Here is a 144,179-nt window from a genome sequence, read left to right as displayed (position 1 = left end):
GTTGACCAAGAGCAAAATACAGGACATATGCATAATGATATCATGATGTGCATAATGATGTCATGATGTGCATAATGATGTCATGGTATGCATAATGATGTCATGGTATGCATAATGATGTCATGATGAAACCCATACATTTTTGCTTTGATTTGCTTTTTTTTTTTTTAAAGATATCACTAAAGTCAGGCACAGTGGCACATGAATGTAATCTCAGCACTGGGGAGGCAGAAGAATTGTGAGTTCAATGCCTGGGCTACATAGCAAAACCTTATCTAAAACACAAAACAAAACAAACCCTCAATAATACAAAAGAAATGAGATGGATTTTTTCATATCATAAGCTCAAGTCAAGCCTTCAGAGTATTGTAATCTCTAACATAATGCTTTTGCCTGCATGCCTTGCCGCCATGTTTGAAACTCCTGCCTTATGAGAGCGCAGTGGAGGAAGTGAGTAAGCAGGCTGAGAGACAAGGAAGAGAAGAGAGGCAAGGGTCCGGGTACCACAGCTTGTGCACCCACGGAGGCTGTGGGGGCAGAGGTGAGGGTGCCAGAGCCTGAGGTACAGGTCTGAGTTTTAAGTTACTATTTACGAGTTGTTTCACTGGATGTGAACTTGACCACAGTCTTATCAGAGACCACCCCAAGAGGCCACCTTGCTCACAACCAAAACAGTGCCCATTAGCGTCTACCCCAGACCTATAGCGTCCTGGACTGCTTCTCATCTTCCTTGTAACAAGCATACACACTTATAAATGATCTTGCTTGCTGTCTTTTCTGAAAAATCTTCAAAAAGAAAAAAAAATACTAACAATGCGTTTATCAGTTGCCTGAACCATATTTCAAAAATCTCTAAATTATAGGCAGCTAATGTCTATGGCCTTGGTAAATGGAAGTCGAGGAACACACAGAACTTGTAAATGTTAACATAAAACAGCTTGTCACGGTGGGGAAAGCTGGTGAGAAGGGTCACTGACAGTGGTGCTTACAGCCGAGGCTGCCATTCGGAGTTTGATCCTGAGTCCTGTATGTGGAAGGAAGGAATCACCTTCTGCAAACTGTCTTTGACCTTCACACACGTACACCTACACACAAATCATTTTTTATTGTAATAAAACATTAAAGGGATTTTTTTTATGTTTAATAACAGCGAATGGTGCTCTAGATGGTCTAAACACCTATGACTGTCCTCAAAGGGTAAGGGGGACATTGGCTCCTAATGTGCACATACGTAACCACCGCCACAAATGAGAGGAGGTGGCAGTTGGGAACAAAAACCCCTCCTGAGCAGGTAATCTGGATGTGACTTAATGTGGAAGGGCTAACACTGGTGAGGGACGCTTTGAGCAATTATCAGGTATTATAATAGAGAGATTAGCTAAGGTCCGGGTCACTAAGCATAATACCCTTTGAATGTTGTAGCCATGACTGGCTGATGTGAAATCCTGAAGGGGTCACATTTATTTCCAGATGCCCTGACCTGCACCATCTCTGATCTGGCAATCTGGGGACTCATCAGGGTGTACAGTGATGTGGTGAGGGTGGTGGGGGCCATTAACTGTCAGAAGTGTTCAGAACAGCCCTCGGGCAGGAAAGCTAATCACACCAGGTCAAATGCAAAGCTGTAAGACGAAATAAAAGCCTTCTTGATCCTGCAGACTGAACTCTGTCTTCCATCTCAACCTATTAGCCAAATGTAGATCTTTTTACGTCATAGTGGTCCCCACTCTTATCTGTGGTTTCAGTTCCCTGTTTAAATGTGCTCCGAGATCGTTCACTGGAAAGTTCTGAGTGTAACCGATTCCTGTGCTGTAAACTGCATTTTATTCTGAGCAGTATGATGAAATCTGTGTCCTGCCCTGACCTGCTCGGGATATGAATCACTCCTGCTTCCTGTACACCCCGCTGTGTACACTCCGTGCCCATTAGTCAGCTGGCAGTACCACCACAGCATCACGGTGCTTCTGTCTGGGTCTGGTGTCGACCTCAACTTCAGGCATCCACCGAGGGCTTAGAGCCCACCCCTGAGGAAAAGTGGTCAGCAAAGAGGAGCCCCAGACTTTAGACAGTAAAGGAGTCAGGCTTCGGTAACTTCTGTGAGCTGTCACATGTCCTCGGGACACTGTAATATCTCTGGATCTTAATAGGCCAGTGAGGAAGATGCTTGCAGAAGCACAGTGGTTCCAAAGCCAAGGAGTCTGAGAGACAGAAAGAGGCCACTGCAGTAGGAGCATGGGAGAGTGGCCCTTAATGTTCCCTTCATGTTTGAGCCTCAGCAAAATGTCAGCTGGAGAAGATTCCACACCACAGAGGCAAAGCAGCCCCCATCAAGCCACGTCTGTCACGTCTATCTTCACAGCTCACGATACCTAAGATGGGTCCTAGTCTGTTGACTGGAAAGTGCATCAGCCACTGCTGGGCCAGGAAGGTAGAGTCCGGATCTTTCTAAAGATTTGGATACCTCCTAGCATCCATGGAGGCTGCCGACAGGGAAGTGACTGGTTGTAACTTTCTCTTGTTAGGATGGAATACAAGAGACTCTGGAGTTTTTATGAGCGGAGAGGCTTATTTAACACGTCGTTCTGGAGGGTGGAAATCCAAGGCTGGTCAGCCATGTGTGGCAAGAGCCTCATGTTCCGTTTTAATGCGTGGAAAAACAAAAGGACCGTGACACAGAGGACAAAGAGCGAGGGTCAGCCTGACCTACAACAACCTGCTGTCATGGTAACCAACTCAGCCCTGACAGGACAGTGGCAGTCCTTCCCTCGTGCAGAAGAGGTGCCAGAGGGGGCTTTCCTTCCTTCAGACTGTTTACCTGAGCCGCAGGGTCAGGTTGGAGTGTGGAGAGCAGCAGAGAAAGGAGATCCTTGCTGTGGGTGCAATCTCACTAAAGCAGAATGAAATTCTCTGCAGAAGGAAGAAACCACAAGCTTATCTTTTTGGCGAGAAATGCTTGAAAGATTTCTGACGCACTCAACCGTCAGACTGCTCCTTTCTGAAAAAATGTGAGGTCAGTGGCTTAGATCTGGAGACCAAAGAAACCTCCAGTCAAAGCTGCAGATTTCCGCGGCTGAGCAGCTATGTCTAAAGATATAGGCCCAAAAAAGGACCTGTAGAAAAGGTGACCCAGCCTCTTCAGAACTGTCTATGGAGACCTACGTTGCTGGCAGATGACCTCATCTTGCCAGAGTAGAAGTGTTTATTTATTTTAATTTTATTTGTATGAATGTTTTGCATGCACGTATGTCTGTGTGCTACTTATATGCCCGAGGAGGGCATCGGATCCCCTGGAACTGAAGTTTTAGACAGTTGTGAGCCACCATGTGGCTTGTGGGAATCAAATCTGGGTCCTCTTGCAAGATCAGTCAGTGCCTTTAAATGCTGAGCCATCTCTCCAGTGTGGTATAGAACACTTTAAATAAGACTTACCTCCTGTGGCTGGAACAAGCAGAAGGGCCATTAGCTCATGGGGAAGGAAACATTAAGACACAGAAGTATCTTAAGCTTGTTTTTCAAGCCTGCACAAGAGCCACAGTTGGGAGGGAGACTGAGACACCGTTACCTTTGAGGGAATTTGGCTGTTGAAGCTGGTGTCTTTCCTCTGGGACTGTCAGAGAGGAGGTCTGGCCTGCAAAAGCTGATACTCTCAAAGGTTAAATACCAAAGGCACTTTGGAGAGCGGAGTCACGTGTGATTTGAAAAGATAAGTCTGAATCTAGCATCTTAGGTCAGTCATGCTACCTCCCATCAGCAGCCATGTTGATGTTCATGACCTGTGCTACCACAGAGGGCCATCATCGTGTTCAGAGGGCTGTGTGGATGTCCACAGTCTGTGCCCCTGTAGGAGGCCATCTTGATATCTGTGGTCCATGTTACCACCAAGAGCCATGAGGATGCCCTTGGTCTTTGCAACCACCAGGGGCCAAATTGGTGCCGGTGGCCTGTCTCGATGTCATGATGGTGTCTGTGGTACATACTGTGGCCAAGGACTTGTGGATACTCTTGGTTTGTAGTACAATATTGTCACTGGAGACAATATTAAGATCCTTGGTCTGTGCTGACACTAAAGGCCATGTAGATGTCCATGGTTTGTGATGTGACCAGAAACCACACAGAAGTCCATGGCCCATGCTGCTGCTGACTATAAGGGACAAGGAAGCTTCTTTTGCCGTGATGTGATGATTGCAGACTCACATTTGAGGAGAGACATAGAAAGCTTCTGTGACAACCTACCCCTCAGCCCCCAACTACTACTCCCACTCCCAGAAAGGAAATAGTCTAGAAAGGAAGTCATTAAAGACGACTCTTAAAACATGCTGAAGTGTAGCTCTTCATAGCGATAGATAGCTTATGGTGGGGTGAGGAGGGACTGGTTTTCTCTAAGGGGCTGGCCACCGGGAGTTTGACCATTCTACACAAATGGACTTGGTGCTATTTTCTTTCTTCTTCTTTTTCTGGGAGGAGGTCACAAGGGTGGGAGGGTGGACCTGGGAGAGCTGGGAAGTGAGTATGATTAGGATGCTCTATGTAAAATTCCTAAATAATCAATAAAAATATTATGTTGGAGAAAAAAATTCAAGATTCCCCTACTATGTATTTTGGAAACATACAATTGTTGCCTACATGAGTTAACCTATTATGCTGTAGAACATTAGAAGTTATTCTCCCCCCCCCCCCAAAAAAAAGAAAGATGAGTCAGGCTGGAGAGATGGCTCAGTAGAGCTGCTCTTCCAGGGGTCCTGAGTTCAATTCCCAGCAACCACATGGTGGCTCACAACCATCTGTAACTTAATCCGATGCCCTCTTCTGGTGTGTCTGAAGACAGTGACAGTGCACTCATATACATAAAACAAATAATTCCTTAAAAAGAAAAAGAAAAATCAACAAAAATGCTGAAGGCGAGGAAATAGTTATTATTACTGACGCCAAAGCAGGTTATTAAGGCTGGAATATAATCACTTCTGAGTATTTCCCATCGGTAATTCAGATATGCCAGTATTATCAAACACCCGATGCTCCAGTCCCTTGATGTAGTCTGGCCCTCCTTCCGCAGTAGAAGACATACACAGAAAGAGAAGCAGGACAAATGCCGTTCTGGTTTCAACCATGTGACAATTCCCTGCAAATGGAGAAAGACTAGAAAGAAATGTAGGAAAATAAAAACATTTTCGTTGAGACTGTAGGTTTCTATGCCTTTTTAAAAGTCTAAATGAATATTTTTATTTATTTAAAATGAAGGTCAGAAAGTGCGTGTTGTTTTGAAACAGGGAGTCACGTAGCGCGGGTGACGATGCCTTCCTTCATGTGTTTGGGTGGCCTTTAAATCTGACCAGTGCGGTTAAGCCATGCAAGAAGAGTTCACTCTGCTCCTACAATTCATGAGATGCTCTCTCAGACCCTCAGGAACTCAGCAGGGAAAGGCCACAGGACAGCTAAGCGGCCTTTGAGTCACAGGGAAAGCCATTCACAGAAGACATGGCTGCAGGCCCCATGAAAATAGAAGAAACGAACAACACAGAACCGAAGAGCAAAGGAGGACTTAAGAGGATTCTAGTTCAACACATACTTGTGCGTGCACATGTGCACACATGCACACAGGTGTGCACGCACACGAACATGTATATGTATGTCCCATACGACCTCCTGAGACCAAAACTCTGAATTTGTGAGCTAAAATATGAGGAAATGATTTGAAAGAAAAGATGGTCAGCGCTGAGACCACACCCCAAGATGTTTTAGTCTCATTGTTGCTTTTGTCTTTTGAGCCAGGATCTAATACAGACCAGGCTGACTCCCGACCCCCACCCCGACACCTGTCTCCTTTATTCTTCTCATTTTAAATAAGGTCTTTTGTTTTCATTTGGTTGGTTTCAGTGTTTTTGAGGTAAGAGTGTCCTTAGGCCAAGCTAACCCTGTGCTTAGTAGATGAGGCCTTGAACTCATGAACCTTGGTCTCTGCCTCCCTAGGTTCAAGATGTGTCCTGAAATAGACATTCCTTACGGTCTGGAAGAACAAAAGTGGGTAATGCCTTTTAACCCGGAGGAAATATAGAAAGAGATTAGACTAATGAATCAATGTGTACATTACTCTGAAGATGGACCTAAGGGACCACCCATGCAAATAGCAAATTGCTTGAATAATCAGATTTGTATAGGACCTAAGTCGACATGCTGGCATAGCACCCTGAGCCAACTGAAAACACATACGGAACCCAGGCATTTGAGTTTCAACCCCAAATCCTGGTCAAGCTGAGGACAGGTATTTCCAGGCAGTAGACAGTCATAGGCTGTTACTCACAGGTAGCTTGGAGATCTCCCATCTGGTTACAAAGAAACGGGAACAGAAGTTTAAAATAAAGGGTTATTTCACAATGATATGTGGTCAGAAGGATAATGATGCGGTTCTCGGGAAAGCATAATTTAAACATGAAAGAGGTGTATTTAAATAAAAAAAAAGAAGGAACCAGATCTGTAGAAGAGCCCAGGATGGCCAGGAGTGGAAGGAGGCCATCAGCTTTCAGTTCCAGCTGAGTCATGTTGGAGGGGGAATGTGGGCAGAATTTGCTTCCACAGAACAGGAGACAGAGGCAACAAAAGGATTTTGTATATATCATTTTTATGGGAGGAATGAACATTTATCTAAGGGAAAACTGCTGCTATTATACATTCAGAGAGTACTAAAGAGATATAAAAGTGCAGAGAAAGTAGAACGTAACTGAGTGTGATAAAATTTGCAGGGGCTGAGGGGCTGAGGGGTTGAGCCAGCGGGACTTACCACCTCCCTAGAGTCCCTTCGCGTGTGGAGCTGAGCCTAGAGACCTCAGAGGCAGAGGTCGGGAGTTCTGCCTGCAGTGCTCCTATAGCTTTCTCAAGAACTTCAGAGCCCAGTTTCTGACTCTTTCAGACAGAGTCTAGTACCCCATTCGGGGTCCTAAAGTGCTGAGGGCAGGAAGACAGGCAAGGAGGAGGAAGAAAGGATCCACCATGTGACCCGGATGTTGGGGTGGCAGTGCAGGTAGCAAGCTTTGGAAGGAGACGGATCTGAGCCGGGGCTCTTCTGAATAAAGGGCACAGAAAACTGAAGGGAGGCGAATAAGCTATTGGGTACATGGACTTTTTCCGATCTCCTCGATCCTCTCAAAGCCTGTCACATTACCAATGACGATGGCTCAGGAGAGGAAGGCCGTCAACGAAGACTGACTTGGCTGCTCTTCGACACCTTTGCCAGCGGCAGAGCCATAGCTGCCCATGAACCCGTGGAACTGCCACTCCCTTTAGAGCCCCCAAACATGTCTGACGCGTGTCCTTTGGCAACCTCAACTCTTTGTACCTTTGCAGAGCTAGCCCGGGTAAGGATTGTTCCGGGCTTCGGATGAGAGTGTCAGCTGCAGAGGGCAAAGGAGTCAAGCTAATGAGCGCTCCAATCCTGCTTCTTGCAGACTGCTTCAGTTTTGAAGGCATTATTTTTAGAATTCCTACTGGCTTTCACCCCGTGCCCTGAATGATTAACTCTTAGCTGTCTCCTTGAAGTTTAACTCGCCGTTCCTCCAGTTGCTCCCGGGCAAGCGAGCCCTCTTTCCACCCAGAGACTGAAATTAAAAGATAAATTCCAACCCCCTACCTCCCACCCCCAATTAATCATCTTCTTGAGCTTCCAGCTTATTTGAGGCAGTAGCATCATGATAAATAATGTTTCTTTGTTACGAGAAGTGGAACTCAGAGTGTCACAGCAGCTGAGCACCGAGTCTACTCTTTTCTGTCAGACCCAAACCTTAAATATGGTTTAAAGCCCAGTTTAACTCTCTTGGGTGTTTAAAATGGGTGACTTGGTTGACTCTTCAGGTGATGGAAGTGCTTGCCTGTGTCATCAAGCACAGAGGCTGTGTTGGTGTGCAGCTCTGTACCGCTGTATTCAGGTGAAGGGTGTTAGGATCAACCGTTCCAGGCTGGCTCTGAGGTTCAGTGTTCAGGGATCAAAACTCATGCTAAATTACCTGTGACTAATTTCATTTCAGGTGTGTGTGTGTGTGTGTGTGTGTGTGTGTGTGTGTGTGTGTGTGTTGTATGTGCAAGTATACATGCAGAGAGGCCAGAAGAGGATCTTTGGTGTCTAGCTCTGTCACTTCCCTTGAGACAGGGTCCCAGAGTGAACCTGTTATTTTGCTGTGTCACACACTGGGCTGGTTGTCCAGTTAGTTTCCAGAGTCTCTCATTGCCACCTCCCATCTCCCCTCTGTAACACCGGGATGACAGAAGTGCCATCATGTCCAACTTTACATGGTTCTGGGGATTCAAACTCGGGTCCTCACACTTGCACACGTTACCCATTCCCAGGCCCATCTTTTTTTTTTTTTTTAAATGTGTGTATTTTTATTTTGTGTTTGGGTGTGCCTGTGTGCGCCATGACACGTGGACGTTGGACGTCTCCTTCTGCTGATCTCCCTCTTAGTTTTGGAGACAAGATCTCGCAATACTAAACTTGGAGCTCACTAATTGGCTGCACAGTCGGTACAGGAAGTTAGGGGCTGACTTGAACCTGTAATCCTCCTGCCCCAGCTTCTTGAGTTACTGGGATCATAGGCTGGGCCACACCTAACTGGGCTTCAGAAGCACCATTCATGAGTTCAACCTCTACCCTGAACTCATCTCTCACTTCCACCAAAGTCACCTTACAGACTTTGTCACATTTCCAAATAGATATTTGAGGGAGAAACTATAGGATAGGAACCCACCAAACCAGCAAATTTTTATTTTTGTTTATTTATTTTTGGTTTTGCACAGCACCCCAGTCTGGTCTTGAGCTTTGGACGATCCTCCTGCCTCAGCCTCCTGATTTATAGGCATGAGCTACCATACCCAGCTTCTGTTGATATCTGAGACTGACTTTTGACACCTTCAAATGGACAAACAAAAAACAATAAAAAGATATTTAAGCTGAGCGTGATGGTGCACACCTTTAATCCTAGCGCTCCAGAGGCAGGGCCAGGTGGACCTCTGTGAGTTCAAGGGCAGCCTGGACAGCCAGAGCTACACCATCTTGAAAAGGGGACTAGGGAGGGAAATAGCCTGCCGAGGTGGCCCACACAACCTCCTCCACATTTCCTCTCAGCCCTGCACAGCCAGCTTGTCATGCGGACCTACGTTTGGCACAGTTAGGTCTGCAAGTCAGCTGAGAGAGAGAAAGAGCTATTTTAGAAAGATCCTCTCAGGGAACTTAGTAATGAGTCCACTGAACTCTTGAACTGGAGAGCAGACTGTCCTGATTTCTGCTGTCATTTGGAGAGGTGTAACTCACTTGGGAGTGACAATCGCGGTGAAGATATTGTTAGCTGCAATCTCTGTCTGTCTTGTTCAAAAGCAGATGAATGTCTGCTTTGATCCTCATGCAATTCCTGTGTAATAACTGAACATACTCGCTGGTACAGTGTGAGATTTCACCAAACACAGAATGAAGAGATCAGACAGGATAGCCAGTGTATCCACTATCCCATTTTTTTTAAAAAAGATTTATTTATTTTATGTATTTATTTATTATATATGAGTACACTGTTGCTGTCTTCAGACACACCAGAAGAGGGCATCGGATCCCATTACAGATGGTTGTGAGCCACCATGTGGTTGCTGGGAATTGAACTCAGGACCTCTGGAAGAGCAGTCAGTGCTCTTAACCACTGAGCCATCTCTCCAGCCCCATTACCTCCATCTTTAAAAATCATTTTGTGTGTTGGAAATTTTCAAAACTCTTTCTTCACTGAGTTTGGCAGCCCAGACCTATAATCCCAAAATTTAGGAGGCAGAGGCAGGAGGATCATGAGTTTGAAGCCAGTATAGTTAAGTACTGTCTCAAAACAGAACAAAGCCCTTCTTTTCTACTTGTTTGGAATATATAGTAAGTTATTGCTAGCTACATGTAGACAGAAAGTGTTACATCACCCCAGAATATCTAGTTTGATGCCATTAAAGACAAATGTCTCCCTGCCCCTAGAAGTGTTGCTTCTTGGCTGCTGGGTCACATGTGTGTCAGTAGGTGACAGAAAGGAGAGAGGCTATGTCTACGCTCAGTGTTCTGACCTGTGAATATCTGATCAGTAGCACAACAGTCCCTGGGGGGGGGGGAGTGAGCCTGAGATGACCACTAGTCCACGGCACAGGCCTGGGGGCGGGGCAGACTATGTCCCAGATGATCCCTGCTGGGCAGGTAATGCACAAGTCGAGCATAGCATTCCCCAGATGACCCCGGACACTCAGAGACCCCAGGCAACACTAAGAGGAGCGAGTAAGTGGTGGAGAAATGGAAGAAAAGAGGAAGGCAGAAGGATGTAGGCACAAGGAAGAGAGGTAGACCTAGAGACTTGAGGACAGTGGGGAACAGCTTCATGTGAGTAGCCACATCTGTGATGTGATGGCACCTAGGATCAGGGTGGGGTCTTGCCCTATGCTCCATTGAGGGCCACGTCTGGGTCTGCAGCCCTGGAGTGACAGGGGTCCAGGCAGATGTCCCTGGTCCTGGCTGCTGCCTGGGGACATGTCGATGTTTGAGGGTTGTGCAGAACTGGCCCCAGCCCTCACCTGGGTAGCTTGGGAGGACTGGCCCTGGAGGCAGGAGAGCAGAAGGGCTGACCCGATGCTAGCCAGCTGCAGGACTCAGGAGAGCGGCCTGCGTGTTGTTGCGGCTGGGAGGAGGGTATGAGCATAGGAGAGTTGGTCCTACCCATTCTTCTCCTCGTAGTGACACGGGTGAGGGAGATACCTTCTTCCCTATTCACCTCTCACCGCCTGTGGCAGACAGGAGACCTGGCACTGGGGTCACAAGAGCAGGAGAGCCAGTCCTATTCCTCACTAGCTACAGCACTTGGGGGAGCAGACCCTGCGCCTTGCCTGGGCAGCACAGTAGAACTGACCCTGGTGAGGGTGTGAAGGCAAGTCAGTGCTGAAGGTGTGAATGTGGGAGAGCCCACTCTACCACTGTCTCTTGTGTGCTGGCATGGATCAGGGAGAGATCTTATTCCCTTCCTTTTGCCTTTGCCACCCGAGGCAGGCTGGAGAGTTGGCCCAAAGGGGTCATGGGAGCAGGAGAGCTGTCCTTGCCACTGACGTGCTGCTGCACTTGGGAGATTGAGCGCTGTATCTCTCCTGGGCAGCAGGGTAGAGCTGGTCCTGGTTTGGGGGTTTGCTAGTGGGCCAGCTGTGAGGGTGTGCTAGCTGGTGGGGTGACCAGCTTAGACACCTCTCAGGCAGAGATCCAGGGCTTTAAATCGGTCCATCCCAACATCTACCCCATCAATGAATTGCTGGAGTACATGAAGGAACCAGTCTCAGAGATCCAAAACTACAGGATCTCCATGACACAAGGCAACAGAAGGATATCCACGAGGAGTCCCAGTGAGGTTCCAGTACTGATAGACTAGCAGAAACCTGAGGCCTTGCACCAGACCAAGGAGACATCGCAATGAACATTTGCAAGCAAAGACATGTGGACAAAAGGGTATGCTGTGGGACGTAGTGTGACACACTACGGTTTCCACAATGAGATCTTTGTTCTCTGTTGGGAGACAGTTGCAAGGGTGGAGGGTAGGTATGAGAGGATGGGGAGATAAACAGGATTGGGATATGTGGTGTGAAATTCACAAATTATCAATAAAAACAAAATAAAAAATGGCTCTATGTCAAGCACAATTAGTATTTACAATTGAACACAAAGAATTAGAACATTTTACCTAAAGGCATCAGTTCTGTGTTTCAGATGACCAACGCTAACGATCTTGCACAATATTTGATATAGATGTTTCTGAAACTGTGTATGGGGCATTGTGAACCAGTGGTAGTTCAGCTGGGCCCTGTCGCTCTGGCCAAGTTACTTCACCGTGAACTTGGTTTTCCATGTCTACAAAGATCCATCTATTGCTACGAGTTAATCCATATCCCGATGAAGGAGACAAATGCTTTTTGGTGGCCCTAAATGACATTTAAATAACCTTCCCATTGGGCTGGTGAGATGACTCAATGTGTAGGGGCTGGTTGCCAAGCCTAAAGGCCTGACATGGATCCCACAGAGCCCACATGGTGAGAGAGAGAACAGAGTGATAGAAGTTGTCCTATAATCTCCACACACACACACACACACACACACACACACACACACACACACACACACACCATAAAACACCCCACACAATACATATCATCCATAAAACACACACACACAAACACACCACCACACCCATAACACACACACACACACCATCCATAAAACACACACACAAACACACCACCACACCCATAACATACACACACACACACCATCCATAAAACACACACACACACACACACACACAAACTCACCACCACACTCATAAAACACAAACACACACACACAACACACAAACCACCACCACACTCATAAAACACAAACACACACACACAAACACACCAGCACACCCATAAAACACAAACACGCACACACACCATCCATAAAACACACACACACACACACACACACACACAACCTATATAAAGATATATTTAAATTAAAAAACGGGCCTTTCACATCCCACCTGGAAAATGCAGAATTCCGATTAGCAGCCACCAGCTGGCCGACCTGTCTGCAGCCTGAAGACCCCCACTACTGGGAAGCCCTTGGAAGCATCAGAGCTGGACCACTTTGCCCATACTGAAGTAGAACAGGGCGTGGTCAGAGGTCATTCTCAGGAGGGAGGGAGGATGGGCTATGAGCAGCAGTGTAAGGAAAGACTCCTGCAGGTCTTAGCTCTTCACCCAGAGCCCAGCCCCCGCCCCGGCTCTCCCGTTCTCTGGTACCTTTTACCTGCTTACTTATTTCCTCCTTACTAACAGAGCCAGCTTCTTGGTGGCTCCTATAGAAGATGATATACCTAAGCTATTTACCATCACCCAAGCATTCTGCACACATTCTTTGTCTTTAGAGCCCAAAGTCCATGTGACTAAGTGAAGGATTCCCGGGCATCTGTTTCATGGACACCTCACTGGTCCATGGCACTGTAAATCTTCTATTCTATGTATTCATAATCAGTGTGGGAATGGCTAGGGGCTGCACGTCCACTGAAGTGAGAAGCATCTGAAAAACCACACTGTCATGTCTATGCTGTGTGCCTGAATGCTACCATCTTCTTTTGGAGATTAGAATGATGAACTAACAGGCTGAGTGGGGACAGCTGACCCGCCTGGATGCTGGGTGCCCTCGGTGTGCTGTTTGATGCAGAGGCAGGGAGACATGCTGTCTCCCAAGCAACCATGATTTCAGGTTATTGTTGAATGGGAAGCCAAAAGCACCTTCCTGAGGTAGTGAGGACCTCCTGCTTAGAACTGCGCTGGCCTCAGTTTTCCACTTAGCTTAACGACTTAAAATACAGTGTCCCAACGGCGGGAGCACATCCCAAATGCCCAGTGGATGCTGCAAACAGAGGCTAGTACCAAACCTTGTGTACCTCACATATTTTGCTATACACACATACCCATAACAAAGCTAGATTTGTGACGTGCAAAGAGACTCAAAATCGCAATTTCTAAGAAAGTAGAACAAGGATACTATCTTTAAAATTATGAATGTTGGGGTTGGGGATTTAGCTCAGCGGTAGAGCGCTTGCCTAGGAAGCGCAAGGCCCTGGGTTCGGTCCCCAGCTCCGAAAAAAAAGAACCAAAAAAAAAATTATGAATGTTATTTAAAATGTACAATTCTTTTAATTTCTGGAAAATGTCGTGTTAGACTCTGGGGCCTTGGTTACTGTAACGCCCACCTCGGCCGGCAAGGAAGATGCAACACCATTGGATTCTTCTCAACAGCCTTTATTGCAGGACACCTCATTGTTGATACGGGGACCCTGAGGAACAAAGGCACCAGCCTTATATACAAAACAGGCTATGGCTATATTTTTGTCCTCTAGGGATTGGTGGAGCATGAAATACCTCATTAGCATGAATATCACTCTAGCCTGATAGCTGCCGGAGAAATGCCAACACATGTGCTTTGTGGGTGTTTACCACAAACGACCACCGGATGTCAGCGCCATCTTTTTAATCTATATGTGCCGCTCCCTACAGGTTACCTGTGAGAGAATGAACCTAGGCACTCCTGTAGTCTCGAGCATACCTCTTTCTCACTCTCTGGGGGTGGCACACTTGGGAACGGTGGAGTCAGAAGCAGCTGTTTCCATGTTGTCTTGTTCAGCAGTGTCCCCTGATGCTGCAGTGATCTGCAGGCTTAGGCACAGCTTCCTGGGCTGCTGCCTGGGTGTCTTGTTCTCAGAGCTCACAAGTGGGTGCTGGTTGTAGTTGGAGGCCTTTGTTCTTTAACACATGGGTGTCTCCCCTGGCCTACTTAATTCCCTTCTGCCTTAAAGTATAGGTGGCGTTAGTATTTTAGGCATAACCAGGCCAACGTACCAAAAGGTGATTGCCCACGAACACTCAGCTCTACGATTCAGTAGAGCACTTACTTGCCTGGCTCGCCTGGGGCTTGGAGCTCCATTCCTAGTGCTGCAAAAGAAAAGAGACAAAGTTGTTACTCCTCAGACATCCCAAGAGGAGGAACATTCCAAGCCATGGGAGTCATGTTAATACCTAGAGCAGTGGGGAGGCGGCGGGGAGAGGGCACCACAGCTGAACACTTCTGCTGAGGTCTCTGGGGAGAAGGATCAGGGTAAGACAGTGAGGGTTAGGATTGGGTAGTTGGAATAATTTCACTGGGCTCTGGGGCATAGGGCTGTACAGGTTGTTTTGTATGGGGTCCTGGGATAATTACAGCAGAGGCAGGGTGGCCTAGAGTGTAAGGTCCTAATGAGGAGGAGGCTGGGATGTGGTTGCTAGGGTGATTGATTCACACTTGAAAAGTGCACTAGCTGTTCACTAACTCTAGGAATTAGCTTGGAGGTGCAGTGTGTGGGGATGCGTCTCTCTAGGTCATAAAGGGTCCAGCTACCTAAGTATTAAATAAACGACAACAACAATAATAACAACAACTGAAGACAGGCAATATACCCTATGGCATGATGCTGACTCCCCCCAGAGGAAACAATACAGAGAGCATGGCCTCTGGGATCTAGGCTCAGCAGCCACATGCTGTCCCCGACACAGGCCAATCCTAATTCAGTGTTGGGTGTGTGAAGGAGTTGCGGGACAGCATCTGGTGTGAATCCCCAAGACATTCAGATCAGACCACCCTGGAGGTTAGGTGGATACATTTGGTAAGTTCCTTACCTCCAAGACTGGATTTCCTCCTGTTAGAAAGATAAAATACTTCTTCCTTACAAACAAATAGATCATTTGGGGATCAAACCCAAATGATCCGGACTGGAATGGGCAAAGTTTAAATAGTGCGTACGTACATCAGAGGGGAGGCCATTTTCAAGATTCATATACCAGAAGGGAAGCCATGTCCAGGATCTATACACCAGAGGAGGTCATACCCAAGATTCATATACTAGAGACCATGTCCAAGTTGTTCACACCAGAGAGAGGTCATGTCTAAGATTCATACATCAGAGGGAAGCCACATCCAAGATTCATACACCAGAGGGCAGGCAACGCCAAGATCCATACACCAGAGAGAAGCCATGTCTAAGATTCATACATCAGAGGGAAGCCACATCCAAGAATCATACACCAGAGGGCAGGCAACGCCAAGATCCATACACCAGAGAGAAGCCATGTCTAAGAATAGAAGGTGAGGGAAGCCACTTCCAAGATTCATACACCAGAGGGCAGGCAATGGCCAAGATCCACCAGAGAGAAGCCGTGTCTAAGAACAGAAGGTGTGCAAGAATAAGGAGCAAGAGAAGTGCAAGCTCACAGCTTGGGACTGAACGTGCTAGGGACCCAGTGTGGACCAGAGCTCAGCTCAGCCTGGCCACGGCTGCCATTGAATGACTCAACCATCTCTGTACTTGGAAGATTCCACAGCAGCAGGAAGGAGGTTGGCTCCACTTGCTTCTCAAGAATACAGTCAATATCCCTACATACTGATCCCAGGACGCTCTCATAGGGATGGGACAGAGAGTATATGGGGTGCTGAAAGTGCGCAGTAATCATTAGGTAACAGAGAGAAGGCAGAAAGCAGTCATCCTGGGGGAGAATACAGTGAGTTAGGAGGTCTCAGGCCAGAGTGGAATGATGTCTCTCTCCTGATGCTGCTGGGCATCAAACCCAAAGCATGCTGGGTAAGCAACACACCACCTCACTCACATTGGTTGGTTCTGACCACACCCCACCCCTCTGACATCCAAATTCTTAAACCGCTGAGATGTACACAAATCCAATGTGTAATTTTGACCTATTTGCCCTGTGAACTGTTGGGGGATAGATAATCTTGCACACTATGTCTTCAGTTGCAGAATTCTGTGCCCTGGGATCTGGTTTCTATGCCCAGACATCTGTCTACAGTCCTCTCCTCGTTGGCATGGCCAAGCATCTCTGGTCCTTAATGCTATGGAAAAATTGTTTTCCATTGTCTCCGATTGGTCAATAAAGAGCACTGACTCAGCCTATCACTGGACAGAGGAGATAGGAAGGCTGGACTTCTGTCCCCAGTAGGGGCTCTAGGGGGAGAGAGAGGAAGGACCATGAGTGAGGAAGAGGTGGTTCAAGGCAGAAGGCCCAGGAGTTGTGACAAGCAGGTCACTAAGGGATTCACCATGAGGACACACGTGGATCAGAGCAAGCCGAAGTGAGACTCAAACTGCAAGTCACACGGAGCCTGTGTCTGGGAAGCAGATAGCTGAGAGGGTTAGAATAGATGAATATCTGTCCAGTCACAGCGCTTAACGCTTGTTAATAACGTAATAGGGATTTGTGATTACTTGGGAGCTAGAATAGGGCTGGCATTCCTGAGTCGCAGCCTACAGTGGAGCAGGGGCAGGAGGTGACTACTGAAGGCAAAGACTGAAGGCTTCCTGCAAGGCTGCAGGTCTGCTCCTTGGTACCCGGCACAAGCAACAGTGAACCTCACCCCTCAAGTGACTGAGGCTCTGTTTGTGTTGTTATTGCCTTGACTTTTATCTCAGTTGGAATAGTCAAGACGTAGAAGCCCCTTTCTTACCAGAAAGCAGGGGCACTGTTGGCTGTGAGCAGGGTGCATGGATCAAATTGAGCTGTTTTCATTCTGTTGCACCTCTGTGGGTTCTGTGTGCCTGAGGCGGACATGTCTCCTGGGCTCACGGTTCTGCAACCGTAGTGTGCACAAGGTTCCAAGCTATGGTGTTTGGATTTGCCATCTTTTGACCTTTTGCTGATGTGAGCATGGTACCTGCTTTGGGAAAAGCATGCTCTGAATTTTTTTTTTAATTTTGAATTTTTTTTTCCAGTTACTGTTCCATTTTGCAACACAAGGCCCCTACTTGGATTAGTAATCCCAAAACAGGGCAATGTGTTCACTGTCTTGCTAACATCTGATATTTTGTGGGTTAAGGGGATTAAATGAACTTGCAACTCACTCTCTTTCTAGATATTTATAGCATAGATGTCGTAGCACATGTATATAATCCTAGCACCTCAGAAGCAGAGGCAAGAGGACCAAGAATTTAAGTTCAGCAAATTTTGACACCAGCCTGGACTACAGGAGACCTGTCAAAAACAAAAACAGAACTTTACAAATTAGTGTATGGTGGGTTTATTGCAGGAAGCCCTGCTGTAAGTCCAGCACCATCTGTCTGTATGTGAGGATCACCAAGTGACCTTGCAAAAACACACAGCCTGGGCACCTTCAGAATATGGATGCAGAGGGTGTGGGGCAGGGCCTGGAGGATGCTCATCATTCTAATTGGTCACTCTGTGCTGCTGAAAGTTGTTGGTCTGGCCTCACTTAGAGAGCCACTGACTCAGGTAACTTCCTGGATCCTGCTTCTGGCCTGCCTTGCAAACTTCTCCTGACTCATGAATGACTTTCCATAAAGAAAGCCGGTCAAGTGTGGAGGTGCGTGTCTGCCATTTCAACATGTAGGAGGCTAAAGCAGGATAGCCTAGGCTACATAGGAAGACTCTATCTCAATGCTCACCCCCCCCAAGGCCATGATTACAGAGTAAAATTTTATGATAGTCACATAAGCATTAAAACTTTATTGTTGTCATCAAATGGATATTTGATTACACAAAACAAATATGATAGCTCAACCAGACAATAGTTTTTCTCACAATCTCAGGATGACCCAAAAACTGTCCAACTTCATGAGGTGACATCATCTGAGCTCAGGCTTTTCCTATGCTCACACTCATCACCCTTGGAAAACGACTAATGCCCTCCAAGTTACAAGATGGCTGCTCCTCCACATGTAACCTCTAGACCAAGCAGGAAGATGCAAGATGCAGAGGAAATGCATGTGTGGCCCTTCCAGGAAGCTGCTTTACAGACTTGTATTCTCACGTTGAACAATGCTGGCACGTGCCAGCTTCAGGCAAACTTGAGAGGTCCGGGCATTTCAGTTTCACAACTCTAATGAAATGAGATTCCATAACTAGGCATGGTGGCCCCTGCTTATAATTCCAGCACTTGTGAGGAGGGAAGAGAAGATCAGGAATTTAAGGTCAATCTTAGCTACATCTACAGCTACAGTCTGGTCTCAAAGGAAGGCATGGGCAGGCTTCATTCTCTTCTGTAGGCTGCAGAGGACTAGCCCTTGCCCTTTGCAGCTCCTCAGGGCTGCTGCATTCTTCCAGCTCCCTGAGTGGGATGAGTGTCTCCTCTGGGATGAGTGTTGGAGCCTTGGTCTCCAGGACAGTGCACTGGGAAGTGGTGGGATCTAAACACTGGAGGCCAACGGAATGTTCTTGGATCTTTGGAGGGATGTCCTCAAAAGGACACTAAGGCATTCTCACATGGCCCCTTGATCTCACAGGTAGTTTATTTAAGCCAACCTGGCCCAGTGGTTTTTCTCAGCTCCTCATTTCTTCCTGCCCATGCCTTGCCATTTGTCACAGCCCCTCATTAACCTGAGGTAAGCCACCTGGACTTTTAGCCTCCACAGGTATAACTTAGACCTCTTACTTTATAAGCTAGGCTCCTTTGTTACAACAGTGACAAGTTGACTGGTCGAGCATGGTGGAACATGTCTCTAATCCTAGCACTCAGGAGGTTAGAGCAGGACGACGACTTCAAGGGCCATCCTCAACTACATAGTGAGCTGGAGGTTAGCCTGGGCTATGTGAAATCTTTTCTTTTAAAAGGCTAACTAATGCAGCTCCTTCCTCCGTCTCCAATCCCTTCAGCGTGAAGACAATCCCTCTAGCTTCAAGTCTTTCTCTGCTGCAGTGGGATGCACTCTCCTCTTTAAGCCATGTGAGGGGCTGGAGAGATGGCTCTGTGATTAAGAGCATTTGTTGCTCTGGAGAAGAACCTGGGTCCAATTCCTAGCACCTTCGGGATGGTTTGCAACCATCCATAACTCCAGTCCCAGGGATCCATTGTCCTCCTCTGATGTCCTTGGGGGCCAGGTGCTCACATGGTGCACACGCATGCATGCAGGCAAAAGACTGGCACCTGAAATGAAATGAGGAAAACTCCCACAAACCCACATTCCTGCCGTGCTGGGTCCACCCTATAATCACATCCCCATCTCAGGACAGCCTCCAGGTCGCCGTTGTCATGGAAGATAGTGTACTTACATCTTGTGGGCACAGGATAGAGGTGAGAAGCATTATTCAGCCTACTGCTTGGATGAGCTCCAATTTTCAAAGAGCTATACCGGTGTTGAGAATGGATGTCATGAATATTGAAATTAGGATTATGTAAGGCACACAGTAAAAAGAGGGTTGATAGAAAGAATTAAAATTAAAAATAAATCAACAACATAAGAACCAAACTGAACCAACCAACCAATCAACCAACCAACCACCACCAACAACAACAACAAAAAACCAACCACACAAGAGGGCTGGAGAGATAGCGCTGAGGTTAAGGCCATCAGCTGCTCTGGTAGAGGAGCCAGGTTCTATTCTCAGTACCATATGCAGCTTACAGAGTCTGTGACTTACAGAGTCAATTCTGAGAGATGAAGCATACTTTTCTGGCCTCCACAGACGATGCACACGCACAGTGCCCAGCCACACATGCAGGCAAAGCACCCCTGGACATAATGAGAAACAAACATCCCAAGCAAAGAGCCAAACTGCAAGAGGAGCACACACTGGTTACAGAGGCAGCACCGGTTAGCCCCGCGAAGGAGCCAGAGAAAGCAGTAAAGGGTTGTTATGGAATAGTCTTTTTCTCTCGGAACTAAAACCCCAAAACAGGGTGAAAAGCAATGGATTATCATTCACTAAACTCGTCCTGCAGACTTTAACAATTTTTAACAAGACTTGTTTATTATTATTATTATTATTATTATTATTATTATTATTATTATTATTATTAAATTATTTGAATGCATGTGTGAACCCCAAACTTCTTCAAGAAAGTCTCGACCACTGAGACTTTCCAGCATCATCTGCTTGATATCAGGGTGTGTGTGTGTGTGTGTGTGTGTGTGTGTGTGTGTAGTGTGTGTATGTGTTAGAGCATACAAGAAGCTTTACATGAAGATGTGGCCACACAGAGAATCTGAAGTTTAAGATGAGGTAAAAGGAATATGACATCCACATCCAAGGAAGAATAGATTTGGGACCGTGATTTTATTGAGAATCAATAAAAGAAGCAAGAACCAGATGCAAGGGTAAGGGTCCATGTGAGCCCTGCCCCTAGGACTTCACAGCCTTGGCTGACCAGTGTGCTGGGACAGAGAGTACATCCTTGGGTGGATCCGCTGTTTACCCAGAGGGTTCCCAGAGTCTCTGCACATCACCCACCCAACCCTGGGAAACCTCCTGTGCCCAGGCTGTGCCATCCCAAACTGTCCCTGGCTAGCAGGAATCCAGCGAAATTGCTGCAGCTGAGATTCACGGTATAGTCAACGGACAGGCCAGGCAGGGGAGCAGTGGCCAGAAGGTGGAGCCCACGAGCCTGGTGAAGTGCTGTGGTGTGAGCTAAGGCTCAGGTTCACGGCCTCTGACTAGTACTCCACTGTGTAGATGTACCACATTTTCTGTATCCATCCCTCTGCTAAGGGACATCCGGGTTCTTTCCAGCTTCTGGCTATTATAAATAAGGCTGCGATGAACATAGTGGAGCACGTGTCTTTTTTATATGTTGGGGGCATCTTTTGGGTATATGCCCAAGAGAGGTATAGCTGGGTCCTCAGGTAGTTCAATGTCCAATTTTTCTGAGGAACCTCCAGACTGATTTCCCAGAATGGTTGTACCAGTCTGCAATCCCACCAACAACGGAGGAGTGATCCTCTTTCTCACAGCATCTGCTGTCACCTGAGTTTTTGATCTTAGCCATCCGGACTGATATGAGGTGGAATTTCAGGGTTGTTTAGATTTGCATTTCCCTGATGACTAAGGATGTTGAACATTTCTTTAGGTGCTTCATGGCCATTCGATATTCCTCAGTTGAGAACTCTTTGTTTAATTCTGTACTCCATTATTTTTTTTAACATTTATTTATTTATTATGTATACGTCATACAGCTTTCTGCCTGCATGTATGCCTGCAGGCCAGAAGAGGGCACCAGACCTGATTATAGATGGTTGTGAGCCACCATGTGGTTGCTGGGAATTGAACTCAGGATCTCTGGGAGAGCAGACAGTGCTCTTAACCTCTGAGCCATCTCTCCAGCCCCCTGTACTCCATTTTTTAATAGAGTTATTTGATTCTCTGGAGTCTAACTTCTTGAGTTCTTTGTGCATATTGGATATTAGCCCTCTTTTGGATGTAGGATTGGTAAAGATCTTTTCCCAATCTGTTGGTTGTCGTTTTGTTCTAATGACAGTGTCCTTTGCCTTACAAAGTGCTTTGCAGTTTTACAAAGTCCCATTTGTCGATTGTTGATCCTAGAGCATAAGCCATTGGTGTTCTGTTCAGCCAGCTGGTGGACTGGCAAAGCGCCATTAGGAGTGTAGCGCTGGTTTACCCTCTTGGGTGTCTGGGGCAGTTTGAGGTCAGGAGAACTCCAGGACAGTGTGTTGAGGCTAGCACTGTGGGTGGCTGCTATCTGTTACGCTGTCGGCACAGATTTTCACAGGCAGGGTCACCTGAGCAGGTGACACGCTTGTTTGCAGTTTAAACAGTTCAGGACCTATTCGCTTACATGGTCGTTGTGCTTCATCTAGGTTAACTGTCTGTCCTTCTGACCCTGGAGTTGCCAAGAATGGAAAGAGGAGGACAGCAGAGAGACAGGGAAGCACGCGGGCCATCTCCAGCCTGCACGCCTACTCAGGAGATGGTGCTGGCTCGCCCTGGGAGTGCAGAGGGAACGCCAGCCTCACACAGCCTGGCACCTTGTGCAGTAACTCCTTCATGGTCTGTGGGGGGCAAGCCGCCTGTCAGGCACACGGCTTATTACAAGTCAGACGAGACAGGTTTGCATATGAATATTAACGCAAGGCAGCTTGGGCAGCATGTACAGCCCTGTGAGGCAAATAAACGTCCTGATTAGCAAAATTACAATTCTGATGCAAGGCATGGTTAGGATAGGAAGCCCTTGGGTTCTGAAGGAGTGCTGATTTGTAACGTTCTGAGGGAGGAAAGTCACTGGGCTGGTAAGAGGTGAAACTCGGTGGCCTCGGTGGCTGACAAATTTAGGGTGCAGGTGTGGAGGGAATTTGAAGAGCCATGTTCACATTTGGGTTTGTGGTCAAAATAAGCAAAAATCAGCAACCTAAAAAATAGCTGGACTATGATGTTTATTAGACTAAATCAAATTCGGAAATGAATACTTGATGTATGTATTAAGCTGCATATGATATGGCATGATTAAGACAAACCATTACCAAATAATAACTTGGACTACAAAGATGGCTCAGTGGTTAAGAGTACTGGCTAGTCTTCCAGAGAGCCAGATCCGAGTTCCCCAGTATCTACCGGGCAGCTTGCAACCATCCCTAACTGTAGTTCCAAAGGATCTAATGCCCTCTTCTGGCCCCCGCAGGTACTGCACATATGTCCCTCTGATGAGAGGGCCAGCTTTCTTCTTCAGCTTTACATGTGTGTGTGTGTGTGTGTGTGTGTGTGTGTGTGTGTGTGTGTGTGTGTGTGTGTGTGTGCTGATGTGTGCATGTCATGGCACATATGTCGAAGTCAGAGCACAACCCACAGGAATCAGTTCTCTTCCTCCACCATGGGGGCATGGGGTTCAAACTCAGGTTGTCTGGGCTGGTGACAAGCACCCTGACCCACTGAGTCACCTAGCCAGCTCAAGGTCTAGTTTTTAAAGCACCTTGTCTCTGGCCCTCAGTCACATGACATATGAAGCATAAATGATAATCAAGCACGTGTTTAGTTTGGTGGATCACAGGAAAATTGTTTTTTATTTGCTATAAAGTGGTTATGCTTTTGATTTGAGATGGAGTTTCACATAGCCCAGGCTGGCCCCCAACTCAATGTGTCCCTGAGGCTGGCCTTGAGCTCTGGGCCCTCCTGCCTCCTTCTCTGTCTTAGGGTTTCCTGATGTGCAGGCACCACAGCAACTCTTATAAAGGCAAACGTTTACTTGGGGCTGGCTTACAGTTTCAGAGGTTCAGTCCATTGTCATCATGGTGGGAAGTTTCGGCATGCACACGGGCAGACATGGTGCTGGAGGTAGCTGAGAGTTGAGAGTTCTGCATCTTGATTGGTAGGTAACATAAGGAGACTATGTATACCATACTGGGCATATATGACCGCAAAGCCTGCCTCCACATTGACACATTTCCTTCAGCAAGGCCACACCTCCCAATAATGCCACTCTCCATGGTCAAGTATTCAAACACATGAGTCTATGGGAGTCGTTCCTATTCAAACCACAACATGCCCCTGACTATAGAAATGTATTTTCTGCTGCCACACAAAATCCTTTGCATCTCCTTGGCCTCTAGGTCATTCAGGCTTGTCTGCAGACGCAGCCAAGGTGAATCAGAAATCTGGGAAACCAGCTTTCTCTGTGAAGGACAGCGGGAAGGTGGCTTTTCCGGTAACCGTTTTTGCTGATTTTGAATTTGTGTGGACAAGTCTCACTGTCACAGGGGAAATATAAAAAAAAAAAAGCTTTTTTCTTAAGATATAAAATCTTCTTCGAGCTTAGGAACCTCCCAGAATGTTAAGCCAGGCTTTGGCTGACAGCATCATTTAGGGAGGGATGGTTTCTTTCCTTTCTAGTTTCATCCTGTTCTTCCGGGCAGAAGAGGTTGTTCTCTTCATTGACAAGCTGAGATTCTCCCTCCCTCTCCCTCCCTCTCCCTCTCTGCGTCCTAGATAAGATGGTTAGTTTTGTTAATCTTTCTTTCATACAAATCCCACAGCATCCTTTTACAGGTAGAAATGTGGCATCTCGGAGAATCTAAAGGATTTTCTCTAAGATGAACCAATCAGATACACTACCTAGAAATGCTTTGTGTGTGTCCTTATAAAAGCCCAACTATTCTCAGTGAAAACCAGAACTATTATACAATAAGTTTTGAGGCTAATTTTAAAGCAAGTCATGTGTCCTTCCCATTGATCTGACCCAAATACAACGCAGGGAATCCACCTTGGATGCCACAGCCCGGGTTGATCGGAAAGCTCTGCATGAGTGATTTGATTACAGGAACACAAGCTTCATTTTCCAGCCACTATGGTGCTTCCTTCACTGGGTGCCCCGAGTGAGACCCAGAGGCAGGAAGCACAGTCCTCAGCCAGGACCAACGTTCTGTCATCTGATATCTCGGACCCAGGCTTCCAGGGTGGTGAAATGCTAACCTGACCTCTCACTGAGATGCCTGAGCTGCATTAACCAGAGGCTGTGTAGAAGGATGCTGAAGCCATGGTTGAGCGTTCTTTGGAGAATGGATAGGGCAGGGAGCAGACAGCACTGGAGCTGCCGATCATTCAAGTATCAAATGCTGGGACCAAGGGACGTGCATGCTGACAAAAGGCAAACAAAATGCTAGCTCTCCTCCAGTTCCGCTCTAGTGTCCAGTGTTGCTTTCTACAAGCACTTCTCAACCTGTAAGCTGTGACTCCTTTGGGGACTGAATGACTCTTTCACAGGGGCTGCCTAAGATCATGGGAAAACCACAAACTTACAGTTATGAAGCATCAACAAAAATAAGTTTACGGTTGGGGGTCCCCGCATCATGAGGGACTGTATTAAAGGGTTGCAGCGCTAGGAAGGTTGAGAAGCACTGATGTATACAAATGAAAGGGTTTCTTCCTCTCTCCTTTCTCTCAATTAAAACCTGCTCTGAAGAGAGGGTGAGCAACTGCTTTCAGGCCAACAACTTCAATGACAGTCGGCAGCTGAAGCCAGAGACCAGTCATGGCCACCTGCAACCTCAGGGGCCCGGTAAGCTGGGCAAGAGACAGGACTTGTTCTGGCCAGTGAAAAGGCCAGTGGCTCAGCAGGACAAGAAAGAGAAGGAAAGGAAGTGGGCAAGGGGCAAGGGGCAAGGGGCAAGGGGCAAGGGGCAAGGGGCAAGGGGCAAGGGAAACAGTGGACATGGAGGCAAAGAGCAACTGCAAGAGCTCATACAGGAAGCTACCTGCTTCTTCCTTCATGAGAAAGACTGGGGAAATATGAAGGCAAATTGCATTTATTTACAATCACATTCATCCATCTGTCCTTGCCGCCCTCCATTCATCTAGGTCTCCATCCATCCATCCACCCATCCACCCACCACTCCACCCCCCCACCCCACCCACCCATCATCCATCCATCCACTCTGCATCTACTTATCCATCCATCCATCCATCCATCCATCCATCCATCTACCCACCCACCCATCTATCCATTCATCTCATCTACTTATCTATCATGCATCCATTCATCTATCCATCCATCCATCCACCCATCCATCCACCCACCCACCCATCTATCCATCCATCTATGCCTCCCTCCCTCTCTCCATCTATCTATTCATCCATCCAACCATGCCTCCATCCATCCTTCTGTGTCTTACTTTTCTATTGCTGTGATGAAACACTGTAAACTTCCTTTCAAGTGTGTTATAACCATACTGTATAACACACTTGTTTTCTGCGATTCAGTGAGATTCTAAAGTTGTTACTAGCTCTTTAACATAAACAAGAGTACATGTGCATCCAACGTCTTTTTAAAAATCTAATTATCTTTCCACCTAGTCAGTGATTTGCTTGGGCTTGATTTGAGGATATTGAAAACAGAGGGACAAGCAAGCTAACAGACAGGAATTCAGTTTCTGCTGGTGAAGGAAAAGCTAGGCTGTCCGTTTCCTGTTCCCTGAGAGGGTTGCTTCCTGGCTGCTGTCAGTTCTGTTCTTTCCTAGTTCAGCTCTTGCTTTGCTCATCATTCCCGTTTCTGTTGTCACCTCCCACCCAACCTCCACCCTGCCCAGCTTTCCCCACTCAACATACCTTCCTGCTCCTCGAAGCTAGTACCAAACGAGTCTTTACCCAGTGACTGGAGAGCGCTTACAAGCATAGTAAGTGAAGGTTCAATGTCTTAGTATCTGAAGTCATGCCCATGAGCTTTGACAAATCACTGCACCATTTTGCCTATGGGTACATTTCCACAACTCAGCGACAAGTGGCCCCCGGCCACTTGATTAACAATGACAGGACCTTTGGAGTTCTTTCAGCTCTCTCTCAATAGGGTTTCATGTACACCAGGCTGGCCTCAAAGTTACTGTGTAGCTAAAGATGATTCTGAACTCCTGATCCTCTGGCCTCTGCCCAAGGGTTGGGGCTGCAGGGATGTACCACCATTTCATCGTATATGACGTGGGGGATAGATCTGTGTATCCACCCACAACATGGCTCAGCCCTTGGCATTTCTTGCCGGGCCAAGTAACCATCCTCCAAGTCTTTCTTCTTATCAGGGGTTGTTCTGTGATTCTACCAACTGGAAAAAAAAATCCGGGGTGAAAACCACGGTCAAAGCTGCAATTTGAGGGACAGATGAGGTAGAAGCCAATAGACCTCAAGTGTCTGACACAAGCATCGACAGCCTGCCCCCACCCCCGCCCCAAGGCTATCTCATCTGCTGCAGGTTCTAAAAATAGTTTCCCAATGCTGTCCTTCACCTTCACAATTCTTTCTGTCTTCAGTTCCAAATGCGAATGGCCCAGAGCAGCAGAATCTGTGCATTGTTTGGAGGAGAACAGAAAGCTCATTACTCTGAACACTGGCCAGCTCTGACTTGTCACCGTCATGTGCCTATTCTGAAATAAACCTGGGTGCACTTTTCTGAGATGATTAAGTTGTTTTACTGACAATCTCGGGGCTATTAAAAGCACAACACCCTTCATAACCTAGACAAGGTGAGTGTCCCCGGGGTGGGGTGTAGGTGACACCTACATAGCCCATCTCTGCTCATTCATCCGCAAGTTAATGTACTCAAGTATTTAGGACTCATATGCAGCAGGCCAGGGAATTAGAGAAGGAAATCAAAGAAAGGCTCGGGAAAGTGCCTCACGGAGCAAGAATCCATGAAGGGAGAAAGAGGAGAAGGAGATGGGCCAGAGGAAACTTTAGATTTGGTCACTGGGGAAGGTCTCTTTGGGCAGGTGGCATTTCAGAACAGGGACAGTGCAGGTGACACTGTCCAGGAGCTGAGTGTAGTTGAATGTGTGAGGGAGAGGAAGGCAGGTCTGAGAAGGGACAGCATGTGGGGAAGGATGGATCAAAGACTTTATTCCCTTCGAAAGAATGATCCAAGGTAGCTGCGAGGCAAAGGAAACATCTGTTAGGAACTGCAAGAAAAAGTCCCAGGCTTTGTGCAGTGATGTCCCTACCCTCCACCCTGTCGGAGGCTTCAGTGTTCAGGTGAGCTTCTCTGGTACCTGGTCTACTGGAAGCAGGCTTTCTTCACTCTGTGGCCTGCCTTTCCAACCATCTCTGTGAGCCACACGGGGACCATAAACCTTGAGTCTGCCCACGTGAACCACACGATGGGTGACTATTTTCTCAACTGTGCCAGAGATCTTTGTCAAGGAGGTTAAGTAGGTGGACAAGGAAGGTCACGTGATTGCTGAGGGATGGAAGCATTTAAACTCAGCTCTGACTGGCTAGACTTGTTCTCAATCTGCATGATGGTGTCTAGTACTTCCCAAAGGCCCCTATTGTTCCTTCAGAACATTTTTTGAAGCTGGATTCTGATTCAAAGCCAGAATTTAGGAGGCCAGCTGGACAACCCTGCTTCAAGGTGGTTTTATTGAACATCTGCTGTATGTTGGGCACAGGAAGTATGTCAAGGATACAGGAAGTGCTTCAAGGACACAGGGAGTGCTTCAAGGACACAGGAAGTGCTTCAAGGCACTTCTACAGGTGATAGCTTTGTGGCTAGGATCTCAAAGTACAGGGAACTGAAGCAAAAGTAGACAAATAGGATTTGCTAAACTAGGAAGCTTTCATTTGGCAAAGGAAATAGAGTCACATGACAACCTAAGGAATGGAAGGAAATTATTTGCCAACTAAGAACCCACGAAACTGGGCAAAACGAAGCTTTTAAAAGCAGCCCATCAGGCTTAATGGCTAATGTAATCTGAGGTAATGCTCTGCCTCACTAATAACCAGAAAGAGAGAGGTTGAGACCATGAGTGTGAAAAGTTTAAAACACTTTTAAATTCTATTGGTGGTGGCAGCAGTGACAGGATAGCTTAGTAGGTAGTGGTAATTGCCTCTAAGTTCAGAAGACCTGAGTTTAATTCCCATGGTGGGAGGAGAGACTTGACTTTTACAAGGCATCCTCTGTTCTCCACACGAATAAATACACGTAATCAAAACACATTTTAAGGTGAAAAGAAAATGCAGGCCAAAGATTGTCGTCCACTGTGGATCAGAGTGTGAAGTAGTATAGCATTTGACAGGGAACTGTATGGAGAGTCCTCAACAAACTCTAAAGAGACATACTAAAGGGCTGGAGAGAGGGCTCAGCGGTTAAGAGCACTGGCTGCTCTTCTAGAAGTCCTAAGTTCAATTCCCAGCAACCACATAGTGGCTTACAGCCGTCTGTAATGGGATCCGATGCCACCTTCTGGTGTGTCTGAAGACAGTGACAGTAAACTCAATAACTACAATAAATAAATCTTTAAAAACAAAACAAACCAAACTTAAATCCCCAGTGCTCCCACTCCCGAGCTGCCCTGCCCGTGGAATGAAGTCTAGCAGAGAGACAGCACATTACTCTATGACAGTTCTATTCATAACAGCTAAGCTATGAACGGTGTCCTTCGGTCAGTGATGGGGAAGGGAAATGTAGACTGTACCCAGACACACAGACACAACGGAACACAAAGGAATGTTTCAGCCATCATTAAACAAAATCCAACTTGCAATCCTCTTGCCTCTGCCTTGCCAGAGCTAGAGTTTAGAAGTGTGTCAGCCTGCCTGGCAGGTCTGGAATTCTGCAGCAGAGTAGGACAGCTTTTGGCTGGTTGTAATAGTCCGCTGTACTCAGTACAAAATCCCCAAAGCACAAGAATGACTAAACCTGATGAGACCAAAGGACTTAATAGAATTTGACTGGCTTATTTCATATGCATTTATCAAGATATAGCATAGCTTATTAGCTATCAAAGCTGAAATCAGGTATAATAATATTTGTGCACTTGTGTGATTCTCTTGTCATTTCCTTTGTAAACAAACAGGCACCTCACTCGGTAATGGGGACTTTCTCTGGTTAGAATGGACACTGCCAGGAAGACTGGAACAAGTGCAGCGCTAATGTGACCTGAGGCACTGGCTGGCTGGTTTCTTCTCTTACCACCACTGCGGCAGGAAGTACTTCATGATCACCTCCAACCACCATTTCTGCATCCACAGTGGAAAAGCAACAGCACCAGGGAAGTGGGTCTCAGGCTTCCTGGGACCCTTTAGTACAGTTCTCATGCTGGGGTGACCCCCAACCATAAAATTATTTTCATTGCTATCTCCTAGCTGTCATTTTGCAACTGTTATGAATTGTAATGTAAAAGTCTGATATTCGACCCCTGGGAATGCATAATTCAACCCCATGTAAGGGTCGGGACCCCCAGTCTGAGAAACCCTTATGTAGACAGTAGACATAGGAAGCAAAGCGCTTCTGCTTCACCCTCAGCAGGAACTTGTGCTTGCTTCTCTTCTAATAACTTCCTGTCTCAGTCAGTGAGGCCTGCCAGGGACTTGGAAGGCCTCCGGCAGCACCACTGCTGAACTTGGGATCTCAGAGAAGTTTTCATCTCTAGGACCCTTCCTCATGTCTGGACCCCTTCAGTACTGAACGCCAACTCTGAATCTTTTCCTACACTATTCCACCCCACCCCTGCTTCAGGAACCTCGTGGCAAATCTCACTACTCCAGGTGCTGGGGTCCAGTCTATGTCCCCTTGCTCTGTAACCCTTCTAGATCTCACTTCCTAAAGGACTATATTGACAATCCACAGGAAGAGCACATGGGCAATCCTAGCAGTGGAGAAGCCAAGACAGGAGGATCTGGGCAATTCGAACCCAGACTGGGACTAAATGGCCTTGTCTTGTAACAAAGGAGACAGCAGAGGCAAAAGGTTTGGGAGTGACTGTCAGAGTGAAGACTAAGGTTTTGGGAGCGAATCCCTTTTTTCTCCTGTGATTTAAAGACTAAAGAGGCAGGAAAAGGAAGGACTGAAAGTAGGAACATATAGCAAAGTACACAGATGACTTCCCAGACAGAAGAGGGCCTGGGACTGGAATCCCAGTCTACCAGGACTTTTCCATGTCTGGGAATGAGTTCTCTTTCTTCCTTTGAAGGGGCTAGTTTGGCCTATTTGAACTACATAATCCAGACCAAAGGGAAGTTAATTGGTTTCTATCACAAGAGCTCTCCTCAAACATCCAACTTGAAAATCCTATTGAACACTTCCCTCCAAAGGGAGAAGCCCACCAAGTCTGTGCTGGGAAGAAGCATGGGAAAGTTGGCTATGTTAAGTATCTGAGGAGCTGAGACCCTCAAAGAGGTCAAGGCCCTCTGTTCAGGTTTTGATGAACACAAATTCAAAGCTGCCTGGGCTATGTTACATGAGACTCTCCTAAAAACCAAAACCAGAACCGAAAGTTAAAACATGCTGTAACAGAGTTATATAAGATTGCCCATAAAATGCACTCCATAAAATATTAAAAATGAATTGAAAATAGAACAATTAACAGAAAGGCATCTAGGCCAGGAAGATGAGTCAGCAGTTAAGGTGATTGCCAGGGACAGAGTTTGGATCTTGATACCCATGTCAGGAAGACACGGTTGGTCACCTGTAATTCCAGTTCTGGACAGGTAGAGATAGGAGAACCCCAGACAAGCTAGTATTCCAGGTTAACCAGACAGGCAAATTATGGGTTCAAAGGAGACACCATTCCTAACAGATAGCAACAGAGGGAGATATCCAATGTCACCTCTATGCCTTCATACACACATGTACATACATGTACATATATCTGTGCACACGCAAGTGTGTCCAAACAGCAACATGCATACAAATGCACACACATACATGTAAGAGACTGTAAATTTATTTTTAATTTGATTTTATTTGTTATATTTTAAATTATTTAATATAAACAAGGTGCTTGGCTTTTCAGTTGGTTGTCCGGGCTGCTTTCCTGAGAAATGCTCTGTCAACTCCAGGAGGGACTGCTGACCAGCAAGGCCAGGAAATCTGCCCCTTATCTCCTGGTGCCTTGAGTTTGATGTCAGAAGCACGTGAGAGCAAGATCTCTTCTGCCTTTCATGGAAAGGCACTAGAATGAAGTAGATGGAAAGAACTAGAACATGCTCTCCACCCCCTCGTTCACACAGTAGACCCCAGAGTTCTGGTTCACCTCTACAATTACATGCATGCCCTGTAATTCATGTCTGCCAGCATCTATCCACGATTAGGCAATTCTCACATTCACAGATTGTGAGTCATCTAAATTTAAGATATCTAAAAATTGTTTTTCTTTCTTTTTTTAATTTTTTTTAGAAATATAGGCTCCTTTATGAAAAAAAAAGCTGGTATTAACTAAATTTCAATGATAATTTAGGCTAATAATTTGCTTCAGGGAAAAAGCAACTAATGTCTATCTTCCTGAATAACTTCGTATTTGTTAAAAAAAAAAAAATGACCTGAGATAGTTAACTATAAGGGTGTGTTAAAAGTATTCTATCTCCTGCCTTCACCATCTGGGCTAAGGAATTCAGATCTCTTTCATAGCTGAACAGGAAAGTAAGGTACCTCTCCTGGGGTCCCCACAGGGATGAGTAGCAAGGTCTTTAACCTAAGGGATGGATGCTGCCTCCAAGCCTGACTGGACAGACCCATCTAGTATGTGTTCTTTCAACCCAGTTCTAAACTAAGGGTGTAATCCTGTGTCTCACCATGATTTCTTTTGTCCACTCCCCAAGGAAGCAGCTCTGTGTTCAGGATTTGACTTCTGACTGCTTCCTTGTAAGGGCATGCAGTGACTTTTGGCCTTGTTCTTAAAATACGTCAAAGCCAAGTAGCATAGGGCAGAGAGCCAGAGCTTCACAGTTGGCCGACCCAACCACGCAGCTTCCTCAGGACTCAGAAGTGAGGCCGAGGGGGCAGGGTGGGTCCATTTGTGTTGGAACTTGGTGTTGATGAACCCTTACAAATGAGAACCTACTTCACTGGCAAGACGCATAGTGGAAGGCATGGAGCTTGCTGAGGAGAGCTGGCTAGCTTGGCTAAACCGTTGTCAAACACCGTTGTCAAACTCACTTATGAATGGAAAGCCAAATCTGGGTCTGCTATTCCAACCAGTAATGTCAGCAGTGTGTTGACATAATCACCGAACAAATTTTTACTTACAGCCAACATGGGAACTGGCATATTTACAAGTGCTACACACCACGTACCCCCCACCCCACCCCTTTTGAGTGTCCCAAATATCATTTCTTGTGTTAGGAGGAATGTTCTGCCTCTGACAAGCCTTCTGTCAGTTCACAGCTGATTGGACAAGCCACCGTAATTCTCAGCCTAACTGTATGCTCTTCTTTAGATGGTCAGGGCAGGAGGCGTGGGCAGAATGATTCCTTTACAGCATAATTATTCCCACCCCCAAGGCTGAGTAAGACTCGCCTTCCATCAATGAGAACACCCAAATTCCACCCTCCTTTCACTTTCCCTCTTAAATGTAAAGACTAGCGGTTTTACCCCACGCACGCACACTAATTCAGTGCAGTGTGCTGTCTCTGCCTTCTACACCTTTGCTTTTGTAGGTTCCTGGACTGGAAATGCTGGCTCCCAGACAACCTCCAGCCTCCAGCTCCATACAGAAACCCAGACGGTCTGAAGGCTCGTCTGAAAAGCCATTCAACACCACCATCTCTGGAAGAGCCCTCCCTCCCTGTACTCTCAGGAGCTGGCACGAGCCACAAGCTGTCTTACACTTAGGGCATCGGTGTCTACGCTTCCAGTCCTAACTGAACCCAAGCTTCACTGGGGACTGAAGGGACTTTTCGCGCAATTTGCTTCATCCACTTAATTCGGCCCCTTGCACTTACTCTCTCCCAGTAACTACCATAGAAGTCTGGTTGGTCCACACAGCAATGAAACTGGACATGACAGAGAACAGATTATCTAAGAAAAGACCAACTGTGGCCACATCGCTGGCTCTCTGCCTCTGTGCCTTGTTCCTACAACTTCTATCCCGGGCGTGTTTTATGACCTCAGACCAAAGCCAAGTCCAGATGTCCTACATGGACTATGGCAAAGATGGCCTAAGAATTTCTCCTTCCAGATGAGAGTCATAAACATAGCTGAGAGGAGAATGAGAGATAAAATGTAAAAACAAACCAAAACGAAACAACAACAATCTACAAATACCAAGGATGACAAATGTGGGCTTTAAATCTTTCGGGAAGAGGTGGTAACCAGAGAATGGTATAAAGAGTGGAGAGAGAGCGACCACTGTTGCCACACTGTCTCTCCACTGGAACCACCACTCAAGGTTAAAAGGGTAAAGAATAAACTGGTTAGGGTGGGTCCAAGAGGACAGTGGGACATATGTGAGTTTCTGTCAAAGGCATCTCAGGCCTTGAAGAAATCTGGCTGGAGTGTTGCTATCAGATTGGAGAGATTATGACAAGTGGGCCAGTCTGATATTCATAACCCTGTTTGCCAAAGAGCAAAGGAGATGTTAGCAACACCAAGAATGTTTTAAGCCTGGAGAGAGGGCTCAGTGGTTTAAGAGCACTTTCTAACGTCCTGGGGTCCATTTCCAGCACCCATGTGGCAGCTTAGAACCACTCCAACTCCAGTCCAGAGGTGCGGATTCTGGCTTCTGTAGGCTCCTGTGTGCATGCGGTACATATGAATTTACAAGGGCAGAACACAAATGCACGTTAAAAGACAAAAAGAACAGAGACAACCGGAGCAGGGGGATGACACACAGGCAGGGTCTGCTCTAGTCTGCAGGAAACAAACTGGACAAAATAAAATAACCGCTTTAGAAGAGGTGAAACCCAGGTATCTCTGGATTTTTAAACCAAGGCAAAAATGGAGAATTTTAAAAAGCAAGTCCAGAATGTATCCCAAGGGACCGTATCAGTTGGGGAATGCCCCAGTCCCAGAGGGAGGGCACGCCAAGCGCAGACCATGGGACCTGGGGCTTATGATAGAGAGGCTCGGAGAATCTGTTCTTTCAGGAAGGGACATTTTACAGACCAGTAAAAGAAGGGGCATGGGAAAGACAGCAACAGTGGTACTGGCAGAGGGAAGAGAGAGACTAGGAAAACCCCTTTCTCAGCTCTTGACTGGGCAGCCATGGTACACCCTCTTAAAAAGTCCCTTGCAGAGTCTGGAGAGCCTGAGACTTGAAGTCCTCTCCACAAACTCCAAGAGTCAAGAATGATATACCAAACCTTGACCAGCAGAAAGGTCCACGTAGACCAGAAAGAAAATCTGAGTAAAACCCACGCAGTGTTCAGGTAGGTAGACGCCTGCTTGAAGCCAGAATCTGCAGGGGCATAGAATCTTGGATTCCATGTGGGACACCTCAAAGCAGGAATGACTGCCCGGAGGGCAGGGCTAACGCTTTCTGGTAACGTGAATGGTGAAGATAGGAACACCAATGTTACACCAACCCTGCCATGACCTGCCTGGGGGCTGTGCCAGCATTCCTAACCAGACTCCTGAAGAACTACCCCCCAGAGTCCTGCCCAGCATCAGTGACAAGACCACACAAGGCCAGCCCAGAGGTGAAATCATTATTTGTAACTTGACTCAACCTTACAAAGGAACATGAAGGGGCATGAAGGCATCGGGAGGCTGGAGGGAGAACGCAGGACCTCAGACTGGAACCAGCCAATGGGTCAGACGTTCAGTCTACAGCCCCGAGCAGCCCTGTTTTTACATTTACTTCTCCTTCATGTAACATTATTTAATATCCAATGTCAACGTGGGAGGCCAGTAGTTCTGCTCTGCTCTCTTCTTCCTTTCCTCACTCAACGGCGTTCCCAAAGAACAGAGGGAGGGCCTGCGCAGTTTGTGGGGCTTGTAGCTCAGCCTCCCACCTGACCCAGCGGTGGCTTCCTTACCCCATTTTCATTCTACCTTGAGCCCAAATGGCCTCATCTCCCCTGCCTGGTCCCTGCTGTCCTCCCCTCTATTTCTACTTCCTTTCTCTCCTTTTCTGTGTGAACCCAGTATTAATCATCAGTCTGATTCCACTTCCCCCCTCCCACCATGCCTGCAGTAACTACCATACGCACACAATGCTATCAGTGTTCTCTACGTTGAGAAACGACTAGCCGTTAAGGGGTGACTGTGTTCTAGTTGGCTGTATTTTTATAGTGGGCCTACTTTATGATAAGTGTTTTTTTCCCCCAAGACAGTATTCCACTCTCAGAGTACTGGGGATTGAACCTGGTGCCTTGAATACCAGTCCAGCAGAGGAAATGACACCAACTAAGAAAGTCCATATATTAAAAACAATCATTTTTTAATTCTTGGGCATTTCATCTAAATTACTTTCATTGGAGGTCATTTCTCTGGGAACGATAAAATTCTCGGAGTCGTCACAATGTCCTAGTTTTTACTGTTTCTTGTGTTCTTGAATTGGATTTGTGCCTTTTGGGTTAGGTCAGTAGTTGAATTTTGTTTGTTTTTGCTTATGGCCAATTTCATTTAAAAATACTATTAGATAATAGGTCACAGATAACCCTAACATAGTAAGTGACTTCAGTACCCAAATTTTACTAACAGACAAACATCTGCATTAAATACCATAGATCAAACAGATCTATAAAAAATGGACCGTAGGTCAAATGGATGTATGAAAAAATTCATCAAATGCTGCAGGATACACAACGTTTCTCAGCAAAATCCAAAAGCAGTACACGGAAAGAAATAAGATCAGGGCAGAAACTAAATGGGACAAATAAAACAAAATGTCATCAAGACTGTTTGTTGGAAAGATAAATAACATCAATGTACCCTTACCTAGAGCAACCCAAATAGGGGCAAGTCCAATTAATAAAATTACAGACAAAAAGGGAGGCAGTACAACAGATACCAATGAAATTCAAAGGTACAAAGACTTAAGCTAGAAATAACAGTAGGAAAGCCTGAAAGAAATAGATTTCCAGATGGATACCAGCCCACCAAAACTAAGCCGAGAGTGGGAGAAACCCAAACAGATCCGTGACATGCAGTGAGGCTAAACCAGTAAGAAAGACTCTCCCGGGCTGGAGATGGCTCAGTGGTTAAGAGCACCGACTGGCTCTTCCAGAGGTCCTGAGTTCAATTCGCAGCAACCACATGGTGGGTCACAACCATCCCTCTTCTGGTGTGTCTGAAGACAGCTACAGTGTATTCATAGAAATAAAATAAATTAAAAAAAAAAAAGACTCTCCCAACCAAAAAGTCCAGAAGCAGACAGACCCACTGCTCTTTTCTTTAGAAGAGATACCACAAGCACTTCTCAAAGCAGTGCATATAACAGAAAAGAAAGACGTGCTACAAATGCCTAATGCCAAAACCAGGAGGACACATTGAGAAAATTACAGGCTAATCTCGGGGCTGAAGATAAAGTCAAAGATTCTCAAGGCTTGCAAACGAAATTCAAGAACAAATCAAAAAGATCATTTGTCTTGATCGTATTCTAAAGATGCAGAAATAATTAAGAATATTCAAACCAGCAAATGTAATAATACACCACATAAATGCACTCAAGGATCATCTCGATAAATACCGAAAAGGCTTTTATCCAATATTCCCTTTGAGATAATGCCCGAAGAGATGAAGGCAAAAGAAACTTATCTCAGTATCATAAAGATTTTATACAGCAAACCTACAGCCACATTATAGTAAAATGGGAAACAAGACAGAGGTCTGTGCTTTCACCATTCTCATTCAATACAGTGGTTTAAGATAAGAAAGGGAATAAGAGAAAGGGAATAAAATCAACAGCTTTCCTACATTCCAAAGTGACACAGACTGAGAAAGAATTCAGAGTAACAATCTCACTCACAAAAACATCTACCTTAAAATAGAAAGAACCAAAGAAGTGAAAGTTAAAAACAGTGGAGAGAAATTAATCATTGTGCTTATGAATTGAAGAATGAATACTGGCTGTACTACCAAAGAGCTCTGTACGCAGCCATGGTGACTCCAATGTGTTTAACCAAAAGATGCCAAGTCAGTGTTTGACAGAGACTATGTGCACCCCGGCCAGCCCCATTTACCCAAATGTGTTATGAAGCCAACCTGGGTGTTAAAAATGTAGCATATCTACATTTTGGGGGTATGTGTGGCCTAACGATGAAGTCATGTCACTTCTAGGGGAATGGATGTAACTGGAAAGAATCATGTTATCTTCCTCATTTGTTTCTTAGATTCCTGCAGAAACACACAGCCATGACTACGGTAGCAACAAGAATTACTGTGTAGGAAACAAAGCGGACTAAAGGAGGAGGGCGCAAAGGAGTGAGGGATGAGGGAATCCGGTCAATGTATAATATATACATGTAGGAAAAATTTAAATTAATAAAGGGAAATCTGGCAAAATTAGGAATGCAGACTGCAAACATTTAGACTTGTAAGGCTCTGAACTCTGATTCAGCAGAAGAAAGGCCGTATTTCTGTGACAGCCAAATTGGGGCAGCCAATCAGGGCCTGATCCGTAAAGTAGCAACTTGTATTTGGCAGAAATGAGTGGGGTGCTTGGAGATCCCAGTCATGGAGGCTAAGAGCCCTTGTGATCCCCAAGTTGGGCTTCTCAGATTAGGCTACACCACCTTCCACCTGAGTTGGAAGGCGGCCAGGGAGGGTGCTCCTGTCTACAGAGGCAAAAGAACTCAGAAAACAGAAACGGAACATGCCTGGCCTTGTTCTCTTCTCTCACCCACTCACTCCTCCCAGGGGAGGAGGGAGATTGACAGCTAACACCAGGAAAGGAAATTGAACAGTCTTGGTGAGGTAAAATGTCAGCAGGTCAGAATCTGCATTAAGGGGAGCCTTCGTAAGCACCAGGACCAACCTTCCTCAAGTTGTAGTGGCAGCAAAGGACCAAGACACCACATGTTGGTGTGGTGATGCCAGCCCTAAGTTCAGTTCAGGACACTTGTTAGCTAAGGAGAGCCCTAGATTGTGGCTCAACAATTGGCCTTTTCAGTGAGAGGTGTTACTTCAATTTCTCTTCTGTCTTCTCCTCACTTTTCTCTTCTGATGTTTTCTATATAATCCTGGTTGGCCTGTAACTCTAAGCCAGCTTTATTTGCCATTATCTTCTTGACCGCACCTAAATTAAATCACCCACTTCCCCGTAGATATGGGTGGGAGATAAAAGCCTTGGGTAGGTTAGGAAGGGCAGGATTTGGGAAAAGCTGTTAAGAAAGTGATGAGACTTTGGGATGAAGGAGGGAATGCCATTTCTCCCCAGCAGACTCAGCAATCCACAGCACAGGTCTTTTGTTTTTTCATACAGCGATCCAAGACAGCTCCACCCACTTGCTTACATGCCCGTGACTGTTTTGTACTCTTACAAAGGCTCGGTTACATAGTTGCCATGTGAACTGAAACGTAACCTACTTGCTCTTCACAGAAAAATGTGAGGACTTACTCTGTCTACAGCGAGAAGTTACGTCAACAGCCTGCAGATGAAGGGACAGGGTGGGATACCAGGAAGGAGGGCAGGATCCAGGAGAATGCGCAGAGCTGGAACCTCTAGGAGGGGTGCAGGAGGATCCAGGGTTGGAAGGCACTGTGTTTTATCCCCTGGGGTCCTTCGCCAGGGGAGGTGATAGCAGTTCTTGGCTGTCAACCTGACCACGTACAGAATGAACTACAACTCAAATGGCTGGGCGCAGCAGTAATGGATTTTGTTTTTTAATCATTTGAAGGGAAGACCTGCTTCAAATCTGGATCTCTGAGGTAGAAGACCCAACTTTAATCCGGGCCACACCTGCAGCCTATCTATAAAAGGGACAGAGAAGATGGAAGCTCCCTTCTCTTTGCCTGCTTGCTCTCACTCTTGTTAGTGTGTCCATTCAAGCAAGTCCTTCAGTGGCATTAGATGCTGTGCTGCTTTGGGACTCCAGTGTTTACGAAGAGCAGCTGAGACATCCGGCTTCTCGGACTGAACTACTACTGGATTCTTGGACCTTCAGTTTGCCGACAGCCTTGTTGGACTAGCTGGACCACAACCTGTAAGCCATCCTATTAAATCCCTCGTGTATTTAGATTCATTCTATCAGTTCTGTTCCTCTAGACTATCCCTGACTGATACAACCACTTTCCGCATTCATGCCTACTTCCTAAGCTCCTACAAGGTGACAAGAGTTGACCGCCCTGCAGTCTTTTAGAAGTGGCAGCACATCAAACAACAGAAAACACAGCCCGGGTAATCAAAAAGGTTTTAATGATTAATGTTTAGACATTATTTGACAGTGTGGGTATATCCAGATGAGCTAAGCACACTTTGACGGCACACTACTGAATGTTATAGTTTGGTACTGATATATGTAAAGAACCTGCGAGCGGTACCCTAGGATGGAGACACACATTTACGCTCTAGATTTGAGAAGATCAATGTAAACAGACGCTGCAACTCCGTCCAAACAGAGGCTAATGAGGACCAACTGGCTCCTTAGAATATGAATGTGCAAAATTAAAGCATGGTAAACTGGTATTTACATAAATATCAAACCCACAATTAGTTTATACATTGTCAATTGTCTTCTAGGATGTGTCACGAGTGGTTCAATCAATTTTCTTCAATGCAGAAGGTGTTCAAAGGCTAAACTTTCAACACTTTAAAGATGACACATGTAACAATAGTCCCCACTTGTATGACCAACGCCTCCAGCGCACTAGACACGATTTTAGGATAAGCAATCTGTTACTTTTAAACAAGTGCTTTAAATCAATCTTTAGATGCTAAGCAGAAAAAAATTACAGATGCCACTGAGATTTACACTGAATAAAGCGATTGCTCCCCAAACACCCGGTTCCTGCGTGCTCCAGCTCTTTAATTTTGCCTCAGAATGATTACGGTGCTTCCTGGTCTCTTGGTAAATTAGGCACATTTTAAAAGGAAGTGTATGTCAAAGTAGCACTACAGAAAAGAACAAAAAAAATTTGGACCCAGGCAACCAGTTCCCCATCACTGGGCGTGTGTGTGACTGTCACATAATAAATGTCTAATCACCTTTCCTGAAAGGTAGTTCTCCTCTCTCCAAGTGGTGGGAAATAGAATGGCCCTTTTTCTCTCCTGTATAAAAACACTAAGCACTTGAGAAATAAAAAGTGGCCTACTCACCCTACAGTGGCCTAGACCCTGGGGGACCAGGGACAGTACATAAGTGTCTCCAGATGCTTGGGACCCTTTCCCCACCTCTTTAAACACATTGATAGTGGCACTCAAAATAAAAAAATAAGATCTGTTAAAAAGTTAAACTGACTGTCCCACTAGACTTGAGCCTGCTTATGTAAAACAGAAGGTGCCGTCAGGTTTCGCATCTCCAAGTCACTTGCAGTTACACATCACACACTAATTTCATAAATCACGCATTTGATTTTTCTAAACAGAGCTATTACAAATGAATACAAAGTTGAAACATACCCTAATTAAACTAATAAGCTTTGGGCCCTGCTTTTTAAGTCTTAAGGCATGTGTGTTCTTCTACTGTTAACAACACTGTACAAATTTACAGTCACATGCATGGTCTACACTTAAAAAAAAAAAGTTTGGATTACAGTGTTTTAAATTGTGAACCACAATTCAGCACCTATCGTGTTACAACTAATAAGGCAACAGCAGTGTCGTATACTACAACAACATTCCCTTTCCACAGTCTAGCGCGGGGGGCGATGAGAGCCCAGAAATGTGAGAGAATCGTATGCCTACTTGTATAATCTGTATACATATTCTAGGGGTTTTGAACTGATGAAAAAGGTCCTACATAAGTCACACTGCAGATAGTAGGGCCAGACTATGACAGCAGCTGTTATGAGCGTCAGGGCACAACTCATACTGTGCTTACAATCACACGCCGTGGTCTGGAGGCTTCGGCTTGGCTTGTCAATCCTTCCGCTGCTTCCTTGACTTCACACTGTTCTCCAGGGAAGCAAAGTTGTTGGTGTGTCCATTGACGGCAGTCATAGACCCATTCTGGTGGCCCTTCAGGTGCTCTTTCCTCCGAGAGGCCCCTTTCTTGTTGTAAGTCTGAAATGCACAAAGCAGATCAGTGGCTGCCAATCAGATGACTGTACTGGTCAGCATCTAACTAGGCTTTTTGTCTGATAAATCTCACCACGTACTTCCTGTGATAAAATAGCCATTTTATGTTTCTTCCAACTTTCTGAGGCTTAGCTCATGTTCTGAGCCCCAGGCCAGAACAGAAACACTTAGGACAACATACAGTTTCTGCTCATTCTGCCTTGTCTCTTCGGATGGTGGAGGAGTGGGCAAGGCGACCACACTGGCTTCTCCTACTGGCTAGCAGCAACTCTACCACACAAGTGACTGCTTATCTTTCCACGTCCCTTACTGCTTCAGCAACCATCTGAGCACTCACGCGGTGCCACGAGCAGCTGGAAGGTCCTATTATCAGGCCCCAGCAAAGCTCGAGTCAACAACGCACACACAGACACATGGTGGCACAGAAGAGAAACAGGCGCTGAGCCTCCAGGTGGCTGTTCCAAACTACTGGACTTTTCTCCCCATTTCCTTTGCCCTTGCTCCTGCCCAGGGGACAGTGGGGACAGAAGCCACTTGGCACTGGCCACAAAAGGAGGAGAATCATCAGTGTCTGCGTGGTAGCCAGGCACCACCAGACAGACAAACTTCTATCAAGCCCCAAGCAGTGGCCATCTAAGAAAAATGGGACATAACAGTAGGTTTCAATTACATCAGAGTAGTGATGAAAACTTCACATAGCTATGACGGGCAGGGCAGTGGGGCTGAGACTTCTGATCGAAAGTCACCCAAAGAAAAACAGCGAAGCACTCACTAAACATGGCATTATTTCCCACCTGGGTCCCACGATGCCCAGGACCAGATGGAGAGCAAAACTGGTGAACCCTCCTTGCCTACACAGCACAGTGCCAGCATGCAGCAGTGCTCCCTACAGCCCCACTGAGTGAACGGATGAAGGGTGAGACTCACCTGAATGTAGAAGTTTGTGAAGAGAGCAATCAGGGAAATCATGTATCCGATCTGGAAGTACAGCCACCCGAGAGGGAAGGAGCACGGCCAGATGACCCCACAGCTGGTCTGGATGATTGTCAGCACAAACTGGACCTAGAAGGAAAGGCCAGGGTTGAGCGGTGGCCGCACAGGGATGGGTTCCTACCAGGGGACTATGTCTCAGTGTCCCCATCCAAGTTCCTTAACCAGCACTTAGTAGCTCTTTATACTAGGTTTTAGTCTGTCTCTGCACGTATGTATGCACCTACTAAAGGTTCCCCCTGTCCTCAAAGCTACGTAAACCACCTTTTTACAAAAGTCTATGACTCAGCACAGAGAGGTAAGAGAAAGGAGTGAGGCACACGTTTAAAGGGCCAGAGATGATGTTACTCATGATGCGCAGTCTGACTGACTCACTTCCTGCTCGGTATCTGTGTTCACTTTGGTGTGGCGAAGGCTGTCATGAACATGTAAACGCTTCTTGGCCAAAATGCAAGGCCTTCTGATGAGTGACCTTGGAAAGCAAGTGGACCCATATGATCCTCTGCAGAGGCGTTAAAGGCCCTGACTACTCAAGCACCTTCAGGAGCCCATTGAGGACGCAGGGGCTCCCACCAGCTGTTTCCCTGTTTCTTCAGTCTGGTCTTTAATCTAAGACCCAGGCAGACAGCTCGCAGCCCAGTAGGGCAGCAACATATACAGTATTCTTCCACATTCTGTCTGCCAGAGCCATGATTACAGCACCAATCTGTCTCTGCACCCTTTCTCCTCTGTACCAGGGGAGGCTAAAGAACGATTGTCCTCCCTCACAGGTGAGAAAGAGATTAACAAGGACCGCAGAGCTGCTGGCAGGGTGGTAATGAAACACCAGGCAGAAGGGCTCCAACCTCTCAGTGTTATTTTTAAATTCTGAAAAACCAAGACTGATTCAGGGATCTAAATTAGATTCATTTGGAACAAATGCACACGGCAGGACTGGGCTGGAGGGTTTGGTGCTGGTCCTCCAGCCTCCAGCTTTAATGTGCTCACCTACGAGATGGAGGTAATATTCCAAACAACTCACGCAGAAATCCCATCCTTAGCATTAGTGCCTGACACACAAAACAAAGCAGGCCAGTGTTTAGCAACAGTAAACTAATTACTCAGGAGGGCTTCATGAGGGGAAAGGAACACACTACAATGGGCCGACCACTGGGCAAGGCGCAGAAAGAATGGCAAGAGTCATGGAGACCAGACAGTTGTCGGCCGGCCTCTGCCGGGGGCCACCATCTGAAGCAGCGGGAGCTTCTACCAAGGACTCCGATACCAGGGTCAGAGTAGAGTGGTCACCTGGCACCCACCTTACCCAAGAGGGTTCACTGTGTAGTAAATACAGGGGCTCTGGACTCAGCACCAAAGTTCTACCTGAACCTCCTGGGAACATAGGGAAGCGGTTTTCATCTTCATCTTGGAAATGAGAGCGCGCACACAGGTCCAGTGTGCACATTACATGCTTATACACACAAAGTAAGACCAAAGCCTGACCTCGAGTTGGACGCTTAAGACTTGAGGCAGCCCAGGACAGCGCAGGTCTCCATCTACTTGAAACAAGAACATTGCCTGATCTGCCTACCACAAGTTTAACTGGATCAACTGGATTCCATTAAACAACAGGATGGCCTGGAAGAGGTCTGGATCAGGCAGGGAACAAGTTCTGGGCACAGTGACCAAGTTACTCACCAGCTGCCCCTGAGTGATGTACTTTTTCCACCAGAGGTACGGACGCATGGAAGGGACAGAGGACAGGCCGTAGTACGAGTACATGAGGACGTGGATGAAGCTGTTGAGCGTCGCACCGAAGTACGCTGCGGGAACAAGGGGAGGGGAGGAGGCATTAGAGTGGTTTAAGTAACCGGTGTGGGAAATCCAAGACAATTTTGGAGCTAGCGAAATTCTTCTGAACCAAGAACATTGCAGCTGTAAGTGCTACTTGGATGTGGAATGAAAACTCAGTTTCCATTTGGGTGGGCAGGGCAGGCAGCCACCAGGACACCTTGCACCCAGAGTCACAGACCTGCTATGACTAGCTTGTGCCCCAACCTGGCACCTGCAGGTGTGGCTGGCAGACTCGGAGGCAGGGTCCTCCTCCCGAACGCCTACAATGAAAGACCCATTTATCACACAACTTTCAACTTCCAGTAGAATTTCACTTTTAAAATACTTTTATTCTCAACAGTAAATCATGAGGCGAAGCGAAGCCATTGGCTTTTCAGACATGCCAGGTTGTATAGGAGGAGTTTTAGTGGCTACGACACTGGTCCTGCAGGCCTCACATAGGTCACGTACACTCTCTAGCTCTCCACCGGCCAGCAGGGCTAGTTGTCCTATGAGGTATCTTGAAATTTAAATTACTCCTCAAATGTAATCAAATGGAGGGCTGCCCCTACTAGAATCTGGGCTAGCTTATCCACAGGTGATGCGGGATGGACAGCAGACATCAGTTCCAGAGTTTTAGAACTCAGCCCATCCTTCTGGGCTATCCCTTCCCTTCAAGCCACTCCCTAAAGGTACTGTATTTACAAAGTCTGTCTCAGTTATGAACCTACAGTTCAGAGTTAGAGCTGTGAATCTCTGTGGGCAAAGATACTGAGCAACCATGTTGGGGGCAGATCCAGAGATCCCCGCAAACTCTCCAGGGTTAGGAAGAAGACCCTGTGCCTGAGAAACTTTCTGGAGCCTACGTGGAATCCAACCATACCCAACCTTTAAAACCAGCAAAGCTTGATACACGTTTTAGAGACTGTGTAGTTTCACTCTGTCAGACTGGATGGGGACTTCCTAATGTGTAGCTCGCCTAATCCATGACACTCGCCCTCCACACCAGACAGAACAAGGATTGTGAGGGTTGGTTCTCTCCTCCACCACACAGGTCTGGGGTTTAGACTCAGGTCATCAGCTTGGCAGCAAGCCGACTTACCTGCCTACTCACTCCCTACTCCTTAATGTGTTCCCCATCGCAATCAGCAGAGGACAACACCAGAGAAAGGTTCTATGCCCCTAGGCCACACAAACTATTGTTAAAGGCAACCCCAGGCCTTTTCACAAAGTCCCTGCCTGTACAGACCTGGTTCTTGAAGCCACTGGTTTCCTCTGGCAGGTTCGGAATTTCTGACCTTACTTTAAGCCCCTGGCCTATTTAGAGTTGATTGTGTGCAGAGTAAGTGAGAGGTCTGAGTTTTTGCTTCCCTGTTTTACACACGGATGTCTAATTTTTCCAGATCTATCTATTGAGGAGGCTTGTCTCACATAACTCCTAAATCAGCAGAGAAAACAATGGGTTTCATCGCGGCATCTTCATACATTCCTGTTGCTACTTGGTCATCATTTCTCCTGTCCCCAACAGTGTCCTTCCCTGTGCCGTGCTCCCCTCCTCACCCCCACACCCCCAGCAGTCCCCTCTGTTCTTACACACACTCCATCACCCACGCACTCTACCTCCCTTAAGATCGCTTCCTGCCCTCTCATGATACTTTTTCCAGTGTTGTGACCTCATGCACACACAGGATTTTGTATTTAGGTTACATGTGCAGTATGTGAGTCTGGCTAACTTCACTTAACATGATGCCCAAGGCCTCCATCTTCCTGCAAACGGCCCACACGATTTATACCTGCAGAAAATGCCACTGTACATTTTCATCTGTGCTTAGCCACCCAGGCTGCTACCATTTGTCAGTCATTGTGAGGAGAGCAGCCATAACCAGTAATGTGCTTGTATCTCTGTGGTATGTTAATTGGAGTCCTTGGCTATTTACCCAAAAGCAATACAGCAAGTTCAAACGGAAGTTTTAGTTTCAGTGTCTGAGGGGTCTCCACGCTGACTCCCACAGCATCACTGAGTATGGAGCAGCAGCAGGAGAGAGTAGAATCCCGCGTCCTTGCCAGCATCTTGCTTCTACGGATACTGAACCTAGCGCACCTCGCTGACACGGCCAAGTCACTGAGCTACATCCCCCAGTGGTTTGTGTCCTTGATGATAACCTATCTGAAGTGAGATGGGCTCTCTTTTTCCTGACAGCTAAAGGATGCGGAACCCTTTTAAAGCTCTCACGGGGCCTCTGGGTTGCCTTTGCTGAACTGTGTATTGAGTTCACAGTCTGTCTGCTAATGAATCATTTGTAGGGTTCTTTTTTAAAGCAATGAACATTTCTTGTCAAAGAGTATGCGGTAGATAGACGTGTGATTTACTTTCTGGTCTTTCCTTCTACTCCCTTAGTCTACAGTCCCTCTTTGTGTCTATACCACGGTGTTCTTATCCCCCGGCTCTGTGGTATAATCTTGGATTGGGCCTTGTGACGGCTTCAGCGTTGTCTTTCTGTGTAGGATTACTCTGTCTAAAATATGTAACATGAAAGTAGAAGGAAGGAGACCAGGAAAGGGTAAAGGGGACACAAGGAGGTGGGGAGAAGGGACAAATGAGAGGTAAGTATGACAGGGGAAAATGTCACAATGAAACCTTCAGTGTATGCTAACTGAAATAATAGCAGTAATAATAATAATACTAAATAAAAAAGAAAAAACTTGCACACAGACTCAAAAGCGTAACCTGAAAATTTACAGAGAGAACATTTTTCCTGAGGGCTAAGTTTCCAGTCTGTCTCTGTCACATGTTCTCCAAACATCCTATTACTTACAGTGGCCGCAGGGAACCCAGTTCATCACAAACCACCAGATGTTGAGCATAGTGGCATGGTGGTAGACGTGCAGGACTGTGATCTGGTGGTTGTTCTTACGAAGAATGAAGAAAAAGGTGTCCATGAATTCTATGAGTTTGGAAAAGTAGTACCACCAGAGGACACGGATAACCTAGGAGCAAAAGGTTCACAGTTTATCTCCATTACTTCCCATTACGACATCGGCAACATGATGCCCACTTCATTATAAAGCTGGGAGAGCCCCACTGGCCCCTGCTGCCTTCCAGTGACAGCTCTGGCCACTGTGAGTGCCTTTAATCAATGAACATGTGATCCTGGAGAACTGAAATGTCAAAGGGCTCCTCGCACACTCTTGCACAGCCCAGGACTGGGAGGTAGAGAAGCAGAGGACAGACAGTTCAGAATCCTCTTCCTATGTAGAAAGAACCCGAGGCTACAAAAGACTGTCTGAAAGCAAAACTAAGTCACACCAAAAAGCCCTGGGCGGAAGCTCCAGGCTCAGCAGCGCTCTCCCGTAGTCCAGAGCTGCTAGAAGTGAGGAGGATGCTGGGGCCTGAGGGCCTGGTGTGAGGAAGTATGAATCATGAAGGAAGGAAATGGAACGGGAACGTGCAGCACCTGTTTCTGGTCCAACCGAAATGCTCAAAGGAAGCGCTGGCCATGCTGGGTTTGACTGCCGGCCTCCTGTTCAACAAACTCCAATTCTCAGAGTGGATAATGGATTTTACCTTTACCATCGCTACTCAGAGGGTACTTACAAGAGCGATTTTAAATCAAATGGTCTTTTATGTAAATATGAAACCTGTCAACTGTTCACAGGAGTTTCTTTTACAGAGAGGAGGAGGATTCAGTTTTCATTTTATTTATGCCCTTCATGTTCAAATCATCACACCACACACCCAACTCTTCTTTCTCTTTTGAAAACGTCAACAGGAATTATCAGGATTGAGAGGCTACTGTCTCTTTTGTCTTTTGTATAAGTTTTTTATTGGGGGGGGGGTAAAAAAAGCAAATACACAGACACCCCCACCCCCACAACCCTGAAACAATACCTTCATATCTGATTCTCCTGCGCTGCGTGTTCCCTGACAGAAGAAGTTGTATTTGCCTTCCCACACACCTGTCACCAACTGAAAGAGAGGAGGAAAATTAGTTGCTACACCAGAAACCTGTTCAACAGAACTCTGTTAGTCTACACTATGGGAAAATTAACTTGGGGGTCTACGGAGTCAAGTTCGTTGAAAGTAAAATGGTCAGAGCGAACAGTGAAGAGAAAAGTTTCAACCCTGCAAGCACTTTTGTCTCCATTCTGGGAGGTGAAGCTTGAAGGCACTCCCAGGACGCTGCCGTCAGAAACCCTTTCTTCCCCTGCTGCTTCGGCGTGCCCAGACCCATCCAACTCCAGATGTCATCCCGTCTCTCAGGTCACCTTCCCTAAGCTCAGGCTCCTGAAACCTGACTGTGCAGGTTGGAGCCATCTGTATGAGCCAGCCATGGACTCCCCACGGGTGGGGGCTCAAGATCTGTAGTTCTAACAAGTTCTTCAATTGCCAGTACCAAAACCACTGGCCTGGAGCCAGCGTTTAACGCTAGGACGAACACAGTCCATCTTCCTATTCCTTTTTATTTCCTGTTGCTGTGTTTCCCTCTAGACTTACAGATTAGCCGTCTGCAGACACAGAAAGGACCCCAGAACTGGCATGCAAGCTGTAGTTGTCACTGGCTCAGTGACAGGGCCTGTTTCCTCATTGGCACATAGTGAGATGTGTAGCCTATGATGAGACCTTGGAACCTACTCTAATGGTCAGGCTATTCTATTTCAATACTGCCTGCCCACTATGTTCCTAACACCTACTGTATGCAACTTATCGATAAATACCACAGCTCTCTGCTTGTTTGCTTTTCTGTAGTCTAGAACAATTTCATGTGTCCCTGAGGGCCACAGATTGCCAGGAGGTTCCTGAGATGGTATTTTGAGCCTCACGCTATCCACGTATGAAGCACACACAAGGACCTAGTCACCAGTATCAAAGTGTGTACCCCTGTCCAGCCTACCATGAGCACCGAGGACCCCTAGCAAAATGCAATCTTGAACTATCACAAACCTTCAGGATCTGAAACCCTGGGGTAGATCACCAAGGTTAGCACTCAAAGTGCCCGATCATAAATTCTTGAGAATCTAATGATGTTGCTTCTATTGTCTCTAATCCCAGATCTTACACCACCCAGGAACTTGTTGGTAACAGCTTTAGGCCCTACCCTAGATCTTGTGACCTTGGAATTTATGAACCAATATGGGATTCGAGAGGCCTCAGGTAGCCTGGGTTGAAATTCTCATTTTCCTTCCTCCGCTTTAGAGTGCTGTGGTTTTACCAGCCAGCCAGTTTTAACAGGTGGTTCTGATCATAGGAAATTTGGAAAACAACTGTGGGTCCCATTGTAGCTACACAGCACTGTCACCCTGGGAGCGTGAAAGAATTACTAGGTGCCTGACCTCACCTGGACCATAAAGCAAACCTCAAGGGACCTCTTTCAAAGTTCTCGAGAATTTACTGTGTGGCTCAGACTGGAAACCAGTGGCTTCACCTACTGAGCTCAGTGAGAAAGTGTCTGAGGGGAAGGGTAACTGCAAGCCATGCTGTGGACTTGGTCAGTGCTGCTTGTATTATGTTAATTTGGTCCCCAAAGTTGTACAAGAATCTCCATATCCACTGTAACTCGTTGAGGAACTCTTGTCTTCAGTTGGTTATGACTGGTAAATAAAGTTGCCAGTGGCCAATGGCTAGGCAGGGAGACAAGAGGCAGGACGTTAGGATTCCTGGGCAAGAGACTAAGGAAGGGGAGAAAGTGATGCCACTCTGGGAAAGAGTGGATACCATGCCTGAGAGGTGCTAGACAGAGAACACAGCCACCATGTAGGTGCTGGGAAATTCAATCCGAGAGGGCTGCAGTCTGGGTCTGGTCAGCCAAGACGGAAGAAAAGCTTAATAAGTGATGAGGTGGAATACGGGAAGGTACTTCAGCCTCGTGGAGGGCAGGAAGTGGCCCAGCCATTGAGCTGCTTAAGGCGTATTAAAATACAGAGAGAGAGAGAGAGAGAGAGAGAGAGAGAGAGTGTGAGTGTGTGTGTGTGTGTGTGTGTCTGTCTGTCTGTCTTTCATTCTGAACCCAGGACACTGGGGCAGGTAGCGTGGAGTGCTCCACTGGGGTTGATCTGCGTAGTGATAATTAGGCTATGATCCAGGAGGCTCCAGTTGCTCTCCCACTGCCCTCGGACAACTACTCAGCCTGGTGAACAGTACAGATGCCTTATAGCAAGCAGAATGTTTGGACAAGGACTGAAAGACATACTGTTACATTTTTTTTATCCAATCTAATGTCAGAAATCAATGTCAGAGTGAGGAGGTAGGCTTGGGCCTTTGGAGACCCGACTGGAGACCCGACTGACACAAGTTCTTCCTTTGTCCTGTGAAAGAAATGCAGAATATCCTGAGATACCAAAAGGCAGGGTATGGTGGCACCCACTTTTACTTTTCTTTGGGAGATGGAGGCAGGCAGATCTATGTGAATTTGTGGCCAGCCTGGTCTATATAACAAGTTCAACACCAGACAAGGTAAATAGTGAGACTATCTCACAACTATCAAAGCAACAATGAAAGCCACGTTCTAGACCCTACCATTACCATATTCTCTAGCTACCACCTTGGTATCCTAGATCAGATGACCACTTCACTTGAGAAGACTGCAATCCTATCTCCTGTGACAGGTGGGGCCGCTCCGTAGGAAATTGGGCAAGCGCCCCCTTTATAACCCTGCAGGTGCCTCTTAACAAGGAAGGCTCTTGTTAACTGAGCAGTGGGTCCCTCCTGACATGTGGTTCTTTTTTGGTTTTGTTTCCAAACGAATCTAGGTAGAACTTCGTTCTATAAGCAAATTAACTCGAAATCCTACTTGCCCTTTCTTACGGCCTGGGATAGAAGTAGAAAATCTCTACACTATCCTTGGAGGACACTAGTCAAGCCTGGGCACTGGGAAGTGAGTGAGCTCTGTCAGCACCAACTGGCCACATACACCAGGTTCACTGGTGGCCATGCTCTTGGCCTGTGCCTACCACACCTCCCCCACCCTGAGATCCCTGTGGAGGCAGCGTTCACGGTCACACTCTCTCCACTGGGACTGCCACTAGGGCCAGTGAGCCTCTCAATGCACTGAATTCCACACTTAAAACACTTTAAAGATTTGTTACTGCCTTCCTAACAAAACCTCCAACCCCAGCACAGTGCTGAAGTCCTCATGTTCTACTATGAACCTCTCAGGTTTCCCCTCCACCTCTGTACCTACAAGCTACTGTATCCAGATACTCTCCCAGATACACACTTCCTTAGCCATCACTGAGGTCAAAGGGCTGTGTTGACCTGTAAAGCCTGTGCTGGGACAGAGGCACAGCTTTAGGGTCTCCATCTGTGCAAGCCTTGGGCCCCACAACTCAAGTGGCACAGTGTCTTGCATCAGAACAGTTATCTTGAGAGGCTGGGGATATGAACTGTGAACTGTTCATCTCGTCCAATAAGGCTCCTAACACGAGCATAATAAGTGTTTGCAATGGCCCGATGGCCGTTTTATTCCTACCACCTAGGAATGTCTTCAGGCACCCTAGGTCTCCAGATCTTCTATCTTCCAAAGTTCAGTTCAAATTCTATTTTCTCTATGACTCTCCCTCCTTCCTGTAAGCCTGACCTTTCGTGGCTTCTCTTACGTTGCTCAGCTGATCACTGTCCCTTCTCCGTCCCAAGACAGAAATGCAATATCTTCTGAGATACCAAAAGGAAATGCTTCTTGTCAAACGTCACAGATAACGCAGTGAAGTTTTCATGAGGAAAGTAAGCCATGAGGGTCTCATGCTCCTCTGTAGGCTCTGGGGGACCCTGACTCTCACATCAACAGACTTACACACAGGAGAGGGTTAACCAACCATATGAAACTAGTGACAGAAGTTCAAAGTCGTCTAAAGCAGTGGTTCTCAACCTTCCTAATGTTGCCATCATTTAATACACTTCCTCATGTTACTGTGACCCCAACCATAAAATTATCTCATTGTTACTTCCTAACTGTAATTTTGCTACTGTTATGAATAATAACAGAATCATCCGATATGCAGGATACCTGATGTGTCACCCTGTGGGGTCATGACCCACAGGAACTAGATATCAAGTTACATCTGCAGGAGACAGAGACCTCAGTTCTGTCTGTAGGGAGGGGCTTAGGTTCATTTTTGCTTTGCAGAGAGAGAGAGTAAAAAAATATCTGAAAGGGTTGGGGATTTGGCTCAGTGGTAGAGGGCCTGCCTAGCAAGCGCAAGGCCCTGGGTTTGGTCCCCAGCTCCGGGAAAAAAAAAAAATCTGAAAGTATTTCAAAGAGGCTCAAATTTTATGGGAGGCTTCTGAACTCTGTTCATAAACCAAACTTCATAGGGGTGTATGTGTAGAAAATGTCAGAAAGGGGCTGGAGAGATGGCTCAGCGGTTAAGAGCACTGACTGCTCTTCCAGAGGTCATGAGTTCAATTCCCAGCAACCACATGGTGGCTCACAACCACCTGTAATGAGATCTGGTGCCTTCTTCTGGCCTGCAGTCACATATGCTGTACATAAAATAAATAAATAAATCTTTAAAAAAGAAAAGAAAAGAAAAGAAAATGTCAGAAAGGCCAGAATAATTTAACACCCCAAACTGCAGACCTGGGCTAGCATTTATTTGTCTGGATCTCTACTGAGTCTCCGCAAATGGGCCAGTACTTGAAGTTTCTCTACCCTTCGGTCCAGTCAGGGGGATGCCCACGAGTAGTGGCCCCGGAGACCTTCGATGCGAAGGCCTGAGATCCCCTCCCAGCCCTACAAAGAGCACACAAGAGAAGACACTCCAAGAACGGTCCTGTAGCCATTGCTTCCCTGCAGGGCCCAGGCTCAGGTTCTCTCCAACAGGCTGGTCTGTCGTGAGGCTGCATGACCGCAGAGGTGGGCCAAGGGGCTCAAGAGACAGGCAGGGTTAGGCGCTGAGAGGGAGGGCGCCCCTCTGCCTGGGGCTTCTTGGGAGCAGCGGAGAGACTGTTCCAGATGGAAAAGCAGGCCACAACACACAGCTTGCTTCTGTCTTCGCACTCCCCGTGTGTGCCACTAACTGGTCCAAGGGTGACAAAGAGGACTACTGACGTGGCTTCCCCAAGTAACCATGACACAAGCAGTGCTGCTGTAAAGCCATATGTGCTTTCTCCTTCCTTGGAGTAAAGCAACCTTAATTAGGCCAGGAGCATGTGAAGAGCTATAATTAAAACACAGCAGGCGGCTTCCTTCTCTCCCTAGGAGACAATTCAACGGCCAATGCAGGGTTTGTGCATCTTTCCATCTTAAGAGAATATAACTGCATCACAGTGAGGACCAGGGGACCCAACTCAGGGACAAAATGATTTTAGTGGTGAGAGCTGACTTCTAACCACAAACAAAGGAGAACCTTCGACACAGTCCTTTCTGGAACGCTCCCAAAGCCTCATGGGAAACAAGGTCATCGAAAACACTTGAGTCTGACTGGAAAAGCTTTATCCTCACCCCAAAGCCCTAAGATGTCAGAAGGGTTGGCTGGTTTGGGTGGTAGGAGGTGGGCAAGTTATGTGGACACCATGCCCTGAACAGACGAGCGAAAGGCAATGAAAACAGACTCCCAATGCTTAAAGACAGCAGCGTACCAGCTAAGGAATGCTCTTAAGAGCTATTAAGACATTTCACAGATTTGCTGGCTTGGATGTGTATGTTTTTATATCTGGTAGAGTGAGTGCTTTAAGAGAGGAAACAGAGACAAAGAAAAGACCCGGCTAAACCCAAGCACACATCACATAGCAGTCTTAGGCTCCTCTGCCTTCCATGCCTGTTTCTGAATTGTTATCAACTCTCTCCATGAAGGAAGTTGAGAAAAAAACCTTTACCTGTATCTATCTCCTTAGCAGACTTATAGCCAACCATAAGCTATTCCGAAGACAAAGGCACCCATTTTCTCTACAGTGTAGCAGGCCACTCTGGAATGAGGAAGCCTGACTTTCAGTCTGCAGAAGTGTTCTTCCTTCTTCTCCCCATGACAAAGATGAAGGGGCCTCCCTTGCTTAAGTCGTAAGGAGGATCCCACACACTTATCTTCAGCGCAGAGCAAACAGGCTAACCCGAAGCAGGCATGCTTGGAATCTTCTAAGTACTAGCCCTTGCCCTCTCGTGTTAAAGGTTTATTGCCGTGACTGTTTTACTGTTCAGGCTTCCTCTGCAGAAAGAGACAGAAACCTTGAAACAGACCGTTAAATGAGGAGTCTGGTGCAGGGCATTAGTATAGGTACCATGTAAGTCTGATATGATTCTAGCCACAACCATGGTATTTCTGCTCCAACCCTTGAGAATCTACAGCTAGGGCAAAACCGGAGCTCCTGCCAGGGCCCTTTGAGGAGGTTAAAACTCTACAGCCAGCCTACTGCAGTCTTGCTTTGCAAAACCTGGCTTTAACCTGTAAGACGGGGTGGTGGGTGGTGCTACAGACCTTTGAGTCCCTGCCCTGGGAGGCAGAGGCAGGAGGATATCTATTTTAGGCCAGTCAGGTCTTCGTAGAGGTATCCTATCTCAAAAGAAAGAAGAGAGAGAACAAGAGAGCGAGAAAGAGACAGACAGAGAATGAGGGAGGTGGGGAACTTGTAGTCTTCCCGCATACTTCATTACTTCAATAGAGAGTTAAGTTCTCAGAGGTCTCAGGAGTCTGCAGAATGTGATCCACCCTCTGGAGGTGGGCGAGGAGTAGGGAGGAGGTGCTTGGACTGCACTCGCCCCTTCCCTCTCTGCTGTGTACAATCCTTGAGGAGAAGAGCTGCAGCTACACTGAGGGGTAAGTATTTCCCCTGGATATCTCAGGAGAGTTCTGAGCAAGGAACTTCAGTTGTCTATTTAGGGCAACGATCCAGGAATGTCCAATCTACAAGTGTGCACCCCAGGATAGCTATGAAAGGACCCCAACATAAAACCACAAACTTAAAATGTCTAAACTTTCTCTCATGGTGGGGCGTGTGTGTGTAATGATTCCATGGTGTGAACTTTCTGGTGACAATGTCTTGTCACAATGTCAAGAGGCCGGGCACACCTTGCAGAGCTTCCTACAAACACTGGTCTCTCCAGTTGAGTCAGCTTCTCTGCACCCTCCTTAAGCAGGAAGGCAAAGAACAAAAATCCTTCCCAAAGTATTCTGGCAAACAAAATACTTTCTCCAAATCCTGTTTTGCCACAATAACATTATCTATTTTGGGAAGCCAGAACCAGAAGAAAAAGAAGACAATTTAGAATACAATACTTCCAAAGCAACCAACTGCTCTGGGGCCAATCAGAGCCCCAAGCAAGGCAGAGCCCAGAGGTCACTTGGGAGGTGCTTGGCTACCCCTAATTACAGAGGACGAGGCTCCAGCACAGTAAGTGGCCTATCAAACGCTAATCTCCCATATTCCCAATAAAACACTATGACCTTCAAAGCACAATTCAAAAAACCAAAACCAAAACCAAAACCAAAAAACCCCCCAAACCATCAGTGTGAGCTCTTGGCAACCTGAACAACGGCGGGAGCCGTCCAGGTGGAACACATATCCAGTGCACACCCAGTCTACTGCGTCAGTGCCAACCAGGAAGGTTAAGCTTTTCCTCTGCCCTGTTCTTGTTCTTTAGAAATCTATATTCTAGTTCTTCTACAACTTCAGATGCTTGGGAGAAGACAGTCATGTCACATAACCCCAGAAACTCTAAATGGGGTGCTTATCTTGGAATGTCAACAACACTTCTCTTTTAATGTAAAAAAAGAATTCACATAGGCTAAACCATTACTTCAGAAGCATGCCCTCAGGGGTAGCTGTAGGGTATTTGTTTTTTAAGTTTTGTTTTGAGACAGGGTTTCATGGGTCCTGGGCTGGCCTCACACTTGCTACGGAGCCGAGGATGGCTGCTATGACATGGATGTGCCTCCACGCTCAGCTGGGAGTACCATCGGGTCTTTAAAAGCCGACAGAGGAGATGAGGAGACGGCTTTGTTGGTGAAGAGCCTGCTGTATGACCTTGAGGGCTGAGTGCAGACCCCTGGAGCCCACAGCAAAGCCAGGCACAGCACACACACGTAACCCAGCACGGGGAGAGAGAAAAAATAAGTTTGGATTTATGCTAAACCACGCCTGTCTTCTTGGGAATACATTTTTTTACATAAAATTTTAAATGCTCTGAGTGTCTGGAAGATAATTTGGTCATATTTTTCACAACATATGATTCTCTACACAACTACTAGAGAAAAAATATACTCAAAAAGTAATCATTTGTAACCTTTAACTTAAGTCTGATTGCTAAATAGTATAAAAATATGGTTCTCATATTTGCCTTTTTCCTATTCCTATACAAGCACAGCTTCTGTGGTGCAGACAACCGAAATAATGAGGAGCTGGAGAGGGGACCTTTTCATTGCAGGTGTCTGTCGGTCTCGTAAGCCAGTGGTTGGTCTGTGAGTGTGGACTGGGCTGCAGTGGGATGTTCATGGAATACCACAAAGGCACTTCACTGTGGAAGAGATACCGAAGAGGCTGGTGGGGAGGGAGGAGGAATCAAAGAGCTGGTGCTTGTGGGTTATGCAGAGCTAAGCAGACAGCCTGGGGGAGCCCAGAGTACCCCCCAGCCCCTGGGAGCAGCCCTAGGGTGAGCGAGGGAAAGGCACTGTACAGCACTGATGCTGCTTCTCTGACAGCGGCTGCAGAGTCCTGGATCAGTGTGGGACGCGCAGACTGGGCAGGACTAGCTGCCCTTTGGACTACATCAAACCAGACAATTAGATGCTCTCTCTCCATGCAGGGCCTCCGAGGTCAGAGGCGTAGTGAGAGAAGAGCAGACACATCAAAACAGCTCCACATCCGAGTAGAGCAGCTGCCTGAGAGGCCGCCTGGAGTAACACTGTAACAAAGGATCAGAAGCAGCTTTGCCAGCTTGCTGGTGCAGGATCAGAATAAGGGAAAGTCACTCCTGAAAGCACAGGCTTGTATTGGTCTCTTTTACCTTATAAAAGCGATTTGAGGGGTGGACAGAAGGGTTTATTCTGGTTCAGTTCAGAGAATGTGTTCCCTTGTGGTGGTCAGAAGGGCTTACTTCACTCTGGAGGCAGGGAAAGGAAGGCCATCATCCATCTGACCTTCTCCTTCCCTACTTTCTATTCAGGTCAGGGATGTTGCCATCCAGATAAACCTCTCTGTAAATACACCCAAAAGTATGCCTCATTAATGCCCCAGAACCTAGGGCCTCAGTGTTTCCTAATTCAATCAAGTAAGCTGATGCTCAGAATTTACCGTCACAAGGTTCTCAACCAAGAAGACTGACACAGGTCATTTGACAGACAGTGTCGCTACCCAGGTGGAACACTGTCTGAGGGTGGGAAGTATGTAGACTCCCATGCTTGTCAGAGTGGTTTCAAATGTGTCTCTTCTACAATGCCTACAGCAACAAGGGAAACCTCACACACCCAATACTGTCAAACTAATACATCTCACGTCTCAAATACACTGAAAACTCAGGACTGGACCGCATAAGGTCAATGAGGTATCTACAAGCACAGCCTGTTCTCTACCCAATGCATCAACTATAAATACACCTATACTCCCTTTACATTCTGGCCTTGTGTCAGTTTCAAAATTGATTTGGTTGTTTTTGCCCGCTCCTTTCCTGTCTCTGTGGTTTATTTCCTTGTCCCTCTCATTTAAGAAGACTTCTGTATTTCCTCTATACAGCCATTACTTTTCCTTGTATTGATTCAGAACATGTCAAGACACATTTATAATAAACAAAAATACCCATGACTACGTATTTGTTTAAAAAGTTCCTTACAGCCTCCTAAGCAGGAAGGTAACTAGAGACTGCCATGCTCAACACTGCACCTCAAGGACCTCAATCTCCTCAGTGTAGCCGGTTAGGCTTCATGGCTGCCCTACTGTGTTTTGTTAGTTAACAGAATACAAATGCTAGTTCCAGAAAAAAGAGCTGGAGCTGAAATGAAGTCCCGGACTTGACAAGGACACAACACAGTCACCACCGTGAGTCCACGGAAGGACAGAAGGAATAATCATATATGATGATTGTGCTGACGGCTAGGGCTTCTCACACAGCAGGAGACGGAATTCGGTTGTGTGCTGCTCTCTCTGTCCTGACAGCTTAGAGTTAAGGAAGGGCAGGATCCCTTTCAAAGCGCTCTATCATTTGCACCACACTGCCAGAGGAGATCTGTGATTTTGATACGGCTGCCTGAAAGCCCGTAATCAGACGCGCAAACTGCCAGTTGTTTATACAGCAATTCTCTTCTCGCTACCTCTGAGGTACCGGTATACGAAGATAAACAACACTGTGGCTACCTCGTTGGGGCTGTGAGACACCAAACACCAAAGGCGCACACTTGGGCTCTTCTAAATTCAATCACCTTAATTTTTTTCTAGAATATACTACGTACAATATTAAAGTCTGTAAATTCTACAGAAGTTTCCTTAAAGAAATGGCTCTATCATTGTTCCATTATGTGAGAGAAGTTTGCTCTGGAAGATGATGGCTGCTGAAGTCTGTCTCTGGAGCAGGAGAGCAGCGGCCAGCACCAGGCCAAAAATCAAGCACACGCACTGCCCCTGCCTCCAGGCCTGTAATCTCCATCTTAAACCACCTTCATGCTAGAAAGGGAGAGAAAAAATAAAAACAAAACAAAACGGCAACAAAACCCAAACTGTCCAGAAGCGTTTCTCTGAGAGTTAGGCATAAGAGCAATGGTAGCACGGCTCTCATCTCAGCCAGGTTGTCTCTACCGGGGCACAGGGCTACACGTGTGACGGGACAAGCAGCTCTTTCAGCTGTGTCACCTCCAGTGGTCGCAGTGGTTTCTACTTCACATCCTTGAGCAGTGTGAGCCAGGATGAGCCACTACTACAGTTCATTCCTCCCCTCCTCCACCCTTTTCTCTACCTCCTGGAGAAGTGAAGCTGCAATAACACCTAAGAGCAGGATGAAAATAGTGAAAATGGCCATTTTACCAAAAGCAATCTACAGACTCAATGCAATCTCCATCAAAATTCCAATCCAATTCTTCATTGAGTTAGACAGAACAATTTGCAAATTCATCTGGAATAACAAAAAACCCAGGATAGCTAAAGCTATCCTCAACAATAAAAGGGCTTCCGGGGGAATCACTATCCCTGAACTCAAGCAGTGTTACAGGGCAATAGTGATAAAAACTGCATGGTATTGGTACAGAGGCAGACAGATAGACCAATGGAATAGAATTGAAGACCCAGAAATGAACCCACACACCTATGGTCACTTGATTTTTGACAAAGGAGCCAAAAGGAAAAACGAGAGCATTTTCAGCAAATGGTGCTGGTTCAACTGGAGGTCAGCATGTAGAAGAATGCAGATTGATCCATTTTTATCAATCTGTACAAAGCTTAAGTCCAAGTGCATCAAGGAATCCACATCAAACCAGATATACTCAAACTAACAGAAGAAAAAGTGGGGAAGAATCTCGAACACATGGCACTGGAGAAAATTTCCTGAACAAAACACCAATGGCTTATGCTCTAAGATCAAGAATCGACAAATGGGATCTCATAAAACTGCAAAGCTTCTGTAAGGCAAAAAGGACACTGTGGTTAGGACAAAACGGCAACCAACAGATTGGGAAAAGATCTTTACCAATCCTACAACGGATAGAGGGCTTATATCCAAAATATACAAAGAACTCATGAAGTTAGACCGCAGGGAGACAAATAACCCTATTAAAAAATGGGGTTCAGAGCTAAACAAAGAATTCACAGCTGAATGGCTGAGAAACACCTAAAGAAATGTTCAACATCTTTAGTCATAAGGGAAATGCAAATCAAAACAACCCTGAGATTTCACCTCACACCAGTGAGAATGACTAAGATCAAAAACTCAGGTGACAGCAAATGATGGCGAGGATGTGGAGAAAGAGGAACACTCCTCCATTGTTGGTGGGATTGCAGACTGGTACAACCTTTCTGGAAATCAGTCTGGAGGTTCCTCAGAAAATTGGACATTGCACTACCTGAGGACCCAGCTATACCTCTCTTGGGCATATACCCAAAAGATGCTCCAACATATAACAAAGACACATGCTCCACTATGTTCATAGCAGCCTTATTGATAATAGCCAGAAGCTGGAAAACACCCAGATGTCTTTCAACAGAGGAATGGATACAGAAAATGTGGTACATCTACACAATGGAGTACTACTCAGCTATTAAAAACAATGACTTTATGAAATTCAAAGGCAAATGGAGTGGAACTGGAAAATATCATCCTGAGTGAGGTAACCCAATCACAGAAAAACACACATGGTATGCACTCTTTGATAAGTGGATATTAGCCCAAATGCTCGAATTACCCTAGATGCACAGAACACTCAAGAAACTCAAGAAAGATGACCAAAACTCGAATGCTTCACTCTTCCTTTAAAAGGGGAACAAGAATACCCTTGGCAGGGAATAGGGAAGCATAGTTTAGAACAGAGGCTGAAGGAACACCCATATCAGAGCCTGCCCCACATGTGGCCCATACATATACAGCCACCAAACTAGATAAGATGGATGAAGCAAAGAAGTGCAGGCTGACAGGAACCAAATGTAGATCTCTCCTGAGAGACACAGCCAGAATATGGCAAATGCCAACAGCAAACCACTGAACTGAGAACAGGACCCCAGTTGAAGGAATCAGAGAAAGGACTGAAAGAGCTAAAGGGGCTTGAGACCCCATAGGAACAACAATGCCAACCAACCAGAGCTTCCATGGACTAAGCCACTACCCAAAGACTCTACATGGACTGACCCTGGACTCCAACCTCATAGGTAGCAATGAATAGCCTAGTAAGAGCACCAGTGGAAGGGATAGCCCTTGGTTCTGCCAAGGCTGGACCCCCAGTGAATGGGATTCTAGGGGGGACGGTGGTAACGGGGGATGGGGAGGGGAACACACATATAGAATGGGAAGGGAAGGGGATGTTGGCCTGGAAACCAGGAAAGGGATTAACATTTGAAATGTAAATAAGAAATACCCAATTTAATAAAGATGGGGAAAAAAAGAGTATCTGAATGTGTCCAGTGTGTAGATAGGAATTCTCTGTATAAAAGATTTAGCAACAGGCTAATATGAGCCTGGAAAATAAGAGTCCTTCCAAAAGACAGAGACAGACAGACAGACTATGCTTACCAATGGAGGTCAATGATCCCCTTTCTTCCTGACTGTATTATTATCCCTTGCAAAATAATGAGAACTGAAATGCTGATTCTGATTATTTGTCTCTGAAGCCAAAACATCTGATTTTTAACATTCTAGCCATGTAAAAGAAGTTATTGGGCCCAAACTCACACATACCCTTAAGATTCTGAATGAGGATCCCCACCCTTCATGTGTCTTAGCTTCTAAAATCAGCTTATACACAACACAGTGTGTGCTTGTGTATCCCCATACAACAGTGCCATGCACAGTGAATACAACGTACAGCGAAACGTTAAAAACAGAACGTGTGCGGTTTGACAAGTTACCAGGTCAGAACAAAGGCTGAATTGCCACAGAATTTACCAATGTTCCACCCACTTCCTCCTCCACACGAGCAACAAGCATTTATTAATAATGGAATGTGCCCAGATCTGCTTGTCACCCTCGCTGTTTTTCCAGCCTGTCTTTTACATGAATAATGTTTCTGAAGCCATTTAGCCTGGTTCTGAGTGTGCCACACAGAACACGAGCGACAAAAACTCAGTAACAATAGCTTCTGCTTTCAGGTATTCCAGGGGACATCTGTACAAACAACTGGTTCTTAAAGATCAATTTTGAAACCTACTTAAAATGCATTAACGGACTCACTGTCCCTCATTCTCCTGAGTCAAACAGATGTCTTTCCTCACGTAGGGACACAACTCAGGCCGGCCACAGCGGCACGGCTCGGTGAAGGAAACCCCATAGCCATGACCTACCTCATAGAACATGTAGAGAGACAGCAGGGTGAGCCCAAGGTTATACACCACCAGGATGCCTCGGCAAGAGAACGGCTGCCTGTTCTTCATGTATTTTGGTCCCAGCCACACAATGAGTAAATAAATGGCAGAGCAGACAAACGTAGGGATGTAATTGTCCAGAAGAAACCATCCTTTGACTCGTGTGTCTGAAAACATCAGGAGAAACACATCGAATCACCAATTAGGTTCACACACGGGAAACCATTTTCAAAGCAAGCTGACACTAATGTTGCATTTAATCTGCCCAATACAATAAAAGCAAAATACATACAAACACACACCAAACAAAGCAAAGCTTTTTATACAGGTTTAGAATAATTTATTACTCGTGTTTATGCTAAGTAATGAAAACATGCTTTCGAAGAATCTGAAAGAAAATAAAAAGTCAAATTACCCACTAAGTTTATTAAGTTTATTGAATTAACATGGAATCGGGAAATGTAGATGATAGTTTGCTTTCAAAAGCCTTCCAGCTCAGGGAGTGCCCAGCACGTGCAGGCAATGTGCCCTGTAGCCAGGTTAGGGACACTGTGCCTGACTGGAGGGCCAGCAATAGAGGCAGTCAATGAGTAAAAGAAATGAAATGCTATTGGCTCAGCCATGATCAGACTCGGGACTATGGAAGACGGTGGTTCTCAACCTTCCTAATGCTTTGACCTTTTAACACAGTTCCTCATGTGGTGACCTCCTACCATAAATTTTCATTGCTACTTCATATATGTAATCTTGCTATGTTATGAATTTTAAGTATCTGATAATGCAGGCTATTTAATATATGACCCCTGTAAAAAGGTCATTTGATCCCCCAAAGGGTCCTGACCCACAGGTTGAGGACTCCTGAGTTCAGGTATTTAGGGTACTATAGGAACCTGAGACCCACACTGACTCAGAGGACCCCTCTCTCCCCTACCCTCTCTCCTAGTTTCCTAGGCAGGGCAAAGAAAGGGAAGAAAACCAAGCACCTGCTGGTAATAGCCTATAGCCCGGTCCTCTGCTGGACTCCCTTCCTTGCTCAAGCCCTCATTTCCTGCCCTGGTCTCACAGGAAGAGGAATAAGCTCTCTTCAGGGAGCTGCATGCCAGTCTTCCTCCTCTGCAGACACTTGACCCCTTCCAGCCTGTCTGCCACAGCTTGCTTTCTCTTGCTTCAAAAGGAGATGCTGCCTCCACTTCCTTGCTACCAGGTATGACAGAGTAGGCACAGATGGCACTGTTGGTTTTCACAAGTCCTTCAGGGAAGTGGCTGGCCCAGGAGACTGACCGCAAGGAAGGGAATCCTAACTTCTTTTGATCTCAGCTCTGGTCCTTAGCGGCCTATATTGAGAAAGTAAGTTATCACCAGCTAGCCTCTACATCTTTACCTACAAAATTTCCATATCATTTACACAGAGGTTCAGCTCAGCACCTTACTCTTTTGCATTGTACACTTCCAACAAGCACCCACTCTCCCTCCAAGAGCATCCACAGCAGCTGTCACAACCGTAGCCCCAGGGAGGGAGCTCGTCGGGATCCAGGTAATCATGGTGGCTCCAGGCTCTGTGTGGTTTCTCAGTGCAGAACTGAAATGTCAGGATCATTGTGACCACTCAGCTTTTTCTTTCTTCTCCAGCTCATGCAATGAACAAATAAATACCTTCTTCCAGTGTTGGAGGAGCAGCCTGAGCTGCTGTAATCATGAAGGTGGCCATCTTGAGGACACATGAGGGTGGCGAAGTGAAAAATGAAAAGAACAGGGTTTTTTCTCCGTTACTACCACAGTGCCCTTGAGATGGGCTGTTCTTCCTTGCAAAGTAAGCTAATCGTTTTTATTACTTCAGACAATTAAAAGCTGAATTTTCTGACTCTATAACCAAGTACGAAGGCACTGTTTCAACAGAAGCAGATACAAATGCATTTCACTGTTCTTTTTCTTTGTCCTTTACCTTATAGCCTGGTATGGCTTGGAACTTGTACATGATTTGTGCTACTCTCAAACTCATGATTTCCTGCTTCAGCTTCCTGAGTGCTAGGATTACAGGTCTGAGCCAGCATTGCCAGTGTAACGTGTTCTTACAACTGACCACCTTCTAATCTAGCCTGTTCCTCCGAATGACGGGCGACTAGCTTGGTGCCTGGTCTCAACAATTCTCAGAAGGGCATCCTTCATGTATGCAAAATGATCAAGGATCACTGTACAACGACAGCTTAGGACGTGCATTTTAACTGCCACAGAAGCAGAGGGTGCACCAGGTTAGATGCCCACACTCTTGTTCTTATCACAGGTGCTATCAAACACCTTTCATCTTTGACCCACTGATGGATGAAGCTCTTTCGTTGTTTTCTTCTGTACCTTAGAAATGAGTGAAACCGAGAATCCTCTGTTCTGATAAGAAGCTGTTTACAAGCAGCTGCCTAGTTAGGACTTTGGGGCAAGTGACCATGAGGCCCCTGACAGCACTTATGTGTGAATCTGTCAGTGGGGTCATCCTTGACCGGACTACCAAGGCACTGAAATCTGTAGAAGTCGGGGCCTGGTGGGAGAGGGCAATCAACATGGCTTCCCTTTGAAGGGAATATCTTATCCTTGTCTCTGTCCTTACATGCTCTGCCTCTCAGCTGCTTCAAGAGGCATGGCTTTACTCTGCTATGCTCTTCCGACAATTGTCAGCCTTGTCTCCGGTTCAGAAAGATAAGGACCAAGAGACCACAGACTGGGCCCTCTCAACCCAGAAGCCAAAATAAACCTTTCCTCCTTTAAGTTGATTTTCTCAGTTATTTTGTCAGTGATGGAAACTTTATACATTTCTGTGAAATCTCGAAAATTCCTTTTCTAAAGAAAGTATTATAGGTAATACTAAAAGGCCATGCATAGCTACTTCAAAAATAACATAGGAACAAATAATGAAAAGCGTCATCAGTGGAGCAAGGGATTTCAGGCATGACGCGATGAGAAATGATTAATTAAAAATAAAATGCACTTGGGTGCACACCTCTAAGCCTAGCACTTAGGAGGCAGAGGCAGGTGGATCTTAGGTTCAAGGCTAGCCTGGTCTTAAAAAAAAACAAAGAAGAGGGCTGGTGATGGAGAGGGGCAAAGGAGAGGGTAACAGAGGGAAGGAACCAAGTACATTCTATAGACACAGAAATGTCAAGAACGAAGCCCAGTGCTTTGTACAATTAACACATGGTAAAATAAACATAATTTTTTTTAAAAACTAATTTTTTTCCTGCCCTCTCCTAAAAATTAAATTTGAAAACAGGAGTAAAGTCCTATGGGCCTCTTACACCACAGCTCAACAACAGAGCATTTCCTCAGCACACAAGAAGCCCCGGCTCTCAGCTGGCACTGTACACAGACACTTGTATTTGCTGTGGTGCCCCACGGCCGCTTTCCAGTCCAGCACTTGGGTAGCAGAGACATGAGGATCAGAGGGGTTCAGGGACACCCTGGGCAATAGTTCAAGACCCAGTTTTTAGAGAAAAGAAGCCCTTGGGACTTTGCAAGGGAAGACCTCTTGTCCTTGGGCTGGTTTCCTCTAGAGTCAGGATTTAAGGAAAACACACCACCACCAATCACTGTTAAGTCACTGGAGGTCACAGGCTGCAAGTATGGAAACTGAGGCTGGCAGAAAGATGTCCCCAGCCATGGTGTCTCTGTCCCAAGATAGCATTCAAGTACCAGAGAACTTCGCAAGGTCCTTTGTTGCTGGAGATAAAGTTTTGGTCTCATCACAGAAAACATTTTCCAAGATCTCATGCAATATTTACAAGAGGCTATAAAGAGATGGGAGGAGCCACAGAGGATGAGCTAAAGCAGGAGCCACCTTACCTCGGGGGCCCAGTAATGCCCTGAAATAGGTACTGAGTGACGCATCGAAATGTTCCATTTTAAACCTATTAAAGAGAAAGGAGACATTGATTACTGTCTACTCAAAATACTTCTTATACGCAGCTTCCTAAGAGAACAACACGAAGCCATTTTCAGAGGTGCAAAGGGAAAGGCTGAATTCCTCATGCAAAACCAAAACTGCTCCCCACTCCTCCACACAACTCATGTGCGAGGGCTGAAAATCAGAACAACAACGCGCCCTGTGAATTCATGTTAAAAAACTCTCAGTTCCACGGAAACCCTCCCTGTGGTGCTGAACCTCAGTGCGCAAGAAGGAACTGGATTGAGAGGTGGCAGACCTCCATCCCCACAGCAAACCACATTCAGACCAGCAGGAGAGGAGGTGTGTCCTTGCTTGTCACCAGATACAGTACTGTATATAATATATACTGTATACGTTATATATACTTAGGCTATACACAGTATATATTATATGCAATATCATTTAAACTATTCTTATTGTGGGGGGTATGAGTGTGGAAATCTGAAGACAAGTTTGGGAATTGGTTCTTTCCCTCTACCACATGGGTCTACAGTGCTCAAACTCAGGTTGTCACACTTGGCAGCAAGTGCCTTCACCTGCAGAGCCACCTTGCTAGCCCAAGCCTTCACCTGATGCTGTTATTATGGCATTTTTACACACACACACCACAGACACACACAGACAGATACAGATGGACAGACAGATGGACAGACAAGACACACACACACACACACACACACACACACACACACACACACACACACACCCCTCCCCGATGTCTCTCGTCTTGCTGGTCCTCTTGCCCTCCCGCAGTCACCTATACTCCACTGACCCCTCTCTGACTCTGCTCCCTGCTTTAAATTACTTGTCACCTTCCATTTTAAATAGTTCATGTCCACAGTAAAAAAATGAAAATATAAAACATCATGTGCTCCAACCACAGCCATGTCAGCACCAAACAGACGGAAGCCAGTGGCAGTGCTCGGATAAACTGCTCCAGAAATCTCTCCTCTCTGGAGCGCGCGCGCGTGCGCGCGCACACACACACACACACACACACACACACACTCGCGCACACACACACACACACACACACACACTCGCGCATGCACACACGCACGCACACACACAAAAGGGTCGGACTGTAATCCATTAGCAAATGACCAAGTGAATTTAGCACTCAAAATAGCAAACTGATCGCAGTAGTGAGTCAAGGTGTTGATCCTTAGGACTCTGGATTAATGCTGGGCTGGATGTGGAAGTGCACACCTTTGAGGCAAGACAAACTCTGATTTGAGGCTAGCCTGGGCTAGCCATAGTTCCAGGTCTGCTGGGGCTACAAAATGAGACCATGTCTCAAAACAATCAATCAATCAAACAAACAAAAAATTCAGTTAAATTTAATATAACTTTAATTTATGGTTATCAAATTCACAACCATATGTTAAGCTATGCTGTAAATATATAGTTGCATTGTTTTACACAGAATCAATCAGTGAGCCTCCAGTCCTGAAAACCTTCAAAACCATTTCTTAGTATTGCCAAACCTCTAGGGAAAGGGTGGGGCATGGGTATGGATAATATTTTAAGAGAGAAACTTGGAAGAACAAGAGATTATCTTAAAACATCAGCAGCTAAATGAAAACACTCACTAAATATCAAGTATCTATTGCCTCCCATGTCCAGCGGAGTGCAAAGGGATAGACTTTGAGCAGCATCGCCTAGAACAAGTGATATGCACAGAGGGCGCAAGGACCCAGGTCTGAAGCACAGACGTTGGAATGAACCTCCGTGGTAGCTGTGCACACATATTTGATGCTACACGGTAGGAATAAAATTCAAGTTAGCATTCAGGCATAGTTCCCGGAGACACATGAGGAAACAATACAAGAATCGTTCACTCTGCTTGTTAACTAAGGGCTTTTCAGAAGGGGTTGGGGAGGTATTTTCTAAGTAGAGGCCACAGGAAAGCTGGAAACAATGTAGAAAGGCTTTAAATGATACAAGGCTAACTGGTTGGGTGGGGGTGGACAGCGTAGGAGAGCCATTAGTGGATTGGGGAAAAAGTAAGTTCCTGGAACTGCTCTGAATGACCCATTATTCCAAGGACAGCAGCCTAGGACAGAGTCCAGTTTGAGAATGTAGGCTAGCATGGCCAGAGAGAAGCAGAAAAACGTAAGGTCAAATTTCAGTCTGAGAGTATGGGACAGGCTTGTGGGTTTAGTATCTGGAGACACTGCAGACAATGTCTGTCCTGGATAATCTGTCTAAACTGCTCTGCCGTGGAGGGAGGCCTGCAGGAGCTGGCTCATGAGGTGCCCTCTTCAAAAGCATACCCAGGAGGAGACTTGGCCAGAGTGCCACACCTGCTCTGACAGTGCCTTTCTTCTCAATCAAACTTAGGAACATGGTGAAAAAGGCAACAATCTTTGGAAGAACAGACATGGAAATGGTCGAGGGGGATCTGTCACGGAATAGCTCCATGTTCCTGTGATGAGGTGGGAGCTGACCCATGATTTACCAGCCTGATTCTGACATGTCAGATGTCTTCCCCCACACCCACACTCACACCCACACCCACAACTGGGTGTGTCCACACGCTCCTCACAGCCTCGGCTGCTTGTTCTTATCAGGTACGAAGACAGGTTGTCACCAAAGGCTCCCTTATATCATTCACACCCACAATGCCATGCTTCTGTCTACCACTCACCAATCCACACCATTCACTTTTTCATTTACACCTGTACACTTGCTGTCCACACCAGGTACTGCGCACTGAGGACTTAAAACCCTAAGAGATACAACAGTTTCTCTTACAACCCTAAGAGAAAACAGAACTCAAGGCCGGGGAGAAAAACACCATAAACAGAGAAACAGGATCTAAACCATTCCAATGACCTGCAGTTGACTGCAGTCTGAGAATATTAGACTGATAATAGCAGAAACGTTTTAGACTGGTGTTAGACTGTACAGCACTCTGAGGAGAGCGGCACAACCCACACAATCCAACTACATACTACCAATGGGACAAACACTTGTAAGTGTCAGCTACTTATCAGACTGTCCATTCACATAGCCTTTATTAATGACCTTAAAAAATACTGATGCTGGCGATTTGCAGATGTCAAAATAAGCCCTTTAAAGTGTGCTTTATGTGAAAAGGTTAAATCTGTGTGTGTGTGTGTGTGGGTGAGAGAGAGAGAGAGAGAGAGACGGAGAGAGAGAGAGAGAGAGAGAAGACAGAAAACTTAATATGTACAGGATTTCATATAATCTCTGGCTTCAGGCATTCAGTGGGGGTCTTGAAGTATATCCAAGTGGACAGAGAAACAACTGTATTAACAACAGATACATACATGGAACATGATATACCTTCACAACAAGAAGAAAGCAGGGGGAAGGGGGGAAATGAGTCTCAGATGGGACTTATTTTCAGAAATCCAGTTAGAGCAGGCTGCCCTAGGACAGCAGGTGTGAGTGCACTGTGTCCAAGAGAAGGGAGGGCCCTGCACTTCAGAGAGCCACACAATGGCTCTAAGGCTTGGGTGCATCTGGCCGGGCTCTGCAGAGGACAGTCAAATGGCACTCCTTGCAGAGAGCCAGTGGTGAATGGCTTAGGAAAGAAGAGGGGTGCCAATCCTGCTCACACCACCTCTATCCCTGATGCCGGCTGTAGACCACCTGCAGCTCTGTGCCCTTTCCAGTCTCCTTTCCCTCACCGCCTCACCGAGTCAGCCGCAGCAACAGTACACAGGGTCTTCCCTGCCACGCTGGACTGACCCACTGTTGAGTGAGTGGCCTTTGACATATAGGTACAGAGCCTTGAAGAACCCTTGACGCTTTGCTTAGGCATCTGGAACTATGGGAACGGCATGACCCAATTTGCAACAATGTTCAATCATGCTGTCAGGTCTGCAGCCTGCTTGCCTGCTGCAGTTTCCAGCCTCCAAGCCGTGAAGCCCAGAGACATGATTCTCAAGCGCACTGGGCCAAGTGGAAACATAGCCACTCTGTACCATGGTGCTAGTAGGGACCAAGCCAGGCACTGGGCCTCTCTAGAGGAGGCTTTGATCCTCTGGAGCAAGCAACAGACCTTTCTTTGATCTGCCTGGCTCCCAACAAATTGAAGAGAAATACATGACAAGAATAGATTACTCTCCCCAGAAACAAGACCCTGCTGATACCAAACCAAAGCCTCTTTAGCTTGGAGTCTCTGACCTCCACTCAACCTGGCTGGCCTCACGGAAACTACTGCAGGCCACGTCCAGGAGTACCAAAATCCATTTTTTGAAATTCCAACCTAAGAGTATCCTAAAGCTATTCTGGAGTTTGAGAGCACACAATAAAACACATGGACAAAGATTACATGAGTGAGCAGGGGTTGATAAGTACGAACAGATTTCAGACAATCTCCTCTTCTGCCTGTAACAGACATAATAGCCTAGGCTGGCCTTAAACTGGGGATCTCCCCACCTCAGCCTCTCAAGTGGCAGGACAGCCAGTGAGTAGCACCCGGCAAGGGAAGAATTCCACTTTAATACTGTAAGGCGTGCCAGCAGACAGTCTCAGTTGAGTCTCTTCCCATTATAAAACTACTGCTTTTGGTAATCGTGCAACTGTATTATTGTGTCACATCTTAAACATCACAGTATGGAAAACTGACTGTGACTGGCATTGTGTTTTTCAGCTCCTCTGTATGTACCCGGGTTCAATTCCCAGACCCCACACAGTAGCTCGAATTATCTGTAGCTAATGAAAGGACAGCTGAAGAGAGCATGTGAGAGGGAAGAGTTCAGCAAGGATCACTTGACTTCACCATCTAAGTCACTTCCAGTAACTACTTAGAATTTAGAATCCTTCTGCCTGAATTCAAAGAAAGATCAGAACCACGGCACCATGAAATACTGTAAACTCTGAACGCAAAAGGGCAAGCAAACCTCATGCCCAAAGAGAGCCCAGTCAGGCTCATGTGGAGAACCCACCCCCAATCTCTCTCATTAGTTCCTTTCGAATGCAGTCTTAAGTCTACGTGAATTATATAGCAGTTACTAGAAGCATCGTCAAAGAATGAAAAATTACACCATGACAGGTTTCCCAGCAAGCCAGCCTCCTCTGCTGCTTCCCACTGGGCTGCCAAGAAGAGTGAGTGAGAGAAGTGTGGCAATGGGCCTGGGATGGCAGTGATGGCAAGGGCTGCGGAGGGCCCTTAGGCACTGGAGCCAAATCTGAAGAGCAGTGTACCTGCTGAAGGAAGCAAGAGAGCTGCCAAGCAGGGAAAGGGGCTCGGACCATGGGCAATCTGTCTGCCAGGGACATTCTGCAAATCCTGTTTCTGGTTGCAGAGGTGACAGGAGCAGGCTGGCAGTCTCCTTTTCTGTGAAATCAGTCCAGTCAAATTCCTTTTGGCTTAAAAATATATCATGAAAGTTTAGCTGTCTACCATGTTACCCCATCACACCAGGTTTTACTGTTTTGAACTGTCAAAGTTCACCCAAAACAGCCAACTAGCTGGGCTAACAAACCTATGCCCTGCGAGGCCAGGCTGGCACCTCAGGCTCAGGCAGGCTCACTCATGACTTTTGAGCAGGTGAGGGACATTCTTTATGTTGGCTGCCAACACACACACACCCGTCACACCATAGTCACGAAGTGTCCCCCTGAATTTTAGAGTGTTCTATGCTGAGATCATTGGCTCCCATAGAGAGAGAATCAGCAACAATTCTTCTTAGAAATGTTAAAATACAGCCCGAGGGCATTGTGTGAGAGCTCTGTCAATTCCCAGCCAGCCCACCGTACATAGTAAGACCCCATCTCAAAAACAAAAACAGAGGTTAAATACACAAGGGGAAAAGCCTTTAACAAGCTTCAGGATACGAATGTGACCCAACAGTGAAATCCCTCAAAACGTCTGGCATTTAAATAAATAATAAAGTTGGGTTAATAGAAAAATAATCCACATTAGCTCAGCGCCTCTGTTCCCGCAACAGAGCTATTCTTTTCTACTGCAGAATTCCCATTTGCTCTAACCTCACTCAAAGAGCATCACCACCCTGATGACACCCCGCCTCCCCCGACAAAGTTGAAAAACAGCACAGCCCGTCCAGGCTCTCAGACAGTAACTAAGAGCAAGGTCTGGATGTGCTGTTCTTCCGAGTAAGGTGACAGATCAGGTTGTTGAGAAGGTAAAGCCTTCCTACCGTGTGGAGATAATGGAGCAATTCTGGGACACACATGTTTAAAACAGAATTCCGTTGCACTAAAGTAAGATTAGATGTTTCAAATGGGAAGCATCCATCTCCAACTCCTGGGGCTGCTGGTTGGTGTGAGGAGGGGGAGGCGCTCTTTTAGGGCCTGAGAGTTTTGCATTGGTTCAACCGGCAAGCAGGGAGCCGTGAGCCCCAGGACTCAGGCACATGAGCACAGAAGGGGGCTGGTAGGACTGTGGAGGACACTTTCTCAACCCATAGCTGCTCCACTGGCCTGGCTTTCTGTTGTCATCTGTGGTAGCAGTGGTTCATTCGTGAGACGAGGTCTCACTATGTAAGCCAAACTGGCCTCAAACCTCATAATCCTCCTGCCTCAGCCTCCAGGGAGCTAGGATTGTTTACCCACATGCCCAGCTGTTGTTCTTAAAGGAACTGTCTGTAATCCTCCTCCCTACTCTGCTCTCTTCATTCTCAGACTTTCCTCTTTCCGCCTTCCTCCGAGCCCCACATCAGGCCTGGCCCTTCCCCTGTAGTTTCCTGTAGTTCTGCTGTCTGGGCTCACCCAGCATACAGCAACCTCGATGGGACAGAACCTGGTTGTTTCAGTTAGGTATTATGAAACAACACTGTGCACCCTAAAGTTTTACTTATTCAATCCCTTCTGAGTGGGAGAGTACATAATTATGATACTGCAGATGGTCAGACAGACAGGACACACTCGGCATTCCACAGGAATGTGGGAGGAAGACCCATTATCCCACAGCAGCTTCCTAAAACCCTAGTTACTGAGACGTTTTTCCAGGGAGCCTTTTCTCAATGCTCTGCTCCCCTCTAAACAACATACTCAGCAAAGACATTGTGTGAGGTATAAACATCTTTAAAAACACACACGTATGTACGTGTACACCTTTCAACACTGAAAGGAACTTCCTTTCTCTCAGGACAAAGACGTGTGCTTTTCTGGTCCTTAAAACAATATATAAGTAATCTAAGGAACTCAAGTCATAAGAAAAATCAGTCTGAACGGGCAACTAAAGTGATCCTAGAACTCAATTCTAGGGAATTGTTAACAGGAATTTTAGCTTTCCGGGTCTCTAACATGGATTCCACATAATAACATTTATCAGAGATGGGTACATTGTTATAAAAATTTACCAACTTCATTTCTACTTTAAACCAGAGAACTGGTGATAACGTTTGCTTCATCAAAATGCATTCTGTTGCTTGGAATGAGACAATATCTGATGCACAGAATTCTCCTTACTGATACATGAATGTCAGTCTGCAGCAGACGGACTCAGAACTCATTCCCACGATGACCTATGAACACCCACAAAACCACAGTGTAGCAATGTAAACCCTGTAGTAGTGTGGGAATCCGGCCACACCATGACTGGTTTTACTTCTGTGCTACACAGATGCTTTTCATGTTACCAGGCTTTTGAAATGGAGCTGACACACGCTAACATACTTCTCGAGTTGTGTACAAAGCAGTGCACTGCTTTATTAGTAAAAGGGCAGAGGCAGACAGAACTCCGCTCTTCTTACAACATGGAGTAGTAAGCGATATGCAAAGACACTTGCTGGCCAATCAGAATTGAACAGTAGTCGTGAGGAGCACAAACTCTGAAGCCAGCCAGCCAGGCTTCAAAGTGCCTGTCTTGCCAACAGATGACCTTGGGAAAGTGACTGACTCCTTCAGTCTTAGATCTCTAGTCTTTGAAATGAGGTTAATTATACCTTCATGTGACCCAGTGAGTCAACATAGGTAAAATGTTATTACCATCATTACAAACTCAACGCTGATCAAACATACACCTCATGTTTATGAACTCAGGCCATAAACGGAAATTCTCTATGAGGTAGTGGGCAGTGAAACTCGTTATCAGGGCTCTGATATGCTCTATTGCAGATGGAATCACAGGCAATAATAGTGTTTTCATCATAGGACTTGCAAGAAAACTCTAGGCGAATTTCTCTGGAATGCTAAGAGGATGCTGGTCATTAATTTCTCTGGGAAAAATGCAGATCAGGGCCCATTCCATTCTCAGTGAAGAGCAGAAGGAAGCCTGTGTCTGACCTGCCTCTTATCCCTCACAGCCAGCGAATGGCCAATGCAGAGAATTTTGCTTTTATATGTTTGTGTACCTGGCATGAGTTTAATGCAGAAACGTCTCTCATACCAGAGGTGTCAAAACTAGAATTACAGACAGCTGTAAACTATCTGTATGGGTGCTGAGAACCAAACCTTGGTCCTCTAACAGAACAGCAAGTGCTTTTAGCCAGAGCCACCCCTCTGGACAAGAAGATTCAAGTTCTTTGACACTGTGGAGGTGTGAGAAAAATCCTTAGAAGAAACTGTTTTCAATTTTAATCTTTTCCTGGCCTGGTGACAGTCAAGTGTGACAGCCACTCCCTCTGCTACTGGATGACAGCATGAGCCACAACTTCCAGCCAGCCATGTGATCACATGGGATAGCACTAGCGGACTTGGTTGCTAAGCAGCAATGGATGGATCCGGACATCATTATCCCAAGTAAGATCCATTCGACCTACAGAGGCGCTGAGCTGCCAGTGGTCACACACTTAAAAACTGAACTTGGGTCTTCCGGTCTACATCCTACTGCTCTTAAAATACTTCAGGCAGCCTCCACGGGTCCTCTGATTCAGATAGTACTATAGCCTGTGACTCTAACAGAGCCCTGACATCAAGCAAGCCCATGACCTCGTAGGGAATTTCAATCCAACTTCTTGATTGTACTAAGATAATGAAGACAGTAGGTACCAGAACTGATTGAATATACACTTCTCATGAGAATATACAGGATCAGTGTAATTTTAAATGATAACATTACAATACAACCATATGAACACTGCCCCCCGAACAGTTATGTTCCCCTAAAATGGATGGTAGGTACTAGAGGACCTCAGAAACCCCTGCAATGCATTTGCCAGATAGGAGAATGAGGCCATGATCCTCCCTTGGCCTCATCTGCACATTCCACCATCATTTCTACCTCCCCCAACCCCTTCCCCAAGACAGGGTTTCTCTGTGCAGCCTGGCTGTTCTGGAATTTGCTCTGCAGACCAGGCTGGCCCTGCCTCCTGAGTGCTGGGATTTAAGTCATGTGTTACCATGCCCAGCTGTTTCCACTCTATTTCAATCTGAGATAAAATGGTGGAGATTCTTTTTGTAAAATGTAATTATTAGTTAAAAGACAACTATCTGTTCATTTGTCTACAATTCTAATTAGGTCTCTGCTTCAACCTCTGGAGTTCACATCTGTACCTTTACAGAGAACCTGGATGTGCATGTGGCTGCCCATGTAAGCCTGGACAAGTGTGGGCACGTATGTCCTCCTGGAGTCCCAGTTTCCTAGCAATAGCTTTTCAAATCTGACTGTGCTTACAGTCACCCAGAAGCTTTAAACACAACGTCTGGAGGCCATCCCCAGAAGTTCAGGTTTGTTTCTGGAGAAAGCTCTCTGAGCAGCTCCATGGGTGATTCTGAGGAGCGGTCTGCTCAGTAACTGGTTCATGAATGAATGGGCCTCTAAATCCTAACAAACGTCCACGTCGCAGCGTTCAGTTACAGCTGCTGATGCTTACACACCGTCCCAGCCATAGATCATATTACACTGGAAAAGCCTCGACAGCAGGCTCAAGGACAAGCTGGTTTTTCTCCCGACAGATTCTGGCACAATTCCTTGTTTGCTGTAATTTTACCAGCTAAGAGGAAGGAGGACCACGTCTAGTCCAACCATCTCTCCAAATGAAACAAAACTCCACCACCACAGAAATTAATTCTTAGGTGCTCTAATACTGCCCTGCCTCACATTTATGGCATTTACCCAGCATGCATTACACAGCACAGCTATCTCTCCTGCAGACTCCCCAAGTGGATGTGAAGTTCGATGAGAAGCCCCTGGCTATTAGTTCTTTAAGCCATAAAGCAGGGTCTGAACTACTTTTAAAACAGAAAACTTTCCATCTTAAATTCAAAAGTTTTCAATGCTATTATATGTCACAAGAGCTATTCTTTCCACTTTTATCGGGAAAAAGAACCCCACAATTTTCCCTGCTTCTTTCACAGAAAGCCAGAGGCAGTCAATTAGGTTCACAGGGAACTTTGAACAAAAGCAGATTCACTGTGGTTGTAAAACCAAAGGGGCTGCAAAGCAGGGCTGCGTTAACAGCTCTGGCCTCTCCTTAGAAACGCCCGTGTAATAGTCGCCATGAAGCGCTATCCTCAAGGCAGGCAAGAACAGGTGCCGGCACTGGGGTATGTGTCGGTGGTGGGGAGGCTGGGATACTTGTGTGGCTTTGTCGTTGTTCAGTTCGTTGTTTTGTTGTTTGAAACAGGGTCTCACTACGCAGCCCTGGCTGGCCTGGAGCTCACTATATAGTCCAGGCTGGCTCAGACTTCCAGAGATCCACCTACCTCTGCTTAAATGCTTCAACTCTTTTTGGTATTTATGTAAAATCTAGAAACCAACGCTATAGAAATAAAAGCAGGTGTGTTTTACGATTTCTCTAAAGATCCTCATCTAGGAAATATTTGGAATTGCTGAAATATTAAGAGGAGCTATTAAGATTCTATCTGGAAATAATGAGCTACAGAAACTATGGGCTGCTGGCCTCTGACACTCAAGTTCACTGCTGCTGGGTAACGGAGTATGTGTATGGAAAACAGTTCAGGAAGTGCTCGGCACGAGAAGGAATTTCATGTTGTCCGGTAAGTTTAGATATTCACCTGAAAGAATGAAAATGTATGATATATTATTTCTAAAAGCCCAAAGTTAAAGCAATGCAAGAGTCCAACAACAAATCAGCAAAATGTACCGTGACAAGATGGGACAGAAAGGTACGATGTGTGTGACTTAGCACAGCACACAAAAGGCTGTTCCATTACACCAATGCCCAGAACAAATGACTAGAGAGACACAAAGCACAAACATGGCTGCTGGTGGCAGGGGTGGTGCGGGGGGGTGAGAGGAGAGGTAGAATGGAAAGCACCTACTGTGTGTGGAGTTTCTTTTCAGGATGTTAAACACTCCAAAATTACACGCACTTAAATAACTTTAAAAAATTAAAAGAAATGTTTAATCTGTATTTGGTATTTATGTAAATGTCTAGAAATCAATACTAAAAAATATTACAACTCTCCTAAAGACCATCATCTAGGTAATATTTAAACTGTAGAAATATTGAGAAGAGCTATTAAAATTTTATCTGGAAATTATGCCTACAGAAACTATGGAAGAGGCCCCATAATTACATACTATTCTATCACCAAAATAAATTTATTGAAAATTTGGAGAAATGAAAAAGTATGTTCACAGAAACACGAACACAGCAGCTTTTATCATGGTAAGCCTTGAACTCAAAATCACTGAGATGCTCTTTAATGGGTGGGCAGTTAAACAGTAGTATGTCCATTACTCAGCAATTATTAAAAACCATGCGCGCGTGCGCACACACACACGCACACACACACACACACACACACGCTCACACACACCCTGGCATTAGATACTTGCCATGAGTTGTTAGTCAGGGAGGCCCCCAAATGATGTTACCAAACTATTAGTGTTGCTCCTGGTTGCCCAAGAGCTGGCCTGTAAGACTACGATGGAGACACAGCACACTCTGGCTGGACGTTAGAGAAGTCAAGGTGGAGCGGATTCAAATATTTCTCCCCTGTTGGCTGGCTTTCATAACACCATAGAGTGCTTTGGGCCACTGAAGGAGAAAGGTTATCAATGGTTTTATACAGCAGTGAATCTTGTTTGACGAGGAATACCTGCTGGAACAACAGCACAGGAGGCTGAGGGCACACTCACTTTCCCACCGGATTCAAGGCCTGCTCTTGCCTAAGGGTCTGGGCAGGGGGTGGGGAGTGGTCACCTAGGTCTTGGGAGTGACAGGGGAGGAATCTGGTACTGCTGTTCTGCCTGATGGCCATGATGTCATACTGCCTCCTCAATTGGGTATGCTCATATACATAGATGAATGCTGCTTCCAACCCTGACCAGGGAAGCCTCTCTCTAGTCAATGCAGCAACTGCTTCACTCCCTAATGCTCCGGAGAGAAAGGAAGACAAAGGCCAAAAGGACAGTAGTGAGATGACCTTCAGACACTGCAAGCAGCAGTAACTGGGCTTTCTGGGTTACAAAGAGAAGGGAGGGTGGAGAAATGAAGACAGGAAGGAATGAAGGAAGGAAAGAAAAGAAAATAGACGAGGACAGGAAGGGGGGAGTGGGACATGCTGGGGGACATCCAGGGGTAGAGGGAGAAGAGAGAATCAAGATATTGTGTACTCATGTTTGAAACTTCAAACGATAAACGACTTAAAAAAAACGCTATTGATATCCCAACTACCTTCTTGACTGTCCAGAGATTTAAACTGAGTCAAAGTCAATCATTTATATAGTATTTCTGCAATAACCAAATTACAGAGCTGAAGAAGAGCTTAGTGGTTGCCAGGGGTTAGAGGTGACGGGGAAAGATGTAGCAATCAGAGCAAACTTGCCCTGATGGCGCCATCCCAGGCCGGACTGTACCAGGTCAACGTCTGCAGGGCACTTTTCCTGGGAAACCAGGTGAAGGGTATTTAAGATCCGTGTGCTATGTCTCCACCACCCTGCTTCACACACGGAGCCCTGCACTGCACACAGGCTACTTTTCAAAGAGTAAGAGGGTCACGGAACAAAAGCGCCCCCCGGATTAAAATGTCATCTTTGAGATTCAAAGACACTGTGCTCTGAACTACTTCAGTCATGATGACAAATGCAAAAATCTCATCTTACAGGACTGTAATGAGTAGGCAAAGACACTGGGGATACAACCATAACAGCTCCAGGGCTTTGTAAAACAGTGAGTGCAAGCTACGTGTGTGTCCTTGTCCCTAGTAAGTGGGACGCCTTCCCTCCGCCCCTCCTCCCTCTACTGCAGATTCCATCTGGGGTTTCACACTAAGAAGGTGTTCTGCAGTGGAGTTAGTCTTGGGCCCCTGTGACAGAAGTCCTTGCCACATCCCAGGTGTTTCTGCCAACAAAATATGAAAGCTTGTCGCATCTAAAATAAAAAAGGGTTTGTTCTATTGTCTGGTTACTTCCTTATCAACTCCACTGAAAAGGACAAGGATAAAAACGTATTTCGGAAATGATGCATGGTGCCCCACACCCTTAACCCTGCACTTCGGAGAAGTGGAGACAAGTGGTAAGTTCCAGGCCAACCAGAGGCTACACAGAAACTGACTCAAAAATAAAAAGGAGCAATTTTACGTGTGGGGGGCTCCTGTCACTGTGTGACCCCTTCCTGGTGCATTTGGCTCTGCATGGGGTTTTCTATCATGCAGGAGCCACTCGACTGCCTACTCAACCCACTACAGACTGAGGCGGCTTCAGCCTCTGGAAGCTCCAGCCTCTTCCAGGAATGCTTTCCTCTGCAGCCAGGTGTGCTTAAGTCCTGACAAGGGTGAAGGGTGGAATCCTGACATCAGGCCACGAGACTGCGGGGACTGCGCCTGAGTGGAACTGGTAAAGTTCTCCTGGGTCCCAGCAGTATGAACAGTGCTCTCACGCGAGCCCTTCACTCCAGCTCTCCCCAAGCAGTAACATTCAATCTGAGCTATCAGAAAAACCACTTTACTGTAACAAAATGAAGGAAAGCCAGTGGTGACATTAGCATAAGTCCATTAAGGCGTAACCAACGGGTCCCCATGGAAAGTAAGGAGATTTAGAGGTGACCCTATCTGTGTACTAAAGTTATAAGGAGCCTTTCCTAGAGGAATCAGGGACATTTTAATGAAAGCAGATGGCTTTCCCGAGCATCACCATTTTTTTTTTAAGGGAGAACAGCACAGATGCTGGCCAGGAGTGAACCTGTCTCCCTGAACCTCCAAGAGCTGCTGTACAAATGGGACTCTCTATTGACTCTATCAAAAACATCCATACTCAGTAGAAATTCACAAATCGCAACCCAGGACGGACAGACAGACAGAGACTGAAAGACAAGACTGACTACCTAGCAGGTGACAGAAATAAAATGGTACCTAATATCCTACTTGATTTGGAAAAGCTATCACATATTTCCTTGTGCACAAAATGCTGAAGAGCTGAACCTGTTAAACCCGGCAGCAGGCCTGAGAGAGTTGTCATTTCCTCCAGTGATCTGTCACATCTAATGGAGCCCATTAGTCTGGAGATCAGCTACAGCCAGCCTGGGCTGCCGGAACACATACTCAAGACAAAATGACTCAGTAAACCATTTCTTCCACATAGTGACGGAGGACAGAATGTCCGGACCTTTTTGCTGTTTTGGTTTGTTGAGACAGTCTCATTCTGTACCTCTGACTGCCTTGAACTCACAGAAAGAACTGTCTGTTTCTGCCTCTGAAGTACTGGGATTAAAGGTGTGGTCCATCACACCCAGTGTGTGTGTGTGTGTGTGTGTGTGTGTGTGTGTGTGTGTGTGTGTGTGTGTGTGGTGTGTGCACGTGTGTACATGCATGCTTATGTACAGGTGTCCACTGAGCCCAGACACAGGACATCCCCTGGAGCTGGAAGGAGCTACGAATCACGTGGCGTAGACTGTGAGAACTGAGCCTGGGTCCTCTGGAAGAGCAACAAAAGCTCTTAATAACTGAGCATTTTCAAACCCCCATAAACAGGGTCCTAGATCTTTTCAAGTCAAATGTGTTCCGTGTTTAAGAGGATACACTCTCCTGGTTGGTTTCCTAACTGTGTACATAGCATCCTGCAGGAGTGAGGCCCTGGTGGTCAGCAGCTGAGTCACCCATATTCTGTTTATGTCCTTAGTCATCACAGGAGCTAAAGCAATAGAAAACAGCTTGATTTTTCCAATCCTTGTGCGGGTGCTGGTGAACAGGAAAATATTTTGACTTGATCACAGAGAAATTTTAGATCACAGAGAAATTTTATACCCATGTCAGAGGACACACCCCGAGTGTCCTCTACCTGCTACACATAGAATAACTATGTGCCTTGGGACACAACAGCTTCAATTTACAACCAACTAACTTCTACCTGGGTCATAATGGCCTCACAGTGACAAGTGGCCCTCTGGCTGAGAACGGTCTCACTGTAGGAAACTGTTTAGCAAGTAGGGAGAGAAGCTCTTCTGAGTTTAGCAGGATGAGGTGGCATTAACTCTGGCCTAATTTGTCTGAACATCAAACACATATCATTATGGACTGTGATGCTTCGCTAATAAGTTAAAAAGATTTCATTATGAAGGCTGAATGCTCTTCCTTTGGTGATACCTGCTTCAAGATGGGAGCATTAATAACAGAAACACACCAGTAACAAGGCCAGTAGTAGCTACCACTGACGACTTAGTACATACCACACAAACTGTTCAATTTCATCTTCTTGATTATGATACAGAGGGCTATTTTTCTTATTTACAGACATAGAAACTCACACATTAGACACTGCAGAGCCTGCTCTGGGTTGGAACAGATCCAGCTCTGGCTGCCTAGCTCTGACACTAAAGTTAGAACAGCTTTAATCTTCCCATCTTGCTGCTCATAAGCCTCATGCGTGTGCTGTGGCAAAAAGTCGGGGTGACCCCACTCAGCTGGACTCTAACTCAGGATCCCACTATCCAGCCTTAACCTGGACATCCCCCTCTCTTCAGACACAGATTCCCAGCCAGACCTTCTCCCCGGCCCTCCATGGATGCAATCTGCTTTGGGGATGTCTCCACAAGACCCACATCTCTGGCCCCACCCACAAAGCTTTGCTTTTCTAGTCAGGCTGGATCCCAGCTTGCCATTCCAGGAATACTCCTGACGCCACCCGTGGAGCCTGACTCCCAGGAAAAAGGACCAGCAGAACCAAACTTCTGCCAAACTCAGTGTCCGTATGAACAGCACTCTATCCTCAAACATCACTCTGACACATCAGATGAGCCATAGAAACACTGTCCGTGTGCGGACGAAAGCACCAGTAGGCAGTCTGCAGAGGTCCGCATGGAGGCAAGCGAGGCAGTCACCAGTGGTGCGGAGACAGGGGAAGAACTGAGGTACAGGGTCTCCTCTGGGAAGAAGGAATGCTTTGCAATAAGACAACACTGACACACACCAAACCCCACTCAACTAAACCTCCAAAACCATGAACCGTGTACTATGTAAACCAGTAGAAATCCACCCTTCTCCACTCACTGTCTATTTTAAGACAACCTTTTGACAGAATGACTATACACTTACAAGTGTGACAGTCTACATGTATATACAAAAATGTGATCGTCATGGTAACCATACATCATCTCAGACACAGCGCTGCTTCACTGTAAGAACACTCAAAGCCATCTCTAGTAGCTGCCTTACATACTTCACTGTTGTTGGCCATGGCTGTTTTGTGCCACAGAGCATGACGAGTTATCCCTACCCCCACAATCACACCTGTGAACACTGTCTCCATTCCTCTCCCTCCTCCCCTTCCTAGCCCTGCATCACCCCACTAGCACTTCTATGAGCTTCACCTTTTAGCTTCGTTGTCTACATGGAGTATGTGGTGGCTGTCTTTCTGTGCGTGACTGACTCCTCCTGGCATAATGCTCTCCAGTTCTACCCATGTTCCACAGAAGCTAAACAGAATTGCACTACATATGTATATCCTGTTTTCCTTATCCAACTCAGCTGACAGATGGGTTGGTTGTTTCTACTTCCTGGCTTTTATACAAAAAACTCCCAAGTATGGGGTCTCCTCAACATACTACTCTCCTTCCTCTGCACAGCATCAGTGTGGGATCACTAACCTGTTTTATAAAGTCCCTCTTCATCTCTCTACTTTTGTCGTTATTCTTCTCCTTCCGAGAAGTCATTCATGTCCCATTTCCCATGTTACCCTTACTGCCTCTCTCCAAAGGCTGGGATGATCCTACCCAACCTGAAAAATCACCCCCTAAACTGTCCATCCAAACTCATTTTCAAGGTATATTACCAAACTTGCTTTTCATTCCTGTCTCTTCAGGTTCATTCTCAGCGATAAAGCAAACTAGACAGCAAAACGTACCTGTGTTGACAGATGCATGAGCAGGGTAAGCCTTCAGGAAACAGAGGTCAGGAAGGAAAGATGAAGCAGAGAGCTGTTGTTAGGGACAACCAGCCAAACTGAAGAAAACACTTCACGAGGAACTGTCTAGAACTCACTCAACAGCAAAAGCAAGATTTCTCAATGTTAAAAAGTAGCAACATTCACTTCAGCGCCCACAACACTGGGACCAAACAGAGATCAGAGAGGCCCCTGTGCAAGGACAACACACACTTGTGAAATATTCATTATTTTTATTAATCCTTCTTTCAAAAAGTGAGCAAACAATCTCACCAGACATTTCTCAAAAGGAAGTGGCAAAGAAGTACATGAAAAATACTTGGTGTCACCAAGGAAACTGAGAAATCACCACCTGCCAATCAGAACGGTTGTGACTAAAAGATAAAAGCATGCATTAGTGGGGACAGGAAAAGGAATGCCCAAAACACTCCTGCGAGGAGTGTAGATAATGCTGCCACTGTTGGAAAACCACAAGGACAAAGCTCCTCAAAGATCCAAACGGAACACCACAGGAGCCAGCAGGTCCCATCCAAGCATTATTCAAGGGTCTCGTTCAATAATTCAAGCATTAGTCAATGGTGCCAAGTGTGGAGGATTCAGTTGGTCAGGGAGCATTTACCCTCTACGCATAGGACGGCACAGGCTGCACCCTCAGCAGGACACAGGTATGCACGCAAGCAAGCGCCAAGGTGGAGACTCAAGTGGAATGGGGCACATAAACAAGCCAGGCACACATCCACAAGTCAGGACACACACCCAAGTCAGAAGACAGCTACTTCGTGTTTTCACTCGTGGGAGTTCAAATGTTGATTTCGTAGAAAAAGAAAGGTAGGAAGGTAGCGGGGGATAAACTCCTAAGGATACATGATTGACATGAACATGCTATTTCAAGGAGGCCAGTGCTACCATGAGAATGACAAGGCCTTCCCCAGGTCCTATTAAGGCTGTTGACGGTGTGTCAGAAAGCATAACCACAGGCCTCTTGGATGACGGCAGCCTGTGTCTCCTCCAGAGACAGTGAGTTTCAGAACTGCCGATGGTCTCCATCAGAATGCTTGACCTATCTGATCCCAGAGATAGATAGATAGATAGATAGATAGATAGATAGATAGATAGATAGATAGATAGATAGATAGATAGAGTGAGTCTGTCTGCTTGTATGTCTGTCTCTTTAGTCTCTATTTTCATTCCCTAGTGCTCTCATCAGGTCAACCCCAAAGCCCTTCAGGTAGCAGCAAGGGGAAAGGGAACAGAAACAGATCAGATACTGGGTACAAAAGTACAGTCGGGTGGGGGGAACAGCTTCCAGTGCTCTGTAGCACAGCAGAATGGCTGTGCTTTACAATCGTTTATCTATACTTTAAAGTAACGAGAAGAATTTGAAGGATCTCAACGCCATTTGATCACAATATATTTATATGCATGTATGGAATGTCTACAGTATACAATATGTACAATAATTGTTAAAACTTTAGAAATGAAAATAATTAGATACTCTTTGGTTACTAAAATTCATTTAGAAAACAAAACAACCACTGTAACAAAACAGGCTTGGCTGGTATGAGGGTGGTGGTGCCTAAGGAGGAGTGTTATATAGCCATTTTCTCGATAGTGAAACATTCCCTCCTACAAGAATGCTTAAGACAGAAAATAACTCAAAACCTGAAGGAAGTTCCTGAAACTGACAGGATTCATTAATCCTTCCCTGTCCAAGAAGGAGCGACCACTCTCAGAAGCCAAACCCAAAGGAGACTTTAAGACAAGCCCAACCACTTTGAATAAGCAGAGATAGTGAGCTTTCTGGAAGGGCTCAGATCAGCCAAGCCTAGAAAGTACACTCAACCGGTTAAGCTATAGGCTATGCAGTGTGCTCCACATTCCTAGTTTTGCTTGTTAGCTCTTCTGCCCCTGTAAGAAATCATAGTAAAACTTACTGGTTCACCAAGTTGGACTTTGGTGGTAACTGTACTTTGGTCTGTCCTGGCCTCCCTAACTAGGCTAAGTAGTAGATTTTTGGGGTTTTTTGAGTGTGAGGTGAGTGAGAGAGAGAGAGAGAGAGAGAGAGAGAGAGAGAGAGAGAGAGAGTGTGTGTGTGTGTGTGTGTGTGTGTGTGTGTGTGTAGAGAGTGGGAGGAGGAGGAGGTGGTGGTGGTGGAGGAGGCATCTTCCCCAGGAAAAGTCTGTTATACAACAAAGGCAGGCAGATCTCTGTGTCAAAAATAAAGAAAAAAATCATTAAAAGTCAAAGTAAGAATTCATTCAGTTCCTCAGTTACATTAGGCACTTTTCATGTCCTGGTGACAACATGTAGCTGGTGACTACCAGGTTGGACAGTGCAAACAGAGCTGACAGAAAGGCCAGTAACTAGAGTCAGTAGCTCACTGCACTGAAGCAGACTCAGCATAGAAGCAGGCAGACTGGCAAGACTTGTCTTCCAGGGAATTAAGGGTTAAACAGTTACAGAGAGCAAGATCAAGGGGACACACTACTGCAGTTTTGGATCAAAACAAAGGCACTCTCCCGCATCCACAGTAAAGACACCAAGCCTGAATAAAAATGAGATTAAGGGGGTTGGGAATTTAGCTCAGTGGTAGAGCGCTTGCCTAGCAAGCGCAAGGCCCTGGGTTCGGTCCCCAGCTCCGGAAAAAAAAAAATAAATAAAAATGCAATATGGGGAGCTTTTGTAGAGGGACTCTCAGCGGGCAGGCGGCACCCCTAGCCTCTGACTGGTTTCAGCAAGAAAAAACTGTTTTCCTGATACTGAAGGGTTACTTTCCCATCTCCCACTCACCAGAGACTACGCCTGTAAGATCTGAACCTGCTGAATGCAGCAGACGGAGAGGATCCAGGCGTCTTTCATTAAGGCAGGCACGTAAAAAAAAATAAAGCATTCTGGTGTGCATTAATTTTCTGCTGTTTTATAAAGCACATTTTCCACAAAGAGATTGTTTATGCTCTCAGGTAATGAGAAAATACCTAAAAGTTGAATTTTTAAGTCATTTTAAGTTAATTTCTGACAGGTTAAACATCAGTAGGTATAATCTGGGTAAGCGAAAGCTGAGGCTCAGTAAGGATTTAAGTGTACGTGAACAAAGTGCTTGACAACTGCTCTATTAGCATCTAAGGTGATAGTCCTTCCCCCAAGGCTTTACTTCCAAATGATACTGAAAATTTAGTTCTTAATCTTAAATATCCACCACCACCTCCACTCCCAACCCTACCCCCAAAAGAAAACTCAAAAAGAGAATGAGGGTTGTTCAGGTTTGTTTTGTCAATATGCATTGGTGTTTTGTCTGTCTGTCTGTCTGTCTGAGGATGCCAGATCTCCTAGAACTGGAATTTTAGCTGTTGTGAGCTACATGTGGGTGTTAGGATTTGAACTCAGGACCTCTGGAAGAGCACTGTGCCATCTCTCCAGCCCCCAAATGAGTGTTCTTTTAGGTTTATTATTTTGTAAGCATGTGTGTGAGGGAGAGGGAGGGGAGGGAGAGGGAGAGGGAGAGGGAGAGGGAGAGGGAGAGGGAGAGGGAGAGGGAGAGGGAGAGGGAGAGGAGAGGGAGAGGGAGAGGAGAGGGAGAGAAAGAGTGTGAGAGTGGACATGTGTAGGTGCCTATGGAGGCCTGAAGGGGGTTTGAAATCCCTGGAGCTGACCTTGGAGGTGGTGGTGAGCTACCTGACATCGGTCCTGGGCAGTGAACTCTGGTCCCCTGCAGGAACAGCGTGTGATCATAAGTGCTCAGCCATCCTTTAAGCCCTAAGAATAATGCTTTAACACCTGACTTCAGTAGTTAAAAGTGCACAGTTTAAAAACTGAACACTCAAATACTTTAATTTTAATGAAATAATCATTTTGAAAGTAAGGCTAGCAATAATAGGACTTAAATATGTTATAATTAAAGGCACTTGTGAGAGAGTCTTACTACCACTTCCCTGCTGACTCAAGCACATATACAGGACTAAGGAAAATTCAACCTAATCAATTGAACAATAACAAGCTGATTTTCACATTACTGTGTGGGCATAAAATCTGACAGTTCTTTTTTAGTCAAAACGCCACTGGCTCTGATGGGTTAGGACACTCTTGGACAGTTCCTTGAGCTAGGCTGCTTTAGCTAATGTACTCGTACTGCAACAAGAGTACGTTCAAAGGACGATGAGGAAGGGTACGATACAATAACACACGCTTAAGAAAATGCTTTACTGCCAGGGATGGTAGTGCACACCATTAATCCCAGCACTCAGGAGTCAGAGGCAAGTGGTTCTCTGAGTCTGAGACCAGCCTGGTCTACTGAGCTAGTTCCGAGATAGCAAGGGCTACACAAGGAAACACTGTCTTAGGGGAAACAAAAAAGAAAGAAAATGCTTAAATTACAACTCGTTGCTTTGTATGCCAACTTAATTTAAGCATAGACATAGGGAGACAAAAGAAGGGGAATGTAGGGTGAGGGAAAGAAGGAAGAGAGATGGGGACAAGAGGGGAGAGGAGGGAGTTAGAGAGGGGGAGAAGGAAGCGGGAGTGACTAGAAAGTCAGGGCAGAACACATGGCATGTGCAAGTGACATTTCATCTCCCTGGGCATGGCTCTCAGAGTCTGGGAATGTATTCCTTTACAAGACTACAGTGTCATGAGAGAAACACTGCATCTGAGTGCACACACTCTGCTGTGCTGGGCACGGCACATCCCTTGTGCTATGAATAACAGCTCCGAAGGTTTCTACCAGGGCACAGCCTCAGAACAGACATCTGTGAATTTCTCAACACAATCGTTTTCTCTTTGCTTTCTTAGTTCGGAAAACATTATAGAGTGATGCCTAGGAGCTAGGCGTACGATCTTACTAAGGATAACAATGATCTGAAGATAGAAAACAAAATCTTGACAGTTTATACAGAACAATGCAGCTGACATATTGGCAGTGGAGAGAGGCCCTCCTTGCATCATACCTCAGCCTGGCTGTGCTCAGCCCATGCTTGCAGCACTGGGGGGGGGGGTGGGGCTTAAGCACTGGGGGGGGGGGGTGGGGCTTTGGGTGTGGGGGGCTGATCACTGTAAATGACACCCACTGTCTGAAGAGAGAAGCTCTGGCTCATCACCTAAGAGGGGACTGGCTCTCATTTCAATCATTTCCCTTTCTGGAGATGAAACAGAAGCAGAGATGATTGCAATTAAAGCGATCTTCACGGTGGCACGCGCAACTGCTTTATTAATACCATCTCCAGACAGGTAGAAAGGCAACGTGGTGCCAGAGAAAATAAGTTCTAATGCCAAAACACTCCAGTCGCTGGAAAACAGTTCCCACTCCTACTCCTTGGGAAACACCAGTTTTAATCGCTACATCAATTTAATTATGAAAATCAAAGGGCTCTAGACACCATGAATTTAAAACCATGAAAATGCCGGAGCAGCATCCATTCCCCTTCTAGCATGCACTAGCAAGCAATGATTGCTTCCCTCCAGGACTCATCAGTAAGGTTAGGCCCAACCCAGAAGGCAGGACATGTGACCTTGAGCTACTCCAAGAAGGGAAGGGACCACAGAGTCAGAGTGGCTTCTGGGAAAACCCTGCACTGACCTGAACAAAAGAAGCAATCTCACAGCCACAGAACCACCATCTTCAGTTTAACTTACTAATTAAATTGCATTTACTTACTTTCCTAATTAAAAAATTAGGGGTACTGTTATCATAAGTGAGGCTGCAGATGTCGCCTGGTTTCTAAGCAACACAGGCTTCTGCTCCTGACCCCGGGGGAGGGGGGGGGCCCTTGGCTGGCCCACTGAAGCAGCTGAAGTGGCAGGCTCAGGATATGGACATCAGAGGAAAGGGCCGCAGGACCAGGGTCTTTCTATGAAGGGCTGAGTAGAAAGGCAGGCAGCCCAGCTCCTGCTGCCAGGCTTAGGGAAGCTGACCCAGAGTCTAGGCCCAGGCCTTTAAGGGAACTGAGATGGCGGGATTATTAAAAGGACAGAAAAATGTGCATGTGCAGGAGTCATCGGTGAGAACCTTCAAGTGACCCAGGAGCCTCTGGATGGAGTTAGACAGGCTGAAAGCAGAGACACACAGGGGTAATATCAGATCAGAGCAGGGTCAGCGCCTTCCACCAGCAAGGACACAGTTCTTACACCGTTTGCTAGGGATGAGCATGAGCAACGCCCATCAGTGATGGTGTGTGAGGCCAGCCTTCAGAGGCATTAGATTTCACAGACTGTTGGAAAAGCCACGCAGCCTGCCCACCGCAGACTAAAAGGCCTGGAACACGGGTAATGTGGTGTCTACAGACAGTATGTTCACCATAAATGCTAAGCTGTAATCGTATTTCTCCTAGTGATTTCTGGTCCCTGTGAAAGGAACAGGCAGTGTGTCCCTGCCTGGAGGCAGTGTAAAAGGGCTGGCTCTAGATCAGTGAGTCTCAACCTGTGGGCAGCGACCCCTATGGGGTAGGAGGTGCTGAAGAGCAGATACCCCGCATATCAGACATTTACGCCGATTCATAATAGTAGCAGAATCACAGTTATGAAGTCACAATGAAATAATTTTATGGTTGGGGGTTACTACAACATGAACTGTATTAAAATGTCACAGCATTTGTCACTGCTCTAGATGGTAGTGAGGTTGCATCTGGCTTAGGAGACAGAGGTCAGAGGTCTGCTGTCCTGTGGTAGGGACAGCTCTGCTCTTGTGGGACCTGATGTCTATGTATTGAGCTAACTCAATCTGTTGGATTGAGAGTGGGCGTCAGGTGCAGGAGACCGGGAGGACTCCTGGAGAAGTCGCATCCTATGCTGAGAGCTCGGGTCGGCTGGACAGTAGCAGAAACGGGGAAGACAGTGTTTTAAGCATGGGCTGAAGGCATAACCAACAGAGACACCAAGAAGTAAGAGTACAGGCAGACTCAATAGAGGAGCAGCGATTGTAAAGAATGAGAGAGCCTCAGGCCAGGCACGGCTGTGTACACCACTAAACCCAGCAGCTGGAAGACATGGGCAAGGAGATCTCGGTGAGTTCAAGGCCAGCCTGGTCTAGAGTTCCAGGAAAGCCACCAAGGTTACATAGTGAGACCTTGCAGGTGGGAGGGAAGGAAAACAAGGGAGGGAGGAAGACTCCCTTCCCCCACCCCACCCCTCAACCCCAGGCAGAAAAGTCAAGGCCCTTGACACAGATGAGCCAGTGTACACATTCTCCTAGATAACAAACTGAGCTCACGACTGGAGAGATGAGTGAGGAAGCAGTGTGGCAGAACTACAACGAAGACGAGCTCATCCAGGGTACAGACCTTAGTGGGTGCATGCTTCCAGCCTTCAAGAGTCACGGGTGATGGAGAAGGGGACAAGCTGACAGAGGGGTGAGCCGTCTCAGAACTGAGCAAGACAAGCTACTGAGCACTCAGCGAAACCCAACCCAGAGGCTTCTACTCCCTAGAGACAATGGCTGGAGCTGCAGCAGGAGGCAGACAAGTCACAGTTTTCTGGCTGAGTCAGTAGGGCACTGCTGTGTGCTGAGACCCAGCTTGGTGAAGTCTTCAACTGTACCTGAAAGCAATCATCACAGAGACCTCATAAAGATGTTAGCATTATGGGCCTGATACTGTTTTTGCTTTTAGTTTAGCCTGGCCAAAGGGTTTGGTTTTAATGAGGAATCAATAAAACATTGGTTCAAAGACTGGGGGTGGGTGGAAGGGTGTTTACTATACTGTAAATTACTACAAAAATAATTTAGGTTAAACACTAGAAGAAAGGGAAGGGTAGCTCTAACAATATGCAACTGCTTATTCTATAAACATTTACTGTGAAAACATGTCACACAACAATGGCAACCGCCCCACACATCTCATGCTGTAGTCAAGCCAGGTGAGGGACTGAGGAATACCAAGTAGACTCAGGGTTTTTCTATGACCAACCTTCTTAAAGGTCACTGGAATCATGAAAAAAGCTGGTAACAGTAAAAGGTTTCTGAATGCACAGTGACCAAAAATTAATTCTACATCAAATGTGTAAGGAACCAGAGGCGTTTCTGTCTGAGTCCCTGCCCCTTTACATACGAGCACGGCACTGCCCGCACCAGCATGCCTTACGGTCTCAACCAATGCCAACCGAAGCCCTCAGGGCTCTGACTCAGTAGTGTTGTACACCACAGACTGCACTTCTACTGTACAGTCTTCTCCCCTTAGAGAAACGTTAGTAGTTTACTTATGGAAAACAACGACATTTAATATTTTTCTACTGGCATTCCTCCACATGCAGTACCAAACTAGTGTATTTTGATATTATACGGTTTAAGTATATTCAGTCTTAAAAACTGCTGTTGAAGCTGCAAGCTTGGATTTCATTAAAAAAAAAAAAGCAAAACCAACCAAACAAAAAGTCACTGAATGAATTTTAGCTTGGGATTAGCACAGATTTCCAACAATTTCCAAAGCGGTCCTAAATTAACGTCTGCCATTTTGTATCACATATTTATGCAAAGCAGACTCCTCAGTCCTGGTGATTACAGAATCAAATCAATCAACTCTGAAAAAACACTGAAGCTGCCCTACAGCTGGAGCTGCTACAGCTCTTCAGGGAGAGCGACTCATACTTCCTGGAGGTACCCAGTTTCACTCTCATCATACAACTAAGGGCTCACATGCTGCTCACACAGTAGGCCCTCCACACAGTAGGCCCTCCACACAGCAGGCCCTCCACACAGCAGGCCCTCCACACAGCAGGCCCTCCACACAGCAGGCCCTCCACACAGCAGGCCCTCCACACAGTAGGCCCTCCACACAGCAAGCCCTCCACACAGCAGGCCCTCCACACAGTAGGCCCTCCACACAGCAGGCCCTCCACACAGTAGGCCCTCCACACAGCAAGCCCTCTACAAGGTAGACCTTCAGTACTCTTCTCTCCAAGATGGTCTCAGCTCTTGAAATTCAGTCCAAAAGCCACCATCCCCATGTCTAACTGTCCAAGCCAGAACAAATCTACTTCTCTAAAACCCCACAGAAGCTGTATGTGGTGACTCACGCCTACGAATCCCAGGACAGCCTGGACTAGAGAGAAAGACCCAATTTCAAAAACACCAATGAGGGCCAAAGAATAGTTCCGGGAGTAAAATGACAACCTGAGATCAAGCCCTGAAACCCTCCCTGTGACCCTTTCTCAAGAAATATATTTTCTAAAAAAATTCACTTTTTAAAAAAAATAAAATAGCCTGAGACCCTGCTCAAGTACTTAGTACCCCTTTCAGCCAACTGTGATTATGCAGTCCTCAGGCCTCACTGGAGTCTCTTTTTGTAAAGAGTGGCGGTTAAACAGAGTCCCACAACAGATCAAAGAACAGAGAGTAAGTGACTGTTAGGCCTGAACAGGCCATCTAAATCACCCCCCTCAGAGGCTCAGCAAACAGGGCAGGTGAGGAAACAGCAGAACAATTCTGAGAGTCAGAGGCTGGGTTGCTATAAAAAGGTGTTTTCCTGACATAAGGCCATTGTGCTCATGAACTCACGGCTGTGGCTGCCGGTACAAGATCAAGCCAGTCAGCGTTCCAGCGTGAGTAGAGGAAGAGAGATCCTGAGGCCCAACCCCTAGCTGCTGCAGTTGATAGCTGCTGGGAAAGGAAAGTCTGTTTTTACAGACGAGGCCGCTGGCAAGGTGCCCATTCAGTGGACAGGCCTACGTCCATGTGCATCCTGTGGGCACTAAGTGGACTCAGGGGTGTAATGAGGGTGCTCAGGGAGATGATAAAATATATATGTGTGTGTGTGTGTGTGTGTGTGTGTGTGTGTGTGTGATATATAACACAGAAAAGTTCAAAGAAAATTAAAATACCAACGTTCATAACGCCCTACTCTCCCAAAATAGCACATCAGGCAGAGACATAAAGAAGTTTAGAGAAGGGGTTGGGGATTTAGCTCAGTGGTAGAGCACTTGCCTAGCAAGCGCCAGGCCCTGAGTTCAGTCCTCAGCTCCGGGGGAAAAAAAAAAAGTTTAGAGAAAGTTTCCTGTATTGCTCTATTTGAATTTCTCTGCAAACCCCAGAGCAAGTTTAGCAGGCCAGATTATTTCTAAATTCCTTCCTAGTCCCTAACGTCTATGGATAAGACTTATCTGCTTCTACCAAAGCCACTGTCTGACTGAAGCTATCACTCTGCCTCCACTGACCTTAAACAGCCCCTCTCAAGCGGAGCTGCTCTGCCTTCTATCTAGTCTTGCACCGTTATTCCCTGATCAAAACCAAACAACTGTTCAAACTCCTCAGAGTGGCCCTAGGGCCCACTGATAGCTTCCTCCCCCACAGGTTTCCTGATTGTTATTCCTCACAAGCCTCTCTATCAACATGACTCCTTCCTCTTTCCCCCAGCCTGCTTCCTGCTTCCTCCTGGCTTTCCAATCCGATGGAAGTTCTCATGACTGTCCCCTGTACTCTACCCGATCCTACCACAGGCCTCACCACCAAGTTAACGGTTCAGTCTGCCACTGTCCTCCATTCACTCTGTAAACCAGGCTGGCCTTCAACTCAATAGATCCACCCTCCTCTGCCTCCCAGTGCTGGGATTTGGAATGTCACTACCAACACCCAGCTAGGAGCCATGCTCCTCAGACGGCAGCACCATGCTCTGCAGTGAGTGAATATGCTTAACTGAAGAATCAGGTAGCCTTGTGGCTACTTAACCCAGCTCTGCCCACCCTCACCCTGGTGCAAACCAAAATAAGGTTCTGAGGAGTGGCAAGCCCATGTTATTTTAATGATGGACACCTTCAGTACTTACAACAGCACTGATTATTACTTCTTTGGGAATAGTGCCATCAGGCTGCTCTATCGCAGGCCTAGTCAACCTTGAAACTTACAATGTGATATGCAAATAAACAACACCTTTAAAATAGCACTCGTCACCCCGGTGGGTGGGATGACTGTCTAGCAAATGGTCTGAGCTGCTAATGCTCGCTTGGCCTGGAGACATGGCCCAGTTCCCTGACCGGGCTGGCTCCTCATCTGTGAGGAGTCATGTAGCTCAGGGTTCTCAGGGGTCCCGTCAGCTTCACACAGCCCAGTGCAGAGGAGAGCACCATTTGCCAGATACCTGCCTGCACTACAGCTGGAAGGCAGAGGCTCTGAAACAGACAGAGTCTTCCATGGAGGATTCTGAGAAACTATGAGAAGAAAAGTACCCATCACTTTCATTTTTGTCAGAGAAAACTGAGACACACAGAGGTTAGCATGCCAGGCCAAACAGCCAAGGCGTCAGAACACCCAATTCAGCCAGAAGAATGAAGGAGAAGGTGAGGTTTGCCTTGGCTTTCCAGCTCCCATTCTGCTTGGCTTTTTAAATGGTGGGAAGAGATACAGATGTAAACGAGGGAGCTATCCAAATAAAACATGACACAGAGACCGGAGTAATCGAACATGGGGGATGGGAGGGACCCAAGTCTTAAGCATCCAGACTAAGAGGTACACTCAGGCCATGGGGTCAAAGGACAACAGGCCTGAGGAGACCTTAGGCTGGACCGAAATGATCTTATCGGCATGCCAGAAAGCCGCTTGGGCAACAAAACACAAGGGAGACAGAGGAGACGGAGTGAAGCTGCAGTCACTAACTCAATGTGCAGAGAACGTCTGAGCAGCAGTCAGGGCCAGGCCAGGCCTGAGTGGGCCACAGCTGCTGACTGACAGGGTAGGCAGAGTGGCTGACGTGAGGGTTGCTTCTAGCTTAATAGTGGCTTAGGCAAACTGGTGTAGACTAATGCTCCTTTACCATGCTGCACAACAGCAGAATTCTTGGTGACAGCCCACAGACTTGGATACAGAAGTTAGCAGCCTGCAGCTCAGAGGAGGTGAACCAGAAATAAACAGCAGAGAGGAGCAATGAGCGAGGGAATAGCTTTGCAATTCCACCAGCAGATCAGCCATGCGCTGTGACAGTGTCTGCAAAGGTCTACCTCCATCTTAGATTCCGGAGCCCCATTTGTCAAAACCATGAGAAGTCCCACTTCTGTGTTACAGCTCGATGAAAGGCAAGTGTCTGGGCTAGGGCACAGGACATCCGTGCCTGTAACCTCAGTACCTGGGGAGTCACATAATGAATTCCAGGCTAGGTAGGCTGTGTATGGGACTCTGTCAAAATCATCACCATCATCATCATCACCACCACCACCATCATCACCATCATCATCAACAACAACAACACCACCGCCACCACCATCCAAACAAACAAAAGAATACAACATGGGCGTGTGGCTCAGTGGTAGAGCACTTACATACATGACTTAAGTCCTGGGTTCAATTCCTAGTACCACCAAAGTGGAAGGGAGAGAAGGAGGCAGAGGAGGAAAAGGATGGATGGCCTCAATGCTCTCTGGTCACAGTCAACCTCCTTTGGGGTCACTAAGCCCATTCCAAACTCTACTGCTTCTTGTCTTAAAAATGAAGCCCCTGCAGTATTCGCACAGCCTTTCTAGGGACATGGAGGTCCTGACAGATCTTAAGAGTCTTATTTAACAGCTGCCTTAGAGGCTGGGCTCAGGAGGTCCTGACAGATCTTAGGGAAGGAGGACAAAATAAATAAAGTAATTTTTAAAAAAGTCTCAGTGGAGACGCTCCCACCCATTCAGAGCAACCTCCTTCTGGTGTGAAGTACACTGGTGCAGGAGACAACAGGCGAGACCGCCAACTGCCATCACGCAGAGCCAACTCCAGACGCCTCCTTGGGACAGCTGCCTTTGAGGCCTGGGGCTCAGACGACTGGGCTCTACCTCAGTCACGTTGTAAATGGCTAACCCTACAGGCTGCAACTGCAAAGAGTTGGGAGACTAATATTCACGAGGCTTTTAAGCAGTGTTTTCTTCTTTGGATAGCTGCTTAAAATTCCTATCTGATTGCAGTCTCACGACTGATGTGATTACTTGAATATTCAAGATAAATTCTAATGTTCTCCAAGCTAATTTGTACAAAGCGTACGAAGGCTGTATTACAGTCCAAGTTAAAATTAAAAGAGAGGAGAGGCATAAGGGAGTTATACAATCCCTCAACAGAAAATGATTTAAAAGGTCCCCATTCGAGTCTATGTAACCTAAGGCAGGGAATATGAAAACACAGTTCTTTGTTAAAATTCAACTAAACATCTCTACCTTATAACTATTACCAGTGTGTGGAGGGGACTGCAGTCCACCCAGAACCAAAATGTGCAGGGCATTTTTCAAAGCCTGTTGCAATGCTGTAATCTTCAAAAAGCAAACTTAAGAGCATTCAGGTATTCATCTCTTCTACAGATTGTGGCCCAGGGTCACGATGGTTTTATCATCAGCTTCCTTGCTAATATATAAGCCATCATATGACTTGGGATTTTATCGTAGGAACAAAAGTACTTTCAAGTCATCTCAGTCCTGTCAGACAAACCTAGTGACTCGATGCTCATCTGGAAAGAAGATTCAGTGCTGAGAAGCTGGAGGGATCCCAAGAGAACTGAAGGGGCAGCAAGGTGCCTCCGGCTGAAACACCAGCCCAGCACACCGGCTCTTAACAGTGCAGGCAGCAGAATGACCTAGTGTTCTCAAAACGCTAAGGACTTAACATGTCCATTCTCAGGGCATGGAGAGGACGCTCCCTAGGGAATCTGAGTGCCTTTCCTACCCAGTGTAGCACACACCTCTCAGACCTTACACCTTGTAAGGAAAACCTAATGGGGCCAAGTCCCCATCAGGACAGCAACTCTGGCTTCCCTAGGCCAGACATGAGGCTTCTCAACACAGGCTTCTTAGACCAGCAGAGTCCTAGGTCTGCACTCTTTTCTTTTCAATTTCCCCTCAGTACTGAGAACAGAATCAGGGCCTTGGGCAACCTTAAGCATGTGCTCTCCCACTGAGGCACTCTACCAGCGCCACACTGACTGCCCAAACAGACGAGCCTTACCTTCGGAATATCTGAAGAAGAGGTAAGGTGGGAAATGAAAAGTCCCTCTTAAGCCCCGACCACAGGGTTACTATTCCCTGTCTACTTCTTCATATAGAGCTCTGCTTAGTTACTGTCAAACAAAGTCTTTATGTTGTCACCAACCTCCCGGAATGGGATGGACATGAACTCCACTGGCCTCTTCTGCCTTCTGAAGCAGGGTTACCCATGCAGGTGTCTGGGCCTTAGGGGTTAGAGCATTGCAAAAGCCCAGGGACTCTGCTGCACTCGCCTGGCTTTACATGAAACTTTGAACGATGAGGTGACATTCCTAAACCCTATTTCTTCTGTAAAACTCAGGCTCTCACCTTCTAAGGTCCAGTGAGCTAGCTGGAAATGAATTAGTTTATGCTGAGCACTTAACAAAAGTGGCTCATGGTAAAAACAAAAAACAAATACCAGCTCATTTAGCACACACCAATCAGTGTATGCCCTGCAAAGCTATGGCACAATTTATTCTGCTGCAGGACATCTTCTAATCTGTTGCTGTTATAAATAATGCTTCAGTGGCATCCTGTACGAGGGAATTCTCCCTGCAATAACCAGTCAATATCTTGCTTAACTTTCATACATAATACTGATGGATCCAGTACCATTCGAAGTGGGTATAGTTAGTATCGAACTCTCTACATAACCTGGGCTCTCGGGGAGGTGGCGTGTAACTTACCTTCAGTAAGTGTGGAAGCCTACATGAGTCTGTGGCTGCTAACTCGGAAGGCACTGACTCCAATATGCATCCTATAGCTGTCCTTACTTAAACGCAGGCAAGATGTTCTTTTAAATGCTTCTCAGATCCTAAAGTGCATTTAAATTCCCAAGACATTCCCAAGTCCTGTCAGAAGTGAATGCTAATTTTCAATTGTGCAAATCAACTAACGAAACAGCTGACTGGGGTTCAGTAACCTCTGTAAATATTAATTTGTTTCTTCTCCAAAGAAGCAGGTGTGCCTTGAGCCCTAGCCCTGGGGACTCACCATACTGCTGAAACCCCAGAGAAACAAATGAGTAATTACTGAATTTGGTATCCTGAGAATATTCTTTAAGGATGGAGAATTCAAAACAATCACTTTGTCACAGCATTTACTGTGCCAAGACAAAGGGGGAACAGTACTCCTGGCTTCAGAAACTCAAACACATCTCTTGAGAGGCCAATTCCCCAGCATGGTTCCAATGAAGCCCCTTCAAGATGGCGTCCTAGAAGTTAGTAACAAGAAATAACTGTTAACCAGGAGAAAAGGAAACAGCACCGGTGGAAATCAACCAGTAGAAACTATCACTAACATGAGTCGTGGTTTGTAGTCTCATATAGTAACTAAAAATACACTTAAAAGTCACAAGTGGTTTTCAAGAAAGTGGTTGCTCTAGTTAGAAAAAGCAAGACAGAATCAACACTGAAAATCTTACAAAAATAACAACATGCTACACCCCAAACCTCAAACAAAGTAAGATGTTAAGCCAAAAGCACTCAAGTCTATCTGGCAATAAGGAGTACTAGGGTATCCCTTACTACCTGAATACAATCACAACTGAACTTCAAACACAACAGGTGAGGAAGGGACAGGAAGGGTAGGAATTTTGGTCTCTGTGCATTTGTGTGCCTGTGCGCTTGTGGAAGCCAGGACATTGTTATACCATTATTCCCCAGGTACTGTCCTTTGGGGGTAGGGACACAACAGGGTATGTCATCAGTCTGTAACATTCTGAGGTGTCAGGTCTGGATGGTCAGGGACTTCAGGAATCTGTCTACCAATGTCTCCCAGTGTTGTGAATACAGATGGACGTCATCGCTCCCAGCTTCCAACCACCCCATCTACCCCAGCCATGGGTTCTGAGTAGCTAACAAGTCCTCAGGTTTGCAAGGCAGTCAGTTCTCTATGCTGTAATTTAAACTTCTAAAAACTCACCAAGCAGGACTGTTTTAAACTCAGGGACCATGCAATGCTTAAAGTGGATGACCTCAAGTCAACTAAAATGTCCCCATGGGGAAAATACATGCCAATGGGAACCAAAAAGTTTGGTGACAGTAACGTTTATGGGTTGAAATCAGGGCATGGGAGGGAGTCAGGGGATGGGAGGGAGGGCCCTATCAGAAACTCACTTTGGTCAGATGTGTTTCCTTCACTAGGCTGAAACATCTCCTAGGAAAACATTTCAAGATCCAAGCTCCAGAAGTCAAAAAGAGCAGCAGTTTGCTACCAACGCTACAATCCCCACCACCAGGTGCCCTGCCTTTCCGAAACCTAAAAGCTCAATTTTCATTCTCTACCCACTGCCAGACAGAAACAAAGGGTTTATTCTTGGCAAAACTGAAACTAAGAAATGTTAACCTTTCATTTTTAAAGGGAGAGAAAGGGAGAGACAGACAGACAGACACCAGGGCTCAAAGCTAATTCTCATGTTGGTAGCATGTAACAATGCAGCCAGTTCTACACACCAATGCTTAAACGCCCATGCCTTTTCAAACGTTAACAAGTGAGCACATGTGTGCTTTACTCAAACCATGCATCCCGGGCCTGTGTTTTTTCAGTCTGTCACATGCACTACTGTGTAAAGTAAGCCAGGCTGCTACCTCTCCTTACTCTCAGGCTCTCTCCACATTCCAAACCTCTACCCTATACACACCAACCAGACTCCTATTTCTTAAGCACAGCACTCAATGTACTCCTTGGGGGGGCGGGGGGAGGGGGCGGCGACCAACCCAACTTGTAGTATTCTGTTACAGGACAGAAAACAGGATCTGGCACCAGAAACATCTAGGCTGCGTGAGTTGTGACCTTGGGGAAGAATCTAAACTGAGCGTGTTATTATAAAGTGAGAATGCTCTGGTTTCAATTAATAGGGTCTGAGGTCAGTTCAGGAAATAATTGATCTAGGGGTCTGACACTACACCTCAGTAAGTTCTTCGTTATTACGGCAAGGCCAGATTAAAGTCACACTTCTAAGGTCTCTCTACCAGTTCCAGTCACCTGCACTTCCTTCTTGCTCGATGACTCCATACTTGTTCACTCTCCAAACTTCCTCTTATTCTCAACCAGCAGGCGTTAATGCAAGCCCTCCCTAACAGCTGGTACCGCAGCCAGTTGGATGAGGTTAAGAGTCAACCCACCCGTGGGATGAATACCAAGTTATCGGAACCTTCTGCCAGTTACTGCTTAAAGGGGCCGAGGCTCAGGGCCAAGCACCTCAAGGGGGAATCCAGACAGTTGCTAGGAGTCATCTTGCAGAATGAGCCTAAGGATCTATAACCGGTATCTCAGAGGACTGCAGTGAACTGGAGCAAAGGTCTTGCTTTCAAGGCCGTTACAAAGGTGTGAGGGTGAGCTTATTAGGACTGGGTTTGCTTCTCGGATCTCAAGCATCCTGACCAATTCAGCATTACTAGGCACTGCAATATCTGACAGGCAGTTGTTCCACAGAGTCGGAAATTCACCTCCGACTCTTCTTTTGGTGTAAAGTATAAAAGAAGTATGCACAAAAGGGCTCCAAATGTAAGCCAAATCAAGAAGCCCTTTGGACTCAGAGACTGCTTCACTCATCTTTGGATCTGAACACCCCATCCATACACACATTTAATACATACCAGCTAATGAAAGCCCGTAAGTTAGTAAAAATGAATCACAGATTGGGGACATACCTCAATTGGCAGACTACTTGCCTAGCATGCTGAAGCTAGGTCCACGCCCTGCCCAGCCCAGTCCAGACGTGTTAACCTATACCTATTTACTCAGTGCTCAAGAGAGAGGTAGAAGGATCAGAAACTGAAGGCTGACCTCAGAAACCCTTAAGATGAGGCCAGCCTAGACTGCACGAGACCCTGTCTTAAAACAAACGAATCGGGTATAGGGTAACTAAAGGAACATATTTCAGACAGACTTGAGAAACAGCAAACTGCTAATCCTAGATGGTTTAAGATGGTCACGCACATGGTTAGATGTTTAAAGTTACCCAAATAGCACAATTACATACATGACATACATATATGTGATTTGACAAGCAACCCATCAACAAGCGGATGTGGTAAGAAGCTGGAATGCTGGAGACAGAGTCCTGTGTTTAGTCAACATCTCTGGGCCTTAGGTTTGGTTGGCTTGGTGTTCTGAGACAGGGTTTCTCTGTGTAGCCCTGGCTGTCCTCAAACTTGCTCTGTGGACCAGGCTGGCTTTGAACTCATAGGGACCTGCCTACCTCTGCCTCTTGAGTGTTGGGATTAAAGGCAGGTGCTATCACCACCCAGCTGCTAGTTCTCGGGGTTTTTTGTTGTTGTTGTTGTTGTTGTTGTTTTTAACAAAAAAGTGGGTAATGGGACTCCCTAGAGGACTTGGTATGTGGAAAGAAGCACTGAGCAAACTGTTCTCAACATTAGTTCATGAAAACCGTTCAATGAGTTCAGTGGTAGCGTTTGCTAAGTGTGTGTGAACTTCTGGGTTGAACTGCCTGCAGCAGGACCAACGTTTGGGGAAGGCAGACTTGTGAACCGGACCTGAACAGGATGCATGCAGAAAAAGGCAGGCAACTAAGGGGAAGTGGTCTATGGCATGGCTGGCAGGCAACAATAGAAGATATATATATATATATATATATATATTTCAAACACACGCACACACACACACACACACCCCACAGGGAAGGTTAGTGTGTGGCAGAGAAAAAGGCAATAAACACGCTCTGCTCTGCCACAGTTCCTGAAGACAAGGCAAGCCATTTTGCCTTGATTTGTGTGTACACTTCAAGTTGGAAATAAAGCACAAAGGTAAAGTACTTCACCCCTAACAGCAGCTCAAGCAGTAATTATGGCTAAGAAAGAGAGGAATTGCTGGGGGGGAAAGAATTCTGCAAACAACAGGCATCCAAAGGCTAAGGTTCTGGCCAAGAGAAACACTGTTAATCCCAGGAAAGGAAAAGGAAACATTTATCAAACCTCTTAGCGGACCCCCTGTTGGGTTCTTTCATTTATAGTCTCTTGAAACCACCTAATAAATCAGTAACATGGGACCTGGTTGCCTAACAAGGAAAACTAAGAACAGTGTTGGACTTACGAGTTACCTATTTCGAAAAATCGAACATCCATGCTTCCCATTCGTGTTTAAGTTTATCCTACATTCTGTGTAAAGTATTTAACATTCCTCCCATCTGTCCTCAGTTTGAAACTGGAAGACAAAAAGAAAATAGAAAACGAGATGGCCTACGGTAGAAGTTCCTGGCACTGACGTTATCATCAGGAGAAAATCTCAAGGAAAGTAGCATTTCTTTCAAGGTCAGGGCTTTTGCCGAGAAACCAGGCAGTACTGGGGCTCACTAGATACACGATGCATTTATGCCCAACCACCGGTGGAAATCTAAGGAGTGCATTCACATTTACCTAACGCAAGGCCAGCTGTATCTGCAGATGCTGACCCAAATGCTGTGGCCGGAGACTTGCAAGCAACGTTAAGTACAAACCAACAGGTTATAACTGCCAAACGGAGTTAGAGGAACAAATTACAAAACCAACAGGCAACACTGGCCCTCCCATACAAATGTACAAAACACTTCCTGCCACCAGCCCTGACATTAAAAAACAGAAAGACAGTCGAGGCTGGTGGGAGGGCTCCTCGCTCACCACAATTTCTTATCAGACTTCTCTCTGGGTATCCTCCAGCTAATGAGTCATGCTTTGCATTCTTTCAATCGCCCCCTCCCCTCCCCTTACGAAAATTCATCCAATGCATCCTTCACATTTGCAATCGAGGCGCCTGGAGATGAGCATAACTCATAATCTTGAGCGGTGACGCTAAGTTCAAAGGTGCCGAAGGGCTTCAAGATCATCTAAAAAGAACTCGCTCTCTCTGGGCGTTACTATCTCCAGCCCAAGGATAGGGGAAGGGGAAGGCTTGCTGGCAGGGAAACAATAAAGGGCACTTTTCCTAAAACTCCGAGCAGCTCACTTTATGGATTGGCAGACTGCTGGCCGTTACCCGCAGCTCTGCGCCCGCGTCTCCACCCTCCGGATACCCGCCGGAGTGGTCGCGGGCTAGCGGGCGTCCCTGGTAGCAGCAAAGGAGTGGAAGGCAGGAAAAGGGCGGCGCGCGGCCCCGATGCCCGGTGCAACAGGGACCCGCGCGGGCTCCTCCTCGGCTGCCCATACGGTCGCTCGGAGAGAGCTCTGAGGAAGATCCAAGCGTGCCGCCATCCCTTCCTGCGATCTCCGCGCCTGTCAGTGCACCAAAGTGGCTGCCACCCACGAACAGGTGCGACAGCATCCCGGCGGAGCTCTGCTCCGCCCGCGCCCGGCGCTCGCCGGGCCACGGTGCCTGCCGCCCCCCGCCCAACCCGGACCTCACGGCGCCAGCAGCCCGGCCGCACCCCAGTGCCGCGGCATCCGCCAAGTTCCTGTAGCAGGCGGCTCACCTCTCGGCGTGAGCGGCGACGAGGAGCACCGGACGGCAGCAGGACCGCACAAGCAGGAGGATGTGCAAGCGGGCGCGGGAACACGAGCAAGCAGCAGCCGCGGTGCAAGAGGAAGGCGCCCGGTAGCTTCAACCCCGGCGTGGGCTGACCGTGACGTCACAATGGCGCGGCCAGCCAATCCGAGCCCGGAGGCAGGATCAAGCGCTATGATGTCATGCGGTCTTGGAGCCAATCCTGGGGCGATAGAACTTTCGTGATTGTAAATTCCAGAATCCGATGTGGTGTGCAGCGGAGGCCCGGGTTGGTCCCCCGTGGTTCACGTGTTTCGGGGCAGTTTTCTCGCTTCTTCCTAATAAGCCTGCGTGGGACGCAGAGTCTGCGCAATAGCCACAGTGAAGTTCTGGATGCCCTGAACTCTTTCCAGCAGCCAGGAGGCAGGGTCTGGCGTGGCGTTTTTGGCAGGTGCCCACCCACCTAACGGGCTTCGCCACCTTTCTAAAGGAGATTCTTTTCACGGTTTTTAGCGACCGTCTAAGACCTACGTGGGGCTGCTGTTGGGCAAATCGAAGCAACAAAAATCACTAGGAAGTTTGTAACTGTAATACTTGGATAGGTTGATCACACACTATTGAGAGTTTTGATATTTCTACTCTACAAAATTATGTCTTGTAATGAAGAAGTATTGTAATGTCTTTCAGCTGGGCAAATTTAAACACTTAAAAAGGACTCAGGCACAAACATAGAAACCTTACTAGTTTTCGCTGCTGTTTGCTAAATCAAGGCCTTCATCTGAGTATCATACAACTCATTTCAAGCGCCAGAAACTGAACCTTTTGTTGTGCCCGTTTTGCTTTACACCCATTGACACAACACGTCCAAACAGCCGTTCAGTGTAGAAACATTTAATTATTTATGGTAAAATGTTTATTGTGTACCAGCAATGTTCCAGGACCCAGACCACTGTCATAGGAATACGGATATACAAGCTATAAGCACATTAGATAATTTAAACACTCACAGATTGTTGTAGTAATAACAATTAGTTGCTATTCACTGAATAACATGCAGGGCACTAACCATAAGTGCATGTCTGTCTATACATGAACTGTCATTCAAGTGGCATGTGAATGGTCACCTGTGCGTCCTGGCTTCCCGGCATTCGCCATGCTCATTGTAGTGTCGTTTCTTTCACACAGCAGAGACTGCTAAGATCTGTAGGTAAGTAATGCATCAAATCTAGCGTGTTTCTCCTCTCAATGGCATTTACAAGGTCTCGGGGCATCATTTGCCTACATTCTTTGTAATCTGGGGTGTGACATGGAGTCACTAAACATTTTTTTTTTTTGAATGGGTGAAGCATGAACTCAGCAGTGCCATGACCGACCCCTGTGTCGGCTCCACTCACCACCCGTGTCCCTCCTGTCCACGATTCTTAACTCCTCAAGACTATTAGTGAGGCCACACTCTCCTCTTCCTCAGGTCAGAGCCTTAGGGTTCCTAGTATGTGATTTACATATGCAATCATGGGTGGGCGGGAGCTACCCCATTTTAGTACCTTTGAATAATTCACACACACACACACACACACACACACACACACACCACTGAACTTGTGTAACTTCCCACTTTACTTAACTACTTTTTTTCTCCAAATAAAAACATATCTCTAATTCAGTGCCAGGCTTACTAAATAATGGAACTGAAGAGAAGTCTTTGGGGTACCATAAGAATTGAATTCTTATGAGCTATGAGAAGCTACCCCTACCATCTTTCCCATCATATGTGATCTGAGGTAGTTAGTAGCATTCATGTGGTAATATAAAAAATTTGCATTTTCTCCATTAAATAATGGTTTTCTTCTCTATTTTTAATATGGTTGAATCCCCCACTGGGGCACTTTGCTCTTAGTTTTTATCAGTGGGCCTAGATCTCCTCTGATACACTTCCAAGTAAGTCAAAAGGTTGCATCAGTATTATTTTTGAGGAAGAAACTGTTTAATATTCTGGGCAATTTGTCTTATTGCGATAGCAGCTGCAGGCAGTTGAATTTAAAAATACAATTAACAGCTTCACTGTAATACTGAATTCTAATTACTGAAAGTGCTCCTGTTGGATTTGCCTGACACGATGAGACCGGTCTCTAAAGTGATGTCTAAGTCCATGTTAGTCTCTGAACATCTCAAAGTTGACTGGAATCTAGGGTGACTGTTGTTGTATACTGAGGACGACACCATGCCATCCATTGAGCGCTCTTGCTCCCCTTCCTTCTGTTTTTTTCCTCCTTTTCTTCTTTTCCTCCTATAGTTTTCAGTTCAGTGCAGCACTACCTATCAACTTTGTATCTCGAGAGACAATTAGAGCCCGCATCCTAACAATAGACTTTGGACTTTAATTATTTAGCATGTTGCTATTTTTCTAAACTTCTAAAATTACCAGCCTCCTGTTGGGAGCAAAGGAAGCCCTCAGTGAGTGAATGGTTGACCAAGGACCAATAGCTCAAACCCAAGGGAACTGGCAACACCTTCATCTGGGTGAGGCTCCAAGACATAGTGAAGCCTTCCTCTGGTCCAAGTGGAAGTACGTAAGAATGACCGACCAGCCTGTGCAAAACTTACAGCTGCAGCTTCCTCCCCCTGGAGCCTGAGATGGCTCCCCTAGAGACCTGCTAAGACTAGCTAGCCTGTCCTTCTTGAGCTGTGCATAATAAACAAGACAGGGAGGCTTCAGGTTGTTGAGTAGTCCTTGACATTCCATCAAAGTGACATGTTCCACTTTTCCGTAAGTGTGTCTGTCCCACTCTTCATTCCCTCATCACCCCAGTCAGGTTTCCAGGACCAAGCCATGCTGGACATTGTGGTCTTTCCTTGAACACTGGGAGCCCTAGACCACCTCAGAACACTCGCTCTTACCTGTTCTCTAAGCCTGCAAGGATTTAACCCAGAAATCTCTTAAGGTTTGCAATTTTGTTTCATTTTGATCTTTGCATAAATTCCACCTCCTCAGGAAGCAAATGACATTTTTCTGTCACTCCATACCACCTTCTGCTTTGCCTCCTGTTTTCTGGAGCCCTTTTTCTCTACTCTGATTTTCTCCTTAGCACTCATTACTATTTAACACACCAAACATTTGCTTTTTAATAATTATTATCGTGTCCTCTAATAAGCTTACTGTTTAGAACGGTATCCCAGGACTCAGAGCAATACAATTAGGGTGAAGACAAGGCTGATTGAGAAATGGCTCAGCACATAAGAGCACTTGTTGCTCTTACAGAGGACCCGAACTCACATCAGGCAGTTCACAAACATCTGCAATTCCAGTCCTAAGGGATCTGACACTCTCTGGCCTCCTCACGTACATGTACGGACGTGACACATATATACTCATGTGAGCACACACACAAGTATAATTCTCTTTTTAAAAAAATCTTAAGTTTGTATTAACTTGAATACCAAGCACTTTCCCATGAGGTAGAAATTATTATGTTTATTGCAACAATTAGTCAAGTTTGGGGTGGGGGACCAGAGAAATGGCTCAGCAGTTAAAATCACCCACTCGGTAGCTCACAACTATCTGTGAGTCCAGTTTCAGGACACTGAACATTTTCTTCTAGCTTCTTCAGACACCAGGCATGCACAGGGTACACACACACACACACACACACACACACACACACACACAGAGGCAAAACACTCAGACATTTTTGAAGTTGAAAAAAAGTTAAAAACTGGTTATCAGTTTGCTCTTTTATTACTGATAATTTTCTAAGACCTTTCCCGGTAAAGTTTGATGGCAATCTTTTTTATTATGCAATTGTATATGAGTATTTTGCTCCTATTCATGTCTGTGTATCACACGTGTAGCCCAGGAGGTCAGAAGAGGGCACTGGATATCCTGTGCATAGTTGGGAGCCATCATGTGAACCCCAGTCCTTGGTAAGAACAAGTGCTCTTAACCTCTCAGCCATCTTTCCAGTATCTTTTTTTTTTTTTTTTTTTTTTCCCCCCCCCCTGTTTTTTCCCCGTCCCCCCCTTCCCCCTTTTTGCCCCCCCCCCCCCAACAAAAAAAAAAAAAAAAAAAAAAAAAAAAAAAAAAAAAAAAGCTATAGAAGACTCAAGTGGTATATCTATGGCTGCAAAACCAGTTGGCTAAAAATGAAGTCTTGTCCTGGCTTCTCGAAGCTCTGAACTGCTTCAAATGCTTGGAGAATAAACTGCTTTTTTCCACGTGGAGAGGTTTAATGAGAGAAGAGGAGGAGAGGAAAGGAGGCTGGCCATGGGCACGTGGAGGGAAGTGGGGTGGGGAATGGGGAGAGAAGGGACAGGGACAGAGGGGAAGAGAGCAGAGAAGAACAAAGAGCAAGAGCTGGAGTATAGACTTCACTTGCCTGAATTTTGTGACTTATAAATCATATCTCAATAAAGTTGTTACATAAATGGAAATAAGGGTTTTTCAACCAGGACAGATTATCACTGATTTTAGTTTGCTGGTTATTAAGATAAATTTTAAAACTAATTTATTTAATTCAATAATCTATTCAAGGGCTAAAGATTAGATAAAGGCTGTTGATAAGCTCACTGTTAGCTAACATTAGCTGTGTAAACTAGGAGGGTGGAGCGACGTGGCTTCTGAAGTTAGGGAATGACCTCTGGCTACGTATCCTTTCGAAGTGATTTATATTATTAGAGCTGGCGGTATCATCTCCCTGTTCTAGCATTTAGAAGAACAAGTTCCCCAAAAATTAGCCTTAAAGAATGTAGTCGCTCTAGGTCATGTGGTATTTAGTTACCTGAAAAAAGTCTATTGGGAAAAGCCCTGCTTTTGTGCACCCGACCCATCAGACATACTCTGGCATGTGTATGGTAGCACAATTTCTCACGGTCTCAAGTTCGCTTTCCATCACTTAAGACTCAAGTGGAAATTTACAAGTTTACAAGTTTTTGAGGCAGCTTGATTTTTTTAAAAAAATTGAGTTCTTTTTATTTTATACTCACAAGTGTTTTACCTGGATGTATGCATGTGCACCATGTATGTACCTGGTGCCCGCTGAGGATAGAAGCCATCAGATCCCCCTGGAACTGGAGTGAGGGATGGGTTTGAGCCACCATAGGGGTGTTGGGGATCATCCCCAGGTCCTCTCCAAAGGCAACACATGTTATTAACCACTGAACCATCTCTCTAGCACCAGCTTAATCATTTCCTGAAGGCTACTGCCTGCCATTTGATTGCATAGCATCTTCTCTTCCAAATGCACACGGTCCCTTATGTCAAAGAGCTGTATTGTCTCCTAATCTAAATGATTACATAGCATACTGTCCTGTGCAAGTCGTTAAACACTTTCTGAGCATAAATTTGGAGCAGTTGTAAACGGTTTAAAACCAGGAAGTAAAGAATACAGTGTTATTACCGTGCAGCTTAGTGACAGGAAAAGTTAACATCTTTAGAGTTTCCATGCACCTACATTTCATCTTTTCGTTTTTATCTTCCTCTCCCACCAGGTTTTGCTTCACAGAATGTAAAGAAGAACAAAATGTTTCTTTTTTCCCCTTTCCCCATAACTAGAGCCCTGTGCTCCCTTGTATCACTTCCTGTTTCTAATATCTCTCTTCTTCAAGGGCAGAAACTTCTAGTATGTTGTTGGGCCAGGTACATAAAAAGCAAAAAGAAATGGATATTTATTGAAGTAGACTTGTAGAAGACCATCACATAGTACACACACACACACACACACACACACACACACACACAGAGAGAGAGAGAGAGAGAGAGAGAGAGAGAGAGAGAGAGAGAGAGAGGAGAGAGAACATTCCAATCCCAAGAAGACCATTCACTTTCTCCATGACCGTAAGAGCAAATCAGATCCAGTAGGCTGTTTCAAGATACAAAAGACTTAGGGAGTCTCCAATTCATGCTATGAGTTTTTGTTTATTTGCTTGTTGTTTTCTTCATTTATTACTATGGATGGACACATTGCTGGTAACCATAGTAACACAAACATTGAACACAAACAACCTGTGGGACTCTGTGCTTTCAGTAGCTCATGGGATCAGAGTAGGCTTGAGGGCCTGAATGCTGTGGAAAGCTGTGTCGTAGTTAAATATTCAAGAAAGGCTTCCAAAGAGCAGGGGGAAGGGGTGCTACTCTGGGTGTGTGGGATAAGCATAAAAAGATAGAACTGATTTTCAGCAAATAGTCACAAATATGTTATTCGTTTTAAAAATTGCCCTCTGTACCCAGCCGGAAATCTAGACAGCAGTAAACATCCTGTACATATGTAGTGACTGGTCTTTGGGGAGACGCTATACTCCTGGGAACTCAGATAATAAGCAAGACGTTATGAAAAGTGATGCACTTTTAGCAAATAAAAAAATAAAATGCTGTAAGAATTCAGTATTGAGAGAACGAGGAAAGAACACTGCAAAGCCAGGCGTCAAAGCCCGTGTATTCCCGTCTTCAGCTCCTTTTCTAAACTCATAGGCCCCACCAGGCTGGCACTATCCTGCCCAAGCCCAATCCACACACTGGTTTGCTTCTTTCTCAGCACACCTACACTCTGTAATGATATTGCTTACTGATTCTCACCCTCCATACTTCACCAAGGCAGAGGCCTCCTTTACTGAGGTCTGTATGTGACATGCAGAAACGGCTGAGTCCAAAACACTGTGTTTAATGAGGTACTAGTCTACACAGCCAGCTGCAAGCCAGGCCAGCCCAGGTTCAGGAGTGGAACCCGGCGAGGCCCCGCCCAGGCTCCAAGGCGCTAGTACTGGTGGGCGATCGCTGCGGGTGGCCCGAGGGACCCACCGGCCCCGGCTCTCTCTGTCTCAATGACGCATACCCGCGCACCCTCCAGGACCCCCACGGCCTCACTTCCGGCCAGAACCGGGGCGCGGAGCTGTGGGTGGGCGGGGAATGGAGGAGCGGGGTCACGCCATTCACCCGCGGCGGCGCTCGCCAATCACGGCGCCGAGCTGGGCAGCCTGAGCTGAGGGGCGGGCCCGTGGGGTTACTCCGGGGCACTGGCCTCCGCGGCCGCGCGCTGACCCTGGGGACCTGGCAAGCAGTGCACACCAGGCGGGGAAAGGAAGGTGCAGCCCCGGGCGGAGCGCGAGGCGCGGGAGCGTGGGAGAGGAGGCTGCTGCGGGGACACGCACCCGGACCGCAGCTCCCTCCATGCCTGCGGAGAATGCCCGCCTGCTCCGGTGACTCCAGGCCTTGTTAACGCCCTTGTAGGCTGTGGGCCCGGGTCAGGGATGGTGAAAATGCCCTCGGCATATTTCAAAGACCTTCCGAGATTATCTGCTATGAGATCTAACGGCTCTGGACAGGAAGAGGAAACAGTTACATTTTCTTTTGTCAACCAAGGGTCACTCCCTTCCTCCCTTCTCTCTGTGGGGGAAACCTTAAAGGTACAGAGAGCAGTTGGGTCGTGAACTACTGCTTAACGTTTTTACTTCTCAGTTAATCACCCCCAGTTTTAGATGTAGAAACAAGCTCAGAAATTTATCCTGCAAGTGCCACAGTTGGAAAGCAACTGAGTTGTGGCACTTCCATGCCCTTTTTGCAGATGACGAACTGACAATCCACTTGGGAAGCCCTTCGCTTTTGGTGGGTAGGTCAGCAGGGTGCATATGACTAAGTGCAAGCGCTTCTTTCTTGGATCGAAGATTGTGTTTCTTAAGAATTCTATAAAGTACAGCAGTTTCCTAGCCAGAACCTTCAAGGGGCGGGAAAGTTCAAGGCTCTTAATGACGAGGTCACATATGGCTTGATGAAGCAGTTTGTAACCTGCCTTAGGGTCAGTTGCTATGATGAAACACCGTGACCAAAAGCTACTTAGGGAGGAAAGGGTTTATTTCATCCACAGCTGCGAACAACAATTCATCTTTAGAAGAAGTGAAGGCAGGAACCTGGAAGGCGGAGCTGAGGCAGAGGCCATGGCGGATTACTGCTTACTGGCTTACCTCACATAGCTTGCCCAGCCTGCTTTCTTACAGACCAGGGGTGGCTCAACCCTGATGGGCTTTTCCCTCCCACATCAAGCGTTAATTAAGAAAATGCCCTACAGGCTTGCCTACAGCCCGATGTTAGGGAGGCATTTTCTTAATTGAGGTTTCCTCCTCTCCCATGAATCTAGCTTGTGTCAAGTTGACATAAACTACCCAGCACATAACCCCAACCTCCCCAACCTGACATTAAAAAAAAAAAAAAAAAAAAAGATGTCCTATTTTTTGTGTGACATATTGGTAGAATGGATGCTGGGGAGTGACAGGGCCATAAATCTTTATAGGAGGATCACTGTGTAAGAAGAATGTTGTAATCAGACTTTTAGTATGTTTTATCAGATGCTACAATTATGTGCTGCCTGCTGTATGCTTGGTCACATAGAGGAGATAGTAAAGAAGCCTATTCTATCACTGGAAACGCTTTGGTGAGATCTGTTAGTCCAGGGTGTGTATTACTAGTAAAGGAAGACAGCCATGATGTAGCCATTGTAAGTACAAAGAAAGAAGTATGGGGGACCCAAGAAACTTGGAAGGAGCATTACAGGTTAAAATTAAGGGGAAAGAAAGGCTCTTGAAGGCTTCGAGCTTTAAGCTTTAACTTTTAACTGAAAAGCTTTTTTTTTTTTTTAACTAAAAGCTTTGATACACTAGCTTTTTAAAAGAAATGATGAGGTGTTCTTGTAATCCCAGAACCCAGGAAACAGAAGGATCGCAGCAAGTTCCAGGTCAGGCTGGGCTGCCAATTGAGTTTCAAGCTATTTCTTTTTTTTTTTTTTTTTTTTGGTTTTTTTTTTTTCCCCGAGCTGGGGACTGAACCCAGGGCCTTGTGCTTCCTAGGCAAGCGCTCTGCCACTGAGCTAAATCCCCAACCCCAAGCTATTTCTTTAGAGATAGAACGAGATCCTGTTTTAATAATAGAAAGAATAAAATAAAAATAAATGATAACTCAGTGCCTTTTTAAATATAATATTTGTATCAATTCTTTATGAACTTTGACCATTCACCCCTCACTCCTCCTGGTAATGTCTCCTAAGCTCACACCTCCAATCCCCACTTACGTCCCTTCCCAACTTTATGTCCTTCGTTTTTGTTTTTGTCTTTTTAAATAATCCACTGAGTCCAGTTATTCTGTCCATAGACTTTTGGGTATGGGGGCTTAGTTGACCTTCAGGAAGTGGGGGACATATCCTTAAAGAACTCTGATGAGGAATCTGACTCTTCCTTTCATGGGATCTATCAAAAGCCAATAGCTCTTGAGTTCCAGGTGTGGCCAGAAGGCTGGCTGTTTTGATCTTCTGCAGATGCTATTAAGTTCATAACTTCAGTGGTCCTGTCAAATTCAAGAGGTACTATTTGCTTCAGACCTCTGGCTCATGTGAGATTCCTGCTTCCTGTTCCATGATGGTCTCTGGGCCTTGGGAAGAAAGTTGTCATACAAATGTCACATTTGTGCCTAAGCACTTCATAAACATGTCTTCCCTACACTTTTACCATTTGTGAATTTTCTGTATTAATGACTGTTTACTACACATAGAAACCTCTCTGAGGGGTCTGAGAGCTGCACTGACTTACGTTTAAAGAGATGGGTATTAGAGGGCAGTTTTATGTCCATTTAGCCAAACAATAGAAGTAGATTCATACCTGTAGCCTGTGAGCTCTCCAACCACAGGTTCCTGGCCAGATATACATTAGTAGGCATGAATTTCCTCATGTGAAATGGCCTTAAATCCCATAGAAAGTGATTGGACACTCCCATACTTTTGTACTACTATTACATTCATGAGCATATCTTGCCCCACCAGTCATTATTGTAGCCCGCAGTATTCACAGCTAGGTGAGACTGTTGATGACTCTCCCACTCCAAGCAGCCTACCCAGCGCTCTCTGATACTCTGAAGGCTAGCCAGTAGGAGGAAGCTTCCTGATACTCTGAAGGCTAGCCAGAAGGAGGAAGCTTCCTGATACTCTGAAGGCTAGCCAGAAGGAGGAAGCTTCCTGCTCAGTATCAACTTGCAGCGGAAATTTCTGGATTCTTTGGAGACTCAGTTGTGTCACGTGAGAGGATGCCTTATCAGAGGATGTTCTGCTGAAGCAGGCATGTCAGGATGCTTTGCTGAGAACAGACACACGGTGTTTCTTCTGGACGCTCACTTGTGAAAGGTCACGTGATATTTTGCTGGAGTGGATGCTTTGAGAGGTCACATGATGTTTAGAAAAAAAAATACAACCCCACAGACAGTGAGAAGACATTCTTGCATTGGTGCGCCTTGCAACGCTTTAGTGGCGGCTGTCGATGAATGTCACTTGTGACTTCGTAGAGATCAACTCGCCAAAGACTGTCTCCTGGTATTCTGGCTGCTTCTTGCAGATTCTGTGGACTCATGCCAATTCAGGTTTGTTTGTTTTTTTTTTCTGGATCAAGCAGCCACTGCTGATTCGTGTTTGGTGACACTGTTGAATTGGACTGCCGATATCCTGATAGGGAAGATTGGAATCACCCCTAAGAACTACTTCTAAACAGCTCCACATTCCTTGTGCTATTAACCGTCTTCCTCCCCTACCTATGGATGTTGGGCTAGAAGGGAGGTTGACGTGTTAAAGAACCCTGATTAAAGTAAGTTTTGAAAAATCTAAGCCTACACCAACTTGGTTTCTCCATATCCTGTTGTTGTAAAATTATAAAAAATGGTGTCTTTGGGCTGGAGAGATGGCTCAGTGGTTAAGAGCACTGACTGTTCTTCCAGAGGACCTGAGTTCAAGTCCCAGCAACCACATGGTGGGTCTCAACTATCTGTAATGGAATCTGATGCCCTCCTTTTCAGGTGTGTCTGAAGACAGCTACAGTGTAATTATATATAATAAATAAATAAATCTTTTAAAAAATGGTGTCTTTTACCCCCACTAGGTCTGGCACCGTAGTGCCCCAAGATATCCGATAGATCTCTTAATCTCAGTCAGCAAAGCCTCTCACCTGCTTTGCTCCATCCCATGTAACTGTGCCAATAGCCTCTCTCTGAGCCTGACAACAATCTCTCTACCCATCCAGTCCCCAAGGCAGGCTGTCACCATACCAGAAATACACATCTCAATTCCATGGCGGCTTAGTGTCAAACTTAACTTATCACATGAAAGAACACACAAAACAATAACCTCTGATCCAATTGATAAGATAAAATTGCTCACCTGAACATACAAAGCCCTGTACACATCCATCCCTTAAGAACATTCATAACAACCTGTAAAGGTACGGAGTGTCCGGTCCTCCCCCAACCCCTTCTCTTCCCTCAAACTTTTCTCCCACCCATCCTTTCCTTCTCATCCAATGACAGGCCTCATTCTGACTTGTACCTGCCTTCACCTGTATGACATCCTACTATCCTATGACCAAAGAGTATGGTGTTTTCAGCACTATGATCTTACCATCACGCTTGGTTGGGCGACCAAAAGCAATGGCATTAGCATGTATCATTGGGCATCTCTGGGACACCCGTAACCAACAACTCAAGGGGCTGGTGTGCTACACCCGGCATTGATTTATCCTTCCTGGAGGAACATTAGCCAGTGTATAGCATAACTCCAACTAAACAGGAAGCTTATGAAATGGCAGCTTGGGTTCCATATGTCTTTCTCAAACAGAAGAGTGTTGGTTTCCCTTTGCCTTGCCCTCCCAGCCTTCTCCCTACTTAACCTCTCCCACATCCCACATTCCCCCTTTCCTCTTCATATCACCCGTGTTCTACTATCCCTCCTCCCTTAAGATCTCTGTTCGCCCTCTCCACCGGTGGTCTTTTCCTATTTTCCGGGATTCTATGGGTACTCCATGTTTAAACACACAAATCAAGAGATTCAATACTAAGGTACACCTGTGAGTGAGAGCACGCATCTGTCTCCATGGGTCTGGGTTGGCTCACTCTGTATACTGTTTTCCAGTCTCACCCAACCCAACATCTTTGAGTTACCGTGCAGTAGATTTCCCAGGGCATTTGGTACAAAATAGGAAATCTATACTATGGCATAAAGGCTGGTGTGGGCTGGATATATATATTTTCTCTCTGTTCGCCAGAGGCAAGCTTTTTTACTTCAGATCCATTATACATGTTGCCTTGGCTCCTTTGCCATGCCGGCCCTTCTCTCTGACCCGTTCCACAGCTGATCGATCCTTCATTTTAGATTCCATTGAGCAGATTCCCCTTTTCCGAAGATGTATTATCTAACATACATGTCGTCAAGTCCTTGCCCTTCCCCAACATACTCAAAATCAAGAGGATGCTGTTATTTGCTTTATAGTCATGTCTGTTTTGTGTGTCTCCTATTAGATCCTCCCCCTTAGAACAATTTATGACACACTGTATTTATTGTGCAGTCAGTAGTGTTGCAACTTACAGGCCTTTCTTGTTTTTAATGCCCCATCCAGACATGGGTTGGTGTCTCTTTACACCCAGTGTTTAGCAGAATGCTTGCACAAGGGCAAGAGCTCGATGTAGATCTTCTGTCAAACCGTTCAGGATCAGATGGTCTACTCTACGATGACACTGTGGGGTAGAGGGAGGCAGGCCGACAGAGGCAGAGTGGAGCCTGATTGCCATGGGGCATTTTGCCCCATCATCTGGATCTGCTGCGTTCCGCACAGAAGCCGTTTAGCTACTTGTAGCTATGAGCACTTAAAATGTGGCTGAGCAAGGAACTGAATTTTAAGTTTAATTTAAGTCAACTTACATGCTGTAAAATATGTTTGGAACATTTTGTAAATGTGACTCTACTTTTCCTAATGATACATTTTAGGGAATCTAGATATAGAAAGAAATTGCATACCTAAATTGAATGGCTCTGTAAATGCATTGGAATTTGAGACCTTATACAACGTCCCTCCCCCATTCATCTTCCCATTGATTGCATGTTGAAATGGAAATGTTTATATCTGTTGAGTTGAATAAAAATCCACGGTTAGAGTTAATTTTGCAGTAGTAAATGTTAAACTAGTAAAAGCAAGGACACGGATACTCAGACACCAACACCCATAGCAGTATTCTTTCCCTGTTTTAAGTTTATAATTTTCTTTTTATTTATTTATTTATTATATATGAGTACACTGCCACTGTCTTCAGACACACCAGAAGAGGGCATCAGATCTCATTACAGATGGTTGTGAGCCACCATGTGGTTGCTGGGAATTGAACTCAGGACCTCCGGAAGAGCAGTCAGTGCTCTTAACCACTGAGCCATCTCTCCAGCCCCTGTTTTAAGTTTAAAGTGGTTTTTTTTTACTTATTATCGTATGCGTATGTGATGGGGAAAATGTGTTTGTGCTCTAACACATGTTTGGAGGTCAGGGTTGCTCTTCTTTCTCCACAGATTCCAGGGAATGAATTCGGATCATTAGGCTTGCAAAGCTAGCTCTCTAACCCAGTGAACCATTTTACAGGCCTCAAGGTAGCGTCCTGCAAAACAGTTCCAAATGAGCCGGCCTCTCACTGGTCCACAGCACAGAGGATCCAGTGTTGGGGTGGGCGTGGAAAACCTGGCCACGCCCCTCTCTGACCACTGTGCTGCTCTCCTCAGTTGATATTTCCTGGAGATGATAAAGGCTGAGAAAGACTAATCCTCCCTCAGGTGGGCTGGCCACCAGGAACTTGATCACGTTCCAGTGAGTATATAAATAACACAAAATGGACTTGCTTCTTTTTCTTTTTTGTGGGGAGAAGAGTGTAACAGGGGGAGGGGGCAGCATAAGAAGACTAGGAGGTAAGCACAATTAGGGTGCATGGTGTGAGATTCCTAAATAAGCAATTAAAAAAAAACTTTAAAAAATAGCTTCAAATGTAGCATACATCTATATATGTCTCCTCAATGTCTCTCCGCTGTCAAACAGATACACGAAATGTAGTAGAAGTAGTAAATTTTGTGTTGTATACATTTTACAAAATTTAAAAACCAACTTCACTTGTCTCTACTTATTTTTCTACTAGGAAATTTTAAATCACAGACATGGCTTTCTACCAGGGCTGGGAGAACTCTTGCTAGAAATGCCATTTGGCCATTAGACTGAAGTGGTGACCAGAGAGCACACCATTAGCAAGACACATGCATGGAACCCACCCAGATGTTTGCTGGGAGTCTAATGAGGACTCCTCAGGTGTGCATTAACAAGGCTTCTGGGCCAAAGGAATAAGGGATGCCCACATCATGTCCATATGCAGTTGTTACAGACAAAGATGACGAGACGCCAGACCCTACTTGTGTACTTGCTGACTCTGGGAAAACAAACAAAACCTACCATTAATATTGATGAGAATAAAGCATTACCGAATAATTTATAAGCCCACAGAAATAAAGTCAATAAATTAAAACAAGTAGCCCTCTCTCATATTTCTCTTGGACAGAACCAGGTCAGACAACTGAGAGATAATAATAGGATTCCTGTGGAGAAGGGACTTGTCAATGTTGTCAACTCTCCAAGCAACAAGATTGCTTGGAAAAGGGCAAGAGAGAGAGGAGATGCTGATGAGCTCGTGGACTTAGGATGTGGTAAAATATGGTAGGTATAAAACAGTATATGTGGAAAACTCTGGGGGAGGGGAGCACAGGGGTGAAATCCCATGTGGCTGAACTGGGAACCTGCTAGGTAGGTCCTTTGCACAATGGGCTAACTTGGCGGTGTGCCCATGCGGTGTTCCTCATTTGTTGTGGGATCAGATGAGTTACTGTGTGTGTCAAAGGGCTTCTAATCTAAGCCAAGCAGCCCGGATAGGGTGTCAGTGAGGTTAATCACAGCATGGGATCTCTGCGGTACGCCCTAAGACATACTTAACCTGCTCCCATCCTAGCTTAGGAAGCAGTCCAGGTTTGGGGGCCTGCCCCATGAGAAGTATCTACACCAGGGCTCTGATGTCAGTTCTACTGTGGTCAAAATGATTTATGTTCCAGAATTAAACGTTCGCTTGAGTTATGTGAAAAGTTGCTCTTGGGAATATAGAGACTAACGTATACTTTAATAGAGAAAAGTCTCTAGGCCCAGTATATGAATTTATATCACACACACACACACACACACACACACACCCCTCTGAGTTTTTTTATTTTCCAGCCTGAACAAAATTAGAAACACAGTAACACTTGAAAAGTTCGCACCAAATGAGAGCTTTTTTTTAAAAAAAAAAATTCATATATTTATACATCTAGCTAATTATAAATCTTTCTTGTCTTCATCTTTAGACAAGTTATATGTAGCATCATTATTTTTAGTGACCCCTCTATGACTTAAAACAATGTCTCAGTCTGACCATTTTAATAGTCACCAAAATCCGTTTCCTACATCACTATATACAGTATTGCCACTGGCCTGGGATGAGGGAATACATATTAAATAGCATCTAATTCCTACTTCTTATCCTTGGGTATTTGGGCGGTATTTTTATGCATGTGCATGCATATGCAGGCTGGTGCATTTGCATGTACATGCACATGCATGTAAAAGCCAGAAGAAAACTTTTGAGTTTTGTTCCTCAGAAACCTGCTGCCATTTTCCTTGAAACAGTCTCCCCCTGGCCTGGAGAGCTCCGGGTTGTCTAGGTTAGCTGGCTAGCCAGACTTAGGGTTCCTCCCGTCTCCCTCCAAAGAGCTAGGATTACAATTTTGCTTCACCTTGCCTAGCTTCTAAAAAGTGGGTTCTGGGATTGAACTCAGGTCCTCATAGTTGCAGGGCAACTACTTTGCCAACTCTCTCTGGCCCTTGATTGGCGTCTTTGGTAGAATTTTACTTGTGCCTCTCATCACAGTTACACAATTAGTTGTGTGAGGATCTCAGGGTATTCTATGGATCCCCTGGGCGCTTTCTTTCTGGAAGAGCAAACGGGATGTTTTTAGCAACAGGATCAGTACCACAACTGTGGATTGATATTAATCTTTCTTCCTTTCTGAGAGGGAACTCAACCCGGTGTGGAGGATTCCTCAGTCGAGTTACTATGAACATTTTGGGGTTGTTTCCAGCTTGTAGCTCCTCAGGAGCCAAGCATAGCTTCACTATGCCTACAGCCGTCCCCAGTGTTCACCCATGGCTAGCGACAGAGTGGTTGTGACGTTATTTTAAAGGCATTTGACTTCAGTTTCTTCCACACCAAAAATGCCTTAATGGTTTCCATCATGCAACAGGGTTTTTGTTTAGTTTCTTGTATTTGACAGCCACTTGTGAGATGAGGGGACAAAAGAGACAAAGTTCTTGACAACTCCAGAGTCAAAACACACAGTCACTGTATGGCTTTCCCCGAGATTTGATAGCTATGTAGCATCTTTCATAGGGATTATCCAAGTTCTAATAATGATTGAATGATATTTCAGTTATCTCCCTCTTTCCTTTCTGTTCATATTCATGCTCCACAAATCTGGGCTTAGCGTAGAATTTTTGAAATGCAGAACTATCTAACGCAGGTATAGAGTGACATAGCATGTAAGGTGACAGGATTTGGAGGGTCATGTGACTGAGTGTAGAACCATCGGCTGAAATGGTATGGAAGGACAGACTTGAGTACCAAGCAGAGGGCCTGGGAGAAGCCCTTCTAGGGCTTTGGTAACTGAGCCTGTTTTGAGGTTTTTAAAAGAAATTATTTATGCTTAGGAAGATATGATACGAAGGGTTCAGTGGATGGGGCAAGATAATTTAGAATCACCTCACACAGAACCTGTGATGAAACAAGAAATCTTTAGAGTAAGATAGCACAGAGAGGACAGACAGAAGGACAGGTGTGACGGAGAAGCCACAGAACTTGGCAGGGCTTAAGAGGACGAACCAGCAAAATTCTGAAGGTGATAAAGAAGTATGTGGGAGCTTGATGGTGACACAGCTCATTAACAATGCAGGACAACAAAGACACCTCAAACCGATCACGACACGGAGTGAGACGTGTGCCAGCTCCTAGCCCCGAGATTGGAGTGCTTACTAATTGAGTAATTATATTCAGTTCGGCTCAATCCCTACTTTTAGTATTCCCACGTTGCTAAGATTATACTCATCTTTGTACAAGGCGAGCAGGATGAAGGACGTCAGTATAAGCACACACAACCACAGAGAGCAAACTGCGATCAGTGCATAAGAACGGAACAGGAACCATCAGGACCTGAAGGAGGAAAGCATTCTAGTCCTTTCACTCACAAGTAGTACTGTCCATTTCAATGATCAAATCTAGACACGTCTAATAGAAGTTGACTATGAAAATCTCAGTGGATTTCTTCAAAGGGAGTGGATGACATAAGATGCACAGGTGAAAATTCACACCTATAAACGGGGAAGCAAGAGACTGGCAAAGATGTGTCTGCCGGAACCAGTCATAGACTCTAATTACAGACGCCAGCTCTCCACACACTGGCAGTCTCTTGATTCTATTCCTGGAGACTTTGAAGGCACCAGCTTAGACTGAATGGACCAGTTAGCTCTGGGAAACAGGCCCAGGGAAGGGGCATCTTTCAACACTGCGGCAGGCTTGTATGCAAACAAACCTTTTGCTTCTCCATTCTACTTTCTCAGTTCGATAAGAATACACAAGCTGTTTTGTTTGGTTGGTTTTTTTAAATCATCATTAGTAAGTTCTTCTGCTATGTGAAATGTGATGACCAGGTCATGCCTTAAACTAGCATGAGCATCTGTGTTAGTTTGTGCCTGGATCAGTTCAACATGGCGTAATTTTAATTTTGTGTTGAAAACATCAGTCACCGAGTCAAAGAGGAAAACACTCCATCGTGAGTTCTTTCTGAAACCGAGTTTCCATCTGATGAGCTTCTTTCTCTTCCCTTCTTCTCCATCTCTATCTCTATCTCTATCTATCTACCTACCAACCTATATTTAATTTTTAATTAAAATTAAAAAATTAAAATTAAAATTAAAAAAATAAATTTAATTATTTATTTTTGCCTGCTTGTTCCTGCTTTCTATCTTTTGAAAATGTCAAGTTGGTTCCTGTCTTCTAGCTGGGCAACCTTTCATTCACATCTCTGCTACCCTAACTTAGGAATCCTGTCCATGACCTGACTCACTCTTCTGTGTTATAGACAGAACGTTCTTCTTACTTTAAAACCAGGGTCCTGGCTTCCAGTGCTACAACTGATGAGCTGCAGAGAGTGATGGCTCAAGGTGCCATCTGTTTCTCCCCACCCCCCGTGTTTTTAAATTAATTTTTAAAGATGCATTCTCTTGAGCTGACAAGCAAGCAATTGCTTCTTATTCCTATATCATCTGACCATCAAAAGAGAATGTTTGCTTGAGACCATGGGCTGCTGGAGCCAAGAGTTAAAGCTGATTGTTTTTGACATCTTTTAGGGGGCAACTCCCCCGTCCCTTCCCCAGACAGGCCGCCAGAGACAAATATGCTCAAGAATTATAATCACATTTCTGTCAGCAGGAAGTGTTGACCTGCTTCCACTGGGCGTTTTCTGTTTGGTTGGTTTTTAGTCCTGTCTTATTTTTTTCTGTAATTTTAAAATTTGAAAACATTGATGTTTGAAGAGGGTCACTCATATCATGGCTAAGGTTTTATTTTATTGCCGTTCAGTCTCTCTTGTTTATGAAGTATAATTTACAGATACACATCTTAGTTGCTATGCATATAATATTTAAATATGACATGCCTAGCTTTTCACTTTAGTTTTGATTACACGTTTTGTATCTTTAAGTTTGAACAGCAAACCCTTCGCCCTCGCTTACCTGGTGTCTTTGTTTCTCTCTCTGCTGTGCATGAACTTGACATAGGATCTTGTCTTCTGGTCAGTGTGGGGCCTTTGGTCACATCTCGTTTATCCAGCAAATGCCCTGGAGGGAGGGGGAACAGAGCCACTTTCCTAAGTCTGAGCATCTTCCTGCTTTCACTTTCGTTTTAAAAAGTCTAATGTATCATTTGAGTCCTTTTTCTGCAAGACCGGATAGAAAGTAGCAAACATTGTTTGCATCAAGGGGCGTGGGTTTCCTAAAATACTGGATTGTACTCCAAGCTGCATATAAATACAGTGGTCCATACATCCAGTCTTTAAATGTACCCCATCCTCATCCCCCAAGACAGGGTTTCTCTGTGCAGCTCCTTGCTGTCTTGGAACTCACTGTGCAGACCAAATTGTCCTTGAATTTGAGGTCTGACTTCCTCTGCCTCCCAAATTCTGGGATTAAAGGTGAGCATTAGCACAGCACAGCCCTTAAACACACTTTTGGGTAAATCTAAGCTCATCTTGTCAAGTGGTAATGGCCATATTTACATAACCTAATGGCTCGATGATGTAGGATTCACGTTGGCAGCACCTACAGGCTGAGCGTCTTCCAGGAGTTGCTAATTAGGAGAGAAAATTAGCCTCAGTATCTGGTTCCTCCCTTCCAATGGTGTAGCTCCAAAATTTAAATGGCCACTTTGGTGGGCCTGGATCTGGTAACGTCAATTTTGTTAGTTTTGTTCCTAGAACTTGTATGTGGGCACTAGACAGAGGCTTGTCAGGGTCAGCCGTAGAAATACATCCTAACTCCTGAGTTACACTGATGTCACCGGGTGTACTAAGGTGTGTCACTCACTAAAGCAATGTCCCCAAAACCCACTCTCTTCTCATCCCTTAAGGATTAGACTGGCTGACAGACAGGGACTATTGTACTCTCCATGGTTACCAAACACTTGCCTTCTGCCCAGTCAATTTGAGGTTGTAGTTGTTAGATGTTTTAAGTGTTAATTTAAGCAGGAAGGGTTTGCTAAAACCAGCAACTCTCAGCCTTCCCAATACTGCCACCCTTTAAATACAGTTCCTACCTTTGCTGTGACTCCTGATGATAAAGTTGTTTCCCTACTACTTCATGACTGCAAGTTTGCTACTGTTACAAATCATAACGTAAATATCGGATATATAACCTCCAGGGAGTCACAACCCGCAGGGTGAGAACCAGAGGTTTGAACATGTGTGGTTGGCTCAAAAAACCTTCGACTTTTGACAAAGGACGATCCTATAAAGCCAGGCATGGTATTCTCTAACTGAAACTTTTCTTTATCTTAACTTTAGATGTTTCTGAGGCAGTGGCAATAGAAAACTGCTAATTGGTAATTACTTAGGTTGATACATTGATGAGACTCATTCAGCACAGCAATCCGCACAGCCTACTTTAGTGTGCTCCCGCAGGCTGTGTGCTACCACACCTGCAGTGCACCCTCTCATCTGTTTTACCACCTTTAAGGTGCTTGCTCTGTCCCTCCTCATGACCTACCCCACAGCCAACTCGAGCTTAGGCATGCTTAGCTACAAACATGTGAGATGATGCTGTAAATGTTGTGAATATGGTAGTGTTACCATATTTCATGATAAGGATTAGCCCTTACGTTCCTTCAAATCAAAGGTAGATGGGTGACCCTTCTCTTCCTCTTTGTTCTTTGTGGCTCGACTTGGGCTTCTATAGACACAAAAATGCAGACTGCATATTTTGTAATTGTATATAATACATGGGTTTTTTGACTAAATATTTTGAAAACAGTAAAGACAAGTCTTACTTCACACCAAAATGTTAGCAAGGAGAATGAAGGATGAACTCAGTGGTGTTGGAAATGGACTCTAGTGGTACACATTTTTGTTGTTGTTGTTGTTGTTTTGGGGTGAGGGTTCAAAATGGAGTTTCTCTGTTTAACAGCCCTGACTGTCCTGGAACTAGCTTTGTAGACCAGGCTAGCCTTGAGCTCACAGAGATCTGTCTGCCTCTGCCTTCTGAGTGTTGGGATTAAAGGTGTGGAACTACGCTGCCCACCCAGCTCGGTGCATTTGAAGAGCCAAGGTCTTTGCAGAAATGCAGAACTTATTTTAAAATGAAGCTCATAGCACAGAATCAACCAGAAGGGCAGATGCAATTTGACCAGCGTGAGCAATGAAGAACGCGTGACAGACGTGAGTGTGGTGGTTTTCAGTTTATAACGCTAGCACTGGAGAGAGCTGAGGAAGAGGACAGGAGCCAGTTTGAGTGTTGCTGCCTGGACAGTGGAGTGAGATCCTGTCTCAAAAACAGAACAGAATCATCCAGATGGGCACAGCGTTGCACACTCACTGTAGGCACCCTAAGTCTGAGGCTAGCCTGGGCTACAGTACTGGCCAGTTTTGGGTGTCAACGTGACACAAGCTAAAGTCACCAGAGAGGGAGGAGCTTCAGCTGAGGAAACGCCTCATGAAATCCAGCTGTCAGGCATTTTCCCAATTAGTGATCAATAGGGGAGGACCCCACCCATCACAGGTGAGGTGATCCCTGGGCTGGTGGTCCTAGACTCTATAAAGAGGCAGGCTGAGCAAGTCAGGGGGAGTAAGCAGTAAGCAGCACCCCTCCATGGCCTCTGCAGCAGCTCCCACCCCCAGAATTCTGCTCTGTTTGAGCTCCTGTTCTGATTTCTTCAATGATGAACAGGAGTGTGGAAGTGTAAACTGAATAAACCCATTCCTTCCCAACGTGCATTTTGGTCATGGTATTCCACTGTAGCAATAAAAACCCTAAGTAAGGGGAGGGAACCCTAACTAAAACACCCACATAGTGAGATCTTCTTTCCAAAAAAACCCCCATGGTCTCCAAAATTAAACATCTATCTCTAAAAAAATTATTTTATTTTATTTTAATTATGTGTATTGTATGGGTATATGCATGTGAGTGCAGGTGCCTGTGGAGGCCAGAGGCATCAGATCCCCATAGAGCTGGAGTTACAGATGGTTATGAACCATCCAACATGGATGCTGGGAACTGAATTCAGGTCGTCTGCAAGAACAGTCGCTGCTCGGATCCTAAGCCTTCTCTCCAGTCCAGATTGACTTTTTTTTCCCCTTCCTTCCTTCCTTCCTTCCTCCTCCCCTCCCTCCCTCCCTCCCTCCCTCCTCCCTCCTTCCCTTCCCCTTCCCTTCCCTTCCTTCCCTTCCCCTTCCCCCTTCCTTACCCCTTCCCTTCCCTTCCTTCCTCCTCCTCCTCCTCCTCCTCCCCTCCTCCTCTTCCTCCCTTCTTCTTCTTCTTTCTTCTTCTTCTTCTTCTTCTTCTTCTTCTTCTTCTTCTTCTTCCTTCTTCCTCTTTCTTCTTCTTCTTCTGACAGAGTCTGACTACCCCCAATCCTTTCCCTCTCCTTTTAGTTGTCTGAGCACTGAAACCTTGGTCTCTTCTTGACTTTTCAGTCTTTAAATCAGTAGAGAGAAAGAATCTGTTTCTGTGATTCTAGACCGACCTCGCCACGATGACCTGCAGGCAGGACCATTTTATTCCAGGAGAATGCATTGAAAAAGAAATCACAAGAAAAAGGAGCATTTCCAACAGTAGCTAGTTTCAAAATGAATGCATACAAATATAAACTATTTCCAAAGTATAATCGGAGGGATGGTAAACCACAAACTAATAACAAAGACAAGAAACACACCTTTCCTCACCAAAAGAAAGCTTGGAAACCGCTGAACATATTAAAATAGACGTCAGTTGTCCATAGCCGCCATTATAGCTTTAACCTATTCCCAAGTAGCATGTTAGAAAATGGCAATAGAAAAATTTCAAAACCATTCAACTGATTAAAGCTTCGGTAGGTGTTTGTGTGCCAAAGGATGAGGAAACAGTGAAAGGTTAAGGCTGTACAGTTTTGAAAGAATAACTTGGCAATGCCCATAGCTTTAATTAACCCACTAACTTCAGTCCTAAAAATGGATCCTTTAGACAATTCAGCGCAGAAACTAAATTAAGCATATAACTACCTATTTGTTTTCATAAGAAAACACTTATACTTAGGGAGTTTTCGGTTTGATTCTCTTATATTGACTTTCTATAATTTATGTGGTTTGCCTCCCGTGTGTCTGTGTGAGAGCATCAGATCCTGGAGTTACAGATGGTTGTGAGCTGCCATGTGAGTGCTGGGAATTGAACCCAGGTCCTCTGGAAGAGCAGTCAGTGCTTCCAACCGCTGAACCATCTCTCCGGCCCCTTGTATTGACCAGCATTGTTCTAACCATCATTTATTTAAAAGGAATTAAGGTTTTTATCTTAAATACCACCCCTCCCCACACACACACTTGAGGATCCTGTCTGTGTGTGAGCTGCTGTTGATCAGTACAATGGCTTAGGGGTCATCAATGGTGAGAAGTCCAGGTCCCCTGGGGGACAGTGCCATAGCTGCTGTTTCACTTGGAAGACAGCAGACTTAGCAGGTGGCTATGCGCACTTCACCCTAGGGGCAGCACTTCTCTGATTTAGGGGGAGATATAAGTGTCTGAATTGGGGTTGGGGATTTAGCTCAGCGGTAGAGCGCTTGCCTAGGAAACGCAAGGCCCTGGGTTCGGTCCCCAGCTCCGAAAAAAAAGAACCAATAAAATAAAATAAAATAAGTGTCTGAATCATTGCCTGGAGAGGTGTTCCATTTTCTTCCAACTTTATTAGAATTTTCGGAACATGGGGATTTTCTTCCTAGTTACCACATCTTCTATTTCCTATAGAGCAGGCTTTGCCCAGCAGGACTGACATACACACTTCTGTGTTACTTGACCCTTCAGTGGCTTCTCCAGCCAAATCCTGAACCATAGACCGTGGTGCTTCCACAGTGGACGCTGACCTAGCAATGGATTTCAATGCCAAAAGAGGAGTACAGAGGCAATGCCAGGCTTTGGGGAAGCCAGAAAATAATTCTACAATGAAAATGTTAAGACTCTGACAGAAGAAATTAAAGAAGATGTTAGAAGATGGAAAGACTTCCCATGTTCGTCCATGAGAAAAATATTGTAAAAATGGCTCTATTACTGGAAGCAACCTACAGATCAATGCAACCCACATTCCAATGATATTCTTTATAGATCTAGATAAATAATGTTAAAATTAATAACAAAGCATGAACAGCTTAGAATAGCTAGAGAAATTTTTAGCAGAAAGAGTAATGTTGGAGGCCTTACAATACCCCATCCAGAATGCTATCAGAGCTGCGATTACAAAAACTGTATTGTACTGGCATGAAACAAAGCCAGACGTGTAGATTAATTGAGTAAGATAGAAGAACAAGAAATAAACCCATAGTTCCCGTCACCTGATCTTTACAAAGGCATTAAAAACCCGAGTGGGAGAAAAGACAACCCTTTCTACAAATGGTCCTGGGGAAACAAGACATCCACATGTAAAGGAGTGAAGCAGGATTTATATCTCTTATCCCGTATAAAAAACCAACTTCACATGGTTCAACATCCTTGATGTAAGATTAGAAATCCTTATATTAACTGAGATCAGCCAGACTCAGAAAAACAAAAGCCTTATTCACATTTTCTGGTGTATGTGAGGCCTGATTTTAAAAGAGAGAGAGAGAGAGAGAGAGAGAGAGAGAGAGAGAGAGAGAGAGAGAGAGAGAGAGAGAGAGAGAGAGAGAGAGAGAGAGAGAGAGAGAGAGAGTGAGTGAGAGAGAGAGAGAGAGAGAGAGAGAGAGAGAGAGAGAGAGAGAGAGACTGCCCCCTCAGGCTGACCTTAAAGCCATCACCTACAATCTTCCTGATCCTACCTCCGCACACCATGACTGGTCAGCCAGGCTCTCTGCTCATGCTAAATGTGAAATGATTAGGTCAAGACAGCATTCCAGAAGTCATAATCCACAGAGGGTATGTTTAAGAATCAGCGTGACCAGAAAGAAAACCAAAGACTGTTCTAACCACAGCTCCCTTGTTCCAGTTAGCAGTAGTTCTGAACACGAGGTACCCTTTCCCCACAGGAACAATCAAAGGAGCTTAAATATGTGATTTCAAGTAGACAGGAAACATCGTCTACTTTGCAGACATTGGCAGCTTTTCCGTTTTGTCTCGTGTGTGACTTTAATATCAATTTGAGGATGAGAGGCGATGATGTCAGAGTGTCAGTGTGCATATTCCCTCAGTCCAGCAGCTATATGACAAACAAACTTTTGCAAATTTCCAGGAAGCAGCATCATTTGGACTTTTCTTTAAAAATTAATTTCCAGTTGAGGGGAACAGAGTGGTATCTGCAACTTCTTTCTTTTAACTACACAGTAGAACCCATGAACTCACTACTCTGTTCTGCGTGGTCCAGCGTGCAAGAACATGTTGCTGGTGTCTGTCTTCCCTGCTGTCCCAGTAAGATTGCTATTAAAATGCTTTTAACTCTGTATTTTAAAAGATGTAGGCATATTTTCATCAACTAGGGAGTGCAGTCATGCTTGGTCAGTTCTACAAGCAGTCACTGCTCTGATTTTACCAGGTTTCTCTCTTTGCAGAACTTCACACTCCTGAGATTCAATCTCCTCACTTGGCATAGACGGTGGGGACTCGGTCATGTTTCTGCAAGCAGGAGCGGGTTGTTCTCCTTTGTTACTTAATTGCATTCCACTTTCTGAGCACATCAGTTTATTTTTCCTGCTCTATTGATGGGCACCTGGGTTGTTTCCAATTTGGGGGCTATTAGAAATAAAACTGCTATAAGCTTTTGTACACAAGGCTTTTTGTGGGCGAATGTTTTCATTTATTTTGTATAAACACTAAAATTGGTATTACTGAGTCATACAACAGATGTGCGCTTAACTCTTTAAGAAACAGCTAGATTGCCAAAGTGCTTAAATCATTCTATACTCTTACTAGCATGCAAGAAATGTTCTGTCTCCTTCATAGTCTTGCTAACATTGGATGCTGTCTTAGTTAGGGTTTTACTGCTGTGAACAGACACCATGACCAAGGCAACTCTTATAAGGACAACATTTAACTGGGGCTGGGTTACAGGTTCAGAGGTTTGGTCCACTATCATCAAGGTGGGAGCATGGTAGCATCCAGTCAGGCATGATGTAGGAAGAGCTGAGAGTTCTACATCTTATTCCAAAGGCAAACAGCAGAAGACTGGCTTCCAGGGAGCTAGAACGAGGGTCTTAAATCTATGCCCACAATGACACACTTTCTCTAATAAGGCTACACCTCTTTCTAGTGCCACTCTCTGGACCAAGCATATTCAAACCACCATAGGTGGGTATCAGTCATTTAAACTTTAACCATACAAATGAATTTCCAGTAATATTGTAGTTTTAATTTTAATTTCTCTAACAACTAAAGATGTATTTATTGGACATTGTTATATTCAAACGTGTTTAGTGGACATTAATATAATTTCTTGTGCTGTTCGTTTACCTCTTATTTTAAAAAGTTGACAACTAAAACTAAAGAGCTTCAGTCCAGCTAAGAAAGAATCAATTGAGTAAAGGGGACAGCAAGAGTGGTGGGGAATCTTTGCCAGCTATACATCTGACAGAAGACACTCACAATATGTAAAGAGAACTCAAGAAACAAAGAATTAAGAAATAAACGAACAGTCTGATTTAAAAATTGGCTATAGCTCTGAACAGAGTTCAACAAAGATGAAATAAAAATGGCTAAGAATTACCTCAAAAACGCCCATCATCCTTAGCAACTTGGGAAGTGGAAGGTGAAGCAACCTTGACAACAAATGCCCATGAGGATGAAGGGAAAGGAAACTCTCATTCAGCACTGTTGGGAATGTATGCTGGGGCAGCCATTCTGGAAATCCGTGTGGAAAGTTCTCAAACGCTAAAAATAAATCTCCCATATGACCCAGCTGTATCATCTCTAAAGGACTTGACATCCTACACTACAGCAGATGTGGCTCTGCCATGTTCATTGCTGCTGTATTCGAGGTAACCAGCTAGCCAAATGTTCTCCCACAGATGAACGTAGAGTGAAAGTGTGCTACATACAGACAATGGGATACCCTTTGGCTATCAATACCTGAAGTCATGAAATCTGCAGGGAAATTGTTGGAACTAGAAATGATTACACTGGTGGAGGGGGGGAGGTAACCCAGACCCAGAAAGACGAATGTGTGTTCTATTTCTGATTCCTGGTTCCAAATCTTCAGGAACAGGCACATAGTTTAAAGTAACCAAAGAGACCAGGGACATAGAAAGGTTATTATTGAGGGGGCACTAGAGAAAAAAATAGAAGGATAAGGGTTATGTGAAGACAGAAATGGGGGAAAACCAGGGGAGGGTCTTGACTTGAGAAGGGGAGAGGGAGGTCAATGGTGAGGAGAAGGCAGGAGTGGGTGGGGTGGGGTAAATAACACTAAGGATGTTTGAAAAGTCCATATGGAATCATTTAATATTTACCTAAAATTATATATGATGCATATATGTGTAGCCAAGTGTACATATTTTAAATGGAGATATGCTAATTGTGGTGAGAATGCTTCCTCCAAGATTCATGGATGAGCCAACAAAACCCTTGATGCCAGGCATAAGGTGGCCACTCTCAAGTTGTTGGTCAGGGGAATCCAAAAGACTCCCAAACCAGTATGGGCTACTGTTATTGTTCTTGGTTGCCTCCCAGAATTGAACTTACGTCCTCATTTTTGAAGACACTATATACTTTGGACATCGGACTTGGAAGAAATGAGCTGAATCTGACCGGAGAGACTCTTCCCTGAGGACGAGCTTTCATAGTGCTGGATGATGCCATACAAGCTGCTAAAGGAGGAGAACCACTGAGACCCTATCCATTGGTGACCTATGAACCACCACCATGACCAGCATGGAAAGATATTCCTAAGTTTGTAATAGTGGCATTTGTGTCTTGGCACTAACCAACGGCTGTCCAACTGGAATCAAGGAGCACTCGACTGAAGGGAAATCATTCCTGGTACGGACCAAACTTAGACTACTACACATGGCTAGCGGGGTCATGGATCTTAGAGGAGAAACCAATCCTGTCACTTTGCTAAGCCAGTATAACGTCTAACTGCATTCTAAATACTTATCACTAGACCCACAGATAAATGTAGCTCTCGCCCCTCTTTGAAGAAGCGTCTCTTTGCAGTGGATGGAAACCAATGCAGAGAACTACTAGTGGTCAAAATGTAGAAAACGACTGGCCATGGGTTGTTCCATTTCACTTGATAGATCTACACCACGACCCTTATCCCAAGGTTCAGGGGACACTGCATAAGAGGGGAACAGAGACACTGTAAGAGCTAGGACTGCAAAGCCTGCTGAGATGAGTTTTCTAGACAGCACAGAAGTAGAAGCTGCACCTATGGAATCTTAACAATATGGCTGCCTAAAGAATGCGGGACAATGACATACCAATAGACTCACCACCATAGAAGGGAGAGGTCTCACTGAGCCCCACTCCTGCATGAAGAGCTATGGGTAGTTCATGACTTTGGAGAAGAGGAGAGAGTCTTCTCCAGGGATGAGTCCCCTAAGGGGTTCTGCGGTCAGCCCTGAAAACATATATCTACAAGCAACATTAAATGTTTCCAGCGGGTTGTGCTTGTATATTAATGTGTTTCTATGTATGCAACAATAATAAAGAGAAAGATCCCCCTCTTTCTCTCTCTGTGCTATTGCTCCCCTGACACACATCATAAACCTCCAGAATGCTTATTGGTCACACCAGAACGATCATCTGGGATAACTGGTTCTCTTATCTCGAGAATTCTATTTAGCAATAATTGTTCAAATTTATAATCACAGTTGTATTTGCTAAAGCAGAAGCAGAGCTGGCCATTTGTGAAACACTTCTTTCGAAACCTTCTCATGCCACAAATATTTTGTGTTAAAATAACTAAGAGCTAGGGCGTGTAATGCTACCTAAGCTCTTGAAGACTCAGCAGAAATCTTACTCTTTTATTATTTTATTTTAAAACTTTCTATTTTATGCGTATGAGTGTTTGCCTGTGTGAGTATCTGGGTGCTACATGCATATGGTACTCAAAAAGTTCAGAATATGATGTTAGACACACTGGGATTGGAGTTTCAGATGGCTGAGAGCCACTATGTAGGTGCTAGGAACTTGACCTAGGCCCTCTGGGAGAACAACCAGTCGTTGTCGTCTTCTTCTTCTTTTGATTTTTCCCAATCTTTATTAAATTGGGTATTTCTTATTTACATTTCAAATGTTATTCCCTTTCCCAGTCTCCAGGACAACGTTCCCCTAACCTCTCCCCCTCCCTTTCCATGTGGGTGTTCCCCTCCCCATCCTCCCCCCATTACCGCCCTCCCCCCAAGGATCCCATTCACTGGGGGTCCAGCTTTGGCAGGACCAAGGGCTTCCCCTTCCACTGGTGTTCTTACTAGGCTATTCATTGCTACCTATGCAGTTGGAACCCAGGGTCAGTCCATGTATAGTCTTTGGGTAGTGGCTTAGTCCCTGGAAGCTCTGGTTGGTTGTCATTGTTGTTCATATGGGGGTCCCAAACCTCTTCAGCTCTTTCAGTTCTTTCTCTGATTCCTTCAATGGGGGTCCCGTTCTCAGTTCAGTGGTTTAATGATGGCATTCGCCTATGTATTTGCTGTATTCTGGCTGTGTCTCTCAGGAGAGATCTACATTTGGTTCCTGTCAGCCTGCACTTCTTTGCTTCATCCATTTAACTAGTTTGGTGGCTGTATATGTATAGGCCACATGTGGGGCAGGCTCTGAATGGGTGTTCCTTCTGTCTCTGTTCTACACTTTGCCTCCCTATTCCCTCCCAAGGGTATTCTTGTTCCCCTTTTAAAGAAGGAGTGAAGCATCTGCATTTTGGTCATCCTTCTTGAGTTTCATGTGTTCTGTGCATCTAGGGTAATTTGAGCATTTGGGCTAATATCCACTTATCAGTGAGTGCATACCATGTGTGTTTTTCTTTGACTGGGTTACCTCACTCAGGATGATATTTTCCAGTTCCACTCCATTTGCCTATGAATTTCATAAAGTCATTGTTTTTAATAGCTGAGTAGTAGTCCATTGTGTAGATGTACCACTTTTCTGTATCCATTCCTCTGTTGAAGGGCATCTGGGTTATTTCCAGCTTCTGGATATTATAAATAAGGCTGCTATGAACATAGTGGAGCATGTGTCTTTGTTATATGTTGGAGCATCTTTTGGGTATATGCCCAAGAGAGGTATAGCCGGGTCCTCAGGTAGTGCAATGTCCAATTTTCTGAGGAACCTCCAGACTGATTTCCAGAGTGGTACCAGTCTGCAATCCCACCAACAATGGAGGAGTGTTCCTTTTTCTCCACATCCTCACCAGCATCTGCTGTCACCAGAGTTTTTGATCTTAGCCATTCTGACTGGTGTGAGGTGGAATCTCAGGGTTGTTTTGATTTGCTTTTCCCTTATGACTAAAGATGTTGAACATTTCTTTAGGTGCTTCTCAGCCATTTGACATTCCTCAGCTGTGAATTTTTTGTTTAGCTCTGAACCCCATTTTTTTTTTTTTATTAACTTGAATATTTCTTATATACATTTGAGTGTTATTCCTTTCCCGGTTTCGGGCAAACATCCCCTTCCCTCCCCCTTCCTTATGGGTGATCCCTCCCCACCTCCCCCATTGCCGCCCCTCCCCCGACAGTCTAGTTCACTGGGGGTTCAGTCTTAGCAGGACCCAGGGCTTCCCCTTCCACTGGTGCTCTTACTAGGATATTCATTGCTACCTATGAGGTCAGAGTCCAGGGTCAGTCCATGTATAGTCTTTAGGTAGTGGCTTAGTCCCTGGAAGCTCTGGTTGCTTGGCATTGTTGTACATATGAGGTCTCGAGCCCCTTCAAGCTCTTCCAGTTCTTTCTCTGATTCCTTCAACGGGAATCCTATTCTCAGTTCAGTGGTTTGCTGCTGGCATTCGCCTCTGTATTTGCTGTATTCTGGCTGTGTCTCTCAGGAGCAATCTACATCCGGCTCCTGTCGGTCTGCACTTCTTTGCTTCATCCATCTTGTCTAATTGGGTGGCTGTATGTGTATGGGCCACATGTGGGGCAGGCTCTGAATGGGTGTTCCTTCAGTCTCTGTTTTAATCTTTGCCTCTCTCTTCCCTGCCAAGGGTATTCTTGTTCCCTTTTAAAGAAGGAGGAAGCATTCACATTTTGATCATCCGTCTTGAGTTTCATTTGTTCTAGGCATCTAGGGTAATTCAAGCATTTGGGCTAATAGCCACTTATCAATGAGTGCATACCATGTATGTCTTTCTGTGATTTGAACCCCATTTTTTAATAGGGTTATTTGTCTTCCTGCAGTCTAACTTCGTGAGTTCTTTGTATATTTTGGATATAAGCCATCAGTTGTAGGATTGGTAAAGACCTTTTCCCAATCTGTTGGTTGCCATTTTGTCCTAACCATAGTGTCCTTTGCCTTACAGAAGCTTTGTAGTTTTATGAGATCCCATTTGTCAATTCTTGATCTTAGAGCATAAGCCATTGATGTTTTGTTCAGGAAATTTTCTCCAGTGCCCATGTGTTCGAGATGCTTCCCCACTTTTTCTTCTACTAGTTTGAGTGTATTTGGTTTGATGTGGAGGTCCTTGATCCACTTGGGACTTAAGCTTTGTACAGGGTGATAAGCATGGATCAATCTGCCTTCTTCTACATGCTGACCTCCAGTTGAACCAGCACCATTTGCTGAAAATTCTATCTTTTTTTCCATTGGATGGTTTTGGCTGCTTTGTCAAAAATCAAGTGACCATAGGTGTGTGGGTTCATTTCTGGGTCTTCAATTCTATTCCACTGGTCTATCTGTCTATCTCTGTACCAATACCATGCAGTTTTTATCACTATTGCTCTGTAATACTGCTTGAGTTCAGGGATAGTGATTCCCCTGGAAGTCCTTTTATTGTTGAGGACAGTTTTAGGTATCCTGGGTTTTTTGTTATTTCAGATGAATTTGCAAATTGTTCTGTCTAACTCTCTGAAGAGTTGAGTTGGAATTTTGATGGGGATTGCATTGAATCTGTAGACTGTTTTTGTTAAAATAGCCATTTTTACTATATTAATCCTGCTAATCCATGAGCATGGGAGATCTTTCTATCTTCTGAGATTTTCTTCAATTTCTTTCTTCAGAGGCTTGAAGTTCTTGTCATACAGATCTTTCACTTGCTTGGTTAAAGTCACATCGTGGTATTTTATATTATTTGGGACTATTATGAAGGGTGTCATTTCCCTAATTTCTTTCTCAGCTTGTTTCTCTTTTGTGTAGAGGAAGGCTACTGATTTATTTGAGTTAATTTTATACCCAGCCATTTTGCTGAAGGTGTTTATCAGGTTTAATAGTTCTCTGGTGGAACTTTTGGGATCACTTAAATACACTATCATATCATCTGCAAATAGTGATGTTTTGACTGCTTCCTTTCCAATCTGTATCCCTTTGATCTCCTTTTGCTGTCTGATTGCTCTGGCTAGGACTTCGAGAACTATATTGAATAAGTAGGGAGAGAGTGGGCAACCTTGTCTAGTCCCTGATTTTAGTGGGATTGCTTCAAGTTTCTCTCCATTTAGTTTAATGTTAGTTACTGGTTTGCTGTATATGGCTTTTACTATGTTTAGGTATGGGCCTTGAATTCCTATTCTTTCCAGGATTTTTATCATGAAGGGGTGTTGAATTTTGTCAAATGCTTTCTCAGCATCTAATGAAATGATCATGTGGTTTTTATCTTTCAGTTTGTTTATATAATGGATCACATTGATGGTTTTCCTTATATTAAACCATCCCGGCATGCCTGGGATGAAGCCCACTTGATCATGGTGGATGATTGTTTTGATGTGCTCTTGGATTCAGTTTGCCAGAATTTTGTTGAGTATTTTTGCGTCGATGTTCATAAGGGAAATTGGTCTGAAGTTCTCTTTCTTTGTTGGGTCTTTGTGTGGTTTAGGTATAAGAGTAATTGTGGCTTCATAGAAGGAGTTCGGTAGTGCTCCATCTGTTTCAATTTTGTGGAATAGTTTGGATAATATTGGTATGAGGGCTTCTATGAAGGTCTGATAGAATTCTGCACTAAACCCGTCTGGACCTGGGCTCTTTTTGGTTGGGAGACCTTTAATGACTGCTTCTATTTCCTTAGGAGTTATGGGGTTGTTTAACTGGTTTATCTGTTCCTGATTTAACTTCGGTACCTGGTATCTGTCTAGGAAATTGTCCATTTCCTCCAGATTTTCAAGTTTTGTTGAATATAGGCTTTGTAGTAGGATTTGACGATTTTTTTGAATTTCCTCTGATTCTGTTGTTATGCCTCCCTTTTCATTTCTGATTTTGTTAATTTGGACACACTCTCTGTGTCCTCTCGTTAGTCTACAACCAGTCTTATTAACTGCTGAGCTATCTGTGTAGCCTCCAACAGAGATTTTAAAGAATAATTTAGATTGTTTCAAAGTCCATGACTGTATATATGTTAATTCTAAATATGGATAATACAATTATGTGATGTCTCTTGCAGACGGTCTTAGAAAACAAAGAAATAAAGATTTTTAAAACTAGATTGTAAATGTGAACTGCAAAACGAAAGTAATATTTGAAAAATAGATTGGGAAAGAACAAGAAAAAATAGAAAAAATATTCCTAAGTAGTAAGTAGATCTGTAGGCATAGAAATATTCTGTCCAATCCCATCAGATCAAGGCTCCGTCCACCCTCCACAGTGGACTCGAGAATGTCCAGAAAGCCACTTACTGTTGGGGACTTTGCTGCTCTGTCCTTGCGTTGTTACTGCAGTGGTGCCTTCTCTGATTCCAGTTAAGTGTGTTCCTTCCATGCTCCTCACCCTACTTTCTGACTTCTACTATTCTTACCGTGGCTCCTTCTACCCCCTGACTTCTCATCCCCCACAGTCCATCCGACATACCACATTGCTTTCCCTCACTTTGTGAGGGAAACCGTCATGGTCACATACCCAGGCTACAGCGAGGGCTGACAAGCGGTGGATTCTGAGTAAACAGAAACAAACCTCTGTTTCTTCCCTACACTATCTCTTGGAATTTAAATCACACCTCATAAATTCTTATTGTGTCTGGGCCAGGTTGGGGACAGAGACTACGTCATTCAAACCTAGTGCTTTAGTGTCTAGCACAGCCCTTCATAAAAGTGATTACATGTTTTTCTTGTTTTATGATAGTGATTGAGGGATGGAAAATAGTTGAAGATTATGTACATAAATAATTTAAGGAGGTACGTTTAAAAACAGAGGAAAACAGAAAGATGAACAATTATCTCTTCAAAACCTTGTTTTCATTGTGTACATTCATGGTACGTGGTACTGTTTTACATAAGAACACAGTCACTCGAGCATATAAGTTGAACATATTCTATCCACCCACTACCTTTCTCTTTCTCTTCTCTGTCCTTAGTCTCTGTTGATCCCTGAGACAACCTTTTGTCTGCTTTCCTTTCATTTGTACATACATGGCTGTATGTATTCATATTTATTTTTATACTTTTATATATTTATATACATTATATGAAATTTAAAAACTTATAAGAGAAAAGATTTGTATTTCTGAGATCGTTTAGCTTGATTTATTACTTTGACTATCCCTGGTTGCAGCTATTTTCTCTAAAGTGACATGACTTTAATCTTCTACTGTGAATCTAGCACATTTTCTTTACCCAGTTGTCTGCTGTTGGACACCTTGGTTGCTTCCACAACTTAGCTGTCATGAATTGTGCCATGGTAAGCATTGGTGTACAAGTGTCTCGGTGATATGCTGACTTGGAGCTCAGGAGTCAGGAAATGGATTTGCTGGTAAGGGGCTCGCTGTGCAGGAACTGCAGTTCTCATGTCCAGATGCACTTAAAGAACCAGAGGAGGTGACACATATCTGTAACTACAGTGCTGGGCGTAGGTGGGTGAGGGGTGGAGGAAGGTGAATCTCTGAAGCTCTTTGGCTACCAGTTCAGCTGAATAGAAGGTTCAGTAAGAAACTCTGTCTCAAAAAAAAAAACCCCAAAGAGAATAATTGACGAAAGACACAGGGCATCAATCTCCGGCCTCTAAAGCTACAGGCGTGTATACACCCAAGTACATTCACCTCCGCATGTACACATAGCCACACAAAGAAGTACACCACACACACACACACACGCACACACACACACACACTGACACAATGGCATAATGTACTTGCAAATAAAACAATTTTCAATGGAAAAATGAAGGGTAAAAATAGAAGGAAAGAAAGGAGGGAGGGGGAGAGAGGGAGGAAGAGGGGAGGGACAGAAGAAAAGTGGGAGGGGAGGGGAGGAGCACTTGTCTAGAGTCTCTGGGAAGCTGAGTCTCACCACTAGAAACAGAAAAGGAAACTGACATTCTAGATTAGAAAGCAATGCTAGAAAAGTTCAGGAGCCAATAATATGGTATGCGTGAGGCCCCGCAGGTCACATGCTGACACCTGATATGCCTATTGGTGTCCTGAGAGGAGACTGTAAGTCGGCAGAGGTCAGACTGCAGCTGCCTTGCGTACTGTCTTAGTGAGGGTTTCATTGCTGTGACAGAGACACCACGACCCAGGTAACTATTATAAAGGGCAATCATTTGGGGCTGACTTACAGTCTCACAGGTTTAGTCCATTGTCATCACAGAGGGCAGCATGTTGGCATGCACTCAGGCATGTTGCTCCAGAACCGAGAGTTCTACATCTTGGTCTGAAGGCAGCAAAAGGAGAGTGTGTGCTACACTAGGCGTACCTTGAGCATGAGAGACCTCAAAGCCTGCTCCCACAGTGACATACTTCCTGCAGCAAGGCCACATCCAGTCCAACAAGGCCATTCCTCATAATAGTGTCCTTCCCTAAGGGCACTTCAAACACATTCAAACATGTGAGTGTGGGGGCCATACCTGTTTAAACCCCCACACATGCCAAGTTGAGGAGTTGAGATGAATTTGGGAAGCGAAGGGAACCTATTGATGGCTTTATGGAAGAAGGTCATCCTAATAATATGTCCAGGAAGAGCGGGTGGTGGCCCACACCTTTCACTCCAGCACTCAAGAAGCAGAGGCAGTCAGACTTCTGTGAATTTGAAGTCAGTCTAGTCTACAGAGCTAGTTCCAGGATAGCCAGGGCTACACGGAGAAACCCTGTGTCATGAAACAACAAAAATGTCCAGTAACATGAACACACTATTCTTTTTAGGTGGGTTATTCTGATAGCATAAATTCTGGGTTTATGGAGATAGCTGCTATATCAGAATAAAGTAGACAAAGGCACAATACTGGGGGAATAGCTAGGTAATAAAATCACTGGATTGTGTGTACTGTGAGCTTAGCCCTCAGGAGGCAGAGATAAGAAGAAGGAAGAGTTGGAGGACAGCCTGAATTACTGGATAGTAAGACCCTTTATCAAAAATTTAAAATAAGCAAATGATGAGGTAGCCTACTTGAAACAGAGGCTATCTTACAGGCTTCTAGGTGGGGAGAGGGGGTCTGTAATGTTGAGAGTATAAGAAGAGACGGATGGGGGAAAGATGAGATCGTTTTTCACCAAGACCGAGATTGCCATAGGTTTCTGGCAGGCAGCTGTGATAAACACCTGAAAGGCAGAAACTTGGTCCCAGATGTTTCTACCAGCGATGCTCAGTTCGGTGTCTCCATTTACCACCCTAAATTGATCCCTCGTAGGCAGTTGTAGCAGTTCATAGCCAAGGAGATGCCAGTCCTACAGAAAGACTGTGGGGCTACAGCCTGGCACCATAATTCTTGCTCTTTGGTCTATTCTTGCAAAAAAGCAGAAGGCTTACTGAATAGCTAAGAAAAGGCCCTTGAGGTTGGAGAGAAGGCTCAGGGTTAAGAACATTTATTGCCCTTGCAAAGCATCATGTTCAGTTCCTGGCAATCTCATGGTTGTGGCTCATAATGGTCTGTAACTTCAACTACAAGGGGAGCCAATGTCCTTGTCCATTCTCCACGGGTACTGCATGCACATAGTACACAGGCACACATGCAGACAAAATAGTTATACAGATGCATTGGGGTCTTCGTGCTCACAGAAGCACTGGGGGAACCTGGAAGTCTACGCACACAGGGTTGTTCCTTCAAAGGAAGGCACTTAATGTCATCCATCCGGAAGGATGGGAGTGGACATGCTTTCTAACCTGATGGCCTTTGTGCTATCTATGTGACCAGACTACCCCAACTCCTCCCCAAGCCCCGTATCATAAACTTGTTCTTCCCTGTCAATCTAAAATCTAGCTACATGGAGGGTGTCACGTGCACTTTACAAACAGTTTCAATATAATCACATCTGATCTTTTTAGCTTACTTAATTCCTCAAGGGGATTTGCGTATTCTTTATTGTGCATATGGGATTGAGTTAATGATCCCCAGGAAAGTTTCACCAAATTGGGCGGTGCTGAAACATGCCAAAAATAAGACACTCAGGGTCAGACTCCTGAAGCTTGGACCAACACTTGCTGCTGAACCGTGCTGAACTGAACTGCCTTCTTGCCCATCCCCTGGGGCTCTGTGCAGGCCTGTGAAGGTTGAAGAGACCCCGACTATGGTGGTTTGAATGAAAATGGCCTCCATGCGCTCATAAAGAGTGGCGCAATTAGGAAGTGTGGCCTTGCTGAAGTAAGCGTGTCCTTCCTGGAGAAAGTGTGTCAGTAGGGGTGGGCTTTGAGGTTACGGAAGCTCAAGCCAGGCCTGGTGTCACCTGATTTAGGTGTCTTCCTGCTGCCTGCTGATCCAGATGTAGAACTCTCAGCTACCTCTCTAGTCCCGTGTCTGCCTGTGTGCCGTCACGCTTCCCGCCATGATAACACGATAACTGAATCTCTAAATCTCAAAGCAAATCCCAGTCAAATGCCCTCCTTTATAAGAGTTGCCACGGTCACGATGTCTCTTCATAGCAATAAAAGCTGCACGCAAAACCCACACGCTCATAGAATAAAAATAAGAATCTTTGTTTTGAAACAGTGTCTCACTATGCAGTTCTGACTGTCCTGTAACTCTGTATGAAGACCAGGCTGGCTTTGAATTCACAGACATCCACCTACCTCTACCACCTAAGTGCCGGGATTAAAGGGATGTGCCACTATGCCTGGCTATAAATAAACCATATGAAAGAGTTCTTCTGCATTGATGGTTTGAGTATCTTTGATCATAAGATAATGAGCTAACAATTTAAAAGGATCTCCTTTCATCTAGCCATCCTGTTTGTGATGCTGTTTCTTCCCTATAGATTTGTTTATTAGAGTTATCCAGCCCGTCTGGAAGATGAATGGAATGGACCTAAAGTGAGAATTTTCCCTTGGAAAGGGGAATTTGAGGAAGTCTGTGCAGAGGAACCATCAGGCAAGCTGTTTATTCTTTGTTCAAACCCATCTTCATTTGGAGATCACAGTTTTCTAGTCATTTCCCCCTTACTCTCCAGGAGCTGTATAAAGTTCAAGGGGGCCACCTAAAAGCTAGGGCTGCAGCTCCATGGGAGAGTGACTGATTAGCAAGTAACAATGTCTTGGAGTTCCCAGGAGCAATTAGTAATTAGTTGTCCTTACAGATGGCCTTTGTCTTATCTTTAATGGTATCCCCTTGATGTGTTGACTACCTTCCAAAAAGGTAATGGCGCCTGTCTCTCCAGATGCACACCTCACTGCACCAGTCAGGTGTAAATGTGGGCTAATGGGCACATCCAGCCTGTTGGCATGGAGGCTGTTAGAAAGCCCACAGCATAGGATTAGCCTGCCATTGTTCATCCGAATTACCACTAAACACACAGCTCCTGTCTCTACATGCAATGAGGACATTTAAGCTAAATAGAGGAAGTAGAAGCTTGATCTTGTGATCGGAGGAGACTGGATATCCCAGTGTTGATGTATGCTGTCTCTAATCCCTTGTATTCAATTGCTAGATCAGTTTCCTGGTTGGGAGTATGGCCAGTCTCTCTCTCTTACAGTGACTAGTGGGCTGAGATCCAAGCCTCTGGGTTAAAGCAGCAAGGTGTCATGCTAGTGGCAGGGTTTCTGTGTCAGTGCTCAACATTGAAGAAATTGCTCTCCGCCCTCTATTAATGCTGTGTTCAGCACGGGACTATATTGTTTCCCTAGGACTTTCACGAAGGTTCCACTTTTTTCTGGGGGAATAATCTCAGAGGTACCAGAATTAACAAAATTATTCTTTCATCACCAGACATCCAGGATGGTGGTGGGTTTAATGTTGTTGGAAACAGTGTGGTAATGGATAAGCATGTATCATTCCTTGTTAAAATTTTCTGTTGTGACAGTTTAAATGAGAAATGACCCAATAGGCTCCAGCAATTAAATACTTGGTGTCAACAGTTTACGCTCTATTGTTGTGATAAAGACAATAATCAAAAGAAACTTTAAAATAAAAGGGATTATTTGGCTTATATGTCCTGATTAACAGGCAATTGTTGGGGAAGCCAAGGCAAAAACCTAAGATGGACAGGAATCTGGAGGCAAGAACTAAAGCAGTGATCAATGAGGAGAGACCACCATCACCACTAACCATAACAAAATGACAGGAATTAAAGATAATTGTTTATTGATATCTCTCAATATTGGTGGCCTCAATTCCATAATAAAAAGACACAGGCTAAGAGAATCAATGAAAAGCAGAAACCCGTCTTCTGCTGCATACAAGAAACACACAAGATTGATGTTAGGTCAGAGTCAAGGTAATTTCCCAAGCAAATGGAGCTAAGAAGCAAGCTGGTGTAGCAATTCTAATATCCAATAAAGTAGATTTCAAACCAAAATTGATGGGATCAAAAAGAGATGGGAAGGGACGCTTCATACTCATCAAAGAAAATTGCCTTTTAAACTGTAAAACCTTTTGCAGATGGCAGTTATGATTGCTCAGAAATTTGCTCAAATGCATGTTGTTCCTTAGCCGTGTTCAGTGCAAGATTTGGGAGTCAGCGGAGTCCTGGTTCTGCACTCACCGAGCGCATGTCTCAAGCAGATGGCCGACTTTCTGTGACTTGCTGTAGCAGAAGGGCAGCAAACCAGACTTTAAGAAGTCCCAGAAGTAGGGTTGGCAGCAGGTTATAAGCAACTGTAGCTCTACCCACACTATCTACAGTTGTCATGCTGTGGTTACCCTGTGTTACACTGTAGTCAACACCCTTTCTTATGAATCACACAGCTCTGAATAGATCACTCAGCAGGGATAGGAAAGATGATAACAGCTCTCAGCCAGAGTGGGGGTGCCAAGCATAGCCAGTGGGTAGAAAAGCTTCTGCCAGTTCATTCTCTTCTCCCTTGAAGGCTCATGTCAATATCAACATCAAGTCCTTAGGCCCTGTGTTCCTTAGGTGAGAAACTGAAATACAGATTTATGGCAGCAGCTAAGATAAGGACAAAGTGTCCCTTAGAAAGGCTGGTGTTTGAGGGGGTCCCTACGTGTGTCAGACAGGGATGAGAGCCACATGAATTGATAAGAAGGAAACCCCAGGGCAGATTGACTTTGTCAAGTTGGATCAAACTTGGGGGAGTCTAATAACAGGTGGATGCATTCCCAATGTATTTAAGAATATTTGGAAATTATTTGGAAGAATAATTTAAAAAAATATTTTCTGGTGTGATATGATCCCCGTTGCACAGAAAGTGTAATTACATTGAACTCAACTCAG

At 45.5% G+C, this 144,179-nt stretch overlaps 1 protein-coding gene and 1 non-coding gene across 2 annotated transcripts; one reads left to right on the top strand and one right to left on the bottom strand.

The window, feature by feature from the left end:
• The first annotated feature begins 9,974 nt into the window (after positions 1-9,974).
• LOC116908408 lies at positions 9,975-10,101 on the top strand. The gene has a single exon (XR_004388951.1). It is a non-coding gene; the product is annotated as a small nucleolar RNA SNORA17 (small nucleolar RNA).
• A 29,734-nt stretch (positions 10,102-39,835) lies between these two features.
• Elovl5 (ELOVL fatty acid elongase 5) lies at positions 39,836-104,010 on the bottom strand. The gene is made up of 8 exons (XM_032909424.1): positions 103,861-104,010; positions 66,226-66,290; positions 62,377-62,564; positions 48,370-48,447; positions 47,297-47,468; positions 44,346-44,470; positions 42,606-42,740; positions 39,836-41,663 (listed from the first exon to the last, which is right to left on the bottom strand). The coding sequence occupies exons 2-8, from the start codon at positions 66,281-66,283 to the stop codon at positions 41,520-41,522; spliced, it is 900 nt and encodes a 299-aa protein (XP_032765315.1). The 5' UTR covers positions 66,284-66,290; positions 103,861-104,010; the 3' UTR covers positions 39,836-41,519.
• Positions 104,011-144,179: the final 40,169 nt, after the last annotated feature.

The sequence above is a fragment of the Rattus rattus genome, chromosome 8, assembly GCF_011064425.1.
Source record: "Rattus rattus isolate New Zealand chromosome 8, Rrattus_CSIRO_v1, whole genome shotgun sequence".
NCBI lineage: Eukaryota > Metazoa > Chordata > Mammalia > Rodentia > Muridae > Rattus > Rattus rattus.
Note: the sequence above shows the minus strand (reverse complement) of the source record. Positions and strands in the feature narration are given on the sequence as shown.

Coding starts and splice junctions, on each gene's coding strand:
- Elovl5 (XM_032909424.1), bottom strand. CDS start 66,283: ATGGAACATTTCGATGCGTCACTCAGTACCTATTTCAGGGCATTACTG. Junction 47,469..48,369: donor CAGGAGAATCAGATATGAAG/GTATTGTTTCAG, acceptor TTTTGCTCCTAG/GTTATCCGTGTCCTCTGGTG. Junction 41,664..42,605: donor TCACAAACTTCTACATTCAG/GTGAGTCTCACC, acceptor TGTGCATTTCAG/ACTTACAACAAGAAAGGGGC.